This window comes from Talpa occidentalis, unplaced genomic scaffold, assembly GCF_014898055.3.
Source record: "Talpa occidentalis isolate TD23 unplaced genomic scaffold, MPIMG_talOcc4v2.1 talOcc4.11, whole genome shotgun sequence".
In the NCBI taxonomy this organism is placed as follows: domain Eukaryota; kingdom Metazoa; phylum Chordata; class Mammalia; order Eulipotyphla; family Talpidae; genus Talpa; species Talpa occidentalis.
In genome coordinates, this window is record NW_023601104.1 from 53,733,250 (window position 1) to 53,855,145 (window position 121,896).

At 37.4% G+C, this 121,896-nt stretch overlaps 2 protein-coding genes across 8 annotated transcripts; one reads left to right on the forward strand and one right to left on the reverse strand.

Moving 5' to 3' along the window:
* Positions 1–44,059: 44,059 nt before the first annotated feature.
* Positions 44,060–105,104, reverse strand: SEC23A (SEC23 homolog A, COPII coat complex component). Of its 4 annotated transcripts, XM_037503227.2 has the most exons (21): positions 98,539–98,624; positions 97,504–97,624; positions 92,018–92,259; positions 89,512–89,569; positions 88,929–89,015; positions 86,916–87,152; positions 83,811–83,890; positions 80,971–81,115; positions 77,390–77,548; positions 75,672–75,787; positions 73,317–73,440; positions 71,670–71,750; positions 70,225–70,314; positions 68,683–68,789; positions 63,302–63,455; positions 60,521–60,598; positions 58,154–58,315; positions 55,143–55,229; positions 53,568–53,723; positions 51,333–51,398; positions 44,060–45,438 (listed from the first exon to the last, which is right to left on the reverse strand). In XM_037503227.2, exons 3-21 carry the CDS (start codon positions 92,236–92,238, stop codon positions 45,349–45,351), a joined length of 2,298 nt encoding a protein of 765 aa, XP_037359124.1. In that variant the 5' UTR covers positions 92,239–92,259; positions 97,504–97,624; positions 98,539–98,624; the 3' UTR covers positions 44,060–45,348. The 4 variants fall into 4 exon arrangements, with proteins under 4 accessions (XP_037359124.1, XP_037359125.1, XP_037359123.1 ...); XM_037503228.2 differs by lacking the exons at positions 97,504–97,624; positions 98,539–98,624 and adding an exon at positions 104,990–105,104; XM_037503226.2 differs by lacking the exons at positions 97,504–97,624; positions 98,539–98,624 and adding an exon at positions 98,804–98,927.
* On the forward strand, positions 105,042–121,338 carry GEMIN2 (gem nuclear organelle associated protein 2). Of its 4 annotated transcripts, none has more exons than XM_037503231.2 (10): positions 105,042–105,165; positions 105,759–105,843; positions 107,149–107,238; positions 107,510–107,569; positions 110,064–110,177; positions 112,052–112,096; positions 113,072–113,140; positions 115,241–115,351; positions 117,069–117,127; positions 119,733–121,338. In XM_037503231.2, the coding sequence occupies exons 1-10, from the start codon at positions 105,116–105,118 to the stop codon at positions 119,770–119,772; spliced, it is 723 nt and encodes a 240-aa protein (XP_037359128.1). In that variant the 5' UTR covers positions 105,042–105,115; the 3' UTR covers positions 119,773–121,338. The 4 variants fall into 4 exon arrangements, with proteins under 4 accessions (XP_037359128.1, XP_037359127.1, XP_054545980.1 ...); XM_037503230.1 differs by lacking the exons at positions 105,042–105,165; positions 119,733–121,338 and adding exons at positions 105,180–105,376; positions 116,645–116,721 and having other exon boundaries at positions 117,069–117,110; XM_054690005.1 differs by lacking the exon at positions 105,042–105,165 and adding an exon at positions 105,182–105,367.
* The last annotated feature ends 558 nt before the right edge of the window (positions 121,339–121,896 follow it).

The window sequence follows — 121,896 nt, forward strand, 5'->3', positions numbered from 1 at the left end:
GTTTTACATGTGGTCTCTTTTATTCCTCTCAAAAATTAGGTGCTGTTATCTCTACAGATGACATAAAAAGACACTGAGTAATTTTTTAGGACAGTCTGTTAAGTCTAGATTTGAATCCATGTTTTCCCAGCTCAGCAACTACTCCTATGAGGAAGGAGTAACATGATCATCGATTCTATAATGGATCAAAGGAAAGAAAAAATATTCACTCCAAACTCCAAAATCTCCCTTCTTCTAAATTCTGATTTCATATAGCAAGCAGCCTAAAATTCTCAATTTCCCTCTACCACCACATCTTTCTTCCATCATCTGAAAATGCTAAGGGTGGGAAAATGGCAAAGAATTAACTTTTACTGGAGTATATGGTATTTGTGTCAGGTTTATGCTCAATATTTTCTACATATGGCCGCATTCAGCAAGTGCTTGTAGAATATTCAGTCTTCCATTCAGGACCGAGTCAGGCAGAGTTTCAGGCTGGGAGAGCAGAGTGTCCCCTTACTAATAGCCATTGCTACACAAAACTGGAGGCAACCCCCAATCATGTTATAGGTCAGAGCAAGAAAGATGGTTTTAGAAGCTAAGTGTTTTTGCAACTATCCCAGACCAGGTAGGTTCACTGTTGGTTCACGCAGCTTAAAAGAGAACCTGGAGCCCTTGGCATTATCCCCACAGGTTTAATTGTACGCAGGGGAAACAAGCCAGCAGGGAGACAGCAACCTGGACCCCTTGCGAATGTCTATATGCTTTTTCCTCTGGGCTTTCTCTGGGCGTTCTCGCTTGTGGTCTTTTCCTTTCACAACCCTCGCTTGTCCTCTGTAGGGGCAGGACTAGCCACGGTGCAGGTTTTCTGATCCCATGCAGACCAGGTAAAGGAGGAGTCAGAGTCCTCAGTGGTTTTTGCAGGTCTTTTATTGGGATTACTATGTACACAGCAGGCAGAGGTGCTGGGGGGCCGGGAGGCTGGCAGGCCTCCCAGGCCCCAGCAAGTCTTCACTCTATCTGGGCTCTCCAGCCTTCTCTGCTTCTCTCTCAGCTTCTGCTGCTTCTTTCTCAGTTTCTCTTTCGGCTTCTACTGGCGTCCCCGTGACGCCGCCCTTAAAAGCACAGTCTTAGCCCAGGTGAATCCCATCTACCTATGCCCACACCCTATTCCAGGTGCCCACCATCAGGCATGCATTCAGGACTGCAAGGATCCATCATCTATCCTGATGGCAGGAGGGCAGAAAAGCCTGACATTTTTCCTTACCCTACATCCTCCCATAGCTTTTCTCTGCCACTACTGTCTTGTGTGTGATGCTACCCTTATAGCCTCCGCCTCCAGACCCAGGTGTGCACACTCACGCATGCCCACACCATACTCCAGGTGTCCCCCATCAGGCATGCATGCCCCACACCCATGCTTCCAAGCACCTCCTGCATTCAAGGCCACAGGTGATAGCCACAGAGGCCAGTGGAGTAAAAGCCTGACCAATTCACTACCCTAAACTAAGTTACTCAGAAGGGAAGATAGCAACAGAAAATGAGCTCTGCAACAGATGTGTTCGGCTGTGTGTTCACACCAGACATGGGTCTGAGCAGGTTGAAGTATTTGAAGGACCTTGGATGAAAGCGACAATTCTTTGAACTTCTCAAACCTGGACCAAGCTTAACTTTCCACATTTCCTGTGTGATGAGAGAGTATATAATGCACTCAAAACTATCTTTTCAAGCAGTGAAAAATATATAGGGACAATTACTCTTTGTAATTGTAATCAGATACTGAGAAAATTATAACACAAATAGATTATATCAAAAAGAAAATAAGGAATGAATATTTTCATGAGGGTGAGAGCAGAGGATAGTTAAATGACTGTTTCCATTCCATCTGTCTACTCTAACCTTTCTCATGAGGGCGTCTCACACATTAAGAAAGGACAAGAAGCAACCAATTAAGCAGCTGTCACCACTTTCCCTTTAGTGTTTAATTTGAAACAACTTTCCATTTCCTCCTAAATGAAAGTTGATTATTCCAGGCAGGGCTGGCTGCATTGTACATGACTTTGGCTTGGCCTACACTGACATTAGTCAGCCAATGCATCAATGCCGAAACCTGCAGGTTCAACAAGATGGAAAAGGAACATTTTCACAATAGTTCAGCGAAGTTGACTGTGTGAGCATTCCATTTACTGACAGAAGCAAAATTAATGAATACAGCCACCTGGGTGGTTCTTTGAATGTTATCCTAACACTGATTTTCAAATACTGCTAACCAAGGAGTCAAAAAAATCACACAATGAAACATATCATATGTAATGTCTATGTAATGAGAGCCCTTATCTATTAGGGAATGTGAAAAATACTTTATGTTTACTTGTATCTTAGTTTTTCAGGTCTTCATTATAAAGAAATGGTTACACCACTGTAAGGGGCCGGACTGGGCACAGTGCAGGTTTTCTGATCCTATGCAGACCGGGTAAAGGAGGAGTCAGAGTCCTCAGTAGTTTTGCAGGTCTTTTATTGGGGTTCACCAGGCATATGGCAGGCAGGGGTGCTGGATGGGGGGCTGGGAGGCTGGCAGGTATTCACTCTATCTGGGCTCTCTAGCGTTCGTTCTGCTGCTTCTCGGCTTCTGCTTTGGCTTCTACTGCTGCTGCTGCTGCTATTGCTGCTACTGCTGCTGCTGCTGGCGTCCCCGTGACACCGCCCTTAAAAGCACAGTCTTAACTCAGCTGAATCCCATCTACCTATGCCCACACCCTATTCCAGGTGCCTGCCATCAGGCATGCATTCAGGACAAGGATCCATCATCTATCCTGATGGCAGAAGGGCAGAAAAACCTGATATTTTCTTTACCCTACAACCACCTGCCTTTATGAATGCAAATCTATCATTAGGTCTGACCCTCCTTAAGGAATATAGAATTTTCCTTTTTCTGCTCCTTTTGCTCACAGTTCTCCAGATGAGTATTTATAACGCAGGAGGTATTAAACTAAGTGTCCATTTCTTTCATCATTATCCAGTTACTCAAAGAATGGGTTTAACTCTCTCATCTCTCACTGCATCTTCCAGCCTCACGCAACTGTTCATCTTTCCTTAAACACACTGTGTGATTCTGTGCCTTTGTTCATTGTAGTAGTCTACTCTGGCTGCCTTAACAAAATACCCCAGATTAGGTGGCTTAAAGAACAGAAATTTCTTTTTCTTAGTTCTGAAGACAAGAAGTTCAAGATCAAAGTGCAGAAAAATTCCATGACTGGTAAGAACTCTCTTCCCAGTTTGCAGATGGTCACCTTCTGGCTGTGTCCTCAAATGAACTTTTTTCTGTGTGCACACAGAGGGTGAGAGTTCTGATATCTCTTCCTCTTCTTATAAATACACCAGTCCTATAGGATTCGAACTCCACCCTTATGACCTCAATTAATTTTAATGTCTTCCTTAAAGATCTTACCTCCAAATACAATCACATTAAGGCTTAGGGCTTTAACATTTGAACCTGGGAGGACACAATTCAGTACATAATACTCAGGAACTATCAGTAGTCCAGAAAGCTCTTCCCTCCTTTCCAGTGAGAAACCATCCACTCAAATGTCCAGATTCTATGAAAATGTTTTTTCAGCTCCAAGTTTTCTCCAATTATATTCGGGGATAGTTTATTAGCATTATGCCACTTATTTCATTCTCCCCCATTATTTCTTGTTAGTAGCATATATATATATATATATATTTCTCTCTGCTAATATACTCTGAGTTCCTTTTAAACAAGGACCCTACCACACTTACCTTGAATTGTCCATAATACCTAACACAGTCTGACATATCATAAGGTAGGGTAAATGAGATGATCAGTCTTTTACACCACCGGTCTCTGTGGCTGTCACCTGAGACTGTGATCATGTTAATGCAGAAGGTGCTTGGGAGCGTGGGCCCAGGACATCGTGCCTCTTTGTGGATCCTTGGAGTATGGTGTGGGCATGAGTGAGTGTGCACACCTGGAGTGTGGGCCTGGAGGCTGAGACTGTAAGGGTGGCGTCACACAGAGGATGGGTGCGGTGGAGGAGAACCTATACAAGAGGAATAGCAATGGCTGCAAGAGGAAGAGACAAGATGATGCCAGAGAAAACCCAGAACAAAAAGCGTATAGAGATTTGCAGGGAGGCCCAAGTTGCCGTCTCCCTGCTGACATGTTTCCCCTGCGAACTATTAAACAACCTGTGGGGATGATGCCAAGGGCTCCAAGGTTCTCTTTTTTTTTTTTTTTTTTTTTAATAGAGGCATGCTTTATTTATTTGTTTGCTGGTTTGTTTGTTTGTTTTTGTTTATACATGCACTGGGTACAGTCAGAAGTGCGGGAGGGAGGGTGAGAGAATTCACCAGAGCCAGAGCGGAGAGCAGAGCAGGCAGAAGGACCGAAGTACACTGCTGAGGGGAGCAGCGGGCGGCAGGAGAGGTCTGCGCGCCATGTGGGACCCTCCTCCGGCGGCCAGGGAGCAGCCGGGGATCGAACCGGCGCCTCAGAGGCCGCACGCAGTTTCGCAACCCAGCGCTCAACCGCTGCGCCACCGGGGAGGCCCTCCAAGGTTCTCTTTTAAGCTGCCTGAACCAACAGCGAACCTACATGGCCTGGGATGGTTGCAAAACAATAGTCATTCGCACTTTCCATATCTATAGTGTCTAGCACTCAATAAATAAGAATAAATAAATTTGCTTTCAACTGACATTTTCTCTGATTTTTTTTAAACCTCTTTGTCCTTTTTCTGAACTCTCTTCCTTATCCTTTTTTCTGTCTTACAATATCAATTAATGTCTTTTCAAGTCCCCCTAAAAGTATTCTTTGCCCTTTCCTCCCTTACTCCCTCTCCTACATTCTTTGCTAACAAACACCAAAGACTTCAAGTATGAAGTTACACCTGTATTTCAACAACTCCCAAAATCTGTCTGCAGCCCAGAATTCCCTGCTGAGTTTCAGTCCTGTCTGCCCAGATTCCCTGCTTGACATCTCTATTGGAAGTCCCACAAGCAATCCAAGCACAACAGCTTATCCAAGGCTAAATCACCCCACATCAAATCAGGATTTGAAGAAATCCTGCAGATTATATTGCCAGATTCCCCTTTCCAATACTTCCTGAATTGAGCCCAGTATACCACTTTCCAGGATGATGATAGCAATGATTTTGGGATTAAGAGTAAGCTTGTGGTTGTGGTGATAATGTGATGATGATGATGATGAGGAAGAGGAGGAGGAGGAGGAGGAGGAGGAGGAGGATGAAGAAGAAGAAGACAAATGTGGTCTTAGGCCCATACTTTTTGATCCTACCAAACCAAATTCAATTCTTCAATCACATGTGACATTTCCTGCTTTGTTTCTTTCTATACACTACTTCTTTTTTTTATTTAAATATTTTATTTTATATAATTCTTACATCTTTTTTCATCTTTGCACAATGTATGCATTTTCGTTTTGGTTATATTCCCCATACAATTGCACCTTCCCCCTTATTTTGACTCTAGTCCTTCCTTTCCCTACTCCTCCCTCTCCCCTCCTCCGTAGTGTGTCTCTGGTTTATAGTTGCTTGTTGATTTTTACTTTGTGTTGATTAGTCTTTTTCCTGGTCTCTTATTTAGGTTTTCTAAATTCCTGCTATGAGTGAGACCATCCAGTATTTTTCTTTTTCTTTCTGACTTATTTCGCTGAGCATGATCCCTTCTAGCTCCATCCATGTTGCTGCAAACTGCATGTGTTTATCTTTTTTGAATGCTGAGTAATATTCCATGGTGTATATGTACCACATCTTCTTGATCCAGTCATCTATTTTTGGGCATTTGGGTTGCTTCCATACCTTAGCTATTGTAAATAGTGCTGCTATAAATATAGGGGTGCAGGTGCTCTTTGGAATTGATGTTTCTGTGTCCTTTGGGTAAATACCTAGGAGTGGAATTGCTGGATCATATGGAAGCTCTATGTTTAGTAGGTCCAGAAATCTCCACACAGCTCTCCATAGTGGTTGGACCAGTTTGCACTCCCACCAGCAGTGCAGGAGAGTTCCTTTTTCTCCACAACCTTGCCAACATTTGTTGTTGCTAGTTTTTTTTAATATGTGCCATTCTCACTGGTGTGAATGGTATCTCATTGTAGTTTTGATTTGCATTTCCCTGATTACAAGTGATGCTGAACATTTTTTCATATGCCTGTTGGCCATTTGCATTTCTTCTTCAGAGAAGTTTCTTTTTAGCTCTTCTGCCCATTTTTTGACTGGATTATTTTCTTTGTTTTTGTTGAGTCTCATCAGCTCTTTGTAGATTTTTGTGATCAGTCCTTTATTGTTAGTCTATACACTACTTCTTAACCAGCAGTTATAGCCTTTACCTTCTGTATCCAGTTAATTCTTGTATATCCTTATAAGTTTAAGTTAAGCCACCACTTCCTGTAGGAAGACATCCAGGATATCGTTTGTGCTCTAGTGGCACTGCAAGCATACCACACTTGTGTTGAGACAAAATTTGGGAAGATATCACAAAAATAGAACAAAAAATAATTAAGTTTATTTGGAACTACAAAATACCTCAAATAGCAAAAAATGCCTGATAAGAAAGAATATGTTAATTTGAAGAGATATAAGCAACTGCCCCCTGCCCCCTGTGTTTTACTGAAGTATTATTATAATAGTCAAGAACTGGAAGCAGCCCAAGTGCCCATTAACTGATGAATAGAAAAAAAGTCATAGGCATATACACACACTTCCAAGATGTTGCCATTTGCAAAAACTCGGATGGCCCTAGAAGCTTAATTAAATAAGTCAGGGAGAGAAGAGCAAAGTCCATGTGAACAATCGTATATGGTGTATACAGATAACAAACAATTAGATGAACTAAAGAAACTAAATAAATGAACTATTAAGCTACAAGTGATTACCAGAAAGGAAACGGAACAGGGGGTTGTAAATTGGGACAAAGAGGATGATTGTGTGGTGAAGGACAGAATTGCTTCTGGTGGCGAACTTAATGTAGTATGTACATGTGTTGCTTTTCAGTGATACACACCTAAACCTTATATGATATGATAATGCAATGTTACATCAATTAAAAAAAACTGGGGGAAAGATATACTAAGGTTTTTCCTTGCTGACTATATTAACTTTTCTCTTCTGAGTTAATGGGTTTTATGGCCCCAGGAAAAGGAACACGCACACACACACACACACACACACACACAAAGAACTAAGGAGTCATTTGAGTTTATAAATAGAAATTAGATTTCATGTTGATTTCCCCAATGACTAATTTGAATTATTTAGAATACATAAGAACTTGGTGTCCATTTTAAAATATAAAAATACATATTCCATCATAATAGATATTATTTCTTATTTTTATGGATTCAGCAGAGACCCTTCTTTATAACTCTTTCTGAGTAAAATGAAATGAATGAATCTCAATGAAGAGAAATTCTAATGGCACTCAGATGTTCTGGAGATGGCACAGCTATAGTCATTCTCAAAATAAGTTTTAAAGCAATAAAATATCTTAGAGTTGCAAGGTAGTCAGGTTTGGGTCACATCCTTCAAACCAAACCAATTAAACACAAACTTTGGTAAGATTGTAAGACCTGCAGCTGCCACTGATGAAGCACACGGCTCCTGGGTACTTTCATCAATGTCACTAAACACTAAATGATGGGACAGATCACCAATATCCGGGCCTGAAATGTAATCAATACTACAACACAGAAACTAAGCTTATTACATTTCAATGTGACTGAGTAAATGGATAACATCAGAATACAAAACAATTCTTTATATACTTTTATGAGGGGACACAAAGAAACCCTTAACAGATGGGATAAAATGTAGCTTCCCAAGGAAAAGCAATTCTTTTTTTTTAAAGCTCTTATTTATTTATACAAGAACTGGGGTACAGGTCAGAGGTGTGGGAGGGTGAGAGAATTCACCAGAGAGAGCAGGGAGCAAAATGGGCAGACGGACCGAAGACACTGCTGAGGGGAGCAGCGGGCAAGACAAGAGAGGTCTGCTGCGCCATGTGGGTTTCTCCCTGGCCAGCCAGGAATCGAACCCACGCTGCAGAGGCTGCGGACAGCTTCACAGTGCTGTGCTTAACCCACTGCACCACCAAGGAGGCCAAGGAAGAGCAATTCTGTTTGAGTATCTTCTCTCAACTCAAGGACTGCACTAGACCTAAGAACTAAGATTCACTGAAAACCTCAGCCCAGACAGGCCAATCCACAAGGGGAGGTGTGGGCTATATGTGACTAAGATTTTAAGCTGACCACTCATCATTGCACACAAAAAATAGACCTAAAAAAAAAGCTACTCGAATGTCCGAGGTTTTAGTGCAGACTTATCTACCTAGCAGTTAATTTCCTAAATAACTAATAATTGGTTTTTTTTTTTACTTTGTTTCTGCAAATTACTTTCAAAATAGTGCTTGTTTACATTAACCTATCTTTCACAGCTTTTTTTTTTTTTAAGGCAGAAGAAGATTAAGAGGCTGTGTTACAAAGAGCGACAGACTTCAGTTATGACAATCCAAGCAAGCCAAAACATCAACTTCGGGGAGCACCTTTATCATACATGTAAAAGTGTTCATAAGCCGTGCATCGCAAAGGGGAAGGAGCCTCTTTATCTTTGCACTATTTCTGTAACTAGGATTCTCTTCCCTCTCATCCAATGCAAATATGCATCAGAGCTTATCGATCAATTGAACATGGTTAGAAAGAAGGAGGGTGACCCCAGAATATTTAACTGGAACAACAGGAAGAAAGGAACTGCTCTAAACTGAAGCAGCAGACTGTGGGAGGAGCAATATGAAGAGGAAGATGAGGAAAGCTACCCAAAAAAAGGGAAGTCAAAGTTATGTACCCTTCACAAGCAGCATATGCAAAGGAAGACAGTTTATATTTGCATAAAACAAAAGTTAAGGCAAATCTAAGAAAAAACAAGAGTTTGGTTTCAGGCAAGCCAAGGGATTTATTAGCTATCAAAGTAACTTTGCCAAGTAAACACTGAATAAGCAAATCTGGAGTTTCCTGGACAGGTCCAGAGAGGAAATATAACTTGGGTGTTGCAAGCATAATTATACTGCATTAAACCATCAGCCTGGATCAATGGAGAAGGAAGAAATAAAGGAGCTCCAAGGACTTAGGTCTGGAGTATCCAATGTTAAGAGATCAGAGTAATGAGGAAGAACCAAGCAAAGGAAACAAAGAAATAATAACCAGTGAAGTAGGAGGAATTTTAGGAGGTATCCTGGAAAATTGAACGAGAGATGTCAAATACTGCTGAGAGATCAAGGGAGATAAGGACTGAGAAGGGATCTCGAGAGTGAGCAATATGGCAGTCACTGGTGTTCTGGTTTAGCTAGCACAGAAAGGGAGAAAGCTTGATTGGACTGTGTTTAAAGTAGAAAGGAGGTGAAGAATTGAAAGCAGCAAAAAGATACAACTCTTTAAATATTTTGCTGTACAGGAAAGCATAATAATGGAGTCATTGCTAGCAGTTGCATTAGCGAATGGTGTTTAAGTTGGGAGGCACAGTTACATGGCGATATGCTAATGAAAATTCTACTATAGAGAAGAGAAATGATGATGCAGAAGGAAAAGGACAGAATTACTGGAGCAATGTTCTTGAGTACATAATAAATGATGGGATCTTGGGCACAAGTAGGATGATTGATCCCAACTAAGAGCACAGATTATTTCTCCTCAATAATAGAAGGAAAGGCAGATTGCAGGGACAATGATGCAAGTAGGTAGATACAAGTACTGATGGAAGTTGTGGCATGTCTATTTCAATTGTTCTATTTTCTCAAAGAAATGAGAAGGAAAGTCATCATCTGAGAATGAGGACTGAGGTATACTATAAGCATTGTTGGTTTAAAAAAAATAAATTCTGACACAAAAAAGGAAATGTCAAGGATGTGAAACAACAAAAATGTTAATATATTACTGGTGTGCATGAAAATTGGTGGAACTATTTGGAAAATAATGTGCTATCATTCAGTAAATGCAAAGAAATTCATGTTCTATGACCCAGCAATGCCATTCCTAGTATTTATCCTATAAAAATATATGCACTGGTGATGACAGCCCCTGCACCAGCATTATGCATGATTGCTCTTTAGTAGTTCGTAAACTTTAAAAAGGCAGGAAGGAAAGAAGGAAGAGAGGAAGGGAGGGAGGGAAGAAGGAAGAAACTATAGTTAATTAGCAAGCTGGTGGTTACCACTAAAGAGGAAGGAGCAAGACTAATCATGAACGAACATACTGGAAGATTCTGAAAAATTAGCAATGTCCTATTTCTTAACTTTGCTGATTAGTTACCTTATATGTGTATGCATATATGTGTGTGTGTATGTATGTATACGAATATATATGTTTTATCTATTTTTATATACAGTTCAGTTTCAATATTGAAAAAAAGTTTGTAAGCCCTTAGTTTTTCTTCTCAGTCACTTTTGATTTAGAATTGCCTCATTGGGTAAATATTATATCAATTTAAGATTCTCCTATCTACATTCCTCCTCCTCTGAGGATGAGAATTTCCCAAGATGGTTACAGGAAATCTTGACAGCTGGTGAAAGGTACCTGGTCCACACTGGTGTGCAGTCATTCACATATATCAAGGTATAGCTCCCCACCTGGTCGCATGACATGATGCACTCTTGTCTGATACACATGTGCTCAGTTCCTGCTTCAACTTCTTGCCAATCTTGAAGACAGTGCATTCCAAATTCTCCTTCTACAGACCTGGACCCTCTTTCAGTCTACCAGTTCTATCTTTCTGCACCATTCTATGGGAAGCAAGGCACAGATTTTCATGCCCTGGGCATCTCCCGAAACTGGCACATTTCTCAGGTTTCATTTCCTTGAAATCCATTCCCCTACAAATATCCACAACCTGCACCCTCTCTATGTTCAGGTTCATTTTATAAACTTTGTCCTTTTAGTCCATCAGGCCCTTACTTTTAATGTTTAAGAAAAGGTCTGAGGGGCCTCCCTGAAGGAGCAAGGGGTTAAGCACCGCACTATGAAGCAATCCACAGCCTCTGCAGCACAGCACGAGTTCAATCCCTGGCCAGACAGGGAGCACCCCACATGGCGAAGCAGACCTCTCCTGTCTTGCCCACTGCTCCCCTCAGCAGCGTATTTCAGTCAGTCTGCCTGTTCTGTTCCCCACTCTGTCTCTGGTGAATCCTCTCACCCTCCACATCTCTGGCCTGTACCCCAGATCTTGTATGCATAAATAAATAAATCTTTAAAAAAAAAAAAAAGAAAGAAAAACTCTGAGGATCTAGATATTCTCAGTTGCTTATTGTCTGCCATAACATTTAATTCTGTCCAATTTTGCTCCATCTACTTTTATATCTCTTAACATAGTTATAATACTACTTTAAAATTCATGTTTGCTAAATCCAACATTGGTTATCTTTGAGTCAATCTTTCCTCTTCAGTGATATTTTCTTGTATCCTCATGTGCAGTAACTTTGGAATAATACATAATGGAGATCCCTAAATTTTATAATTAATGCTATGTGGCATCTGAAGTCTAAAAGATGCTTATAAGGTCATCTAAATCCCAAAGCCTTAAGTTGGTGACAAGGAAACTGAGTCTCCCCACATTTTGCCTCATAATTTAGTCAATACTCAGCACAGTATTGATGTTTTATATACATATATATATATTAATATATAATATACATAAATATATTATATTAATGTATATAATATATTAGCTACAGATCTATGTATATATAAATAACCTGAAGCTGTTCACATTTTGTTTTGACTGCTCAGTGCTCTGTATGATATCATTAGGTCTGAGCTATTCAATTCATTCTCCAACGTGACAGGCAATTCTCATAGAGAGCTTTTTGTTCTTTCTTTGTACATCTTGGAGTTTTAATCACAGCAAAGTGAATAGAGGGCTTTCTGTGATTGCATGGAATACACTAGGATCCAACTCTCTTTTCTAATTATGATAAAGCCATGTGGCTTCTCCGGGACTGCGTGGTGTAGTGTCCAGGTGTAGCTGGTTCACAGGATCTTTTCAAAGATTAATTCAGATTATTTTATAAGTTTATTAAGGGAGGAATCTATTAGCTGTCCCTGTCTGTCTGTGTGAATGTTATTGACAGTAATAAAATGATATGAGTTTCAACCTCCCATGTCTCAGGCTGCATTGTTCCCTAAGACATCTTTTTGTCATCTCAACTAAGATTTTCAAGCTGAGGAGAGTGAATTTAAGAACTTTTATTTTAAATACTACTTCTACTTCCACGGGTTTATCATCTCCTCTCAATAGCTGGGAAGTAACAAAAGTTAACTTCTTCTGGGCAAATCAATATACAACAAAATGAGTATAATTATCTTTTACTCAAAAGACACTGTATGTTTCTAATAATGAAGCTGGCCAAGTGAAGAAAGTATAAACCATTGTTGACAACCCAAGGTGATGAGTTGCTATGGTTTCTTTTTAAATGATGCACCATATCCCTCTGCCCTGCTGCCAACTAATAAGAGCCAAATAAAATTTTAACAACTAGCCCTGAAAGTATCCAATGTAATCAAAGAGTAGCCTAGTTTTAAGATAGAATAAACATAGTGATGGGGCTTGTTTTTATTGTTAATATTCTATTAAAATCTACAAATATTTGTCATAATAATTTTGAAGCTGTAACTGTATAACCCAAATATAATTTAAAATTTGGCACTTGGAAATTACAAAAAAGGCAGTCATATGTTAAGCATACAATTTAGCTCTATGTAGAACCAAAGAGCATAAACCATGTTATAGCTAAGCCACTGGGGACTTTCAGGCCTCTCCTAATATCCTAGGGATCATTTATCTCATTTTTAAGATTCTGGGACTTAGTATTAAAATCCTCACAAAGAGTATTTTCTCTAGTCTCAAATCATGCTATTAATGTCAGTAACAAGCCCAGTGACCTCCACATTGTATAGGCAGAATTCATATACAAATAAGACAATACATCCTAACTGTTGTAAACAAAAGACTATATATTATTATATGTATAACAAAAATGTGTATTGTTTCTCAACAACTACCTATGCAAATATACTACAGAATAAATGATAGCTGATGAATGGAGTTGAAAAAATTAGTAAAAACAAACTCCCTGTAGACTGTAAGATCTGAGCAAGGGCCCTTCCAATGTCATTCTTCAGCACCAATGAGCAGGAGCAGGTAGGAGACGGCAAGGAGACAGCCTTTCCATACTTTCACAACGACTCTTGGGCTCTTTGCTAGTTTTTTCCCCACCATGTCCCAAGCAGTTTCTGGGCCTGGAAGGGGGAAAAATGATGTCACAGCCTTTAGCCTCCAGATGAAGTTAACCTATCTGTATATAACTGATGTAATATTAATGGATTCACTTACACCAGCTTATTTTTTTGTTGTTACTATGTCCTAAGGCTAACTTGCAAACTTTCTCTTTCACTAATTATTGAATACATTCATTTCATGAAAAAAATATTTGGGTGTTGGCTACTTGTCAGGCAACCTAGAAAAGCATCACCTTCTAGACAACAGAAGCTCTTCTAGGTAGAGGAAGATGTGTACACAGCCTGTCGTCTATGGCTCATTCTTTCTAACCATGGGCCATTACTGATCAATCTGAAGTCTTGGGCCAGGTTACCTTCTGGTCATCCCTAAGCATTAATTAGTGAATTTGCATCAAGAAAAATTGATTCCATGGTATAAAAACTTATTGTTTTAGTGGCAGTTTCTCCTTGAAAATTAATCCATTAAGCTAAGTTTTTAAAAAAAATAATCTGGGCCTCCCCAGTGGCACAGCGGTTGAGCACTGGGTTGTGAAGCTGCCCACAGGCTCTGCAGCGCCAGTTCAATCCCCGGCTGATGGGTGAGGGTTCCACATGGCACGCAGACCTCTCCTGCCGCCCGCTGCTCCCCTCAGCAGTGTACTTCGTCTGCCTGCTCTGCTCTCTGCTCTGACTCTGGTGAATTCTCTGGCCCTCCCGTGCTTCTGACTGTACCCAGTGCTTGTCTAAATAAATAATCTTTTTAAAAAAATAATAATAATCTGGCAACTACATATTATGGTAGTAACTAGGTAAGTGACTATGATACCAGATTGTCTTATGAAAAAAATGCATTTTTTCCATACATGCCTCAGTAGAGTTAAAAATGTAAAAGACAGGCAAGTAAGTACAAGGTAAGAATAGTGGGATCAATGAGATTTTTAGGAGGAATTATATTTTATATCATTTTTGAGGTTTCTCTTTAGGAACTCTAATATACCCTGATTATAATGTTTGAATAAATTGTCATCACTAAATATGTGAAATTTCTGAATTATAATGCATTAGCAAGAAAGCAAAAATCTGGTTTTTATGTATCATAATTCCTTGAGTTCTTTATTGAACTAATATATCTTGAAACAAAATGAAAAATTTAAGTTATGAACCATACTTGGTTAGATTGGAAAAGAACACATTACTTGTAGTTTAGCACTATAATTATATTTTTAATAAACAATATGTCCCTGCGGGTTTCAGTTCAGGAATAATCTCCTGGGAGTCTACCTCAAGACATTAATACATGCATGTATACATAATGTATTATTAATACAAAACTGTAATGTCTTAAGCTCTAAACAAAATAAATTAATTTAGTCCCTCTTTTAAAAATGTGTTTATATTATTCCACAGATGACATTATGAGTACAACATTTAATATCAAGACTAAAATATAAAAATTAAATGCAAACTACCTCACACACATTCCCTTAAAGGTAAATAAAAAGGAAAACATAATAACTAGATGAAGTGATATCAAGTAACATTACAAGTATCCTGGTGATAAACTGAAGAATGCTACCTTATTTCAGATAGAAAAAAAATATTATACATGGAATTTGGCTCTTCCTACTAGAATTTTTTAAATACAAAGAAAAGAAGGGAATTTCCAGAGGAAAATGTTTCACCCTGTGAAGGTGCTGTGCTGACTCTGGGAGTTCAGCAGGGAAGAAAACAGTTCCCCACCCTTATGGAATTGACATGATTGATATAGATGAGAACTGAGAAAATACAGCATTACAAATAGTGATGAAATAACTAGCCCACTGCCATACGAATAGCAAACACTACTCACCACCAATTCCCAAAGATAAATATGAAAAATATTTTTGTTGTTTGTTCCAATGTTTTCAATGTTAAATACTATGGAGGGGACAAAAATAAGTGACATTATAAATGTTTAAGAAATCTCACCTAGGTCTTATAATCATTGTGAGCTATCATTTTCCTGATCCCTTTTTTCTCATGTTTTAACAGAGCCAGGGTTTATTTCATATTTAAAAAAAAATATATATATATAAAGAATAAGAATCCATTTCAAGGCTTCTCTATATTCTTAAACCCAGTGATGGTACCACACATAACGTACAGTACTAGTCAACACAGAAAATAAATTTGGTATATTCAGTCTGGTCTTTTAACTGCCAGTTCCAGGTTCCATAAAATCAATTCAGTGGAGACAGGTATTGATCATGAAAATAGCTAAAGCAAAGAGATCAACTCTGTCCATTTCTCCTCATTTTCCCAATAGCTCTTCAAGGTCAGGGAACATGTCTAGTCCACTCTGTAAATCTTCATTAGGTCTAGGACCAGGCCATCCACAAAGGGAGGCTCCAGGTACTCTAGAGGGAAGAGAAGATATTAAAGGATTCAATGAGTTGTTTTCACTGAAAGTAAATGTGGCATCTTCGAAAAGTGAATAGACCAGTCAGACTGAAAAAAAAACCAAGCCTGTGAGAAAGTAGGAGAGATGAGCTTGGAACTGCTCCTTGAGGGTAAGCTGAGAAAGACCTGGGAAGTCAGGGCAGAGAAAGTAGAAAGGGATAAGGGCCAGGAATGTGGCAGTAATGGAGCCACAATAATTAATAGTACAAAGGAATATGAAGAAGTTGAGGGAACCAAAGACGACTCAGACATTCTCACCCATTTGGATAAAAGAATAGTAATGCCACTAACAAAAGGGAATCTCAAAAAAATCAGGAAGGGAGTCCATTTGGAGTGAGGAGATGAGTTTGGTTTTAAACATGTTGATTTTGAAGTGAATCTGAAGCTATAATTGAAAACACTCAATCAACAAATTAGGATTTTTTTGGAATTTATAATCTGCTTCCTTTTTTAAAGATTTAATTAGCTTCACTAAATTAAAAACAATATGTAGTACTTTTTTTTTTTTAGTGAAGTACAGAAGTCAACTAAAATAATTGGGGAAATAGCCATTACCAGATATTGATGACTTAATAGGAAACAATTAGAAATTCAGAGCTGGAGCTAAAAAATGAAATAGGTCTAGGGCCTCCCTGGGGGCGTAAGGGGTTAAGACACAACCCAGGTCTAGAAATATATATATATGAGGGTCAACTGCATATAAATATCGCTTAGTTTCAGCTGCGGGGCAGGCACTGTACGTAGTGCAGAATGATAAAAGTAACAATAGAGAATCCAGAACATTATTAAGAAGGTGGTAAGGGAAGTTATATGAGCCATGAGATATGCCCTAAAGCTACATTTGCACAAGAAAAGCACTGTTTTTATTTTTTTAACATTTATATTTTTATTTATCTATATATACATGAACTGGGGTGTAGACCAGAAGTGCTGGGGGCTGGGGGAAGAGGATTCATCAGAGATAGTGGGGAGCAGAACAGGCAGATTGACAAAAATACACTGCTGAGGGGAGCAGCAGGCGAGACAGGAGAGTTCTGCTGTGCCATGTGGCTTAGCTATCTGGTCGGGAATCATGCCACAGTGGCTGGCGATAGCTTGATAGTGCTGAGACTTTTAACCAATGCACCACCAAGAAGGCCCGCACTGTTTTTATTTTGACTGATAGGTTTTTTTGAAATGTCTAGAGGAAGAGCTAAGAGAGGTAACAAGAGGAATAAAATGCCCTCTCAAAACCCTCCTTAACCTTGAAAATGGTTCTGAACAAAGGAGACATGATCTCTACCTTCATGAAGTTTATAGTTTAGTCTGGAAAGGAGATCAGGTTTTAAGTGAAGACAATGAAGAAAAAGAAATCATGCAAAAGAATACTTCAAATGAACAGGGACATTGATAATTTGATTATAAAAATCAAGAAATGCCTTCAAACTTTGTGCTACAGTTTGAAGGATGAGGGCCTCCCTGGTGGCATAAGGGGTTAAGATGCAACCTATGAAGCTGTCCGCAGCCACTGCAGCACGAGTTGGATCCCTGGCCAGTAAGGGAGCTACCCATATGGCACAGCAGACCTCTCCTGTCTTGCCTGTTGCTCCCCTCAACAGTGTATTTCAGTAGATCTGCCTATTCTGCTACACTCTGTCTCTAGTGAATCCTCTCACCCCTCAACTCCTTTACCCCCATCATACCTCTGGCCTACATCCCAGTTCTTCTATGCAAATAAGTAAATAATAAAGATCCCTTATTTAAAAAAAAAAATGTGGTTTTAACATGAAAGCTATGGTTAGGAAGAGTATAAGGGCAGGAAATGGACACAGTGCAGGTTTTCTGATCCAGCAGATGGGGTAAGGGAGGAGAGAGTCCTGGAGCCCTCAGTGGCTTTTGCAGGCTTTTATTGGGATTTACCAGGCGCATGGCAGGCAGGGGTGCCGGGGACCAGGAGGCTGGCAGGCTGTAGGGTAAGGAAAAATGTCAGGCTTTTCTGCCCTCCCGCCATCAGGATAGATGATGGATCCTTGCGGTCCTGAATGCATGCCTGATGGCGGGCACCTGGAGTAGGGTGTGGGCCTAGGTAGATGGGATTCACCTGGGCTGAGACTGGGCTTTTAGGGGCGGCGTCACGGGGACGCCAGCAGAAGCCAGAAGAGAACCCGAAAAAGAAGCAGCAGAAGCCGAGAGAGAAGCAGAGAAGGCCGGAAAGCCCAGACAGAGTGAAGACTTGCTGGGGGCCGGGAGGCTGGCAGGCCTCCCGCACCACCCCCCACCCCCAGTGCCCCTGCCTGCTGTGTACCTGGTAAACCCCAATAAAAGCCTGCAAAAAACCACTGAGGACTCTGACTCCTCCTTTACCCGGTCTGCTGGATCATAGAAAACCTGCACCATGTCCATTCCAGACCTTACACGGGTCTCCCAGCCCCCAGCAAGTCTTCACTCTCTCTGGGCTCTCCAGCCTTCTCTCATGTTCTCTCTGCTTCTTCTCTCTCTCGGATCTGCTTCTCCGCTCTCTGCTTCTCATCTGTTTGTTCCCGTGACACCGCCCTTAAAAGCCCAATCTCAGCTCAGGTGAATCCCATCTACCTATGCCCACACCCTACTCCAGGTGCCCGCCATCAGGCATGCATTCAGGCCCACAAGGATCCATCATCTATCCTGATGGCAGGAGCGCAGAAAAGCCTGACATTTTTTACCTTACCCAACAAAGAGGATACACCCCAGTCTAAAATAAACAAAAATCCTATTGAATCTTATTAAACTATATCTTCAAAATAAAAGAACAAAAACCTCTTGTTACTATAGTCATGCTTAAAATACACGACTTTAGAGTCTGCCCGGATGTGGTATGGGACAGGACAGCCTCTCCTGCAGGGGGATGGGCACATCAGCCTTTCTTCCCCAGAAGGAAGTGTTCTGAGTTGTGCTATGGGGCAGGCTGACTAGTGTGTATAGTTGTGGGGCTTCACTTTTGATCTTTTGTAGTTTCTATTAAACTTGAATTTAAAAAAAAGAAAAATCCTTCACATTTTTTGGCTTAGTGATGCCCAAGAGCTGAAACCTCTGCCTTCATTGTTACGTTGGGTGGGGTGGGGTGTGTGTGTGTGTGTGTGTCTCCCTGTGTCAAAATTTCCTTTATAAGGACACTAGTCATACTGGAGTAAGACCCTCCCTAACAACCTCATCTAAACTTGCTCCTTTGTAGCAAAGACCTTCCAAATTTCCAAAGATCACATTCTCAGGTTCTGGGATTAAGACTTCAACTTTTTATGAGACATGAATCAATCCGGGTTATTTACAAAGAGCTGGAAAGAAAAGCACATGGGTAGTACCCCTAGACCGTCAGCACAGACTTACATCACCATTCACTGTGGCCTGCAAGCAGAGAATTGAAGAGATCAACACCCCAACTTCCCTCCCTCCAACCTCCTGGTAGCACTGAAGCCAGAAGGCAAAGGAGCCCACTAAAGTTTTTATAAGGTCATCCTCCTGGGACATGAAGAAGGATAAAGAATACTGGAGAACAGATGAAGAGAGGAAATATATATAAGAAATCTAGCCAGATTCCCTAAAAACTTTAAAATCAGACCCCAGAAAATTCTTGTGCTCAGAGGCAATTTAGGAAATGCTGTGCCAGGTGAAAATGGTTAGAAAGACAACAATTTGAGTATCAATGACTCCTACTCATATAACCTAGTATTTCTTTTTCATTTTTTAAAGAATTATGGAGGAATTTGAGCTACCTAACGAAAAAGACATTAACTGCATCTGAAGTAAGAAAGATTATTTTACTTTAACAACCTGAAGCTTGAAAATAATGTCCCAGCTCTCCAGCCTCAAAGCTGGGTGGTTTGGGAGATAAAATAGAAGTCAGTTATCACAACTGGACTAAACCCACCCTGTTCTCTCACAGCCAGTGATAACATCTCATGATTCTGTGATGCTGTGTTTGCAAAAACTGTGAATTGAGGGAGACTGAAGAATTGAACCTGGAAGCTCAGGTGAGAGTGCACCCACATACACACACCACACCAAAAGGAAGGAAGGCGTTAAGGGAGGAAAACTACAAGAGTGTGTATCGCCTCACAGAAGGGAGGTCCTCATCTCCCAAATTTCATTTGCTGCCGCCTACACCAGAACACACAAGGCGTGCACTGAATAAACCAAAGATTGTGCTGGAGTTCAGCACCACCATTCTGTGGGTTAGTTTGAATTTCACACATGAGTTGTTTTTCTAAAATACAGGATTACTACAATATAAAATGCTAATTGTTTTTTCAAAGATTGATTTATTTCTGCATACAAGAACTAGGGTACAGACCAGAGGTATGGGGGTTAAGAGGATTTACCAAAGACAGAGTGGGGAACAGAACAGGCAGATTGACTGAAACACACTGCTGAGGGAAGCAGCGGGCAAGTCAGGAGAGCTGGGGATCGAACTCGTGCTGCAGAGGCTGCAGCTAGCTTCACAGCAATGTGCTTAACCGCTTGAGCCACCAGGGAAGCCCCTGAAATGCTAATTGTTTTTGCTACCTTGCCTAACCTGCCTGGAAGATGAGATGCAAATTAAGGCATAATATAATTATGGAAGCATTCACTCCCTTCAAATGTATTTTTCTTCCTCAACAGGCTCAGATAAGTGGCCCTTAAACTGTTTAATTTCCAGCATCCTACTCTATCTCCCATCTCTTGCAACCTAAGGACTCTACTGTGATGAAATGATTAATGTTATCATGAGATAGTGAGCTTTCTTGTTTTAAATAAACATATCAGAACTTCTGCATCCAACTAAGTTTATCTTTCTAAATAATCACCTTGAGAAGACTATTTAGTCCATGTGGTTATATTTTTATACCAGTGAATTCACATGAAAATACCATGGCAAGACAAACTCTGAAAGTGAAAAGGGGCAATGTCAGAGAAGGATGGCTCTCATCAGCTTGGGAGGTACGTGCAAAGGCAGGGCTGTATGCTGCCTTAATGACCTTGGAGAGTTAGAGACAGAGATTTCTCTTTTTCTTTACCACCAGCTGTGAAAGCCTCCTCTTAGCCTTCTTGCCAGCTGCCTATCCTAATTCAGGCTCATTATCTTACCAGGACAGAATGAAACAGCTTATGATAGAAAATTTTTCCCAAAAAGGAAAACAAGATGGGATGGGGTAAGGCTGGATCTCTCCAGGAAGAGAAAGGAGGGGAGAAGGAAATAACAGGGAAGGGGAGGGGAGGGTGAAGGGAGGGGAGGGGAGGGAGACAGTATCAATGGGGAGTAAATGTGTTTTGAAAATCTGTGAATAAGACATTAAGCACTTCAGAATGTTGCGGTATGGGTTGCTTGTGGTACTTGAAGCTGCTGAAGTGTTCAACCACAGGGTATTGATTAAATAATTTGTGGACTATCCATGCAATGGAATGATTTGCTGTGATTTACAGTTATGGTATAGACCTATTTTCCCTGGCGTGGAAAGTTGTTGCATGAGGAAAGAGGGTTATAGAATTACAGAGCTAAATGCATAATGTGATCTCATTATTAAAGGCATGTGTGTTTGTATATATCTGTGAATATGTTTGTGTACACACAAAAAAAGAGGGAGAAGGAGAGAAATAAGGAAAGATTTTTATTAAACACCAAGATGTACATGGATATTTTTGAGACATCAAAATTAAGGATAATTTCTTTGTGCTTATTTCTAATTTTTCTACAAGAATATGACTTGTTTGCATAAAATTAAAGAAAGCAGTAGCTGTGACCGAAGATTGTCATTTAAGGAGTTGTTCAACATTTACTTTTCTTTATACTATGATGCTGTTTTAAAGTGGGTGATATCATGCCACAGAAATAGTGATAAGATTTTTATACAAATCTCCAGAGTCTGCATCTAGCGCTCTTTAAAAATCATCAGTCTTTGCATCTCCAACATGTATTATTAAGTGAAATGGTAAAATGAAGATGCGGAAAATGTGTAGCGCATGCAACCAATTGTTCACTAAAGAAAGGAAAATAAAGAAGCTATGTCTTCTGATTGGCTTATAAGTGCATAAAACTTATCTCAAAGGGTAGATAGGAAACATATAATAATGGTTACCTGTGGTAAATTAGCAGGTGAGTTGATGAGGGACAAAGATAATCTATATTTTTTGATGTTTAAAACCAGGGAATATATTAACTAAACTAAAACAAAAAATTTAATTAGTCTTTTGTACTTCTCAATGACTTGAAATTTTTTCCATGCATCTCTGGGATTGTACCTGGGTGATCTAGTTTAGTACCTGGTCTTGATTTAATGATAATTATAACCAAATATCCATCTGTGTGATTTTTTATAATTGCATAATAATTTTTGTAATTCTACTTTTCAAATGTTAAAAGTAAGATGACCTGGCTAGACAGAGACAGTCTCTACACCCTAGCAGCTCAATGGGATTGAATATTTGCATCCCATCCTTTGTAATGGTGAGTTCACCAAGGAGGTCAAATAAAAAATAAACCACAGTTGAAGGTTTGCTATTAACACATGTAGGAGGCATGTGTTCTTGTCCTGTTTTGAATCCAATGTTAACTTCTCTTGGATGACAATGCTGCCTCAACTGTTTCCCCATTAACATGGTCACCCAACCAGAACATGTGCCCCACACTAATGAGCTATTCACAAGAGAACCATGAACAGGGTACTAGGAGCCAAGGTAAATCAATTAGAGGAAAGGGAGAGGGTTGGCTCCTGCCCTAAATTGAATGGCTTTTAAGAGGCAGAAACAGATTTTTAATTATGTAATCCTTTGTTTCTCATTTCCCTTAAAACTTAAAGGTCAAATTCCCCTTTCAAATGCTAAGGGCCAGACCTGATATTATTGTGTCTGTGACAACCAACCATCCTGAAAACAGAAGTGATGCCCTATTCATCCCAGATGGATGCAAAGCATTGTTTTTTCCCTTTGTTTAACATCCAAGCTACTATTTGGGATAATGAGTTAATGACTACTGTCTTTCTCCCTTTGCATTTAATTTTTCTTTCCAAACTCCAGTCTTAGGAAAGTATTTACTAAGAAAAAACACTGTTTCATGCATGAATATCTGGGATAAGAGGTAATCTAGGGCCTCCCTGGTGGTGCAAGGGGTTAAGATGCAACTATGAAGCAATCCTTAGCCTCTGCAGCAATAGTTCGATCCCCGCCTGGCCAGGGAGCAACCCACATGGCACAGCAGACCTCTCCTGACTCTCCCGCTGCTCCCCTCAGCAGTGTACTTTGGTCAGTCTGTCTGTTCTGTTCCCCACTCTCTCTCTGGTGAATTCTCTCACCCTCCACACCTCTGGCCTGTATCCCAGCTCTTGTATGCACAAATAAATAAATCTTTAAAAAAAGAAAAAAAAGAGGTAATCTAGTTAAGACTTGACTTTGCTGGCAGGTTACAAAATCAGTACACAAAATCAGTTGTCTTTCTATATGTCAGCAAGAAGCTAGAAAATGAATAAATCAAGAAAACAATTTCATTTATAGTCATATCAATTATAAATACCTAGGTGTAAACTTAACAGAGAAAGTAAAGGGTCTATACAAAGAAACCATAATATTGTTAAAAGAAATAGAAGAAGACACAAAGAAATAGAAATAGATCCCTTGATTATGGACTGGGAAAATTAACATTATCAAAATGGTCATTCTACCTAAAGCAAATATAGATTCAATGCAATCCTTGTCAAAGTTTTGATGGCATTCTCAAAGACACAGAACAGACAATACTTAAGTTCATATGGAACCACAAAAGACCCTAAATAAAGAAAGCAATCCTGACAGAAAAGAGAAAAGAAGAATGACTGCATCACACTTCCAGACTTCAAACTATCAATATACTTCAAAGCTATAATATCAAAACAGTATGGTACTAGAACAAAAACAGAGACATGGACCAAAGGAATAGAATTGAGAGCCCAGAAATAAGCCCACACCTATTGACAGTTAATCTACAACAAAGGAACCACTATAAGAATAAGAAAATCCTCTTTAATGTGGTGGTGGGAAAACAGGACAGCAGGATGCAAAAGAATAAAATTAGACCATTATTTCATGCCATACACAAAAATCAACTTAAAATGGATAAAAACACTTGTTTTTAAGATCTGCAACATAGGCAAAACTCTACATGACAGAGGTTTCAGAGATGTCTTTGTAGATTCATCTCCAACAGCAAGAAAACAAAAGAGAATATAAATAACTGGGACTACATAAAACTAAAAAGGTTCTGCACAGCAAAAGAAATCATTGCTGAAAAAAAAAAAAAAAACACTCTACTAAATGGAAGAAAATATCCACACACCATATATCCAGCTAGGGGCTGATATCCAAGAACTACAAAGGACTCATACAACTCAACAAAAAGAAAACAAACAATCCAATTAAAAAAAAAAAAGCAGAAGAGCTAAATAGTCTCCATATTTAACCATATCTATTCTCCAAAGAATGTGTATAGATGGCTAACAGGCAGATGAAAAAATGTTCATTGTCACTTATTGTCAGGGAAATCCATTCAAAACCACAGTGAGTTACCATATCTTATCTGTGAGAATGGCCCATATCAAAAAGACCAAAACCAAGTGCTGATGAAAATATGGAGAAAAAGGAATCCTCCTACAAAGTTAGAGGTAATGCAGGCTGGTCCAGCCCCGTGGAAAACAGTATGGATGTTCCTCAAAAGATTAAAAATGGACCTGCTATACGACCCAGCAATTTCACCTTATCCCTAAGAATACAAAAGCATGAATTGGAAGGGAAACATGCACTTTCATGTTCATTGCAGCACTATTTACAATAGCAAAGCAATAGAAACAACCTAATTGCCCATACACAGATGAGTGCGTTAGAAAAATGTATACTTGCACAATAGAATACTACTCAGTTATCAAAAAAGATAAACTTATCATTTGAGGCAACATGAGTAGAGCTGAAAGGGATTAAGCTAATTGAAATAAGTCAGGAGAAAGATAAATAGTGGATGGTGTCACTTGTATGCGGAATATAGAGAAACCAAAGTAAAAAAAGAAAGAAAATAGAGTAATACACACACACAGGTGCACGCACGCACGCGCGCGCACACACACACATGCAAGACTTTGCTGTGGAATGGCTTTAAACTAGTCTTCTCTCTCACATTTTGTTGTTTGCATGTAGATAATGGAAGAGGTTTTTCTTCTCACAATTTCTCTCTGCCCGTCTTCCCCCGCCCCACCCCCATACCTCCATCCTTGGAGGTTCTGCTAAATCCATCTTTTCAACAGCAACTTCCAGGTCCATTTGCTCCTTCTGATCTTGCCTTTTGCTCTTTGATTTCTGCATCTGCTATGCCACTTACCCTGACACTCAAGCCTACATTGCCGTATCTTCATTTGTAGGAAATCTAATAAATGGGCTGCACTGCTTCCTATGACAAGAAGTAAAAGAATTGGAGGCCCCGCTGTGTCCAGAGAGTTGATCAGTGTCATTAGAACCTCTCCCTCCTTCGTCATCTCTTGGCTTTGCTTTCCTTCTGTGCAATTTCTTTCTCAGGCAAGCTCTTTGTACAGGCAGCTTATATAATCTTAGCAGTTGCAGATTCCAGAACAAGAGGACCCTCTTTCCCGGAGTTCTAGCAGAAGTCCGAGGGCTTTCAGTAAAAGGCCTGGCTCTGAGTTACATGGAACCAAATTCAAGATCAGCTCCACCCAAAATCCAAGCTCTAAGAAAGGGAAAGGAAGACCCCAAGAAGAAATGTGGGCTTCTGACACCAAAAAGAACAATGCTACACTACCAAAAAAAAAAGTCATCTCCTAACTGAGCACCTTTACTGCCCTAGATTTATGTGTGTACTGTTTTTCTTTATTATTTTTTATTGAAATAACACAGTATTATAACATTATATAAGTTTCAGATGCTCTCTGTTGACAATCAATATGTGTATGTACTACATTAAGTTTACCTGTAAAAACCTAATTCTATCCTTCTCCATACAACTGACTAACATGACCCACTTTAGCCACACCCCTACCCTCTTCCCCTCTATGAGCACTAATTGGTCTTATAATGTAAAAATTTATTTTTGTTATATTTGGTTCATCTGCTTATTGTTTTCTCTATACAGATACATTTCTCTAGGATGGCTCAGACCGCACATGCTACACCTTTATTTCATCTGCCTAAACCTCATTTCCTGCAGATAAGAGACTGTTAGTGAATCTTCTACAGATATTCACTGAATAAGAAAATTCTGTTACCAGAAAAAAAAGAAACCCAGACAGAAACCCAGTATAATCTCAAAGTCTCTACAGGGACAGATATCTCCACAAACTCTGGAGGTAATTCCTATCATGGGAGCTAAAGGACAATTTTCAAGGCTGACATGCATCAGCGGATCTTGATTCCCTCTCTGGAAGTTCTACTTCCTTTGTAAAGAGCCTAAAGGAAATCAGTGAATGAACGTTCTCTGGAATGGACCAGATAATATATATCTTAGGCATTGCAGGCCTCATGTTCTCTATTATAGCTAACAACTCTGTTGCTGAGACAGGAAAACACACGATACATAAATGAATGTTCATGGCTGAATCCCAGTAAAACTTTATGAGCACTGAAATTTGAATTTCACATAATTTTCATGTGTCATAAAATATTCCTTTCTTTTAATTTTCTTTCAACAATTTAAAACTGAGTAATAACATTCTTTGCCTAAAGGTTGCCAAAATTTGCTTGAACCATAATTTGCCAATCCATGATCAAGAGTACTTCAGGTTCTTGTTGTTGTTTACAAATATCATCTTAGGACTGCAGTAAGATAAAAGCAAAAATCAAATTTGATAAACTTAACACTTACACTTTAATGTTAACTTTTTGACAGGTGACAATCAATTGAGGTTTCAATGTGATGGCACTTAAGTGTACCTGAAGTCTTTCAAATTTGTTCTCAGTCCGAAGACCTATGCAAAACCATTTAAACATTATTTTCTAGAATTGAAGACATAGAGGCTTGACAGTAGGAAAAAACCTGCAGATTTAGAAGTTGTATCTGTAGTATACTGAATATCAGTTTATCAATAAACATATTACATCAACTACATTTTCTTGTATTTGTCCCACATTAACTGAATACCCAATTAAACCAGATGGGCTTTTCTAAATTCATGTATTGATTCTCAAGTCAATGTTCAAGTGCGCATTATGTTCCAGACATTGGATAACAATAGCAATAAATATTTTATTTATTCCACAAAGGAATTGGAGTAGCTAGATAAAATTTATATGATGTTCTAAAATTTTCATGTTGTTTTGCAAATAATTGCAACACTTGTTATTATGTCAATTAATTCTCCTCCCAACTTAGTGAGTTGGGTAAGTTTATATTATTATGGAAACCCACTTTACTAAAAGGAAACACAAAGCTAGAGAAGTTACGGGACTTGAAGAATAAAAATTTGAACCTAGATGCTTGGGCTCTAAATGCTTTTTTCTTTCCATGAAACTTGCTCAAAGACAGAGATTTTATGTATAAAGTCAAACCCTTTATGAGCATCAAACATCTATGTTATGTCTGAAAATTTAAATTCACACAGAAAGATAAATGTAGAATAATGAGACTACTCATTTCCTTAAAAGAACAGAATTTTCAATTGAAAGTATTATCTTGTGCAGCAAATAACTTCAAGAACAGAAGATATCCTTATTTACTATAACTTTAGAAAGATCCAACAGTAGAAATGCAGGCATTTGTTCCTGCAGAAGATACAAATACACGTCTTCCTAAACATAAACCAGCCCGAAAATAACAGATGGTCTTATCTCTTCCCTGCTTTGCCAAATTTTATCCTCTGTGTTCCTCTCACACATGTGCCCACTTTCTTTCCCTCCTGGTTAACCTATGTCCAACAAATCAGAAGGCATCTGAGGAATGGTGGTCACCCAGAAAGATTCTAAAGCAAAGAGCTGTTAGAAAAGGCGCCAAGTCAGTCCTCCCGGGTGGTGCAGCAGTTGAGCGCTGGGTTGCGAATCTGCCCGCAGCCTCTGCAGCGCAGGTTCGATCCCCGGACACCGGGTGAGGGTCCCACATGGGCGCAGACCTCTCTTGCTGCCTGCTGCTCCCCTCAGTAGTGTGCTTCGTCAGTCTGCCTGCTCTGCTCTCCCCTCTGGCTCTGGTGAATTCGCTCGCCCTCCCGTGCTTCTGACTGTACCCAGTACTTGTATAAATAAATAGATAAATAGATAAATAAATCTTTAAAAAAGGCATTCTCCTATAAAAAAAAAATTAATTAAAAAAAAAAAAGGCGCCAAGTCTCCCAAGTGTGAGTGTGAACTACTATAGCATCTATGATCACTAAGGCACACATAGGTCACTGTCTCCCTCTTAGGGAAATTCCTACCCTTCTCTCAAAAAGCTACCTCCTTCACATGCATCCATGACATTGCCACTATGTTCCATCCCCATACAGAACTCCTCTCTTAGCATAGATTTGACACTACTATAAAACCTGTTAGCTTAATCAGTTATTTTTCAGTATCTGCGTATTCATCATTTCTCCATTATAATGGAATCTTTGAACATCACTTTCACTTCCAGTACCTTTGTCAATATCTCCCCCAGCAATAGTCATTGTGATAGTCTATTACACCAGTGGTGTGGCCCCACAACTACCAGAATTCACATACTGTGTGCTTCCCTCCCCATTTAACTAGGGTACACCATTTCACTAGCTTAATCATAAAATGCAATGAAGTGAGACTGTGCCAGTTCCCAGCCTAAGCCTTGAAAAGACCCAGAACTTCTGCTTTTGAGCCTGTGGGAGTTGTGAGCTGCTATATAAGAATCTGGGCTATGATAGAGACATCCCAGTGTCCCAGTTTAGCACAGCTCACAGCTACCCCACAAGCTGAATAAGCCACTGGAGGGACTATCAGCAAGAACAGCTAAACTCTCCAGCTACGAGAACTTTAGAAAACAAAGTTTTACTTTTGTAAGCCACTGAATGATGGCGTTTACTATGCAAATAAGGATAACTAAACCAAGTATTTTGAAATATTTGTTGACTCAAATAATGAGTGAATTAATGAAATCCTTGATTTTTATCCCTTTGCTATAAAACTACCACCACACCAAATGATACATTAAGAAGTCATCAAAGTGATTTGAGAAAAAGAATATATGGGGGGAAAAGAGAAAATTACATTTATAGAGAAACTTCTAGGTCCCAGGCACTAAACAAAGGCATTTTCACATTCACGTTTCATTTTCCTAACAACACTCCAACATGCTAGATAGTAGATACTATTTGCCTGCAGCTTTATTGCTGAGAAAACTGAAATTCTGACCAGAGTTAATTTGATCAAAATGAAACATATATAGTGTAAAAACTTGGATTCAAATGCAACTCCTTATGCTTGACATGACCTGGTGTTTCCACTCCTTCATACTTCCCTTCTAGATACTTCTAGCCAGTGGTATAACTATTGACTCAACTTCACCACTGGTTTTCCATTGGATTTTGAGCTGCTTCCATAACTCCATATACTCTTAAGATGCACATGATATTACCTGTCTGACACTGTCCCCTCTTCCTAAATCCATCCTAACTCCTGGAATAGTTACAAAATACTAGCTACTCCTTCTTGAAAGATAATTGCTTATTCCTTCAAGAAAGTGGGGTGCAAAAGACTCTTGGGGCCAGGAGACTAGACCTGGGACCAGACCCAATTACCCCTCTGTCCAGATTTACCTGTAAAGGAAGTATCCCAGGAACACAGAAAAGCAAGAGGAAAAGCAACATACCCATCCAATGCATTAAGATGCTCACCCATATCCTGGTATGCCCATGGATACATAGGCTCATTGTGTCTGGATGTGATGGTAAATACATATGCATTTTTTAAAAGCTTCCCAATTGATTTTGATGCACAGTCAGAATTGAAAACCTCTGTTATGGTTCATTTAATATGCTAACTAATTCAGGAAAAACTTAGTTTTTACTCTTCAGAGTACATCTCATATATTAGTATGAGAAAGATAATACTTTTTTATTATGTGGATCATCTATTTTAACATCTTCAGTTCATTCGATGTCGTTAGTCATCCCTTTAATACTAACTTATATAAAACAAATTTAATATGTCAAGAGGGGTGGTAACAGCTCAATAGCCACCCTGAAACTCGTAGGATTACCCATAAAATTACAAGGTGGATATAGATTTGGTTCTTTGGACAGATACTAATGCATCTTCACCATAATGTCCTACCTAACAGCATTCAGTAGATTTAAGAATATATACTTTGCTTTCATGTTTCTCCACTTTGCTAACTAAATGTAGTATGTTGTGACGTCCAGGTCCAAATGAAATCTGGTTGACATCTTTCCTTAAATCTGCTCTGATGTTTGTACCAAAATATCCATGAAAATATAAGACAAAACCCACCACACATATAAGTAAATGATTAATGAACTCACGTCAGAGTCTTAGTGGCACCAAACAAAGCCCAAGGCATTTGAAAATGCACAGAAGAAACCTGTGTATTGTTCATCATACCACATACTGTGGTGTATATCATGAAAAAGAAGTCACTTTCGGAAAAAACAATACACAGTTTAAAAAATATTTTTAATCTTTTCTTTAAAAAACTTTGTATTGAAGTAAAATCTAGATATAGCACCACTTACGTATCCTAAATGTATAGCTCACTGAATTTTCACAAACCAAACTCATGTGGGTAACCACACCCAGCTCAACAGACAGAAAATTACCTGACACCCAGAGGGTTCCCTCAGGCTCCCTCCCAACAACTAGACCCACATCCAAGAGTTTACAGTTTTATTTAAAATTCAAAAAAGATATTTTTATTCTGCCACCTTCAGTCCCAAAAGGATGTAGCAAGCAGGGGCCAAGGCAGCCACACTCTGTGCTCCTTTGGTGCTTCCCTGGGAGAGACTCAACACCATAAAAGACTCCGTTCCCTATCTCACGCCTCCAAATTTCTGAATTCAGGCGAGACTGAAAATGTCAGAAAGTCGTGAGGCAATAAGATGTGGGGGGAGAACCAGGGAGAGACTGAAGGCAGTTGGTGGCCTCTTCCATGGGAACAATGGTAGGGATTGTAAATTTTGTTCAATGGGGTTATTCATATCTCCCAAAATAAAGCATTAGAGAGATTTGGTATATCATTTGAACAACTGCTGACTCAGAAATGGGAAACTGAGTTAAAAGCTCAGTATATCAACCTGCCCTTCACATCTGTTCTGAAAAAGAGACCACTTCAAAACCTCCTTGGACAAAACCAATACATGAGCACATGTTTATGGAAGATACAAGTGAGAGGAGAATAAGAAAAAGTCTACTCACCCTGTCTGATGACAAATACAGAGTCGAGATTCATCTCACCTTATTCAGGAAAAAGAAGAAAAAACGTGAGTCTATGGAAGAAAAGATAAAGAAACTGAGATAGGAAATATAGCTAAACTCTGAAAATAAACTCTTTTTATATACTGGTAAAAAATTTCTAAACTCGAATTAGCCTTCTAAGAACAGTATAAAAAAAAACACAGGCTCTAACAGTGAAAAGCAGATCAAAGAAGGATCAGGCTGAAATGAGATGGTAAAATGATGAGTGTTTTAAGGAAATAAAAAAACTATAGTGCATAGCACTGTTTTTGATGAATGATGAAAATATGCACTAAACTTCATTGATTACATGTTCTATTACCCAATAATGTTTACCTGTTTACCCTAAAAAATGTCACAGGGGCATGAATATGCAAATTTCAAGTTAATAATCCTATATTGAAGAGTGTAAATTTGCAAAGAGAGTACATTTCAGATGTTCTAATCACAAAATGACACCTACATGTGAAGTAATATTAATTAGCTTGACTATAGTAATCATTTCAGTATGTATGTCAAGTCATCATGTTGCACACCATAAATATATATAATTTTAACTTTAAAAAACATTTTTAAAGAATGTTTATAACAGCATCTTTGCTAGTTGCCAAAAAGTTTAGATAATCCAACTATTCAACTATAGGCAGGATAATATGGTGGCATGACCAAAACAGATAGATTTAAATATTGCAGGAATTTTTAATTTAAAAAAAGTTCAATTTAAAAAACACTGTCAAAAATTCTTGTTAGTTTTAATTTTTACAATAATCAATATTCTAAAATATAACTTATATTACCAAAACTGAGTGGTTGAGATGAGAAACAAGAGAATGGGAGATAATTAAAAACCACTCCCATTTGGTAGTCAAAGTAAGGTTTTACACTAGAAAAAAATGTAAGCTGAAGAATGCTTTTTGAAAAGTAAGTACCACTAGCAGAATTTAAATATGTGTGTGAATGCTTCTAAAAGAAGATAAAAGCAAATAAAATGAGAACCCTATTTCAAAACAATTGAAATACAAAGAAATAGGAAAACAAAACATGAAACAAGATGATAAGACCAAATGTACAAAGTCTAAGGGTTGCAGACTGAGTTCCAAACTGTATGTTTAAGAGCCCCATCGAATGTAAAGTGACATAAACAGGATCAAAGTAAAAGGAAAGAAAAATGTGTGACAGAAAAAGGCAAACAAAAAAGCAGCAGTGATGAAAATATTAATATCAAATTAAAAGGAATTTAAAGCTAAAAGAATTACATAGGGCAAATAGGACCATTTCATAATAATAAATGGGTACTGAGATAAGCAGTCAAATCTTTATATGCTGACTAGGAATGCACTGAAATACATTCACAAAATGTGTTCTTAGAAATACAAGTTGACATTTTCAGGAACTCATTGTAGTAAGGGACTTTTGACAGTCTCCATCTTTTTTTTTTTTTAAGATTTATTTATTTATTTATTTATTTATTTATTTATTTATACAAGCACTGGGTACAGTCAGAAGTGCGGGAGGGCAAGAGAATCCACCAGAGCCAGAGCGGGGAGCAGAGCAGGCAGAAGGACCGAAGTACACTGCTGAGGGGAGCAGCGGGCGGCAGGAGAGGTCTGCGCGCCATGTGGGACCCTCCTCCGATGGCTGGGGAGCAGCCGGGGATTGAACCGGCGCTGCAGAGGCTGCGGGCAGCCTCGCAACCCAGCGCTCAACCACTGTGCCGCCGGGGAGGGCCCAACAGTCTCCATCTTGACAAAACAAGTAGGCAAAAAATGAACTAGTACAATGTCTCAAGAAATATATATCAATTTAATTGATCAATTAGATCGATTCAATTAATTAGATCAAATTATGTATCCCATAAATCAAACACCACCTCCTCCAAGTCTCCAAAGTAAAAGAAAAGTCAAAGTTATCACCAGGATTCACTTAAAATAACGAAAATGAGAAAACTACATCTAATAGGATGTGGTACCACCAATGAGGCACTTAGTGGAAAATATTCATAAGCATTTTAAATATTAAAGCAAGAAAGCATCAAAATAAATAAACTGAGCAATTATAAGAAAACAATAAAACAAGTCAAGAGTAAGCACAAAGAAGGAATTAATAAAAGAAGAAAGCAATGAATAAGAAAACAGGAAAATATTAGAATTGTTAATAACCCCAAAGATGGTTCCTTGAAAGAACAATAAAATAGACAAATTTTTGTTGAATCTAATCAGGAAGTAATGATAAAAAGTACTCACAGAGAATCAGGAATCCAGACATGGGAACTTTTTCAGATTAAAATTTTGAAAGCCTAATCAAGCAACGAAATACAGATTCATACAAGACAGTCTAGCAAAAACTCATGAAAATCTAACCATAACAAGTGTTGCATGTGTGTGATGGGTGTATGAGGGAAGACTACCAAGAACCATTTTGGTTTTGAGGGTAGGCAAGTCTAGAAATTTCAGCATTTACTTTGATCTACTCCAATACAGCAAATAGTGCTAAGGGTATCTACTAAGGGACAGCAGGATGGATGTGGCTCCCCATTACTTCCCTTGCACATCATAGAAGCAGAACCAGAATTTAGTCCACCAGATCAGAGAAACTGGGAATGGAAAGTTCCCTGATATCTTACATTCCCAGACATAGTAAAACCCAGAACAACTGTTGCTACTCAAGAAGCCAAATTGCTCATGCCTAAAGTTTGGATTCCATGTCTTGATATTCGTGTTGTACCAACTCTGGGGGGCAGAGTGGTGGGCTAGCCCACAGCCAGCAGCCAATGTGGCAGGACTCAATTAGAGACAATCAGTAGGGCCAGTGTGACTCAGTGGGGGAGCCTGGTCAGCAGGAGGCTGATGGCTGGGCTCTCCTGAAGCAAGAGAAACAGGAATCACAAGAGGAACAGTGAGGGAAAGGTTGATAGCCAAGTGGAAATAGCTACCAGACAGAAGGCATTAATGACTCAAAGACCCTCTCTAATCTAGGACAAGATATAAAAACCACAGGAATTTTAATCACCTTAAGAAAAACAGCGAAGAAAAAGAGCACGGATTCTGAAACAGACTTATTTGGGCTTACATCTCAAGTCTACCACATAGTAGTTAAGTGATCGTAAAGTTTTTAACCACTGTACCCTTAGATTCCTCATTGGAAAAATGGGAATAATAATAGTGCCTGTCTCAGAAGTTATCCTTAAAATAAAGAAAAGTACCTGACATAGGTTGTACTCAATTCATGTTAACATTACTATTAAATACATTACTCATTTGCACTTTGTGATACATTTGAGTATGCTCTGTACAGTGTAATCCATGGGCTTCACTACTCACCAGTTGTGCAAGTTTTCAGAACATATTAAGCCCGAGTTTCCTGGGCTGTAAAGGGCAACTAGTAATGGGTGGTGTTTAATAGACAATGAAGAATCAGAGGGAGCAGGCCTCCCACGACGATGACAGCCGACACTCACAGGACACTGAGTAAGTTCTAGGCTGCCTTCTAAGCTTATTACAGGCACAAAGCCATTCCAACTTCACACAGCAGTGTGAGGTAGTGCTATGACTGCCCTCATCCTGCAGCTAAGGAAGCAGCCTGAAGAGGGTAGGAAACAAGCTCAAAGTGACTCAGCTGGGGAGCAACAAAGAGGGACTTGAATCCAGGCAGGTCCTCAAGTCTGTGCTCCTAAATGCCACTCCTCCACCTTCTGCTTTTGTGCTCAAAGTCAGAATCAGTGGATTTCTTTCCTTAAGAGATATGAACTAGATCTGTCTCCCCCTCCTTGCTATATGAAAATATGTTTGATTACACTAAAAAAAAAGAAAAAGAAAAGAGGGCCTCCATGGTGGCACAGGCGGTTGAGTACAGAGCTGTGAAGCTGTCCACAGCCTCTGGAGTGACAGTTCGATCCCCGCCAGCCAAGGAGCAACCCATATGGCGCAGTAGACCTCTCCTGTCTCACCCGCTGCTCCCCTCAGCAGTGTACTTCGGTCCGTCTGCCTGTTGTGTTCCCCACTCTGTCTCTGGTGAATCCTCTCACCCTCCCTCACAAAAAGAAAGGCAAGAAGGAAAAATATATCTGAAATCTAAACTCTGTTTGACTATCCCTACTGGAAATAACAAATACTCAAATCCTGATAGTTAGAAATAGCTGAAGCAACCGCTATTTGTAACATTTACCAAAGCTGTTTATTCCCACAGAAGATATTTCCTCATATGACAAGTAATCCACCCAAGCATGGAAACTGAAGAAAAGAGAGAGAATTTTTAACATTTTTAGAATCTTGCACTACATATAACTTTCTGACAAATTCCCCTTGTTATGGTTATTGTGCCTTGCTAAACAAAGAGTAGTGCCATTATTTTAAATGTATATTTAGGGTATGGTCAAAAATGGAAATCTGGTTAAAATATTCAATAGTCTACAAAAGATTTTGGTGATAAATGTGGTCACAATCTGGAGATACCAGGATGATGTGACCTCAAAAGTCCCACCCCAGCCGCTCTTACTGTGCTTTAGATTTCACAACTGCTACTTTTAAAAGAATTGACTCACAGAGCAACTAACAGATTTCGTGTATTTTTAATTTTCTTCCGAGGATGCAGATCTTGAAAGCTTTCCATGTGTGGTATGGAGCTAAAGTCATACTTTCCAATTTTATACCTTTACAACAAACTATTTTTTACCTTAAGGACCCGATTATGTCAGGCAGGAGTAGATACTGGATTTCAAAAATGAAACCCTAAAGCATGGCTATTGATAGAAAAAAAAAAAAATAACAAGAATTAGGAAAGTTCAGAATGTAAAAGCAAAGGATGGCAATATAAAAACATGACTGATTTTCCAAATACGTAGTAGCTACTGCCCTCCTGAGGTAAAAAGGTGTTTTGACTTCAATCTATAGTCACCTCTTGATTGATTGACTTATTTTAATTTAGAATAGAAAGCATGTTCCTATGCTGACATGTTTCTGAAATGCATTCCCTGTTATTTTTATTATATCATTATTTATTTTCTGCCTTTGTTCTCTGATGGTGTAATAATATAAAAAAACAGAGTGAATTAAAATGCTCACTTAATTCAAGAACTAGTTCGGCATTTCTACATGTAAGTAGAAAGTGAAAATAACAAAGACATGCAAAGACATCTCTCTCAACAGAATTTAAAGTGCACAGAATAACTTGCTACTTGACAAAGTATTTTTAATCCTAAAATTTAACAGTAAGATTTAAGTTAGTTAGAAACAAAACTGCAACATTAATTTTGTTAAATCACAGGATTCAAATATAAGGGACAGAGATACTTTAATGTATGAATATTCTAGGATATAGAAAATCTTTCATTGATTATTTGCAATGAAATTATCATTTTCTTTCCAGGGAGGATACATTATTAAATATGTTATGCCTCCTTCCCAGCAGATATCTGATTGGTAGGTTAGTTCTATTTCTAACTTTCTAGAATCATCTGCAACTGATATTTTTAGCACAAGGCACAGCATAAAAATCATTTCTACCATTTTAGACCAGCGCTTATGTAACCCACATATGATTGCATGTAAAGTGAATGAATGGTAATACCTTTCAGTGATTCTTTTTTTGCTGCGACTGTCAAGATAACTTACAGATTTACACAAATTGTCATAGAGTTGTGCAAACGATTGACCTTTCCTAGACCAGGCTCCAAACGGGAAGGGATTTTCACTACCAAAACACCCTCCTATGGCTACCGCTCTCAAAGAACCCACCCCACGGAGAGGACCTGGCAGGCAAAGTACATAGCCTCACTGCATTCTGCAGAAAGCTGCTGCATTGTGTCACCATATTCATTAACAAAAAAAGCAGACCGATGGTCTTGCACACCGTTTTGAAGGCAAGGATAGCTTTTCAGGATAGTTGAGGTAAATTATAAGATTTATGAGCAAATGCTGTGACTGGAAATAAAGGCCCTCAAGTGAAAACTGTATATCCTGGAACAAACACTATGGAGGCAGACTTGCATGGGTCTGACCCAGAAGATCTCCAGGTTCCAGGCAAAGAATTCATCAGGGCACAGGATTATTCCCAAGACATGCTCATTAAAATAGACAGGTTTCCAAGAGTAGAGCATGCCCATGAAACCTTTTGTCAGGCCAAATGGCATAAAGTGATGATGTGGTTACCTTTAATTTACATGGAAACATTTTTCAGCCTTCCCAAACCTGAAAAACTTCCTACTAAATCATACCAAATAGCACAAAAGCTAAAAAACACTAACCTACAGTAAAAGCATGTATTATATGATACTTCCACAGCCTGTAAGAAGCAGTTCCTGGGAAGGAGCCTGGCGGGCGCTTTCACTGCTGGGTGCATGATGCCTGAGCACAGCCACAAAGCCAACCCCGAAGCCAGTTTCACTTTGCGTCTTTTGTCGTAAAAGGGACTGTACTCTTTGGATATCTTTCAGTTAACAAAAACAGGTACCAATATAGGTCCTTTCCAAAAGCAAAGTGGTATACAGGGAGCTTCCCAAAAGCATTGACTACCTGAATTCCAGGGACAGAGGCTGACTATGGAATTCTCATTTATATACTCTCTGTGGGAAAATATGTAACAAGTGGCTCGACTAAGGGGTCAAGATAATGAAACCCATTTCAACGAGGGCTATGAAACAGACCAGCATGCAGAAAGTCAGTGAGATGATGTGTGTTTCCTACTTAGCACAGGAACCTGGCCATTGTTAAATGGATTGTGTCTAGAGTGACCTTTAAAGCCTGTTAGTAAAGTGATCCAAAAATAATTAACCTACTGGAACTTTCATCAAGTGGTTGAAGGGTGGGAGACTACATTCATTGATAAAAATGAAGGAACAGTCAGACAAAACTACAGTAGCCTTTATAACTATAACTCAAGAACCCTGCTCTTTCAATGCATTAGTAACAAAGAAGTGGATTGAATCATTTGTAACTGTTGTTAATTATTGATATTAAGGTCTTTTGTTGTTGTTCAGAAAGATATTAGAAATCCTGCTAGTGTTAGAAAAACCCCTAGACCAGATGACCTTTTTCTGTTCTGGACAAAAAGTAAAAACAGGGCCTCTTTTGGGAATCTGTCCAAATTTGTCACACATCTCCCTTCCTCTGATTAGTTTTCTGTATACTGTATCCCCATTCATTGAAGCAGTCGGGTAGAACGGTAAGTCACGGGTGAAAGGATCCCAGAAATAGCCAGGCTTCAGAACTTAAGGTGACCAGGACCCATGTTTCAGCAGGAGCTTGGGAACCTGCGCCCTCATGTCCCACCGCCAACATGCCTCTTCCATTCCTTATTTTTCCCTCTGCTTATTTTTTCCCTGTCATTACAGAATGGCTGCCGCTCTCTGGATTTTCCTATTCAACTTTTAGAAGAATGACAGTTAATTACCATTATGCTTACTAGGGAAACTTATTCATACCAAGTCATTTCATAGGTCAGCAGCCAATCTATGGATTAGGTGCCTTTAGGAAACTTGATCCCAACCCTTTGCTGAGAAAGGAGCCAGGGCTGGTTGCTCAGCTCAGTAAAAGGCTACATGCAAGCAGGAGACATATTGGATGTAGCAGGAACCATGATTGACATGTCTAGTATGCTGTGTCAAGGATTTGGCTTCCTTACTCTGTAGAAGTAACTTCAGATTTTATTTATAAATGGGCTTTATCCATGTCAGAAAAAGAACCATATATAACATACAGCACAGCTACATCATTATTAAATACATTCTTCTTAATGAATAAAAGTAAGTTCTGGACATGTTTAAATACATCTCTATTTGACAATCACAGTTTCATTATCTATTTAATCATAAAAAATCTCCACATCACTCCACAGAACTATTACTTTGTAGAAGATCTTGCAAAAGGTAGAGATTTTTTCAATCCTCTTTCTTTCCTTCATTAGATACAGACAGATTCTTAAGTATTACAGACAGGTAAGGATATTGACTTAGACCCAAAAAGTACAGATGGAGAAGCAGATGTAGCTGTCACCCATAAGGGCTGAGTAAGCACAATGGGCAACAGGCACTGTGAATGTTCTTGCCAAAGAACCTGCAATAATAAAACATTAGCTTCCCAGAAGCCATGCTGGACTTTAGACTCCAAGTAGAAACTAATCATCAGAGTCATTTACAAGCCATGTCAAAAGTGCATATGGCACTCGATAAGTAAATATAATTGAAAAGGCCAACTATAAATCTATAAGATGAGATGAGCACCAAAAAAGACACACACACACACACACACACACACGGAGTTTATTGGTCTAAAGTCTGCTCAGATTGTCAAATTTATTTTTCTAACTCCAGGAAAATTCTTGTCTACTTAACCCATAAATAGTTACCTCACCAACTTATTTTTTTTTTTTTAAGATTTATTTATTTATTTATTTATTTATTTATTTATACAAGCACTGGGTACAGTCAGAAGCGCGGGAGGGTGAGAGAATTCACCAGAGCCAGGGCGGGGAGCAGAACAGGCAGAAGGACCGAAGTACACTGCTGAGGGGAGCAGCGGGCGGCAGGAGAGGTCTGCGCACCATGTGGGACCCTCCTCCAGTGGCCGGGGAGCAGCCGGGGATCGAACCTGTGCTGCAGAGGCTGCGGGCAGCTTCACAACCCAGCGCTCAACCGCTGCGCCATTGGGGAGGCCCACCTCACCAACTTATAATAAATATACCTAGTTAAGAATATTTCGTAACCTGCCTTGGCAATCTGTTTCATCATCTTAACAAATGGGAGACATCTTAAAGTCATTAAAAACAACTGTTAGTTAAGCCACTGCACAATTCATTACTAAAGATCATACTTTTGCAATAACCCTATTAAAATACAGAACCTAATTCTGGGTATTATCAAAACCCAGTATTCAATAAAAACACTCTCTTCAGTTATATGCTATTTATTGTACTACCACTAATATTTCAGTAACTCAGTGGCCTTTTTAATAGAAATATTTCCTTGCTGAAAATATTTACTTGATAAATCAGTGGCTTAATGTTCTCATTAAAAATAGAATTTTGGAATTAAACATTATAAGAGACCATAACATGATGGAATAATCCATGCTCACCAGAGAACTGTATCTGCCTCCGTGCTCCCTACCTACCTGGTTAGCACTTAGTCAATAATTAAGAGCAACCTCCTCTATAGCTTCAGCTATCAATTCTAGACTTATGGTTCCTAAACCTGAGTCTCCTGATTCTAGAATGCACATTTCCAACTGATTGCTGGAGTTCTTCCTATGGAGGTCTCAAAACATGATAAAAATGTTGCTTTTTGCAGACTTTGCTATTTAAATTGTGGTCCACAGGATAGCACTGTATCACCTGGGAGCTTGTTAAAAATGCAACATCTCAGACTCATTTTCAAACCGATGCATATTCAAATTTGAGAATTAGTGCTGTATGATTCAATCATTTCTGGTGAATTTTACTTCTTCAAAAATATTTTTCAAACATACAAAATACTTGACCTATGAAGTATCTCACAATGATTTTATGAGATCAATGTTTAAACCTCTGAAGATTAAGTTATTTTTAAATTGCCTTGAAGACAGGAACTATCTGCTCTAAGCCTCTTATATAAAGTGAAATGGGATTCTTTCTTATTGGAAGTTATTTAATTAATATACTTAAACATTTCAAAATGACATCTTTACTGCTACTCTTAGGTAATTTCCAGATTTATTATTCTTAGAAAGATTTCTAACCCTTACAAAAATTGTCAATTTTATGGATTTCCCTGTTTTGCCAAATAAATCATGTGGTGCCCAGAATCCTACCTCCCCCACCCTCAAGTCAGATTATATAGGATTATTCTATGGTGGCTTTGCCTTGTTAAGGTTCCTGAGCAAGTTCTTCACACAGATCAGAAAACAGCATTTCCCCCCAGCACAGCAGACCACATATCCCATAGGAAACAAATCCACCCAGTCAGGCTCCAGTGCACTTTTCTCTACTTAATTACTCCAGGGATTGCAGTTGGGAAATGCACAGCTCTCTGTTGGTTAGTTGGGTGCACAGTGTCCTGCTTGGTAGCATTTTTTCCTAAATTGGCAAACACCTACTGCATCACGCAGATCATGCTGCTTTATTTTCTAGATTCATGTTATTTATTTATACAGACAAGAACTGGGGTCCAGGCCAGAGGTGAAGGGGGTGAGAGGATTCACCAGAGACAGAGTGGGGAGCAGAACAGGCAGATTTACTGAAACACACTGCTGAGGGGAGCAGCAGGCGAGAAAGGAGATGTCTGCTGTGTCATGTGGGTTGGCTTCCTGGCCGGGGATCGAACTCATGCCACTCATGTCACAACAGCAGGTGACAGCTTGATAGTGCTGAGACTTTAACCTCTTTACCTCCAGGGAGGCCCTAAGCTGCTTTCTTTTAAAGACAAATTCAGAGAGTACCAGGTGCTTTGTTGGTCAGTGGTTATGATCCCTCAAAATGTGTTGTTTTAAAACAGATTTAAATGTTCTCCAAAGTTTATTTGGGTCTGTTACATATTAATTCTTCCCTATTCCATAGCATTCTTTTCCCTAAAAGTGCAAAACACTTGTAGCAGCCAGCAATTTATAGTCGTCTTGCTTTTCTTGTCATTACAGACCCTTTTAACTCCAAAATGCCACAATTTCTCAACTTGGTATCTACTTCTATATTCATGAGGGGTAAATGTATGATTAGAACATCAAATCTTCCCTAAAATTCATTAGAGAAAGTATTTTGGATGGTTTGGTCATTTAACAACTTAGTAATTATGGCTCTTAACTAGTTCAGGCAAAAAATTTTGATTATTTAAAACTTCTATTTAAAAAAAAAAATTGTACTATTCAGATGATGAGTTGCTACTCAATTTCCTTCTTAGTTTTAGAAATGGGTTTATTTTGTTAAGTCTTTCCAGCTATTGCCATTTGGAACCTCTCCATTGAATTTTTGTTTTCTGTCTCATTAAAATTTTGATTTTAGTATTATTTCCTTCCTCGACTTTTCTTTAGATTTCTTGTTCATGGTTTGAAAGTTATATAATCAGTTTCAGTCTTTCTTATCCTTAACTTTTAAAAATAACTGTTTTTACGTTGATTAAACAAAGCCTAAAGTTAGTATTTCTATTCATCCTCCACACACTTTAGAAGTAGCCACTTATTTAGTTTGTTTCCTCAAGGGGATAAAATCACCTAATTTCCTAATAGCCCATCCTCAACCCAAATAATTGGGCTTTATGTCATAATAATCATGGATAGGGAAGAAAAATAATCTAGATTTACTTAGAAATGTAACTTCACTATTCCATACCCTGTATTATGCATCTATTATTATACGCACCAGATAACAGAGACCCGCTTTTCATTTCAATTGATTAAAAATAGGCATGAAGAAAGGAAAAAGTTTTAATTTTGTAAATTATTTTTAAAAAGCAAACAAAAAACATTTGTAGAATTACTTGATAAAATGCTCAAAATGAATACAAATCAAGAACATTAGGGAACAAAAAGTATGTATTTGGGAGACATGGAAAATAAAAATGTAGGGGCCTCCCTGGTGGCGCAAGGGGTTAAGCACCACACTATGAAGCTGTCTGCAGCCTCTGCAGCACCGAGTTCGATCCCCAGCCAGCCAGGGAACAACCCACATGGCGCAGACCTCTCCTGACTCACCCCGCTGCTCCCCTCAGCAGTGTACTTCTGTCAGTCTGCCTGTTCTGTTCCCCGCTCTGGCTCTGGTGAATCCTCTCATCACCACCCCCACACCTCTGACCTGTACCCCGGCTCTTGTATGCATAAATGTCTTTAAAAATAAATAAATTAAATTAAAATGTAAAGATGAGTACTAGAAAGCAATTGTAATTTTTCATTGTTTGAAATGTAACAAACATGTTCATTTCAAATAAAACCTAGTGCAATAATCCACAGCATTTAATTTGTATGGCCAATAAAGAATGCACTTGCTTTTGTCACTATATAGATCTCAAATATCACACCTAAGAGTAACGTTTAGGTAGAATTACAGCACCCCATCCACCATTACATTTTCAACTGTGACCTCTGTACACATTTTCTAAGGGAGAAAGGGATCCTCTAGAAATGATGTATAGTATCATTGTTACCAGGCCAAAGTGTTTGGATTTATTCTGAGGACAAAGGAAATGACATGATCAGATACATATTGCAATTAAAGGAATGGAAAAAAGAAGACTGGGAAAGTGGCATGGTTAGGAGGCGGTTTCACCAAATCAGGTGAGACATGATGAATGCAAAATAAGATCAAGAACTCTAAGCAAATTGGGGGGATATTGGAGAAATAGAACTGGAAGAATTGAACTACTACAGATGTTGAAAGTAAAAGCTGAAAATGATTCCTTGGTTTCTGGTCTGGACTGGGTAACAAGCACATTCATTAGACACACTCAGTCCCTTAGTGAGGGATTGTAAGAGGGAAGTTCATCAGGAAGGGAGCTAGGGACTCCCTGGTGGCACAAGGGGTTAAGATACAACCTATGAAGCTACCCGCAGCCACTGCAGCATGAGTTCCATCCCCAGCCAGGGAGCTACCCACATGGCAGGCAGATTTTCCTGACTCACCCGCTGCTCCCCTCAGCAGTGTATTTTGGTCAATCTGCCTGTTCTGTTTCCCTGTCTCTGGTGAATCCTCTCACCCCTCTGCACCTCTGGCCTTTACCCCAGTTCTAGTATGCATAAATAAATAAATCTTTAAAAAAAAGGGGGGGGGAGCTAGATAGAGAAAATGGAAGCTCAATTTTGGAATCAATTTTAAAAGAGTATATGCTGTTACACCAAAGCATTTTTAGAGATAAGGCCACTAGGGGTAGTATGTTTAAGAATGGTTACAAAACTCCATGAATATCCTAAAAAGCACTGAGCTGTACATTTTAAATGAGTGAACTGTATGGTGTGTGAATTTTATTTTAAATGTTCTCATATTAGATTAGAATTCTCAGGCTTTACTAGATTTCAAAGTAAGCAAGAAAACAGAGAAAGTATACTTTATTGGTATTTAGGCTTAGCACATTTCAATTCAAATAAAATAAAACAGCTGTTTATTTAATCTAATGGAATATAACATATAAACAATTTTTAAGTATCTGTTTTACCATCATCTGATTGTATTCATGCAAGTATAATTATCAAAACGGTCCTTCTAAGTATATACCATAGCACCACCTTTTTATCTGCAGTACTTGATATAAATTCCATTGTCAAATATATCTGGCTTTAGCAATGTAAACATTTGCTAGAAGTAAACTTTAAAAGGTAAAAGTGAATGATACTAATGAATAAGTCAAAACTGAGCATTACAACATGATATAATTCAACAAAATATTATAATACTGCTTCAGTAAGAACCACAAATTAATAAATTTCACAAAATAGAAGCAGAAACAAAATGTGTAAACTCCCAAAATAGAGTGAAAATACGAAGGATGTAATGTAAAATTTACCTCAAAAAAATAAGGGGAAACAACAAAATCATGCAGTGAAAACCAAATTTGGTTTAATAATTACAACAGTCATTTTACTGCAAAGGCATTCTAAAATGCACCCTGGCAAAATGGTTTATTTTCCATCTCCCCTTTTAAAAAAATTACCTCATTTAATCACATAAGTTGGATACTCTGCGGGAATTTCACACTCACTGTTAGTTGTAGGACTATTACCAAAAAAGACCAAACTTTTCATCTCTATTTTTCCAAATGACCAAACATTAAATTATCTTCATGAAAATTACCATATATAAAGTCAAATAATTCCTAGACAAATCATCATAAAAATAAACCTGCCTCAACAGAGTAAGTACAGAAAAAGTGTATATATAAGTGCTGAATATCACAGGAAAATATTCAATGAATAGGTAAAAATGTTCACATTTATCACTACTTTTGATGTTTTGTACTTTCTGGCTAAAATTACCAAACAAGTTTTCAAAAAGTCAGCAAGGACATTCAGTGCCACTTTGGGTTTGTCTGCAATTTATAAATGACTCTGTAGTGCATGGCAGACTATTTTCATTATTTATATAACAAAGTTATAAAGACCTCAAATTTCTAAAACCTGTTATAATACTGTGGCAAGCAAAACAAATTTGTTCTTATTGCTCTTATATTCCAGCTTAATCTACAAAAGTGAACATTTCTCCACATCTCAAACCATACTAACACAAAGAGTGTCTAGAGAGTTGGTTTCCACAGATGAACTGAAAAAAGAAAAAATGAAACTGAAATATTTCATCTTCTTAAGTGTCCTTAATATGCTAGCAATTCAAGCAGCACTTGACACAGCAAGTTTCTTCAAGTGATCCATAAACACTTGCAAACTAACATCATCTGTAAGAATAGGTGCTCCAGACTCCTAGAGGAAAAGAAAGACACCTTAAAATACATAAGCAATGTACAAGTAAATGTTTAAAATAGACAAAATATTTCAAGTAGAACAATGCCTATGCTCCTGGTGTATAAGATATTCTGACTGGTCTTTGCCCCTGGCTACTGAGAGCAGGAGGCACTCTCTCTATAGGATTTCCCACTAGTAATGTCTTTGGTGTTTATGACCCTTCCCCTCCTCTGCCCCATCACATGTGAAGTTATGCTGAGATGAGATCACTCAGATTGGGGACCGATCACCAAAAAGATCAACCATGTGATTAGAAGGTTGGGCTTTAAGACAGCCTGAAGGCAGAATACTGAACTCAATCACAGCACAGTGATTTGATCAAAAGTTCCCCACTCTCACACATCCCCCAACCCCACAAAACTCTGGATACCAAAGCTCAGTGGCACTTTCTATTTGACAAACACATTAACAGAGCTGGTAGGGTGATACAGCCTGATTCCAAAGGGAAAGGACAGAGACATTCTCTATCTGGGGACCCTGCTCTGTCCTTCATTAGCTGGTCCTAATTTGTAGCCTTTACAATAAAACTTTAGTCATAAAAATAGTGCTTTCCTGAGTTCTGTGAGTTGTTCTAGCAAATTATGAACACACACGCGCGCACACACACACGTACACATAGGTTTGTAACTAGTTGATCAAAAGTGCAGGTAGTCTGAAATCCCACTTGCAGCTGGCATGTAAGGTAGGACAGACTTGCAGACAACATCCTTTAACTTGTGATAACTGCACTAACTCCAAGGAGTCAGCATCAGATTTGCACTGCAGTTAATCAATGCGTGTTAGAACAGCCCCACACCCGACTTAATTTTTAAAGCAATAAAGTGTCAATTTGTCTTTTATCATTACTAAGGAATAAATCTGCCTAGGTGAGATTATTGCTATCTATTAGCTAAAGTAAAATTACAATTATACATATTTTAATAAAAATGGCAATTGGAAGGAAGCAAATTTATAATAGTTTTTAATAAACTATGCTTATAAGTTTTCAAGTCATTTTCATCAATGTCTGTGAGTTTTAAGAAATTAACAAGAGTCAAGGAAAATTGCTAACGTCTATTTTAAATAAAAACTGTGTTGACAGAATGCCCTTGGTAATAATGAAATTTTCTAATTTCATTATCACAAGAAAAAGTTTTTCTAGAAGATTTTATAGCTGAATTTTACAATTTTCACCTGATACTCAAGCTCTTACTTAACAGTAAACATATAAAGTCTAAAGGAGGGAAATAAAGCAATTTTCAAAGGGGAATCAACAAGTAAGAGGTGGGCCTCCCCAGTGGCGCAGCGGTTGAGCGCTGGGTTGCGAAGCTGCCGGCTACCTCTGCGGCGCCGGTTCGATCCCCGGCTGCTCCCCGGCCACCAGAGGAGGGTCCCACATGGCGCGCAGACCTCTCCTGCCGCCCGCTGCTCCCCTCAGCAGTGTACTTCAGTCTGCCTGCTCTGCTCCCCGCTCTGGCTCTGGTGAATTCTCTCACCCTCCCGCGCTTCTGACTGTACCCAGTGCATGTATAAACAAAACAAACAAACAAATAAATAAATAAATAAAACATGCCTCTATTAAAAAAAAAAAAAAAAAAAACAAGTAAGAGGCACATGTGAGATGAGAATTTATACATCCTGGGATTCTACTCTGCCATAGCTACGGATATAATGTCTCCTGAATAAAACAAAACCAATGTTGTTATGTGCTTTCATAAGTTAACCTGAAAAACTTGGTAACGAAAGGAGGCAAGAGCACTGGGGTAAGAGTCAGGAGTCAGAGTGCTCTGTGCTGGCTCTGCTATTCCTGTCTGTGTGGCAGAGGAAAGCACTTAACCTCTCTGTGTCTTAGTTTCCTCACTTTAAAATTAGGTTACTAATAGGATCTATTTCACAAGATTTTTATAATGGTTAAATTGTGTAAAGCAAATAGAACAGTACTGATCCATGTCGTAGGATACAACATGTTTTGGCTATTTTTACCTTTTTTGAAAAATTTATTATTTTAAAACATTGAAATACTTTTCCTTATTCTACATTCATAATGCAGAGAAACAAATTCTCCAAACAGTGACAAACTAATAACTTGGTAGCTCCTGCTTTTTTCTTCATGTAATGGTATCTGATTTTTTTTTTCATTTTATACATTTTCCACCTCAATTCACCCAGTTCCAGATCTCCTACCCAAGAAAAAAAATATATGGATTTTCTAATTTACATACTGCAAAAACTTTATTTAAAATTATTAATACTAGTGTTTAACTCAGTCTTATCAAAAATTTGCCACTGGTTGATCTCAATGTTTCAAATACACTCATTTTCTTTTTAAAATATATCTAGATTAGGCAGAAAGATCCAAGCTTGTATCATTCAGTACATGAAGCAGCCTGTCACAGAAGCAGTGTTGCAGTGGTGCCCTCTTCAGGCCATCCATGGATGGTACTACTTTCAGACCAAAAAAACCCCCGAAAAACTAAGATATTTGATTCCATGACTTTTAGCAAAATAGCTGGCTACCAAATTAACTCCCTAAATTGCAATCATGAATTTAGACTAAAGATTAAAAATTTATATTCTAGAGTCAGACAGGTCTGGGTTCAAATCTGGACCCTGCCACAGTTTAGCTTTGTGATATTAGGTAAATTACTTAGCCTATGTTAGCATCAGTTTCTTCTGAAAACTAGAGCTAACAGTACTCACCTCATAGGGATATTTTAATAATTAAGTAGGAATGCATAAAGAGCTTAGTATAGTGACTAAAACAATAAAAATTCAAGTTTATTAGTTATTAATATGGTTATTGTCTATAAGAACATTAACATGATTTCCTTATAAAAATCATAGATCTTTGTATGGAGGGCTCCTTACTGGCTGCATTACCACTAATTCCAGGCAGTAATAATTAAACTTCAAAGTTTAAAATAGGTTTTCAAATAAAGACATCTGAAATATATTTGGAGACTTTTTTCTACTGATAACCAAAAAAACCTAATAGCTAATATTTCCTGCGTATTAATTTGCCTATCAAGCATATATTAAACTCTGTAACAGACAAGAAAGGCAAAGAGGTTAACTAACTTGCAGAGTCTGTATTTTCAACTACCATCTCAGAATGATGCCTCTTCATGTTTAACAACTCAACAAGTTCTTTCTAAGTCTGCCAACTACAACTCCACATTGTAAATTAAACCATACAAAAGAAAAAAAAAGTAAATGTGGAGAAATCAGAGCACAATTCTAAAGCATCTATAGTCTAAGAGAAGGGGCCCTAATTCCAATTATTGCTTCATTTATCTCTTACCCAGTGTGGACCCCATAGTCAGTTATTTAACATTACTCATTAAATAAGTTTAATGTGTCTCTCTTTAGCTCCAGTCCTCAATTATCCCAATGTCTGTCATTTTTGCAATGCCTGAATTACAAAGCATGTTTAAAGAAATTATGGAAGCACGTTCTAAAAATTGTTAGTAAATAAAGTAAGATGTCACCACGGCTGTAAAAGTCTTTTACTCAACCTCTAGTGATTTATTTTTTCCTTCTGGCTGTTTTCAATCTTTTCTATTTGCTACTCAACTCCAATCTTCTAGTACTAAAAAACAACAAGCAATTATTCAACATGCTTTATCTCCACCTTAAAGTCTCTGTCTTCCTTCTTCTCACCTCTTTCTTTACCTGGAAGAAATGTCCTGCCTCCATACCAATGCTTAAGAACGAGATAGTGCATGTGTTCACACTGTCTCCTTTTGAGGATTTTAAACATAAATACATTGTTATTGCATCTCCCCCTCTACTTGGCTTACAAATGTTAAGTTCTGTACCCTTACTCTAATAACAATCATCCTTCTGACTTTCTATTCTCTCTGAGCCTGTTTTTGCAAAAGAATCATTTACACTTGGGACCTCCACTTCTCTACCACTTGTTAATTCCTTATTCTCTACCATCTACTCAACCAAAAGGCTTACCAAAAGCCACAAATGACTTCCTAGTCACCAAATCCATCCCCCTTTTTCTGTCTTCCTCCTCTTTGAAGTGTCTGCAGCACCTCAGTGTTTGCTATCTCCTACTTCCTTCCATAAAGTCCTTTCTCACCTATTATAACATGGTCTTCCTTTTAGTTTCCCTCCACTTTTCTGATTATTTATAAAATATTCCTACCACTTGTATACTTCCAAGATTTTACCTCTCTTTTTTGCCTCTCTACTCTCTCCTTAGACAAGCATACACTGTGATCATATTAAATATCAGCCTTCTGCAATCAACTTTCACATCCTTGCCCTGATCACCAAATGTGAATTTCCAATAGCTTCCCCTAAATGGCAAACTACATAATATTTCAAACTCACTGCATCTAACACCAAACATTTTTTCTCCACCCTCCCACTTACTAACACATGTTCTCCTAATAAACCAGGCTCAAAACCCCAAATTACCTTATTCTCCCTCAACTATCTATTTTTTAAAAATGCAAACCTACAGAAAAGTTGAGAGACAATTACAATGAATACCCATATATTCTATACTCAAAATCAATGATTTACATCTTGCAACATTTGCTTTGTTTCTAGGTATTTTTTTTTCTCTTGCTGAATCATTTCTGCAAGTTGAAGACATCGACTTCCCCCAAATTCTCTAGGATATATCACCTAAGATCAAGAACAATCTATGTAGCCACACCATCATTATCACACTCAACAAAGTTAGTAATGCTGTACTCCTATCTGACATGTAGCCCATATTCATATTTTGCAAATCATCCAAATTATGTTCTTCATAGTTGTGCTCTCCCTCTAATCCAGGATCCAATCAGAATTCAGATTTTGCATATAGTTGTTTGCCTCAGAAAAACTTACTTTGCTGAAACAGCTAATCAAGTCTCACAGAATATACTTGTAAAGTATCTCCCAAATCTAGTCCATTTCATCATCTTGCTTTCTTTCCTTCACACTTGGATTACTTCAATTCAACATACAAACTGCTCACAATTAGTTTTAAAATATAAACTGTGTTAAGAATTAAATTTTCCCTCTGTCTAAACTTCAATGATATTCCATTACTTACCAAAGAAAGACTCAGTTTTTCAGTCCTCAACCTGGCACTCATGATCCTCCACAGTTTTATGTTCTACTATAGATCCTTACATCCTTACATGTACATCCTTAGCCCATACAATTTCCTTCCCTCATGCAATTCCTACTGACTGGAATAACAGCCATTCTAAAAGTAAATGTTTTTTTTCCTGAGTTTTTTTTCTGATCACACACCCTCTCCTGTTGCCACTATGATTTCTTCCCCTCTTCCTTTTTAACCCCTTCCTTTCTAAAAGCATACATTCCATCTGCTTTGTATTTTCATTACGTGGGTATGGATCTCAAATCTAACACTAGATTAAAGCTCTTCAAAAGCAGAGATGATGGCTGTGTACCTTAAAGTACCAATACAGAGTCCTGCATATTGGACACCTGATAAATGTTATACCAAAAGGCAGAATTCTACGAAATTAAAATATACTGATAATGATTTTCATGCCTTAAAGCCTCTCCTACTCAAATATCCCTTACCTCTCCCAGCTTATTGTGGCTTTTTGAGGTTTATGACCTAGCATGAAGCTTAAATCAGCATTTCCTATCTGATATTATACACGTTACTTCATTTTGTCTCATCTGGAATGTAAAACGGTGCTATCTATTCAATATGATCACTGCTTTATTTTCTATGGTGCCACCAAATACTGATAATATTTTCTACTTTTATTTTTTCATTTATTTTCCAACAGAAATTATTATCAAATACATAAAAAAAAGTGGCCCTCACTAAAACAACAAATTATAAATACACAAAAAAATCATTTCCAAGATGTGCTATTTACTCTTACCTGCCCCCAGGCATACATATTGTTATGAGTCTGTGAAGGGTTGACTTTTGAAAGCAGGAAACGTGCCTTAAGAATAAATAAAATATATTGTTAATCAAAAACAAATTTAATCAATACAGGCTGAACAAATACATTATGCCATCTAAAATCAATTTTACTTAATATGTTTTGGTGAAACTAATTTTATTAAAATATAACTTTTTAAAAAATAAATTAAAATTTTAAATGTGTATGCCATTAAATGGTACGAGTAATAGTCCCTCTTCTCTTCAAATTATACATTCATGACAACATTTACAACAAATAATAAATTGTTGAGCCAAAACTCAGAATGTAAAAATTATGCCACAATTATGACAAGGTTAGTGTGAAATTTAACAAACAGTTGGTCTGAAGTATCAGCAGAGCTTCAAAGTCCCCCAAAATTATAAAAACAAAAACCATGAAAAGCTATATGTTCTTTTACTTTAAACAATGACTCTCAAACTTTTTAAACTGTAGGCTACTCTACATGAGACAACCTACCCATCTATCCACTATAATTTATCATCATAAAAATAATCAGAATAAAAGAAACAACAGTAGACATGATAAGATACAAATGAGAAAAACAATCATAAATTAATTCATACTGGGAGAACACAGTTAATCATATCTTTCACAAGTTAGTACCTTACAAACTCACTTTCTACTCTGTAAGCAAGCAGTTTAACATAACACTACTAACTCTAGAGTCAGCATATCTGGATTCAGGGCCTCCCTGGTGGCACAGGGATTGTAGTCTCAGTGCTTCAAGCTATTGCCAGCCACTGTGGCATGAGTTTGATCGCCAGTCAGGGAGCTAACCCACAGGGCATAGCAGACCTCTCCTGTCTCACCCACTGCTCCTATCAGCAGTATATTTCAGTAGATCTGCCTGTTCTGCTCCCCACTCTGTCTCTGGTGAATCCTCTCAGCACCGCACCTCTGGCCTACACCCCAGTTATTGTATGCATAAATAAATAAAAATAACTCTTAAAAAGAAAAAATCTGGATTCAAATCCCACTTCCCCTATTTACTGTTTCCTTGGCTACAAGGAATTTTTAGCTATAAAATAGAGATAACAGTAAGACCACTAGAGTGTCAAATAAGGAAAGGTAAATGTAAAAGTGCTATATCAGCTTTGCAAATTCTCAATAAATGGCAGCGCCTATTATAAATACAGAAAAAAAAAAAGCCTAGTAATAATTGCTATCATTTCTGAATAATAGTTACCGTTATTATTTTATATTAATATGCAAGAAACTAGGGGATACAGCACTAAACAAAGCATGGTCCCTGCCTTTAAGGAGCAAGCGAAATAAACTTAATCTATAATTAATTGATTAAAACTCTAATAAAGAGTAAAAGGGAGAAGTGAAAAATGTTTTAAGAGTATATGTTAAGAGGGCCTCCCCAGTGGCGCAGCGGTTGAGCGCTGGGCTGTGAAGCTGCCCGCAGCCTCTGCAGCACCGGTTAAGAGTCCCACATGGTGCGCAGACCTCTCCTGCCACCCGCGGCTCCCTTCAGCAGTGTACTTCGTCAGTCTGCCTGCTCTGCTCCTCGCTCTGGCTCTGGTGAATTCTCTCGCCCTCCCGCGCTTCTGACTGTACCCAGTGCTTGTATAAATAAATAAATAAATCTTAAAAAAAAAATCCCTACACACATTTGAAAAAAAAAAGAGTAGTGTTAAGAGATGCTAGCCTAAACTTCTATAAGGCCCACAAGGGCCGTGTATATACATAGATATATCTTCTTTAATCCTTGTAATTCTAAAAATCACAAAGTCTTTTATATTACTCTAATACTTTCCTATTACCTCACATTTTCTAGGAAACAGGAATGACAGAATAAGAAAAAACATAAAATTCACTAGAAATTCACATTCCAGACATTATCAGTAAGTGCTTTACAAACTGTATACTAAGTTATTCCTAAACTGTTCATATCTTCTTGATCAACTAAAGTTGGCATACTACCACCACTCCTCCTAGCTCTATGCTATTAAAGTGGGCTGCAGGTTGAGGACAGGAGAAACTGCTCACTTTAGGCAACTAGTTAATAACCTTATTACTCTGCGAAGGCAAAAGGCAAGAATATCTTCCCATGGATAACTTCTCTTGTCCATCTCTTGATCATCTGCCAGGTAAAATATATCAAATTGAAGTCAAACAACAAGTTGGAACAACTCAGAAAATTTAGGAACAAACAAATACCTGGCTGCCTCCATGTTCAGTGTCAATGTATCTTGGCATTGGGAATCTGGAATGAAGAATCTCCTGTGCATCATCCACTGGGGCTTGCAGAAGGTGGCGGAAATTTTCATATTCTGGCATGTCCTGGTATCCTGACTTGCGCCACTGTGCTATGGTCTGGTTTTAAAGCAATTAAAGGAGTTATTACTTTTAATTTATTGCCTATCAAAAAATTTTAAGAATATTTTTTAAAAGCATTAATCTTCAGAAAGAAAATTATACAATATTATTGCATTTAGCCCAATTATTTAAGTTTATTAATTTCAGTATTCTTAAAAAAATAAGTGCAATAATAGGGTACTTCTATAGAATAAGAAATAATTAAGTTAAACTTTAAATCACTATGCTTACAAATGTTATTAGCTAAAAGTTATTTACCTAAGTTTATGATAAATGAGTAACAATTTGCTACACAAAGTTCTGCAGAGACTTCAAAATTAATGACTACTATGATGAAGTCTTTACCACTGGAGTTATACCCCAGCAAGTTAAATAAACATGAAAACTTTAATACGAATAGCAATGATAGGGAGAGAGAGGGATCAAAATAGGAGAGGGAAGAGCACAAGGGGCTATGGGAATAGTGCACAGGTGAACTGGTGGTGGGAATTTTAAGGGGACTACACCTGAGAGGAGAAAGCAAATATTGTACAAAAAAGGAAGAATGATGTAAAATATATATAAAATAAAATAAAAAGAAGCTATGCAAATTGAAAAAAAAAAGAATAGCAATGATATTATAAAGATAATATACCTGTAAAAAGAACACCTGAAACTACTTTAAGATAAATGACTCCAAAAACATAAACCATCCAGTCAACACATACTTTGTATCACTTTACTTCTTTGTATTTAAAAGAGGAATAGTCATCTGCATTTTTGATTTCTCCTTAAAGCATATTAGCAAGCTATTTGACACAAATCTTACTAAGAAACAAAATAATAATCAATAAATCTTTTAAAAGTCTGGGTAATATTACTTAAAAGGATTTTTTTGGGTAATGCCTTTACTATTACAGTGCAATCTAAAATCACTTACACTAAAACAGTGGGGCAAAAATTCTGCTGAAGTTACCAAAATACTAGCCTATAGTGTGGGTCTGTGAAAAAACAATCTTTATATCTTTCAGAGCATCCGATGTACAGTGTTTTTTTAATACAGAGGAAGCACTTTAATATTGGCTGAATATTGGCTGAATGAATACATGCAGTAATGAATAGAATTCTGCTAAAACCTGGATTAATGATTACATGAAATAGTGAAAAAGAAAGGCTACTCACTGACAAAGACTGACATTTGCCCTCTCAATGATTTGTTCCATTACAATAAACAAATGGATAAAATAACATCGGGTGAATAAATTGCAAGTCTAAAACCTGCAGTAGGAAGAATCATATCTTATTCATATTTATTAAATTAGAAATAAAAGTTTCTCACAGAAGAAACACTAGCCATATATCAAATGGGGAAAGCTTCCATGAATAAAAAGACTTCACGGCACTTAGATGCATAGCTTTAAATGCTATGAATCTTACCTCTCCGTGATAAATCAAAATCTGGAAAAATGTGTCCATAAGAAGGATCCGATCTGCAAGAATGCTGCTGCTATCAAGAAGAACTGGCTAATGTGAAAAAGGAAGTAAAAAAAGAGAAAGAAGGAAAAATAAGTTACTTAAAAATACAAAATAGATCTATCATTCAACATATTTTTAGATTTGATAGTGTATCTTATTACTTAAACCCTCTTCACATTACAAATTCTTACAGTATATTTTAATTTTCTAAGGAATCTCTAAACTGAGATAACAATTGAAAAGTAAGAGTCAAGAGGAAATCAAGGATGATTCCTAACGCTAATGATGAAGGAAATGGAAATACAATTCTGAACATCAATTAAAAGGGAGTGGTGTGGGGCCTTCCTGTGGTGCAGGATTTAAAGTCTTAGCACTATGAAATTATCACCAGCCGCTGTGACATGCGTTCGATCCCTCGCCGGGGAGCTAACCCACAGGGCGAAGCAGACCTCTCCTGTCTTGTTCGCTGCTCCCCTCAGCAGTGTATTTCAGTTCGTCTGCCTGTTCTGCTCCCCACACTGTCTCTGGTGAATCCTCTCATCACCGCACCTCTGGCCTACACCCCAGTTCTTGTATGCATAAATAAACAAAAATAAAATATTTTTTTTTAAAAAAGGGAGTGGTTTGAACTAATGATATAAATTTAGGTGTCACATGCATAGGGATGGTAATGCTATGGGATTAGACTGCATCACCTAGAGAGGAGGAAGATAGAGGCCAGAGACTGAACCCTGAAACATGCCAACATTTAGTGTCTGAAAGGGAGAAGCCAGCAAAAGAAGATTGAGAGGAAGGCAGTGAGCAGGAGAAAAGTAATGTAGATGTCAGAGAAGCCTAAAGCAAAAGATTTTCAAGGATAGTCCATACTAGTATATTTTGCTGAAAATTCAGGCAAGATGTAGACCACTACTGTCCCTGAATAGTGCTCTTTCTGTATATTAGGGACAATTCTGACTAAAAGAAGTTGAGAAGAGAATGTGAGTGAGACAGTCCAGCAATAAGTAACTTCTCTGAACTTAGCTGTGACTAAGATCAGATAAATGGAGTGGCAATTATAGAAAATGTGAAGTCATGGGGAGCTTTTTTGTTGATCTGTTTTAACATAAGTGTTGTTAAGGTTTCTATGTTAATGAAAATGACCAGATAGAGAGTGATGATTTAGGAAAAAAAGAGACTAACTCTACAAGCAAATCCTTAAGAAAATGAAACTAACAGAATTCATGGAGTAATGGGAAGGCTGAAATTTGACAGAAATAGGCATGACTAGCAGGGATGTCAGGATTCCAATTTTCTTTCAAACATCATTCTACATCTTCCAGAGGTCTACAATTTACATATATTATTTGAAGTATGGAGAAGACATTTCTAAAACTTTCTTGTTTCAAAGAAAACTACACATGACCAAATATGTTAAAAAAAAATTTCCCAGAGAAATACTGTATCTCACACATAAGTGGAATCTTTAAACACACACAACACACACACACAGAAATATTGGTAAGACTTGCAGTTACAGAGGTGAAAGGATGGGAGAAGGGAGTAAAGGAGGAATGTGGTCCAAAGTACAAACTTCCAGTTATAAGATAAAAAAGTACTAGGGATATAATGTACAAAATGATCATTACAGCCAACACTGCTGTATGATATATGGAGAAGCTGTTAGACCAGCAAATACTAAGAATTCTCATTGCAGGAAAAAAATAATTTTTTTAAAATTCTGTTCTATTTATTGTATCTACATGGGAAGATACACATTAGTAGTTAAACCTATTTTGGTAATCATTTCACAATACATGTAAATCAAACAATGCTGTATGCCTTAAACAGAAAGAAGAATGTATGTTAATTATTGCTCAATAAAATTGCAAAAAACAAATACATATGCATTTCAAACAATATATATACTTTTCCTAGGGAAATATAGTTAAGAAAATTACTTAAAAATGTAACAACAGGCCTCCCCGGTGGCGCAGCGGTTGAGCACTGGGTTGCGAAGCTGCCCGCAGCCTCTGGAGCGCTGGTTCGATCCCAGGCTGCCCCCCGGCCATCGGAGGAGGGTCCCACATGGCATGCAGACCTCTCCTGCCGCCCGCTGCTCCCCTCAGCAGGGTACTTCGGTCCTTCTGCCTGCTCTGCTCCCTACTCTGGCTCTGGTGAATTCTCTCACCCTCCCGCGCATCTGACTGTACCCAGTGCTTGTATAAATAAATAAATCTTTAAAAAAGAAAAAGAATTTGATGAACCAAATGACTGGACAAAATGATTTTATTTATTATTATTATTTTTTTTAAATAGAGGCTTTTTTTTTTTTATTTATTTGTTTGTTTGTTTTTTGTTTATACACGCACTGGGTACAGTCAGAAGCGTGGGAGGGTGAGAGAATTCACCAGAGCCAGAGCGGGGAACAGAACAGGCAGAAGGACCAAAGTACACTGCTGAGGGGAGCAGCGGGAGGCAGGAGAGGTCTGCGCGCCGTGTGGGACCCTCCTCCTGTGGCCGGGGAGCAGCCGGGGATTGAACCGGTGCCGCAAAGGCTGCGGGCAGCTTCGCAACCCAGCGCTCTACCGCTGCGCCACCGGGGAGGCCCTGGACAAAATGATTTTAAAAGTGTCTCCAAACTCAGCAGCTCTCCTGCCTGCATGTGACTATACATGTGCCTCTTTTTTTTTTCTCCTTTTCCTAATGAACCTGTCCTTTTAAAATGAAAAAAAAAAAAAAAAAGTCTCCCAACTCAATGTGTTTTTTCTTAATAGTTCCTAATACGCTTAGAGTGGTATCTAGTAAATAATAAGCTTAATTATTTTTTAAGTGGTTATATGAATGACTTAAGGTAACTATAAGGTAACTATTCTTGAATTAAAGTCTTATATTTAATAACTTTTTCAAAGAAAATTTAAGCTATTTTTACCATTTCAATGGCATACATCACAGTAACAAAACCCAGTTTGCCTTTTCCCCTCCACCTCTCTTACCTCTGGTGGTCCACTAAAAGAATATGCATACAAAATAGGCTGAATCATGATCAGAGACTGGGTCAGATCTTGACGCATAAAATGGTGTCTATAATAAGAACTCTCATCTGGACTATTATTAAACACTTGCAAGAAAGGCGATCTTCTTAAATGAAACATAAACTGCAAGATAAAACAAGGTAACTTTTACTGACTTTAATATTGTAATAGGAGTTTACTATTACAAAAGCATTTGATTACAACTATTAATGCAACAACACAAGTTACAAGAACATTCTAAATTTGCATTCCTCCAACAAAATTTTAGTCATATTTGTCAGTTACTTAAAATATATAATATAATTAACAATTTTAAAATTAAAGTGGTTATACTATGAAGAAAAACAACATTAGGGACAAAAAAAAATCCTTGCTCAAATCTAAGTTATCCAGAGGCTGATGCCAGGTGGTGCATTATCAACATTCTTTGCTTTTATGCCTCATCTCCCTCGACACATCGCTGGGACTATTTATTCCTATTCACTATCCCCAGCAAAAGACTCTACGAGAACACAAAAATAGCAGAGTTTCTACTTTTTGTATGAGTCCTACTGTTTTAGAAAAAGGACTCACATACACAAGGATTTTCTTAATATGTAAGATCTTCCTATCCCTAAGAAACATTCTTTAGACTTTGTTTCATTACCTCTTTCTCCTTTAACTTATCCTCCCTCATCTCCCTTCTACCCACTCCTCACATGAAGAAGATCAAAAAGGGGAAGAGTTAGCCCTGAATAAAGGACAGCGATGGTGTCTTTTTGAGACAAAGAGTCTTTGACACAATCAATATGTTCAGCTCTGAAGTATCCCAATGTCTCAGTTACATCTCTCATCTCTCAACTTCCTTCAGCCCTCAGGTCTCAGGTGCCATCTTGCTGCTCCCACCTGGACTCACTTTGCAGTTCTCTCCAACACATACCATCAGTGAAATTCTCACTCTTGTTTCAGTGGTCTATAATTCACTGAGCAGCTGTCTCATCCCTTACCACTTTAGCCATTCCTGTTTGCTCAGGAATATCTAAATGGCAAATTTGGGGATATATATTTCAGAAATGAAGACCTCCCTTGAATGTACCCTGTGTCACCTTTTAGGAGATTAGCAGGCTTTGAAAAACCAAAGGGATATAATTTCTGAAAGAAAAAAAAAGTATTTCTGGGTCTTCTGCCCTCTGTTTCCAGTAGAGGGGGGAAGATGGGATGCCCAGATCTCTCAGAAGATAAAAAAGCTAAAGGGAAGTCTTAGAACAGGGAGAAAAAAAGAAAGTATGGAGAATTTAGTCTAATATTTAGGTTACTGTTTTCAATGTCTTTCCTATTAGTTTATGCTACAAAGATGAGGTCTGAGAATTACCAAAACAAAAAGATGTTTGCCTCCCTTAACACAAGTAGCTTTGCCCTTTCCTAGTTATCCAAAATCTTCAACCAGTGGTTTACGGAAGTCTCCCTTTATAGACATAGAGTTGCTAGATTACAGAATAAAGACTTTCAAAAAAATTTAGAATAGCTCTAAAATGAAAGTTGAAACTTTAAACACAATTTTTGTGGAAAAAAAATTGAATTTCCGTATCTTACTATTAATCATCCTTCCAGACTGAGCTAAAATGTTAAGTCTTCTATAAAGATGTATCCATTTGGAAGTCATCCATTTGGAAAGATTTAAGTTTTCCTTTACATCTTGTGTATTTCTCATAGCATTTCTCACCTTCTAGTCTATGCGGCTTGTGTATATTTCACATATCACCCTTCAGACTAAAAGTCATGTAAGTCATCTTTATTCTCCTAAGGTTCCTTGCACATAGTTCTGAGTTGAATAAATGTTATCTCTATTATTCATTATATAAACCACTGAGCTTTTTAAACTATCTACCAAAACAACAGAGAGAGGGGTAGATTTCACTGCCCAGTGGAAAAGGTTCTATGAAACAAATCGAATTAGCTTTTCTTTTTATCTGGTGTGTCCCCATAAAACTGTTCTCAAGTGATGAAACCATGCTTAAGACTAGGTGATTGGTAAGGTCCTCTATTTTCACTATAATTAGATCAGTTAGATGGATCACCTAACTTGACTTCATATAGAGTTCCTATATAAATTTCTATTTGCAACAAAAAAAGAAAATGGCTAATTTGCAAGGCCAGCATAAAAATACAACATACTTTTCACCAACTATTCACAGCACAATATTAATTTCTTGGTGATCCCAAAACTTACCTAACTGAAAGAATAACCTAATAGGTCCTATAAGATGAGAAATAAAAGACAATAGGGAAAGTGAAACCCAGTGCTATTGTCAATATTAATAAAAAAACATGAACATTTTATTCACTTACCTGTGGATAAAGGGAGAAAGTTTCTGAAAATCTGAAGGAACTTGGATCATCTTTGTGATACTCTCCAAATTTCTGACACTAAATAAAATAAACACATAAGTAGTAATGTATTTCCAGGCATACAGCTAAACTGTTGCTATACATACTTTATTTACAAAAAGTCATTACACTTTAGCAAGCAGGCACTTGATACAGAACAAAATTAGAATACTACTTATAGACTTACCAAGAGATTGACTATAACCAAAGATATATATTTGAATTTCAAATGCAAATAATACATTGTTGCAGTGCAACAACTCATCTCAAAAGAATGGATTTTTTTAAACAAAGGTTCCCTGGCAACAAATAAGAACCTCTTAGGTAATGACCAAAAGAACCCAACATGTATCTACCTGAGACTCTACATAAAAAAGACAAAAACAAACTTGCAGAAAAACATACCATCAAAATGCCACAGTGGCTACAAAAGCCAGTTATTGGTATACATCTTAGCACAATTGGGGGTGGGGGGAGATCTGATACCTACATATAAAATCAGATTTGTCATTTTTTCTTATTTTTGTGGCTCACTTACATTTCTTCTTTTGTTAATTCTTTGTTTATAATCTTTCCTCATATTAGTCTAAATCTTACTGATTTGTTAGAACTTTTATATGAGAAAATTTCACATGCTGTCATATATACAACAAATGCCAGTATTAAATTCTGCTAAGGGTATTTTTTTTACCACCCAGATTTGTTTTATTGTAATGTCATAAAACTTCTGAAATATTTAATGATTTCTACTTTTGTTTTCAAGTTAAAAATCCTAGAGATTAAATACATATTAACCTACTTTTTTTTTTTAAAGGATTTATTTATTTATTTATTTATAAAAGCACTGGGTACAGTCAGAAGCTCAGGAGGGTGAGAGAATTCACCAGAGCCAGAGCAGGGAGCAGAACAGGCAGAAGAACCGAAGTACACTGCTGAGGGGAGCAGCGGGTGGCAGGAGAGGTCTGCGTGCCATGTGGGACCCTCGCCCAGCGGCCAGGGATCGAACCAGCGCTGCAGAGGCTGCGCGCAGCTTCGCAACCCAGTGATCAACTGCTGTGCCGCCATGGAGGCCCTTAACCTACTTTTTGATAAAAACAATCTATACCAAAGGTAACAATATAAAATTTGCATAATATATACATACATAAATTTCTAACCTATGAGTTACTTCTTTAGAAAAATTTGAACATTTATCAAATGCTCTAGCATTTGGTATTGTGAGAAGTGTCCCTACTTGTAACCCAATCAAAACATTAATACAAATGAGAAAAAAAATTGAAGCATAAAGAAGATATATCAAAAAGACGCTGTCTGATTTAATCATAATAATATGGTGTGAAAAAAACAATAAAACAATTCTCTTGAGGGAAAAAAACATACAAGACTTTTTATTAGGAAAAAACTTAAAAATTTTTGGTACCCACAAGGTATTAATCCTTTCTCCATTTGTGTTGCAATTATTTTAGAACTGAAAATTTAGCTATACGGAACTTTATACAAAATTTTATACAAAAAATGAAGTCATACTGTATTAGCTACTTAAAATAGCTTCTATAACTACATTTCATTTGTTATCACCTGAAAGTTTCACTTCAATTATACATTAATTTGGTTCCATTTATAAAAAAAGAAAATGTAAAGATCCTATTCGCACTACTATACTTTATACTACGAGAGGTTCTATAAGAGATTGTAGTCTTTTAAATTTTGCTTTTTGAAATTTGCATACTATATGATTTCCAAGCTATCCTATTAGCAATTTCCTTAGAGATCTTTCAGTATGCAAAATGGCATTGTTCTTTTGGCATTGTTCATTCTCAGTTTTTTACACAAGATGAGGGAGACCACTGGTAACTGACTGGTGAAAGCTGTTTTGCCCAGAAAGTAAGGCAGAAGTATAATAATGTTCCCCTCTCCCTCTCAAATAACCTCACGACCCTTCTCTTACACAGCTACCAACAGACTTATGGGAACAGACAAGCTATACCAGTGTGATGGAGATCAGAGTAAAATTTTCATTCTTCCAGACAAGAAGAAAAAGCATTAAATATATCTTTGCTTAATGCAGCAGAAAAGTTTTCTTAAAGTGAAAGCTTAGCTGAGAGTGTTCTTAACAGGGTGTTTTGAGCTAAAGGGTAAATTGAATAAGTACTTTCAAGGCAATAACAAGGCAGAGTTGTTAAGTAAAATGGGGTTTTCAGAACAGAACTTAATTAAACACTGTAAGTCAAAATGTAGTAATGAGCTCTTAACATGTTAAAAATCCAAGGTCTCATCATTACCAATAATTTTACCAATACAGACATTGGTAACCCAGATCTAGATAATCAGGATTTCCCTAACTTTTGTAAGTTGATATGTATAGCATATATATACAAATTAATTTCTCATAAAAATGTCTGCTAAAATGAAGACAGAAAACTATAACCCTAACAATGAAGAAAGATATGCATGAAAACAGTAACAGTAACTTAGCATTGAATCTGAAACTAATTTGTTGTCCGGCAAAAAAAGAAAAAAGGAAAGGTTTTTCTTTTTGTGACTCATTTTTAAGGAAAAGGAGTACACTAATTTACAGGAAGAGACAAATAAAATCTATTATGCATTACTACACCTTTCTCAGGAACTTGAATAAAACCTCTTCAAACAATAAACCAATTACACTGTAAGTAGAGATTACCAGCAACAAATATTCATTACAAATAAAAGCATTCAGATTTAGAAAACCAGTTTACTTCTCACCAGTCGAATGAGCTGTCTGTCTAGCCATCTGAGCACATCAGGCCCTTCCTCAGTTTCTGCTCTGTATATGGCCAAGCGGGCCATGAGAATGGCAGCTGCCTCCTGATCAAAAGATGCAGCAATGTTTTGGATTTGTGTCTGAGCATCTGCCCAGCTAAAGATACAAAGAAAAGAACAGAAATGCTGATGAGTTATTATATTCATGATAGTACTGATGGTATCATTCAGATTTAAACTTAAAAGATACAAAAAATTACCTCAACATTTCAAAATTGCACTATTACCTAGAAAAAATAAGCATTAGGGGCCTCCCTGGTGGTACAAGGGTTAACATGCAGCCTATGGGGCTATCCGCAGCCACTGCAGCACAAGTTCAATCCCCGGCCTGTTAGGGAGCTGCCCACATGGGGCAGCAGACCTCTCCAGTCTCACCCACTGCTCCCCTCAGCAGTGAATTTCAGTCAGTCTGCCTGCTCTGCCCCCCATTCTGTCTCTGTTGAATCCTCTCACCCCCCACACCTCTGGCCTATACCCCAGCTCTTGAATGTATAAATAAATAAATCTTTTTAAAAAAGCATTAAAAAAAACACTAACTGCAGTTTCAGTGCAGCATTTGTTCTTTCTCAGGAAAATATATCCAAGCCTAAAAAAATCCTTTGAAATAACTGTAACACTAGATCTCCAAACACATTCTTAAAACATGAAGATTTTTACAAGACCACTGGTTATGTATGTGCACATGCAGATAGTTACACAAGTTGCTATGTTAGACTTCAAAATATTATTTCTTCAATTTGGTAAAAGCAGAAATATGAAACTCAAAAATAAAGGTTCCCCCCAACCTAATTTTCATTCACTAAACTAGAACAGGAATAAAATATCAGAATCAATTTCTCATTGGTCTTTAATTCAATCATCAGTGATAAAAATTACGTAATTAAAATGACTATGTATTCTTTTCTATTCCAGTTAATACAATGACTAAAATTAATCAAGTTAATAAGTAAAAATTTCAGTCTAAGGGATCCTACTTCACATGAAGCAAGTCTGGCCAGTATTTATAAACTTAAAAAGTGGGAACACTTTTACAAGACTCAAAGATGGAAGAAACGATGCCAACAGAATCCAGAGAGTAACATCATCAAAATTCTCCCTTCCTCTTCTTTTTTTCAATAGACAAATAATTCTTAAATATTTTGCAGATGACCAACAACTACAAATTATGTGAGCCTAGTGACACAGCAAGGGAAAGTAAAGAATAAAAATGGAAAAGAAAATAAGAATTGGTAATTTTCAAAGTTATACTTACTGCATTTTAAACACGATTATTATACTAATAGTGTTGTTTCATTATTTTTAAATTTTTCATTAAAAAAACTGAACTCAAAAAATTCGAATCAGCATTTTCCTAATTTGGGTGATGATGATAAACTTAATAATGAGGTAGTCTGGAAATATAATGGTTCAGTAGTGCAGATACATAATTAAGCAGATGCAAATTTACTAATTAAAGTTTCTTTAGCCACAAAGTTAAAGTAAGCTCTTAATGACAAGTTTAAGGAGGTGGCTCACTTATAAGATCTGTCTTCTATATTTCCAGTACCTATTCACCAATATTCTAATAACTATCTTCAAACCAAACTTTTTATATCAGAGTTACTGTCTTTTTTTTTTTTAAGATTTGTTTATTTATTTATTATTTATTCATGCATACAAGAACCAGAATACAAGCCAGATGCATGGTTGGGCGGGGCAGGGGGTTGGGGAGGAATGAGAGGATTCACCAGAGACAGAGCAGGGAACAAAACAGGCAGACTGACTGAAACACTGCTGAGGGGAGCAGCAGGCGAGACAGGAGTGGTCCGCCACACCATGTGGGATTCTCACTGGCCAGCCAGGATCAAACCCGTGCTGCAGAGGCTGTAGACAGTCCCACAGTGCTGCGCTCAACCACCTGCGCCATCAGGGGAGGCCCTATCAGAGTTATTTTCTATATGAAAAACAGGGCGACTGTTTTCTTAGGAACCCGAGTCCTTTATTTTCACATTATTCACTTAAAAACACTTGCCTAAGACTTTAAAACCATATTCCCAGTTAATACAGAAAAAAATAAGCCCTGATTATTGAAAATGGTTATGATAAATTATTTTAAAAAGATGAGTGCTGAGTGCTTTGGAGGGCCATAGTGATATCAATTACACCATAATACACACATTTCTATAAATAGCTCTCATAAATTCTGTGCGAACAAATTGAAACTACATAAGCCCATGAAATTTCTCACAAGAAAGCTTTCTCTTGAAAGATTAATCTAACTTTTTAAAATTTCATTTTAAGAATATTTCAAACAGGGCCTTCCTGGTGGCGCAAGGGATTGAGATGCAACTTATGAAGCTGTCCGCAGCCACTGCAGCACAAGTTTGATCTCCGGCTGGCCAGGGAGCAGCCCACATGGCACTGCAGACCTCTCCTGACTCACCTGCTGCTCCCCTCAGCAGTGTACCTCAGTCGGTTTGCCTGTTCTGCTCCCTACCCTGTCTCTGGTGAATCCTCTCACCCCCACACACACCTCTGGCCTGTACCCCAGCTCTTTTATGCATAAATAAATAAGGCTTAAAAAAAAAGAATATTTCAAACATAAGAGCTCTGAGAGTATAATAAACTCTTATAAACCCATCACCTAGACTTATCAATTGTTAGTATTTTAGCATTGTTACTTTATCATTTTCTCTTTCTTTATACATATACTTTCCTTTTGCTGAACTTTTCAACAGTAAGTTGGAGATATCATGACCCTCTCCCCAAAGTATGTCAGTGTATCTTCTATGAACAAGAAAATTCTCTTTCTCTTACATGCTCCCGATTAATTATCAAATTCATGAAATTAAACACTGATGTAATACTATTGTCCTACATATAAAACCACTTTTGATTTCCCCAATTTTCTCAACAATGTCCTCTATAGCAAAATTTTTCCTGACACAGGATTTCTGGGATCACATACTGGATTTTGTGTAATCTCTCTTTAGTCTCCTTTTAATCTGAACTAGTTACTAAAAATTTCTTTGACTTCCAAGACATTTTTGAAGAGTTTAAGTCAGTGGCTTTGTAAAATATCCCTCACTTTGATATGTAAATGTTTTGAGTGTCCAATTTAAATTGCACATGCATGTGGTGTGTATGTTGAAGGAACAAAAACAAATTGACGTTTGTTGAGAATCAATATTTCCAAGTTCTGATCTGAAATCTGAACAAACCCAGGGAATGAGTCATTGGCATTTTTCTTCAAAAGAATAATATATTTCCCTTGATATTGGACAAGAATTTTAAGTCAAAGCAAGGTACAACAACGAATTTCTCCATGTACCAACCTTAGCTTAAGTAACAGAACATCCAACACAGCTAACAATCACCTTATATGTTAACTTCATGTCCATCACTCACCAAAAGTCTCATGGTTTTTAGGAATGAAGCGAGAGTTTAAATACAACTCAATAAAATAAGAGCTACAGATACCATTACTGTTACTTTCTAGGCCATGCCTAAATGAGGTAGATTTATACTGATTAACATTTTCTCAACCCAGACAAGGCCAACACAAACAGATATAAACCAAAAGTCTGTCAGCCTCGAGAATGACCTCATGTAAGAATTCTTTCCTGAATAACTTCATTCCAAAATTATCTTCCCTTTGTTTTATATATCACAAATACTTATATATAGAATGGTATCAAAGTACCTGAGAAATAATTTGTTCTTGACAAAATAGAGGTGCAAAATTAACTTTAAATTGTCCCCTCCACAAATGTTACGTGAAGACCACATGACCAACACAAGCTTTATTCAAAGCATTCATCGGATAGATCAGAAAAAGAAAAATCATCTATTGTGCTTAATTATTCCTTTTTGGAAATGTAAGTGTATCAACAACGCAATGCATGACTATGTTATACAAAGTGATCTCTACCAGTGCTAATCAAAGTGTGATATGGGAAGCACTCTCTCGCCAGTGCTAAGAACAAAAGTTGAGGACAAATGTTTAAAAGCTTTTGAACAATTTAACAAAATAATTTTGTCTGATGTATCTTAAAAGCAAGGACATGTATTTTGAATGACTTCTTAAAATTTCATTTTCCTAGTAATTCATTTCATTGTATTATACATATAGTCTCCAAAGGATTGGTGAGAGGAGAAACAACGGACCTTTTGCCATAGAAAGTTTGAGGAGACATATTCCACATTATCATATAGCAGCCCAGGTATGTTCAAGTCTTTTGCATGTGACCCCTCTTCCAACCATATCTAGTCCACTGAGCATACGCTAAATAAAGCTCTGATAAATGAACTGACTTAGAACGCTTGAAGAATATATAGTAATAAAGGAGAGCTGTGTGGAGATTTCTGGACCTACTAAACATAGAGCTTCCATATGATCCAGCAATTCCACTCCTAGGTATTTACCCAAAGGACACAGAAACATCAATTCAAAGAGCACCAGCACCCCTATGTTTATAGCAGCACTGTTTACAATAGCTAAGCTTTGGAAACAACCCAAATGCCCAAAAATAGATGACTGGATCAAGAAGATGTGGTACATATATACCATGGAATATTACTCAGCATTCAAAAAAGATAAACACATGCAATTTGCAGCAACATGGATGGTGCTGGAAGGGATCATGCTCAGCGAAATAAGCCAAAATGAAAAAGAAAAATACCGGATGGTCTCACTCATAGCAAGAATCTAGAAAACTTAAATAAGGGACCAAGAAAATGAATATAAGAAAGTGAAAATCAAAATCAACAAAAAACTATGAACCAGAGACACTTTTGGGGGGTGGGGGGCGGGAGGGGAAGGATTGGGGTCAGAATGGGGCGTTTGCAATTGTATGGGGGAATATAAAAATAAAATTTATTATTTAAAAAAATAAAATAAAAAAAAAATAAAAATTACTGTACACTGGTAGTAAAATAAAAAAAAATAAAAAAAAAAGAATATATAGTAATAAAAGTAGTTAGGCACTTTATCATTAATTGAAAAGTAATGCAGTAAGTTAGTATTCTACATGTACATATAGTGGATATATATATAACTATTATTGGATAACGCTTATTTTTTTTTTCTCCTCCTCTCAAGAGAACAAGTTAAATAAAAGAATATTTTGAAAAATAAAATTTCAGTAGTTTTTTTCATTGCTTCACAGTACCCAACAATCAATAATTTAGCAAATAAACTGGGTTATAGAAAGAAATAAAATCAGTCATAAGTGTTCATTTTCTACTCATGAATATCAACATCACCCAAAATAGGAACTCAGTTTGGCAGAACTATGTAGAATAGTTTCGATATGCAAATTAACTTTCTAGTAAACACAACTTACTTCCTAGCAATGGTAGTCACTCGGATGCGTCTCTGCCCACTTGAATGCTGATACTGAGTCACAAACTGGATTGCACCACGCCCTCCTTGGGGAATTGGAGCATTATGCTGTGTAAAAATAAAAAAATAAAACCTAACTAAAATCTATTACATTATTGTCATATGGTTGTAGACTACACATCCTGCAAGAATAAAGTGCATTCCAAAAATTACTTAGAGCGGTACTGTTTTCAAGGAATAAAAACAGTCATAATTTGTTATATAAAATAGTAAATTTGGGGGGGGATGATAAAGGATGAGAAGATTCCAGCTGGACATGAAAGAGCAAAATGAAGGAAGAAGTATACAGAAATTAACAGATAAGGAAAAGTATGAGTGACAGTAATAGTAACTAGAAAAAGAGAAATTAAGTTAAGACTTCCCCCTCCACATATATTAGATGAAAACAGAACTTTTAGGAAGATAGTTTCACAATAAACAAATGACCAATGGAAGACTATGAGAAGACACCAATAGTAATATATTAATGATAATTCTCAGTAACAGTATTAGAAAAACTTTCTTCATGCCCCTTGACAATAAGACATTCTTGCTTTTTGTTTGCTTTTTTTGGCTAATAAGAGTTACAATATCTTTTTTAAAAAATTTAATTGCTTAAAAAAAAAAACAAAAACAAGAAATCCTGTACCTATTTTAGGAAGGCTGCCTATTAACACTTTATGGTTCATTTTTATGCCTAATAACTATGGTATGTCAGTAACATATATCATTCCTTATTATGATAGCATGCTTCTTATAGCAGAAAAAAATCTTTACAAATATTAGAATCTTTACCTTTCATTCTTTTTATGAATTTTGTTATATTAAACTTTCTTACAGGAAGACTCATATATAACTACCTACCCTGTAATATCTAAGAGGAAGTAGATACCTTAGTATAAAAATGAATAACTAGAAAAGGAGTTAAGATTTTATTTTTGCTTCAATTTTATATTTAAGAAAAATGAGACAGGGCCTCCCTGGTGGTGCAAGGGGCTAGGCACCACACTATGAAGCAATCTGAAGCCTCTGCAGCATGAGTTCGATCTGGGCCGGCCAGGGAGCAACCCACATGGCGAAGCAGATGTCTTCTTCTGTCTTGCCCGCTACTCCCCTCAGCAGTGTATTTCACTCAGTCTGCCTGTTCTGTTCCCCACTCTGTCTCTGGTGGATCCTCTCACCTCCCGCATCTCTGGCCTGTGCCCCAGCTCTTGTATGCATACATAAATAAATCTTTAAAAAACAAAAAAGAAAGAAAAATGAGACAAAAGTGGATATCCCAAGGCTGGGCATGTGCACACGCCCCAACATTTCTTTCTATTATAGTATGTCCTGTCACCAAGGGGTTAGCCTGGAGAAACAGAGAGTGGCAAATAAAAAAACTCCAAAAGAGAATAAGCCTCGGGTGATAGTTACTACTGGAAAAAAGATACGATATATTCATCACTTCAATTAAGTGATTTTTCAAACATCTATTTCAATATTCAAAAATAAAAAGTCATACCTGATTGACAACTTCAAAATATATGGCTAAGGTTGTAGTGGGGCTGAGTCCACATATCTTCCATTGACAAGTACCACCTGTTCCTATCTCCTGTAAAAATAAAACTGTATTTGAAAACTAGAAAACTCAACCTATTGTTATGATATATGTTTTAAAATTCCAGTTTAAAAAAATCTATTTTGATTTCTAACTAATACAATGAAGTTAAAAATTTAAGAATTTATAAGGTCATATAAATATTCAATGGAATAAAGTCATTTTTACATAATAACAGAATAATTCCAATCCTTGCTAAGTAAATTTAAAAAGCATTGATACAAGTTCTTCATGGTGTAGTCTTTAAACAACATTCAATAAATAATTACAACTAATGCTATGCCACTATTCTAGCCAATTAGTTGATCTTTATAAAAAGGTAGTGATTTAACACACAATAGATGCATGCATGAAGACAAGTTTTCTGGAACATAACTGCGTAACTTGAAGTCTGATTTCCAAGAAAAGTGCTGTTTTTTTTCCTGATAGTGGGCAAAAAAAAGTGTATTCAACTAGCCATCAGAAGTATAAATTAAAACACGAAACAAGATAGTACTTCGTTAAATTCACAAAAATTGAAGAGAATAATCCAAGAAAACTTCTTAGATATAAATCTTTACCATGAGAACAACTTAAAATTAATTTTTAAGGTGTCATTTTAAAAATGATTACCCACTATTTGCCCCGTCATCCCCTCTAAAGCTACATAATTTACCATTTTAAAGTGTATTATATGTCTACTCAGTGGGATAATGGAAAAGAAAGGAACTGAAACTGATATCTGTCAATTTTGGTTACTTTTTGGAAATTCTACTAACCAAAATTTGGAATTCACTTTCACTTTCAGAAGTCTCCAAATTTCCAATAATTGTTTTTTTTTTTAATCTAACAGGGCAAGGAAAAACTTTAGCATAAGAAATAGAATTCTGGGGCCTCCTTGGTGGTGCAGGCAGTTGGGCTGTGAAGCTGTCCACAGCCTCTGCGGTGCTGATTCATCCCCGCCAGCCGCGGAGATACCCACATGGCACGACAGACCTCTCCTGTCTTGCCCACTGCTCCCCTCAGCAGTTTATTTCAGTCAGTCTGCCTGTTCTGTTCCCCGCTCTGTCTCTAGTGAATCCTCTCACCCTCTGGCACATCTTGTATAAATAAATAAATCTTAAAAAAAAAAAAAAAGTGATAGAATTCTGGTGGCAGTACAAGTTTTCATCTAGTGGTAGATGGAAAAAGGATATGAGGAAAGAGCAATCACAGAGGTATACTAATGGAAGCTGAACTGCAAACTAAGGAAAAATTTAACCCATACCACCATAATTTTGAAAGGAATGCTATAGTTTACCAGCCCAGATCTCTGTTGATTTTGATCTGAGAATTAACTGTATTATCTTTTTACAATAAAGGTGACTTACATTTTCAGACACACAAGGTCCTTTAGAATTGAGAGATACACAGGGTCCAATAGCTCCTGAAATCTTTATTTCCCTTGAGGTCTACAAAATAAGAACATAGTACACTTAGGTTTTCTGAAAGATAAATGCAAAAATTTAACTATAAATATGTAAGAGTAAAGACAGATATTCTTCATATTTAAAACTCAAAGGTCAATGAAAATACACTAAAGTTAAAAATAAACAACAGGCAAGCACTTCTAAATAACCCTCAAATTTCAAATCTAGCTCTGACCTAACTTTAACCCTCTATTAGCAGCCACCCATAGAATGTCTCCATTTGGAAACTCAATCCTAATTCAAAATCATACCATACCCAAAATTTTAAATCCTAACTCACAAACTTAAATGCCACCTTCTATTTTTCCTGCCAAATATTTTCTGTCACCAAAATTAGTTTCTTTCCAATTTCCACTGAAACCAAAATTAAAACTATCACTACTTTCTAAAAAAATTAGAAAACCCACATAAGTTTTTTCTTAAATTTCCCGATAATTCCTGAATACCACTGTAAGAAAAATTAAGACACTACTCATTAACCTACACTGACTTTATCTGCCCACACATGCATCTCCAAATCAGAATGAAACCATATAGCTTTACAGATTTCCCTTACATACCAAATCAAACCATCCATTCACTTGGCAGTTTTCCCAAACATAATATGCTGAGTCTCACTTCTATTCCTCTTCTCAAGCTGGTAATATATTTTCCTCAACCAACTTAAAAGCTGCCATCTTTCAAAAACAAATTGTTACCTACATACAATCATTTTTCCTCTCTAAATCTTTAAACTACTTTTATAATCTTATTTCATTCTATCATATCTATCAATCTTATCTTTTCATCAAGACTAAAGTTTCTTTACAAGACTTGTGCCTAAAGCATCCCAAGATCTCTACATTGTACGAGTTTAATGCTAAACCTACAGCAAGCATTCAATAAAATAACAAGATTGATAATGCTTAATGAAAATTTAAAAAAATCAATGTGCTTCTAAATCACTGTAACTAAAAATAGGTTAGATTCTTAAAATTCAAATGTGAAATAATAGAATGATAGAACTGAATAACAACAACCTATCAACCATAAAATAGTTACTGATTATTCAAAGAGTAAAAAACAAGTTTCTCCTAAGTTAGACACCAAATACAGCAATTAAAAAATATAGTATTAACAATCCAGATGTCCTTTAACAGGAGAATGGCTAGAGAAACTATAGTTATGTAGTTCTTACTATGCAAGAATTCAAATTAAAAATTTATTTTATACTAAAAAAAAAAATCTAGCACTAACAAATTTGACACTAAAAAAGATAAAACATACTTAGGAAGTCAAACCCTAAATAAAGAAAAACTAGTTAAAGGAAGTTTTATCTACATAATAACTTCTTTTCTAGCAATTATTCAGAAATGCTCAAGTAAAATTTCATTGTACATTAAATGATGGCATCTTTCCGGTAAACAAAATCTAACTGCGTCTCAATATTAAATAACCACTATTTTTGTAGCATATATTGAGTTTGATTAGTGACATTGTAATATTATGGTCAAGCCTACAAATATGAGTTTTAAAAGCATGCCACACCTGTCAAGTTTTGATTCTTACCTTTATTTCTAATGTACCACCAAAGCCCATTTTAAACTGTCCATGCATATCTTTGGTAAAGACCCTTTGAAAAGTCTGTTTGAATAAGGATGTGTTGAAAGAGTCACCCATCACCATGTATCCTCTATATGAAAAGAAAAGAAAACGATTATGTAATACAAACACTGGTTCCTTGTGTAAAAACCAGAAAAGTAAATAATTTTTCAATATACAAGCTTTTTTTAAAAATATTTCCCAAGGGCCTCCCTGGTGGCGCAAGGGGTTAAGACACAACCTATGAAGCCATACGCAGCCACTGCAGCACGAGTTCGATCCCCTGGCCAGCCAGGGAGCAACCCACATTGCGCAGCAGACTTCTCCTGACTTGCCCATTGCTCCCCTCAGCAGTGTACTTCCATCAATCTGCCTGTTCTGTTACCCACTGTCTCTGGTGAATCCTTTCACACACATTCCCACACCTCTGGCCTGTACCCCAACTCTTGTATGCATAAATAAATAAATCTTAAAAAAAAAAGTTTAGGGCCTCCCCTGGTGGCGCAGGCAGTCGAGCGCCACGCCATGAAGCTGTCTGCAGCCTCTGAAGCACCCTTTCAATCCCGGCCAGCCAGCAAGGGTCCCACATGGCGCGGCAGACCTCTCCTGTCATGCCCACTGCTCCCCTCAGCAGTGTATTTCATCAGTCTGCCTGTTCTGTTCCCCTCTCTGTCTCTGGTGAATCCTCTCACCATCCCGCACATCTGGCCTATACCCTGGTTCTTGTATAATATAAATAAATAAATGTTTAAAAAAAAAAAAGTTAAAAAAATTATTTCCCAAGAGTTGTATTACCACTAGGTTTAAAACTCAATGGTAGGAGAATATCTCCAACATAAAAATAATATCAATCCTGAGGATCCCTAACTACCCCTTACACTTGCATTTGTTCTCAGTACTTTTTAAAAATTCTTTTTAGAGCCTCCCCTGGTGGCGCAGCGGTTGAGCGCTGGGCTGCGAAGCTGCCCGCAGCCTCTGCAGTGCCGGTTCGATCCCCGGCTGCGGGCAAGGGTCCCACATGGCGCGCAAACCCCGCTGCTCCCCTCAGCATTGTGTTTCGTCTGCCTGTTCTGTTCCCCACTCTGGCTCTGGTGGATTCTCTCACCCTCCCACACTTCCGAATACCCAGTGCTTGTATAAATAAATCTTTAAAATTCTTTTTAAATAGGTAACATGGATATATCCACACTTTATAAAATTCAAAAGATACAAAAGGGTACATAGTAACAAATGTTTTCTCTCTCCCTAGTCACCCAGTTCTCCATACTGATAAAAATACCTGACACGCATTCTCATTACTGCATGCATTCTCATTCTTAAAAACAACACCTATGGGGCTTCTGTGGTGGCGCAAGGGGTTAAGACACAACCAATGAAACTGTTAGCAGCCACTGCGGTGCTAGTTCAATCCCAGGCCAGGGAGCTACCCACATGGTGCAGCAGACCTCTCCTGCCCCACCCACTGCTTCCCTCAGCAATGTATTTCAGTCATTCTGCCTGTTCTGTTCCTCACTCTGTCTCTGATGAATCCTCTCACCCCCCACACCTCTGGCCTGTACCCCAGTTCTTGCATGCATAAATAAATCTTTATTTAAAAAATACCTATGAAAATGCACAGACGTATATATTGTTTATGTGTGTATCATGTCAAACCAAAGACATCAAAACTATATATTAAGGGCCTCCCAGGTGGCGCAGCAGGTTGAGCAATGTGCTGTGAAGCTGTCCACAGCCTCTGCAGCGCGGGTTTGATTCCCAGCTGGCCAGGGAGAAACCCACACGGTGTGGCAGACCTCTCCTGCCTCGCCCGCTGCTCCCCTCAGCAGTGTCTTTGGTCCGTCTGCCTGTTCTGCTCTCTGCTCTCTCTGGTGAATTCTCTCACCCTCCAATACCTCAGCCCTGTACTCCAGTTCTTGTATAAATAATTAAAAAAAAACAAAAAACTGTAGATTAAGATCCCTTATGAGGTTAGATGCAAAACTCCATGAGATGAGTTTTTCAAATATAATATGCTTTTAAAGCTGTGTTTTTAAGCACACCATGTGGGTTTGCTCCCTGGCTGGGAGCAAACTCAGGCCTCAGTAGCTTATGATAGCTTCATAGTGATGAGACTTAACCCATTGTGCCTTAACCAGGGAGGCCCTTTACAAGATTTTAAATTGAGCTTTACTAAAAGGAGTACCAAGAACTATTAATAGCTATTGCCCTGAAGTGGTAGGATGATGACTGATTTTTTTCCCTAAACCGTCATTTATTGGTTTATATTTGTGAACTACCATTAGTAGTTTATAATGCAAAAACTGTAAGAATTCAAATACATACCCAGTAAGGTTGGGACAACACTTCATTTCCAGAAGACCTGTCTGATCTAATGCACATGCATAGATATCAATAACATGGCCAGTTGTAGCAGCTCGATTAGCCAAGGCTTCAAAATGCTACAAAAAGATATTTTCAAGTCAAAGAAGTCATATAAATGTACAAACTTAAACATAGTATAAATCTTTTCTCCAATTAATAGATCAAAATGATCTGAGAAATAATGAAATAATAATCCTTCATGCTATAAATATGAACTTCTTCAATGTAATAAAGGCATCTACAAAAACCCATTAGCTAACATCAAACTTAAATGGTAAAAGAGAAAATGATTTGTTCTAATTAAATTATCTATAATATTAGTCTCCTAAAATAATACAATTACTTCTCTGACACTTTCAGATTCTTTCTTTAAAAAGTCATTGTTTCTAAGCAAATTCCTAAATAAACGCTCAACTTAAAGGTATAATGAACATCTTGTTCTTTGTACACAGACAAGGTAGATTAAACACAGAACTCTTATTCCTGGTTAAACTGGTATTATCCAAATAATAACAAAACAGTAAATTAACAAACCTAAACATCTCTGAAGCTTCAAGGAAAATTCCAAGTTCAAAAGGGAAATCAAGTAGCAGAATATAAGTATCCATTAATAGTGACAAAAATTACTTGTCATTAATTGCCTTAAAAAATATAACAATGGGGTCTCCCCTGTTGGTGCAGGTGGTTAAGCACCGGACTATAAAGCAATATGCAGCCTCTGCAACACAAGTTCAATCCCCAGCCAGCAAGGGAGAAACCCACATGGTGCAGCAGACCTCTCCTGTCTCACCTGCTGCTCCCCTCAGCAGTGTATTTCAGTCAGTCTGCCTGTTCTGTTCCCCACTCTGTCTGTGGTGAATCCTCTCACCCCCTGCATCTCTGGCCTGTACCCCAGTTCTTGTATGCATAGATGAAAAAATCATTAAAAAAAAAAAAAAAGACGCAACCTATGAAGCTGTCAGCAGCCGCTGCAGCATGAGTTTGATTCCCGGCCAGGGAGCTACCCACATGGCACAGCAGACCTCTCCTGTCTCACCTGCTGCACCCCTCAGCATAGCATTTCAGTTAATCTACCTGTCCTGTTCCCCACTCTGTCTCTGGTGGGTCCTCTCACCCCCGACACCTCTGGCCTGTAATCCAGCTCTTGTATGCATAAATAAATCTTTTTTTTTTAAAAAAAAGGGCACAAAGGTAATCATTGAGGAGGTATCTTTTGTTGCCTACTATTAACCTTTCAAATATTTAAAATCAGAGAAATTATAACTTAAGAGGGAAAAAAGCTATTTCTCCAATTCCGAATAGTAGAGTAGCAGATTTCTTTCTTTCTTTCTTTCTTTCTTTCTTTCTTTTTAAAGATTTATTTTATTTATTTATGCATACAAGAACTGGGATCTAGGCCAGAGGTGCAAGGGGTGAAAGGATTCATCAGAGACAGAGTGAGGAGTAGAATAGGTGGATCTACTGAAATACTCTGCTGAGGGGAGCAACAGTTGAGACTGGAGAGGTCTGCTGCACCATGTGGGATTGAACTCAGGCTGCATTTGTCATAGTGCTGAGACTTAACCCCTTGCACAAGGGAGGCCCATAGATTATCAGATTTCTTAACCTAAAATATTTGTATTCTTCCTCTTCCAACAAATTTTTCTTATAATGGGTGAAAGATTTAAAAATCAATATACCTTAGTCCCCTTTTTAACATATTTGGCGTTGTCCTTTTCAATGTCATGCCATGATCGTATAGGTGTCTTCAGTTCATCCCCGACCACCATTCCAGGCCCCTGAGTGGCTGGCCCGCCAATGAACATCATGATACGAGCACCCGTGTTAGGAAAAGTACACTGATGGACAAAAGTCACTTGTCAAAAGAACTTAATGGAAAACATATACATTTCTCATCATGAATTTTGATATAGTTTTTCTAACAAATACGAAAGCATACATTTTCCAAAAAAAAAAAGCAAATGTTTAAAACTAAATTTACAAGGTGTTTGTTTGAAAGCCTTTTTTTAAAATAGTGCCTTCCTAATTTTAAAATAGTCTATAAACCTGATTCCTTTTTGCAAGAATGTTCCTCCTACTTACCTCATCCTAGACTGGGAGGAGTTGAGAAAGGAAGAAAAGAGGGCATCTATTTTTTAATTGTTCTATGTTAAAAACATAACATACTAGTTCAAGCTGATGATCTGAGTCCTCTAATTTCCCTCCCCTCTCTCCCAAGATGTCAATGAAATAAGAAAAAGGGAATAATTTTTAAAATGAATAAGAAAATAAGTAAGAGTGCTATCAGTAGACAATAAATTTTGAGGAATCCAAATAACAGACTGGAGTGATTTTTAAAAATCTTAATTTAAAAAACACATTCCTGATACTGCAGATAAAGCCAAATCTTCTCCTGATGGGAATAACTTAAAAGCTCTACAAGTAGAGTTAAAAAAAAAAAAAAGTAGCAATCTACCAAAGAAGTACAGTCAGCCTCCAGAAACAGCAGCTAATGACAAGAGTTGGCCATCAGCAATTGCTGAGGATTGCTCTCTGAGGAAAGTCCAATCTGATCAGAGAAGGGTCTTAGTATGGTGGTTGGGGGCTAAAAGATGCAGAATACAGGACAGGTTGCAATGGACATAACACAAACATGACAGCTCTCAAGAGATTCTATAATTAAAATCATTGCAAAAATACAAATACCTCAATAGATGAGCTAAAATTCAGCATATGGAAGTATCATTAAAAGTTGAGGAAATTGCCCAAAAAAAAAATAAAGATACAAAGAAACAGAGATGCCTGACATCTAATTAATGAATACAGAAAAAAAATAAACATTAATTAAATTGAACAATAACAGGAGTCTTTAGAATGAAAGGGCATATCAAGAATGAAACATAATTTATGAAAAAGAATTAAACCAAAATATAGCCTAATGGAATTGCACAACTCTAAAATTACAGAGAACATTCTAAATATGTTCACAGTGGAAATAAGAAGTCTCTTAAAAAGGAGTAAGAATGAAACTATATCAAATTATCATCAATACATTCAATGTTTTAATGCACAGAGAAAAGGTTCAAAGATCCTCCTAAGAGCCACCCAAAGTGCAAATGGAGAGGGCAAAATAGACATTCAAGAACTCAAAATACTTATAAGAAACGAAGAACAAACTTAAGTATAACCCAAAGGAAATAAGGAAATACAGAAAAAATTGTAAAAGCATCCTAAGACTTTGACAAATGCAAGATTTTCTCCATCAAGCAGCAAATTACATTTCCTTCTCTATGTGTATAACCATTGTACTTTGCCCCACAATTAATGTTTATATAATCATATTAGAAATGCTCATTGGTAATGTTATAGGCAATTACTGAACAAAAACACAGAATATATTTTTAAGTTACATTACAGCTTCAGAAAATAATGTAAATGATCTAAAGTTTTATAACTTAAAGAATCATATGACTAACAAGCCTGAAAGAATAAGAAAAACTGCTTTTACTTTTCATTTTTATACATTCTGGCATACTGTTTGAATGTTTTTATGAGATACACTTATTACTTCTCTAACTTTCTCAAATAACTATATGTATCAAAGCAAGCATGATCCTAGCTTACCAAACAAAAGTACTCTTTTTATTCTGGGTATCTGAGGTAATAACAGTCATGTAAAGCCAAAATACCAAAGAAGTACAAAAACAAAGTATACAAAACATACACCTTCATAAAACTAGAACACCAAGAACATGCCAAGTTCAAATTATTTATAAATAACTCTAACTTCCAAGTAAGCTGTCTCCCATGAAAACCTTCACATGGAATAAGGGTAGTTTAGAGGAACAGACGCGGAAAAAAGAGGGAGGCCAAAAGCCAATGTAGAATAGTCAGATTCAAGTTAAAAACTTAGTAATAGGCACTGAAGAAAGGTAAGAAAAGAATCAAGAGAATGAAAATAAAATTAAGAAATAAAAGGATCAGAGATAAAGTAAAATAGAAACAAGCAATTTGCATATAATGGGAGTTCTTAAAGAAAATAAAACAATGAAACGAAACTAATATGTAAAACTATAATCTAAGAAAAATGTATGGAAATAAAAAACCTGAATATGCATTTAGGAAGGTATCAGGTTTTGCAAGTCTCTGAATGTATGTATATGAAACATCAACATGATACTGAATAAGCATTATACGAAAGATAAACTCAGAGCAGTGCCAACCCTAATTGGTTCCAATCCTTGATAATCTTTTCAAAAACTGAAAGCATTTTTTAAATGCTTTTAAATAAATTACTAAATAGTTCTGTTTCATCTTACTAAATACTGCCAAAGTATGCAAGTTGACAATTTCATGGGAAGCAAAAAAATTTCAAAGGACATATAATTAGGACTCAGAACCCAGCTTAAAGGGTCTCCCACTGATCAAATCTGGGGCAATTTCAGATATTATGGAAAATTAACCAATATGACATGCTATTTTAAATGTGTATGTATATGTGTGTGATATATAAGTATAAAGGTACACAGATACAAATACTGAGAAAGAGGTATATAGCAAATATAAGAAAATATTAACATCTGAAGAATGTGTGATAACTACAAAGGAATTCTTTGAACTGTTTTTGCAGCTTGTCCACAAATACAGAATTATGTCAAAGTAAAGAAATGACAGAAATAGATTTATAATTCACCATAAAACACAGGAAACCATGAGTCCATAGTGACACCAATAAATAAATTAAAAGTTTAACGAGGAATGGAATATTTGCATTGTTTCAAAGATCTTCACATCGAATGTTCATTCATTACAAAGGAGGAAAATAAGAGTAATTTTACAACGGAGATGCCTACCAGACACAACCTTACTTAGTGATCCAGTGATTATCATCAGTAATGAGGCAAATGAAAATCACGGGGGGGAGGGAAGGTCTTTGTAAATTTTTTGCAACTGAAGTCATTTCATGTTTTTAAAAAATTTTTTAAAATTCGATTTTTAAAAAATTCGATTTTCCAATTATAAAACTAGGAATATGAGTCATGTAAATTTTTCAAATTCTAAAAAGTAAAATTATTTTAACCTACCACTGAACATTTGGGTGACATCCTTCTAGGAGCCTCTACTCAAAGGATATAGTGCAGATAAAACTTTAAATAAATAAAATCATGCTCACTGTCCTATCCCATGATCTAATAGTTGTCTCACCCACTATCATCTTGTAAAAATAATCTCATACATACGCATACACAGTTACATTCCAAAACAAAGTTATCATCACTACCTCAAGTAGTCCTACAGCAATGGAAAGTGCCACCCCAGAGGAACGCAAAGGTCTCTTCCCCTGTGGTACAGGCCAAGGGTCTCGCTGCAGTTCTCCCAGGAGATCTGTGAGATTCATGTCTATTTTCTGTACTGGCTGCAAGAATCTGCAAAACAAAATTTTTAAATAAAAAGTTATTCATAAATGTTTATGGGTGAGGGTTTAAAAAATAAACTACTTTTTCAAAAATAGGGAAAAAAAAATTTAATGCATGATAGACCAAAGGTTCTCAAACTTTCATGTATATAAGAACAGGTGGGAGCACTTGTTTTAACAGAGACTGCTTGTTCCAGACTTTCGCATTTCATACAAGTTCCCAGGTAATGCTTTTGGTACTGGTTCAAGAAGCACATTTTGAGTACAATTGCTGTAAATGTACTGAAGTACTACTTCAGTTCTGCCTCTTTCATTTACCAATCCACTAAGGCTTAAAGTTATTGAAATAATTATGAGAAGGTGCATCAACTCATTTTTTAGTAATATTACCTCAGCTTAAAAGTACAGGGGGAAAAAACTCCACAGAAAAACTAATTCAACTCATCAATCAGTTCAGTAAAGTGGCAGGATACAAAATCAACACGCAAAAGTCAGTAGCCTTCCTATACACAAACAATAAATCTGAAGAAGAAGAAATCAAAAAAACTATCCCTTTTATTATTGAAACAAAAAAATCAAATACTTGGGAATAAATCTAACAAAAGAGGTAAAGGACCTATACAAAGAAAACTATAAAACACTGTTAAAATAAAAGAAGACACAAAGAAATGGAAACACATCCCCTGCTCATGGATTGGAAGAATAAATATTATTAAAATGGCCATCCTACCAAAAGCAATATACAGATTCAGTGCTATTCCAATAAAAATTTCAAAGTCATTCTTCAAAGAAATAGAACAATTATTGATGAAATTCATATGGAATCACCAAAAACCCCAAATAGCCAAAGCTCTCCTGAAAAAAAAGAAGGGAATGGAGGCATCATACTCCCAGACTTCAGACTATACTACAAAGCCATAATCATCATCAAGCCAAACTGCATGGTATTGGAACAAGAACAGACACACAGACCAATGGAATGGAATAGAAAATCCAGAAGTAAACCGACAGATTTATGATCAACTAATCTTTGACAAAGGAGCAAAGACTATGCATTGGAGCAAAGAAAGTTTGTTCAATAAATGGTGCTGGGAAAACTGGGACGCTACATGCAAAAGAATGAAGCTTGACTACTATCTAACACCATGCACAAAAACCAGCTCAAAATGGATTAAAGAACTAGACATAAGACCTGAAACCATAAAATACATAGAAGGAAATATAGGCAAAACACTCCATGATATGCACATCAAAGACATCTTTACAGACACATCACCCAAAGCAGTGATAGTGAAGGCAAAGATAAACAGCTGGGACTACATCAAACTAAAGAGCTTCTGCACAGCAAAAGAGACAATAACAAAAACAAAGAGAAACCCCACCAACTGGGAGAACATTTTTGCACCCAACACTAATGATAAAGGACTGATCACAAAAATCTGCAAAGAGCTGATGAGACTCAACAACAACAAAGAAAATAATCCAGTCAAAAAATGGGCAGAAGAGATAAAAAGAAACTTCTCTGGAGAGGAAATGCAAATGGCCAACAGGCATATGAAAAAATGTTCAACATCACTTGTAATCAGGGAAATGCAAATCAAAACTACCATGAGATACCATTCACACCAGTGAGAATGGCATATATTAAAAAAACTAGCAACAACAAATGTTGGCGAGGGTGTGGAGAAAAAGGAACTCCCCTGCACTGTTGGTGGGAGTGCAAACTGGCCCAATCACTATGGAGAGCTGTGTGCAGATTTCTTGACCTCCTAAACATAGAGCTTCCATATGATCCAGCAATTCCACTCCTAGGTATTTACCCAAAGGACACAGAAACATCAATTCCAAAGAGCACCTGCACCCCTATGTATATAGCAGCACTATTTACAATAGCTAAGCTTTGGAAGCAACACAAATGCCCAAAAATAGATGACTGGATCAAGAAGATGTGGTACATATACACCATGGAATATTACTCAGCATTCAAAAAAGATAAACACATGCAATTTGCAGCAACATGGATGGCGCTGGAAGGGATCATGCTCAGCGAAATAAGCCAGAAAGAAAAAGAAAAATACCGGATGGTCTCACTCATAGCAGGAATCTAGAAAACTTAAATAAGGGACCAGGAAAAAGAATATAAGAAAGAAAATATCAAAATCAACAAACAACTATGAACCAGAGACACTCTATGGGGGGTGGGGGGGCGGGGAAAGTAGGGATTGGGGTCAAAATAAGGGGGTTGTAATTGTATGGGGAATATAAAAATAAAATTTAAATTAAAAAAAACATTTTTTAATCTAAGAAACTATAATGAGGTCTAAAGAATGGATAACTTACTTACACGTTCCCTTCAAAAATTATTAAATTTATAAAAGCAAAAAAGAAAAAAAAAAGTACAGGGGGAAAGTACCTCTAAAGGCAAGAACGCAAAATTTAAAATTTTTGTTTAGCTGCCCTCAGTCAAAAATTAACTTTTACTAAACTCACAAATAGAAAATCAGGAATATATCAAAACTGAAGTAACTTCTCACTTTAATAATTATCTGATTCAGCCTATATTCTTAAAAGTATACCAATGCAATCTATTATTTTCTTAAATATAATATAGTTATCATCAAATATCTATGTTCAAGTTAAGGGTCTGGGATACTTAAATAGTTTGTACAAATGATCAAATTCTCTTTGACACATTTAATTATTACCTGTTGGAAGGAGGTGGCTGTTGTACCTGGGGACCACGTGTTGCTTGAGTAACAGGAACTTTAGAAAGCCCCAGCATTTCCTGTAAAGAGATTATTTCTGTGATATTTGCTTAATTACTCCTTCAAAGGTGTATCACCTATTTACCATGTGCAAGGTGGTCTACTAGGCATTAAGAACACACAAAAGGGGGAAAAAAAAAAAAGAACACACAAAGAATAAAAGGTGCTACCTCAGCAAAAGGAGATACTAGCTCATAAAAATATTATTTCTCAGCGAAATAAGCCAGAAAGAAAATGAAAAATACCGGATGGTCTCACTCATAGCAGGAATCTTAAAAAACTTAGAAATCTTAGAAAACTTAAATAAGGGAACAGGAAAAAGAATAACTATAAGAAAGAAAATATCAAAATCAACACAAGAGACACTCTATGGGGGGTGGGGAGTGGGGAGGGGAGGGGCTGGGGTCAAAATAAGGGGATTGCAATTGTATGGGGAATATAAAAATAAAATTTATTTTAAAAAAAATATTATTTCTAATTAGCAGTCAAAACAAGTTATGTAACTGTCTTCATTCACTCCTTTCAAGGACTAGATCTCAAGTACCTGCTATGTGTACTATCTAAAGGAAAAAAATACATAGTCCCTGACCTTACAGAAATAGGAATTAACCAAATCATAACGTCAATTAGTGTAAAATTTCAACTGTAATAACTGCTATGAAGGAGATGCATGTCATCATATAAAGGAGGTCTCAAAGGTATATATATATACCTTGGATGTCTATACTTCTTAATTTTCTGACTTAATAACTAACCAAACTGCTAGTTTTGTTTTAAATTTTTGATGTATATACAATTCCTACTTTAGACCCATGGAGATAATATCATTACTAAAGCTTTTTTGATTCTAGAAATGTTCAGTCATGAAGCAATATAATAAAAGTATGTAATAGAAAAACAAAGACTTGCAAAGCAATTATTGGACTAGTCCTGTAGTATTTCTTGTACTGCTAGCAGGAACAGCAGCTTTTACTAAGGACTTACTGTGTATCAGTTTCTGTGCTAAACTCTTTATGTAACACTTCCTCACAAAGCAATAATGAACTAGATTTCTTAATCCCTGCTCTACAAATGAAAGGTGACACTCAGAAAAGTTAAGTAGCTTGCCTAAGGTTATACAACTAGTAAGTGACAACATATATATTAAACTAGGTTTTCTAAAAAGCCTCGATTATTTCATTAGTAGTACATTACTTCATTTAGTACTAATAATAACCATGCAAAATAGGTATTATTTATCTTTCCCATAAAGGATGAGAAAAAAAAGAAATCAGCCCAAGATTGCACAACTACTAGAGTCTAAGATTTGATGCCAGGATTATCTGGGGAGCAAAAATCAGGTTCAACTAGTTGGACATAGAAAAAAGATAAAAACATTTTAATGGAGAAAACAGTCTACAGGCATTCATTATCACTGCAAAAAGGCTTAAGTTTTACTTATTATATAACTTAGGTAAAATGTACTCTGCAATCAAAATTAACACTAAACCACTTAAAATAAATCTACCATTTAAAAATAACATTAAGGGCCTCCCTGGTAGCGCACACGGGTTGAACGCAGCGCTGTGAAGCTGTCCGAAGCCTCTGCAGTGCCGGTTTGATCCCGCTGGCTGCGGAGCAATCCACATGGGGCAGCAGAACTCTCCTGTCTCGCCCACTGCCCCCCTCAGTAGTGTATTTCGGTCATTCTGCCTGTTCTGTTCCCTGTTCTATTTCTGGTGAATCCTCTCACCCTCCCGCGCATCTCTGGCCTGTGTACCCCATTCTTGTATAAATAAATCTTAAAAAAAAACTAACATGAGGGAAAAAAAATAACATTAAGAGCGAACATTTAAAGTCTATTTAATTCCTGTGACCACTCCACAGAAGACTATAATTATCTCCAATCTACAGATTAAAAAATTTAAGGTACAAAGAATTTAAAACTTGCCCACTTTCTCTCCTGTCTCATGGAAATAAATAATCCTCCTCTCCAAGGTACTCTGCTTCTCTACCATGCCTTGTGAAACTTCACTTTCTTCATCTTACTCTTGCTTTCACACTCATTAACTTTGGTCTCTTTCTTTTCTATGTATAAACACATTCAAGTGTTCCTTCTTCTAATATAAACATCTTTAACTCAATTCTCTCTCTCTCAAAATCCCAACTAGGTCTTCCTTACCTTCAGCAAGAAACCTCTTAAAAGTCTCTCAATTTTCTCCACTTCCTCAAGCCTTATTCACGATATCATTTTATCCTCCCTATCCAAACTTCAATCTCTTGTCAACTGTAGCACCACTAGCCCAGTTTGCAAGCTTCCAATTAGAATCAGCCTCAAAAATCTTTTCTTTTTCATTATGGGCAACCTGGAGGTCTTCGAAGTCTGATTTAATATCTGCTTAGTTTATACCAGTCTTATCTAACTAGCCCAGGATACCCGTTCTCACCTGGGGGTAGTAACAGAATCAGTTAGAGAGTCTTCAAAGTACTTCCATGAACAACCCTCACTTCCCAACCACATATTCACTCATAGGCTATCAAAAAGTCTATCAAAAATCCCCAGATGATTCCAGTAGGCTACATATAACTCTTCTTCCTTGAAAATAAAGCTTCAATTTGCCCCAAAGATAAAAGTGTTGTCCTAGAATCTGAAAAATATGTACACTCATAGCTCACACAATAACTCTTAAGCCTTAAAATATCTCTGTGAAATAAGTTTTCGATTCCTAAGTAAGATGTCAAGAGATAAAAGCTAGCATTCTGTAGTCGCTTTCTCTAAGTCTTCAGCAAGTCTCTTTCATAAACTCTTCAAATCTTTAGTAAAATACCTTTAGTTTCACTCTAAATTCTAAGGATACATTTACAAGTTCAGGGTTTCAATCTATATAACAATCACGATAAATGAAAGAAAACTACTATCAATACATTTAAAGACTTAGTTATAATACAATTCTATCAGTCATACATAACAGAAATGTTTTTTAGAAACTTTTACCGAGAGGCATTTATAGACATAATGTAGAGTGATGTTCACAGAGAGCTGAAACTATCATTCTTGTCATTTACCTGTAGTTGTTTGGCAGACAGATCTTTTGTTCCTCTGAAGACGTAGCTTTTTGAAATGCCTTCACATCCAAGTTCATGAACCTGCACCATTCTCCCAAAAGTAATAAGTCCAACCAAAGCTGTAGGTGGTAAAAGACTTAATGACATCTGCATAGATTCTTTCAGGGCTTGTAAATCTTCGTCTTCCATGCAAGTATCAACCACATAGAGGAAGATCAAAGGCATCTGAGGACCACGCTTTTGAAAGATTTTGCAGTAAGAAAAAAGATGTTATTTTATTTTATTTATTTATTTTTAATAGAGGCATGTTTTATTTATTTGTTTGTTTGTTTGTTTATACATGCACTGGGTACAGTCAGAAGCGCGGGAGGGTGAGAGAATTCACCAGAGCCAGAGCAGGGAGCAGAGCAGGCAGAAGGACCGAAGTACACTGCTGAGGGGAGCAGCGGGCGGCAGGGGAGGTCTGCGCACCATGTGGGACCCTCCTCTGGTGGCCGGGGAGCAGCCGGGGATCGAACCAGCGCCGCAGAGGCCGCGGGCAGCTTCGCAACCCAGCACTCAACCGCTGCGCCACAGGGGAGGCCCAAAAAGATGTTATTTTAAAAGCATTAATTTGCACCTGAAACTACTGTTTTATGTCAAATATACCTGAATTAAAAAATATAAAAGCACTAACACTGAAGTGAAACATAAGGATAATCAATAACATTAATACATAGTACACTCATACAATGGAATTCTAATAAGCCATTTCAGAAATGAAACAATTTATGTGTGTGTGTATATATGTATTATACATATATACCAGGTCCCCTTGTACATACACATACACACACAAACAGAAAGACATTCAAGACATATCACCAAGTGAAAAATCAAGTTTTAAAAACATTATGTATAGTTTTATAAGGGATATTTTCACTTTTCATTTTATTTATCTGCCTGTTTCATTTCTTATAATAAGTATATACTTCTTTTAAAAAATAATAACTATAAAGTTTAAAATCAAAATGAGGTGGTTTTTACAGAATTATCTACGTAAATGAGATTTTAAGAGACTAGAAACTGGCCAGGCTAATTACTGACTCAAGTGAAACATATTCTGCTTTCTTTACAACACTGATAATGAATATTAATTCCACACTTAAATCTGTAATGACTATGTTAGGAGATTTAGAAAGGGGAAAATTATTTTCCTAACAAGGAGCAATGTAAGTCATAATCAGACTTGGGGATATTGCGTCAGTCTCCAGCAACATATTGACTAAGTATTTGTGAATGGACTTTCTAATCACAAAGCCAGATTGATACCTTATTATTTACTGATCTACTCAGTACAGTGGTCCTCTTTTATGTAAGGGGAAACATAGCAAGATACGCAGTGGAGATGCCTGAAACTATGCATAGTCCAAATAATATACAGCAAGCCCTCACCTAACATCATTGATAGATTCTTGAAAACTGTGACTTTAAGAGATACAAAGTATAATGTTAATAGTAAGTCCTAGGATAATGTCATTTTGTCTAATATGGGATGATAATTTTTTTTCTCATTTATGTTACACCATAAAGATGTTACTTGGGGACATACCTACAGTGAAAGTTAATTTATAAATGAGGCACAGTAACACACTAGCAACACTAACAAGTAATAAAATAGAACAATTCTAATAATATGCTGCAATAAAAGTTAGGCTGAATATAGTCTCTCTTTCTCAAAGTATTTTTGTATAGTGGTTGACCACACATAATAGAAACTGTGGATAAAAGAGACTCTGCTTAGCAAATGACACTACTCCACCCAATATCCTGGCCACACATCAAATAACTACAACAGAGAAATTACTTTGCTCAAACTGACCTTGACAATCTTACCTTTGAAACACTCCATCAATTCAACGTGAGAATCAAGGATGAAACCTTTTAAGTGATCTCAATTTAACAATTATTTTGGTAGAAAGTAAGCTGCTCAATATTTAAAACTTTCTTAAAGATTAACATTTAAGTCCTTACCAGAACTACATATTCAATGCTAGAAAACTGAGGTAAAAGTTCAGCAGGCTGATTCAGTTCAGATATGCCAGCATAAGTAGGTGGAAACTACAGAGAAAAAAAAACAAAAAAAATTGTAACAAATTACGTGCCAGAAAGAATAATTATACTTCAAAACTGAAAATAATTACTTACTCATCTATCTATTTAAAATAGGTATTTTGAAAGATAAACACCAGATGGTATCACTTATATGTAGAATATAGAGAAATAAAACAAAGAGTCAGACAAAAACAAATCACTAACAAATCCTAGAAATTAGACTGTAGAATTGAGGCTATCAAAGAATTAGGGAAGGATGGGGAACTAAGTGGGGAGGGGGGGAAAATGGATGACAATGGAGGACTTGGTGGTGGGTATAGTGTGGTAACACATCTGAAGAGGTGTGAGCCTGCATCTCTGAATCATTTACAGTGTTGCAAACCAATGTTACCTCAATAAAAAGATATTTTTAACATGAAAAATTTTCTTTCTTTATAAATATATATCTCTCTGCATAGTTAGACTATTATTAACATTACATTTGTAAAGGGGATTTACTTACCTGATTCCTTTGATAACAAAAGTTGCAAGCCCAAAGTTTTGCCCGGTAATCCACTTGACTGTTTTAAGAAAATAAATAATAGCTCATGTTTCAGTTCATTTTTACCAGGATCCTAATTTCAATAAAATTAATTACTCTCTAAAATATGAGCACAATCAAGCTGATAGTCAAAGTGATCTTTTTTTTTTTTTAAAGATTTATTTATTTATTTAGGGCCTCCCCTGGTGGCGCAGCAGTTGAGCGCTGGGTTGTGAGGCTGCCTGCAGCCTCTGCAGCGCCAGTTTGATCCCCAGCCACTGGCGAGGGTCCCAAAAAAAAAAAAAAAAAAAAAAAAAAAAATTTATTTATTTATACAAGCACTGGTTTCAGTCAGAAGCGCAGGAGGGTGAGAGGATTCACCAGAGCCAGTGCAGGGAACAGAACAGGCAGAAGGACCACCGAAGCACACTGCTGAGGGAAGCAGGAAGCAGTGGGCACAGCAGGAGAGGTCTGCGCACCATGTGGGACCCTCGCAGGCATCCAGGGAACGAACCGGCGCTGCAGAGCCTGTGGGCAGCTTCGCAGCCCAGCACTCAACCTCTGCGCCACCAGGGGAGGCCCCAAAGTGATCTTTAAAAGCATGTACATTTAGATGTTGCCAATATCTAATTCATACTTTCAACATACAAATTTGCCTAAATGAATATAATTTTTAATATGTAGCAAACACCAAGAGTATAATTAAAGTAATCCTATTTTCTCCTTCAAAATTACTTAGTAACTTCTACATTCAGATTGAAAAACATTTATTCAATCAAAAGTATAGATATTTAATGTTTACTATATACCAGCCATTATTCTAGGTATGGTCATACAGCAATGAAAGGAAAAGATCCCTGCTCTCATGGAGATGATAGATAAGACAGATAATAGACAAATAGATGCATAAACAAAAAGACACTCTGAGACAGTGATAATGAAGATTGAAGAAAACAAAGCAAAATGTGAGAATGTGTTTGGAAGGACTACTTTAAAGGAAGTTCTTCTTGAACAACTAAAATAAAGACTAAATAAATGAAAAGGAATCAGAGCAATATAGGCAGAATATATATCTGTTGCACAGTTTCCAAGATAGAAATAGATTGGTATATTCAAGGGCCAGAATGAGGGGAAGTATAACATAGATAAGAATAAGGAAACTGGATGATACAAGATGAAGGCAACAATACAGAGGATAGAGAAGGTAGGACTTTACAGGTCTTGTGAAAAAGTTTGGATTTTTTCATTTTAAGTATCATGAGAAGCTACTGGGGGATTTTTAAAATCTGATATCCATTTAAAAAACTCTAGCTTCCAGGGACTCCCTGGTGGCACAGGGATTAACATCTCTGCACTATCAAGCTACCTCCAGCTACTGCAGCATAAGTTCAATCCCCAGCCGGGGAGCTAACCCACATAGAGGAGAAGACCTCTCCTGTCTCATCCACTGCTCCTCTCAGCAGTTTATTTCCATAGATCCGCCTGTTCTACTCCCCATTCTGTCTCTGGTGAATCTTCTCTGGTGCACCCCCTGCACCTCTGGCCTAGAGACCAGTTCTTGTATGCATAAATAAATAAAAAGAAATCTTTAAAAAAAAAAAACCCTCTAGCTTCTGGAGAATAAACTACTGAAAGACAAAAGTGGAAACAGATTAGCTGGGAAGATAATGAAACTGTGCAGAAAAAAAGATGGTATATCTTAAAATAGAGTGTACAAGCAACAACTGAGTGAGACTAAATCAGTAAATGTTCTGGAGGTAAGACTTACTAGATTTGCTGGTGGACTGATGAGGAGAAAGAGAATGGAAAGAGAGATAAAAGTTGATTCCTGAGATACTGGTTTATGCAACAAGAAATCATAAGATTTTCCAAATGCCATATCATTCATCTATGACTTTTCTTTTTTCTTCTTTTTTTTTAAGATTTATTTATTTATGCATATAAGAGCTAGGGTACAGGCCAGAGGTGTGGAGGTGAGAGGGTTCACCAGAGACAGAGTGGGGAACAGAACAGGCAGACTGATTGAAGTACACTGCTGAGGGGAGCAGCGGGTGAGTCAAGAGAGGTCTGGGTTGCTCCCTGGACGGCCAGGGGTCGAACTTGTGCCACAGAGGCTGCAGACAGCTTCATAGGTTGTGTCTCAACCCCTTGCGCCACCAGGGAGGCCCCATTTATGACTTTTCTTATGATACAAAATGGGTTGATACTCAGCCAGCACCAGTACCTAGAGAATAGTATCTAATAGTTTACATAGCAACAACTTTACATTTGGTCTCTTGTCAATTACTACAACTAGAATGATCCTAAAATATTTAAAGCTCATTAGATTTTACTATGCTAATTTGAAATAACTATAAGCAAAAACAAAGGCATTTTAATATAAATGAGCAAGAAAGAACTAAGTTTTTTTCCCTACACCTCCCCCGCTCAAGAAACTAAATTTTTAAATCAAATTGCCACATTCACTTTTTCCATATATTTTAATTACCATAAAGGATTCAAAACTGCACGGCAAGTGGTCCTACTACACAGAACAGGTTCATATTGAATAGGTGGTAAATCAGGTCTCTCCTTCAGTGGTGTAAATAGAGATGCTACTGGAACAACCATTCTTGTTGCTTCTAGTCGACTTGATGGCCAAACATTCCAACTAAATCGGACTCCATCTCGTTCTTCATTTTGTTGGATGAATTCCAAATAGGTTGTCATTGTAGAGCTTTATTCTTATTTCTGTAATAAAATGAAAGGCTATTTAAAAATCCAGGAGTCTCCTAAGGAAATTCAAAATATTGAGCAAGGGAACAGGATCTGAAACATAAAGGATGACAAGGATTAGCAACAAACCTACCTTATAGAAGAACCCCTGGGTCTCATTAGGCTCAGCCTGGATGAGCAAATTTATGTGAAAATGAGACAAGGCAGATTGCATGCTTATGATCAGCACTGAAGTATATTAGGAGATGTGGAAGACTTTGTGACTACTATAGAAAATGATGAGGAACCCTAAGAAAAGATGAGACCCCAACAAAAATCAGAGGAATGTTATCTTTTAATTCACTCTTGAGAAATATTCTGACGCTTTTTGTTTGGTGCAATGGTGTTGCACTAATTGCCCCTCCAGTGACAGTTGGCAGAAACAAAGAATTTATCCTGTATGGAAAATAGGAGACTGTACAATTGCCTCATTAAATGTAGAAGACATTTAAAAGAGAAGTCTGTGTAAATTTTCACATTAAGAAATGACCCAGATTTTTCCGCTCCTGAAATGAGTTGATTTGCAGATAACTGACAAATTCTTAAACTAAACTGCATTTTTATTTTTTCTCTAACCCTTCCAATTAATGTGGTCACGAAAACATGGAACTCTTTTACAGGCGTTAATTTATTCCAATTGTTCCTTTGGAAAATTTCTGACTATTTCCTTAAAAGTTGTTTCTCCAGGTTTTTTTTTTTTTTTTTACAAAAACTCACAATAAGTATGCCTTCGGTAATATTAAATAGTAAGAAATCATGAACTTAATGAAAATAATTCTCTTAAGAGAAAGAGTAGCAAGCAACAATAACTGTCCACTTATAACAAAATAATAAATGATTCTACAGAAGCCAATACCCACCAGACCCAATCAGAGGTATTTTATCCTTTAATTCGCTCTTGAAAAAACTATAGTAAAAACTTAATAAATAATAAAATCAGTGTTCTATTTATTTATATAGGAAAGGTATAAAGGGGGGGCAAGGGAATCTAGACCCAAGACTTTCCACATCAGCCTTTAAGTTACATTAGTCTAAGTAAACGGATTGTCAAAATTATAAAATCTATCTGAATATACTAGAAAATGCTAAGTTTCCACCAAGCTTTCTTTAAAAGACTATTTAATACCACATAATAACAGATTTTCCCAAAACTGGGTATTTCTGCTTTAGACAGGTCATTTTTTCTACTGTGCAAATACAGGACATTCATGGCACATAAATACTTGCTAAGTAGTGTTCCTATGATTTATATATTATTTTGCCTCTTTTATAGAAACCTAATTCAGAATATAACATTCCAACTTAAGAGAACACTGTTTTAAATTCTAATCTGAAATCTATAACTTCAATATAATCACTTACATTTACTACTAGGAGAAGCGTGATGCTGCTCTGGCAAGGGCCCAGTGTCTAGAGACAGCTCCATCTTGTTACTCTCTAATTGCCTATCTACAACAATGCCAGCTTTCCTATCTAAGCAACAGTTCTATCTCTCAAACTGCAACAGAGGCTAGTGATGGAAGGAAACTGTAGAATTTAAAGATCTGGTAAAGTAAGGTTTCAAGTGCTATGTGGCTAACCGAAGGATTTGTGGCAGAGATGAAGTTAAAAGAACTGAAGAATTATAGTGTCAGACGAGTCAATATGTTGAAGTTGCTAAGAATGAAAGGACAACAAACTGATTCTAAAATGTAAGAGGGAAGGAAAGGTATTATTTGGAAAATAAAAAACAATTTTAATTATAAAAAAATTTTTAAATAGGGCCTCCCGTTGTGGCGCAGGCAGTTGAACGCAGCGCTGTGAAGCTGCCCACAGCCTCTGCAGCGCCAGTTTGATCCCTGCCAGCTGGCGAGGGTCCCACACAGTCCAACAGACCTCTCCTGTCTCGCCCGCTGCTCCCCTCAGCAGTGTATTTCGTCAGTCTGCCTGTTCTGTTCCCCTCTCTGTCTCTGGTGAATCCTCTCACCCTCCCGCACATCTGGCCTGTACCCCGGTTCTTGTATAAATCAATCAATCAATCTTTTTAAAAATAATTTTTAAATAGATAATACAAATTAGAGAAAATGAAGCTTAACAAATTCAGTATCTTAAGCAACTAAAAACTTTCCCTTCTTTAAAAAGAAACAGAGGCCTCCCTGGTCACACAGGGGTTAAAGTCTCAGCACTATCAAGCTATTGCCAGGCCCTGCATGAGTTCAATCCCCGGCCTGGGACAGCAGACCTTTCCTGTCTCCCCGCTGCTCCCCTGAGCAGTGCATTTCAGTAGATCCTCCTGTTCTGTTCCCCAGTCTGACTCTGATGAATCCTCTCACCCTCCCTCCCTCCCCCGCACCTCAGGCCAGTACTCCAGTTCTTGTATGCATAAATAAATAAATAAATCTAAAAAAAAAAGAGAGATCATGGATTTTTCAAAGCTTGACAAAGAGTAAAGAGGAATTATAAAATAATTCAATTTGTTTAGGAAAGATTTTCCTGAGGGCAAATACAAGAGACAGCTTTGAGAAGGAGGATATGAGCTTTCAAGATAAAACAGCTGTTGGAAGATAATGATAAAGGCCTGGGATAGTCACAGGGTAGATAAAGATGCCAAACTCAGTTCAAACACAGGTGACAGTAAAAAGAGAAACAATCTCTGGGAAAGAAATTAAATTTCTGTGCCTCCCCGGTGGTGCAGCGGTTGAGCGCTGGGTTGCGAAGCTGCCCGCAGCCTCTGCAGCGCCAGTTCGATCCCCGGCTGCTCCCCGGCCACTGGAGGAGGTTCCCGGCCACTGGAGGAGGTTCCCACGTGGTGTGCAGACCTCTCCTGCCGCCCGATACTCCCCTCAGCAGCGTACTTCGGTCCTTCTGCCTGCTCTGCTCCCCACTCTGGCTCTGGTGAATTCTCTCACCCTCCCGTGCTTCTGACTGTACCCAGTTTTTGTATAAACAAATAAATAAATCTTTAAAAAAATTAAAAAAGAAAACCTGTCTCAGGATTTAAAAAAAAAAAAAGAAATTAAATTTCTACCAACACCTTCCATGCTACAAATGTGAATATAAATTCTAAAGCTATAAAATCTCTACCCTTATTTTTATAGAACATAAAGCAAGTGAGGTTTTCCACATAATACTTAACTGCATCTATATCCAAGATACATCAAAAATGCATCACCAATAAGTATTAAAATATACTTGACCAATCAGTGTTTTCATCTGAACCACAAAACACACAAAAAAAATTGCTCTGAGTGACTATTTTCTCAATCCACCAAAAATGGTACCTAAGTGTTAGCAAGGTATTTGGCATTTTTCCGAAAATGGATGAAGTGAGCCTTTCACTGGAAAACATTCGTCAGATTTTGTTGCCAATGATAAAATTTGAGCTCTCAAGCATTTACCACGATTTTTAAAAATGTGTATATATAGTACTATGAGCTTCCTATCTCCCTAATATGTAAAGGTTGTTCTGATGAGATCCTTGGTGCATTAATGTAAGATATTTATGTTGTATAGTGAAGATATACATTATTCAGTGAGCACTATCTCTTAAATGATCAATCCACAACATTTCAAAATCTTACACAGGTAAATGATCAAAGTGCAGAATAAACGAATGGTTTTTAAAATAAGAGAGTAGAAAAAGTCACTTCTAAAGTTTCAGATTCCACACTACAATTAACCTTTGATTTCTTTTTATTTAAAAAAAAATTCATTTATTTATGCAAGAATTGGGGTAGAGGCCACATGTGTGGGAGGGTGAGAGGATTCACCAGAGACAGAGTGGGGAACAGAACAGGCAGACTGAGGAAATACACTGCTGAGGGGAGCAGCGGGCGAGCCAGGAGAGGTCTGCCACGCCATGTGGGTTTCTCTTCTGGCCAGCAGGCTTGAACTCATGCTGCAGAGGCTGCAGATTGCTTCATAGTGCAGTGCTTAACCCCTTGCACCACAAGGGAGGCCCACTTGTCTTCTATTAAGCCAGATATTTTTAAATCCTCAATAATTTATAAAAGGATCCTGAAAACTACTGCCTTAGGACATGAGGGCTTAATTCAATCAGGGAACCTAGTAGAGAAAGGCTCTTTATAGGGTACTTAACATAAAGACATTTACAGGCAATGGCCAGGTTTAAGTTTCTATAATAGGTAACAAGACTGGATTATAACGTCAAATCCTTACTTTTAATGAAGACCTGCCAAATATCATCTAAGTGATATTGAGCACAATCCCCTCCTCTTCCTCACTCTTTTTCCTCTCAATCTCCTCTACTGGCAGATCACATTTGCTCACTAAATCACATCCATTATATTTCTTACATCCTCATAGTCCAGCAGCCTTTTTCATAAAGTCCCACCTGTTTCTTATCAAGTGGGTCAGTTAAATGGCCATGCACAATACCTCTCAACTTTCTCTCACCTTTCATAGATACAAATTGCTCAATTTTCAAATCACTAATTCTAGCCTGAAACTTGGTAGGCCCCGCCTCATTCAACAATGGCATTATTTGAAATAAAGTCCTTGTTTACAAACCACCTTTTCACAAACTAGCATTTTTTTTAAAGATTTGTTTGTTTATTTTTAGAGATTTATTTATTTATTTATTTATGCAAGCACTGGGTACAGTCAGAAGCGCGGGAGGGTGAGAGAATTCACCAGAGCAAGAGCGGGGAGCAGAACAGGCAGAAGGACCCAAGTACACTGCTGAGGGGAGCAGGGGGCGGCCGGAGAAGTCTGTGCGCCATGTGGGACCCTCGCCTGCGGCCGGAGATTGAACTGGCGCTGCAGAGGCTGCGGGCAGCTTCGTAACCCAGTGCTCAACCGCTGCACCACCAGGGGAGACCCCACAAACTAGCATTATTTAGCACTCTGTTGCCTGAGTAAAACCATAAAACCAAATAAAAATGATTCAGACACTATATTAGGATGCAGATTTAACATACAAGTCGTTTTATGCATATTTTTAAAGTGGTACAAATACAAAAGACTATTTTAAAGAACTGTCTCATTTTTCACAAGTTATGATCCGTGGGAGTTACTTTAGTTAAGTAACTGTTCATGGCATAAATAAAAACAAAAAAGCAAAACATCACGCCACTTTAACCAGCATATCAAATACATGTCCATAGTATTTTAAGATTTTCCTTACAATCTTTTTTCACTATTCCAATTTTAGCCCTTTTACAGATATCTAAGTGAAAGCCATCCTATATAGCAAGTAAAATATGAGCTCTTTTCAAATACCTGTCTTAGCCGACAACTAAATGCACCTCTCCTTCAGATGCCAGATCCTCAATGAACAGTCTTCAATTACATACATAGGATGAGTAGCTTTATGATCAAAGACCGAGCTTGATCTACAAAACTACAAGAAACTTAAGAGTTAGATATAATTTCTTTTTCTTTTTTTTTTTTTTTTAGAGGCATGTTTTATTTATTTATTTTGTTTGTTTGTTTGTTTTTTTTTTTTTTTGTTTATACATGCACTGGGTACAGTCAGAAGCGCGGGAGGGTGAGAGAATTCACCAGAGCCAGAGCGGGGAGCAGAGCAGGCAGAAGGACCGAAGTACACTGCTGAGGGGAGCAGCGGGCGGCAGGAGAGGTCTGCGCGCCATGTGGGATCCTCCGCCGGTGGCCGGGGAGCAGCCGGGGATCGAACCGGCGCCGCAGAGGCCGCGGGCAGCTTCGCAACCCAGCGCTCAACCGCTGCGCCACCGGGGAGGCCCGAGTTAGATATAATTTCTAACTCTACAATTCTATGAGTCAATTAAACATGGGAAGGGAGACTTACATGCACTTATATTTAAATCTAAAACGTATTTTAACCAAGTTAATTCGGCTAGTTATCCACGGTTTTGAGGGAAGTTCATATGAAAACGTGAATTCAAGATAGTTACTGCAGTGACTACATGCAGTTAACACGATTTCTCCGTTCCCAACAAAACGGGAAAATGCTTGGGCCAATTTGGAAGCACAACGTATGATGGTTTAATCTGAAACTGAACTCTTTGTAATCAAGGCCCTGGGCATTGTGTTTATCAGGCACTTTTCTCCTTATCCCCTTTAACCACCAAGGCCGAACTACGGGTGACGAAGTCACCTCGGTTCAAAGTCTAGGGCACTTCAGAGCAGGCAAGGAATGAACCAAGAAGTCCGAGGGCCAGAAGCGGGGAAAGGCTGGGGTAGGGAAGGCGAGTCCCTCCGGAGACCCGGGTGGGGTGCTGGGCGAGACGCCCCAACTGACGTTTTGTCACCCCACTCCCTCCTTCCCCGACCCACCCAGGGAGCCGGGTGAGGGACCAAGCCCCCAGGCCCGGGCAGAACGAATCAGAGGGTGATGAGTAAGAGGGCAGACAGCTTCAGGGCTCCAGGCCACCCCCGCCGAGCCCGGGTCGCAGCTCCCAGGCGCGCCCCCCGCCTCGGGGCACCAGGAGGGCAGAGCGGGCAGCAGCCCCGAGACCCCGGCCGCCCCTCCCCCGCCGCGCGCCCGCGGACAGCCCCTCCCCGGGAGCTGGCCGGCGGAGCCCCTGAAATCGGCCCTTACCACAGTGCACCCCTACAAGTCCCGCGCCGGACGCCGCCCGCGCCTCGCAAAATCAGTCCTCCTCGCGGAGCTGCCGCTGCCGTGGCACAGCAATCAGGGCCGGCGCCGCCCCGCCCCCGGCCTCCACGAAGCCCTGGGCCAGGCCAACATGGCTGGCGCCGCCTCTGCCACGTCAAGGGGCGGGCGCGAGGAGGAAGGGGCGGGGGCAGCGCCGCGGGCGGGGCGCCGGGCCCGGGAGCCGAGCGCAGCCAAGCGGTAAGTCTAGGAGGGGGCCGGCGGAACGCTGGGCGGGGTGCCGGGCGGGGTGCCGAGCTGTGTGCAGGGCGGGGGAACTGGAGCGAGGGGGCAGGACTGAGCCCGGAGGGGAGGATAGGACCAGGCTGTGGAACGCGGGAGGGGCCGGGATCTGGGCCGAGTTGAAAGAGTAGTGTAGGTGTGCGCCCCGGAGCACCTTTGCCCTGTCTCGGGTGAGCCCGTTTCCAGCTCAGTGTGAGCCGCTGGAAAGGTAGGAACTGACGCTGTTGCCTCTCAGAGTCCTCAGCTCGTCCAGAGACAAGGAGGCCTCCTCTGGGATGTCCCCTCCTTCAAAGACCCGGGTGGATTCCTAGAGCCACAAAACAACCACATCTTCCCTGGGAAAGAAAAAAAAAAGTGAGAAATTCGTGCAGCAAATATTTCCTGAACATCTACTATGTGCAGTTGCGGTTGTGTTATGACCTAAGCAAAACAGATCAAAATCCCTGGCCTGGAAAAGAATTTACATGCTGTTTATGTAGTCCCAGTCAGTCTACCTCTACACTACCTCTGCCCCTCCCCTACACACACACACACATACTCTCCTACAATCTTTGGTTGACTAATCTTGATGCTTTTTCTGCTTCCCTTTCACGAAAGAACTGAGCAAAATGAGACACTGACATTTGAATTTGGCTATCTCAGGCAATTCCGTCCTTGAGGAAGGTGGTCTCCAAACTTACTCCACATATGACAGTACTGAGAATCCTGCAAAATTTAGCTAGCTCTGTAAGCATTTTAGGAAATGGGGGTGGGAAGGAGAGATCAAATCCTTATACTCCAAGGTTATAATCATGACAGATAACATGCATATCAAACATGTTTTCCTTTCTGCAATATGACTATGTGAAAGCTGTTTTGTAAGGTATGAGGGTAAGTTTGCTTTTCAAATTTTAATACAATTCTGAAGATGAAATAAGAATGAAAAGCTGAAAATCAGATTGAAATTGTAAACCTGCAAATAAAGTTGGTTTAGGGCACTACCTTAATGAGGATTCTTTCTGAAAGCATAGCAAATAGATGGCAGTGGACAAAGGCATAAAGACATTCACAAAAAAACAAGATCTAAGTATGAATTAAGTAGCATAAATGAGAGGATCCCCTGGGATCCTGAAATTCAATGAGGAATAAACCTAAGTATAGCATCTTTGGAACTTTCAGTCATTTCATGATCCTCAGAAAAATGTCTCAGTCTTTTCAGCTCAATGAAGTTTAAGAAATCATAATTCTTTTGTTTTGAGCTGAACAAAGGTGTTTGCTCCCTATTGAAATGAAATAGATGTTAGAATGAGTAGCAAGTTTATTCATATCCATCATTATCTACTTTAAAACGAATGAGTTGAATCCTCAGATTTATCATCAGGAGCTACTGGACCTGCTTTCATTTTCTGGGATTTTCTTTTTTGTGATTCTATTCGTGAGGACTGATATTTCATTACTTTTATTCTTTCTTAGCGGTATTCCAAAGGACAAAGAAAAAATTTATTTAAAGCTTAAAAATTAAACGTATTCCATTAAACCAGGAAAATATAGAATAAAAAAATTGGGGTTTGTTATGTTTAGATTGTTGTTAAAATTTCCAATGAAATTGTTTTCCATTATCCCTTTATTTTTTTATAACTTAATTGAATATCCCTTTATTCTAACTTGTATAAATTATTCAGCAATTACTTAAACTTACAAAAATTAAACCCAGATGACAACCCATTGAACCCAGATGACAAATAGTGAAGACTATTTTTTCTGGTATATTGAAAGCTAAGAGGTATTGATATAAAGAAGAGAAGAGAGAGAATGGAAAATTTCCTGAATTTCTGAAAAATGAAAGCCAGAGAACTGGAGAAAGGGGAAAAAGCTCCAAAACAACCTTCTCTGGCTTTCTAATTTAATCTATTGGTATCCTAGACCAAGGCATTTGAGCTAAATCTGTGAATCTAAAGTATTCAAATGTTTGTAAAATATTTACAACATGCAATTGATTATAATTATTACATCTAAGCTATATCACCTTGTGCTGGTCCTGACACAAATGATTGTTCATTAAATATTCATGAATGAAAACTTAAAGAATTAAAAGTATTATTATTATCATCATCACATAATCATTTTTATGTTTTGAAATTGACTATAAAAAGGGGGCCTCCCTGGTGGCGCAGCGGTTGAGCGCTGGGTTGCGAAGCTGCCCGCAGCCTCTGCAGGGCCGGTTCGATCCCCGGCTGCTCCCCGGCCACAGGAGGAGGGTCCCACATGGCGCGCAGACCTCTCCTGCCGCCCGCTGCTCCCCTCAGCAGTGTACTTCGGTCCTTCTGCCTGCTCTGCTCCCGGCTCTGGCTCTGGTGAATTCTCTCACCCTCCCGCGCTTCTGACTGTACCCAGTGCATGTATAAACAAAAAAAAACAAACAAACAAATAAATAAATAAATAAAAACATGCCTCTAAAAAAAAAAAAAGAAATTGACTATAAAAATATAAAATCTGACATAACTTCCCCCAAAAAAATCTATTTGAAAAGCAAATACGCCTAAGATCATTACTTCGTCAAACTGGCAATTTTCAAAATATCAAAGAGTATTAAAAAGAGAGGGAGAGGTTCTTTGGTTAAATAAAGTTCAGAAACTACAGTTAACCTATAAAAAAAGGACTCGACTCATCAGGAATTTTACCATGCTAATAATAAAAATAATTGTGAGCCTTAAGAGTAGAATTTAAGTACATTGTCTAAAACTATTGGACCTTGGAACTTTCACTCCAAGGACTATGGGGGGAAGAAAAGGGTAAGTATTCTAAATACCCTGTGACTTTGTTTAGTCATTGCTTACTTTAAACACTAGTTAATACATAACTGCCATATTTTTATTCTTACTTCTGAACCACATATTTGGAAACTTTCTGAAACTGCAATGCATTGGTTGAGTGTACCAAGGGGGGTGTGGGAGGGCAGTTTTCTGCATGAAGCCTGCCAGATAAAGCCTTTGAAATTGCTTGGTTTTTAACCAGGAGCGGGACACCTGAGAATTATCCCCACTTCCTGACAACAAAGCTCCACTATCCCCAAATCATCTAACAAAGACTAAGTTGCCATAAACAAATTAATTCTAACGTGTTGGTACTGAGACAGCCCCCATCTCAGTAATCATGTAGCTATAAAAGTGTTCCAGTGGTCTTCCGTTGGAGTGTGCTGATGGTAAGAGGGTGCTCCACAGATATATTTTTTAAGATTTTTATTTTATTTATTTATGCATACAAGAACTGGGGTATATAGGCCAGAGGTTCAGGGGTGCAGGAGGTATGTGTGAGAGGAGTCACCAGAGACAGAGTAGGGAGCAGAATAGAAGGATATACTGAAATACACTGTTAAGGGGAGTAGTGGGCAAGACAGGAGAGTTCTGCTGCACCACATGGGTTAGCTCCCTGGCAGGGGTCAAACTCCTGACACAGTGGCTGGCAATAGCTTGATAGTGCTGAGACATAAAACCCCTTGTGCCACCAGGGAGGCCCCTCCATAAATATTAACTATATATACATCTACTACATTTCTCACAAGGCTGTCCAGCATCATTTATTCCCCATTTTCTCTGTATCAATCACACTGTCCTCCTTCCAATCTTTCCAACTCCATCGCTACCCTCTGAAGGCTTTGAACAAAGTTTTCCCTTATCTACTGAGACTGATATACAAAAGGACAGTGGCCAGATGATACATATAAAAATAAAACGCTGATCTAAAATATGCAGCAACTATCCCAGAAAACCAACCCCATTATTCTATAGTAACCAGCCCAGGAAGCCAGCTTCCTGTAAGCCAAACTTGTAGGAAGTCAGGGAATTCAGGAAGCCAAACAATAATCCCTGTAAAAACTGTCCCATTATAGGAATAATAACTGGCAGATCTCTGATTTTTATCCTCTGCTTCTAATTTAAGACCAACCAGATAAAGTCAAACAAGCAGCCCTAACCAATTACAAGGATGCCCTACTTCTAGACAGATTAGGAGTTCAGAGAATTCCATTTGGTATAGTAATTATTTTTTAGTTAAAGTCACTTGAAAAAAGCACAAAACCTTCCTTTCTTCCTGAAAACAGGAGATAAAATTCCCATGTGAAAATGTCTCTCCTGTATGTATCACCAGAGATGGGGAGTTAAGGTCAAGATAAATCTGTACAAACTAATCTTAACCCTTAACTTTTTAGTTACTTTTCCACAAATAGCTATCCTAGGTCAACACCTTTGTCTTGCCACATTTTCAAAATTTACTAATTTTTTTTTAAGATTTATTTTATTTATTTATGCATACAAGAGCTGGAGTGTAGGTCAGAGGGTAGCAGAGGGTAGCAGAACAGGCAGACTGACTGAAATACATGCTGAGGGGAGCAGGTGGCAAGGCAGGAGAGGTCTGCTTTGCCATGTGGGTTAGCTTCCTGGCTGGGGGTCAAACTTGTGCTGCAATGGCTGCAGATAGTTTCATAATGCTGCGACTTAACCCCTTGTGCCACCAGGGAGGCCCATAATTTACTAATCTTTGCCCAACCTAGTATATAAGCTTCAGGCCCTGAATTTTTTGGATCTTGATTTTTCTTGAGAAGGCTACCACATACATGTAAGAGTTATTAAAATGTGTATGCTTTTCTCCTGTTCATTAGTCTTATGTCAGTTTAATTCTTGGGCCCAGTCAGAGATCCTAAGATGGTAGAGAAGAAATTTTATTACCACCAACGGCTTACCCATGTCACTCCAACCAGGGTATACTTGAAACTTTCACTTTTTTCCATTATGAAGCTTTCCTATTACTCTCCTGCGTCTTGAGTCTTTGCCAAAATGCAAGCAGTGGTTGTTGATTCCTTTCTTTTAGAAAACTCTAAATAAATAGACTTTGCTTACTCTCATTCAACAGGTCTTCATTTATTTCCACACTGCAAGGCCCTTTTCCCACTCTTGAACCTTTCTTTAATGGTACTTATCACAGGTAGTATTTAAAATTCATTTACAGGAGCATCCCTGGTGGCACAAGGGATTACAACTCAGTACTATGACACTATCCTCAGCCACTGCAGTGCAATCCCCCGCCAGGGAGGTGACCTGCATGGCACAGCAGACCTTTCCTGTGTCACCCGCTGCTCCCCTCAGCAGTGTTTTTCAGTCAATCCACCTGTTCTGCTCCGCACTCTGTCTCTGGTGAATCCTCTCACCCCCCTGCACCTCTCGCCTGTACCCCAGTTCTTGTATGCATAAATAAATAATTTTTTTTAAAAAGTCAATTCTTTTCACTCAGAATTTTTGTACAATCAGATATATGTTTTTCACTGCTTTTTGTTGTTGTTTTGCAAATTGTGACCCAGCAGAAGGTATTTAATCCATTTCTGCTTTGCTTCTTTACCTGTAAAATGGAGAAAATAGCACAGTTCAGAGATTTACTCCAAAATTAATAATGGTAATTTCTGGGTGTCAACATTGGCTTTATCATTTTCATTATTTATATTTATGCAAAGAGGTTTTTCTGACAAAAGTGATGGTTATCCAACGAGTAGTATTCATTTCAGATAAATATAAAGTGAACTTTGAAGTGGTCAACCATACGAAATTCCTCTGGAAAATTAGTTTTTCATTCTTCTGGCGTCAGATAAATCTGATTGGGATCGGCTCTTCCTTTTGGGGAGAAAGTCACATTTTTAGTACTTAACCTTTCTTTCGGTCAGTTTTCTTCCCGACTAAACTAAGAAAACGCCATATACCTCAAAAGGCTGTAAAAAGTAAAGGAAGAAAATTAAATAAGTTAACTAACAGGGGTTTAAGAATTTAGATATTTAAGAAATAAATTATCATTTAGCAACATTAAGTAAAAAAAAATTAGAATCCTTAACTGGGGTGCATAAAGGTTGATAACACTCAGTCTTACCCTACAGAGCGGAAAACAGGGTGACGCGCAGAAGCGCTGCAGAAGCACTTCCACCAGGAACTAAACTTTACAGTCTTCGTTACACCACCGGAACCATAACATGAACGGCAATCGGCAGATTTGCACATGCGCAATGAGGCTCCCCTAGCTGCTGCTTGCTCAACTACGCGCCCAAGGTGCCTACTTGTGCGCCGGCGCTGTGACCTAGCCTTAGCGCATGCGCTGAGTAGGACTAGCTTGGTTGAGCACTATGGCGTGGGTACCAGCGGAGTCTGCAGTGGAAGAATTGATGCCCCGGCTATTGCCAGTGGAGCCCTGCGACTTGACAGAAGGTTTCGATCCCTCGGTGCCCCCGAGGACGCCTCAGGAATATCTGAGGCGGGTCCAGTGAGTGATTTAGCGCCGTTCGGGTGGGCTGATCATTCGCCCTAACCCTGGGCTCACGGTCCTCCTGCTCGACCCCACTGTGTGTTAGACCTCCGCCTCCATCCCCGTCCTCAAACTCAGTTAACTCCAGTGGAATCAAGATCCTTTGATTACATCTTTACTTGGGAGAAAGTCTATGAATTAAAAACTATTAAAGTCGATTACCCACGTCAAGCTGTGTGTTCTAAGATTATCTTGCTTTCAATTCAAATATTTTCTGAAATAATTTTAATACCGCACTTGCAAATCTGAGGGGTTTGTTTCCGATTTACAATCGACTGTAGGAATAGATCGCATACGAACAAACACTAGTAATTATTTTTCTTGCCTTTATTGTTTATAGGATCGAGGCAGCTCAATGTCCAGATGTTGTGGTAGCTCAAATTGACCCAAAGAAGTTGAAAAGGAAGCAAAGTGTGAATGTTTCTGTGAGTCTTATTACCCTTCAGGGGATTTTTTTTTTACACGTACAAATTAAAAGACCAAGGCTCTTCCTATAGTATTTTACCGTTTCGATTATGATGTAGGTTAATTTCTGACTACTACCTATGAAGTTAGACATTTGCTTATACTTTTCCTCCCTAAAAGGGGAGTTGGAGTTTATTGCCTCCCGAATAACTTTAAGTAACCCTGCCCCTTGTGGATTTGTTCATCATATTTTAGGATGTGATTCAATCCTAAGAATCTTTAAATAGTGTACTTATTTTATCCTTTATTTTTAAGAAACATTTTTTCCAATTGTCTTCATAATTATTATTGTACTGGTATTTTATCTTACTTGGTACAGTTTGGTGTGTTCTAAATTTGACTGCATTTTGTTTTGGGAATATAAACCCAAATATCCTAACACTTTTCTAGCAACTGGACACTAAACATTTTCATTCATTTGTTTATTCACATTTTTAGTAAGCACCTAGGTTGTGTCAAGCACTGGGAACACATCATAAGATAGAACAGGTCTTTACCTTTGGAACATATATAGTTACAAACAAGTAATAACACTTATGGCTATGGCTATGAAGAAAATTGATGTATATAATGATGAATACATAGTAATAGGAGAACTACTTTAGTCACAGAAGATCTCTCCGATGAGGTGATATTCAAGCTATGGTAAAAGGAGAAGGGCAGTTTTTATTGGGATAAGCCTTTTTCCTTTTATATGCTAAATAATTCCTTTATCTGATGTTTATAAACGTGAAGTTTTAATTCAGAAACTTATGTAATTCCTTTTCAGTAGTTGATGGAAGGCAATGTATATATCTAGCTTTTTTAAAGTAACCACACTAAGTTTTAGTTCAAGAAATACATCACCAGTTGCAAAATATGTGCTGTTTTAGGAAACAGCTGCAGTCATTCTAAAATTCAGATGTCTTATTTATTCTAGTACATTTTGCCTATACCAAAATGCTGCTTTTCAGTTATAAAAAGATATGGCTAGATTATATATTCGGGACTTAGGTCATTTAGGATTTCTTAAAAACTCCATAGTAAACAATTCCAGATTAAAGCAAGTATATAAAGGATCTTTTCCTAATGTTTTAAACTTGTACATATATAGTACAGTGAAATGCCTACTGTTTTTGCATTTGCAAAATATTTTTTTTTCTTGTATAGCCTTAATCATTTACTATATTATTCATTTTTCATGTCATTCTGATTTTACTTGCAGGTGCATGAGATTCTACTTATAACATTAATATTGATTCTAATATTTATAAACTGGTCTTTAGCTTTCAGGATGTCAACCTGCTCCTGAAGGATATTCCCCCACACTTCAGTGGCAACAGCAACAAGTGGCACAGTTTTCAACTGTTAGACAGGTAAACGTACTTTAATCATTTAACCAAATTAAATCCCTCTCTCCCTCCCTTAGATTTTTTTCTGTTTTTGGATTATAGTTGGAAAAATAATAATTGTGATTTTGAAGTGTAATATTTAGGAGTCGATTACTAAAGTATTATTTTAGTTATTAGAAATAGTACAGTTTGAAACATTTTCCAAGTTTTAGGATTGTTAAAATATTGTGCAGCAGTTGATTTCTTTCCAGTTACCCAATAACTGAAGATCACTATCTAGTTTTTCTTCCTTTAGAGTGTGAACAGACATAGAAATCACTGGAAATCACAACAGTTGGATAGCAATGTGATGATGGTATGTAAGTTTCTGTTTAAATTGTACAGTGTCTATCTATTTGAAATAGTCCATATTATCTTCCAGTCTTTAAAGATTCACTTACTTAGTCCTGTTATCTTCCTTCTCTCCCATCTGCCATTTGTGTTAGCAATTCTATTATAGTAGTAGCCTGAAAAGCATAGAATCAATAATGCAAAATGTTATTTACATGACAATTTCAACCCACGGCATCTTGAGAGATTTTAGATAGGTAATCATCAGACCTCTAAAAGTTTTTTTTTTTTTTTATAGATTTTTTTTCTTAATTTATTCATTTATGCATGCACGCGCCGAGCTGGGGCACAGGCCAGAGGCGCGGGGGATGAGAGGATTCACCAGAGACAGAGTGGGGAACGGAACAGGCAGACTGACTGAAATACACTGCTGAGGGGAGCAGCAGGCAAGTCAGGAGATGTCTGCTGCGCCATGTGGGTTGCTCCCTGGCCGGCCAGGGGATCCACCTTGCACTGCAGAGGCTGCGGACTGCTTCATAGGTTGCATCTTAACCCCTTGCGCCACCAGGGAGGCCCACCTCTACATGTTTTTAAGGATTCTTTTAGACATTTACTTTTTGAGAGCTAAGTACTTTTTTAGTATTTATGATTTAAGATTGAATAGAGGCTTATTGGATTTTCTTGATGTGGTCATGGCACTGATAACAGTGATTTTTTTTTAAAGATTTATTTATTTATGCATACAAGAACTGGGGTATAGGCCAGAGGGGCAGTGGGGGGGATGAGAAGATTCACCAGAGACAGAGTGGGGAGCATAACAGGAGTATTGACTGAAATATATTGCTGAGGAGAGCAGCAGGTGAGACAGGAGAGGTCTGCTGCGACATGTGGGTAGCCCCCTGGCCAGGGATCGACCTCATGCTGCAGAGGCTGCTGATAGCTTCCTAGTGCTGTGCTTAATCCCTTGCACCACCAGGGAGGCCTCCGAACAGTGATTTTTTAATGAAACTTGTCATGCGTATGAGAAAGTAGTATCTCCTAATTTTTATCAGCTTAGATAAAATTTTAAGTTCTTCAGTTAGATGTATTATATCTGGACTACTGCATAGAAAGGCAGGTGGTGAAGAAATGGATACTTTGTTCCAGGGCATACTTTCTACCTTTTAGGGAGTGTTATATTTTTGAGAATGAGATGAAAGCTTTTTATCTTCAAAGATAAAAAATGTGCCTAAAACAGTTTCCAAAATTTCGGGTTGTTCATAGATTTCACATTTTAGAATCTTTCTCTAGGTAGTGATTTCTTAACATCTTTTACACAGTGACACATTCAGATAAATTGAGGAGGCTACTTGTATAGTATTCCTGAGACTACCAACTGAAAACTGAAAGATCCAACGTATGGCTTCTCTATCTGCTGCTCCATGCCAGCTGAAAGCTCTGCTCTATAAAAGTATAAAAGGCAATAAAATTTTCCCAAAATAATTTAACTCATAAAGCCTTTCATTATGCTATGAGGCCTCCTAATAAGAAGGGGGTAGGACACAGGCAGATATATTTTTTTCTTGCTTAGTGTGAGGACTCTTAAATACATGCTTACTAGGACAGGAAAGTGTTGCATTGATAGCATGATGATATAATTTTTGTCAAAAATGGAAATAACCTAACATAATTGATTCCGTCTAGAGTGGAACATTAGGTCGCAGTAATATACATTTACATGACAAATTTAAGCATTATGTAAAAATTGAAAAATTTTTAAAGCATGTTTTGATGACAGCTATGTAAATATAAGTATTTATTTATTGATTCATCCAGTCATTTATTAAGCACCTACTGTATTTAATAATCAGGGTATTCTGTGCTCCCTGAAGCAGAAACACTATCTGACCCAGTGGAATAATGGGAAATGGTATATGCACTGTTGCAGGATAATAGGTTTTAACTTTAAAGGTGTCATCTTCACAATGAACTCCAATGATAGCTATTTATCCTCAGGGGGAAAAACTGTACCTGTGTAAGGTAATGTGCAAGGTGATGTATGCAAATCATTGTTTTGTTAAGTATGCACTAAATGTTTTTTCCCACTCGCTCTGCTTTTTCCATCTTGCAATCTAGATTAAATCTGATCCTTCCACTGGAAAGCCCTTCAAATATGTGTGAAATATATAATCATTTCTCCTTCCATGGGATAAACATCCTTCATTTTTGTAATAATTCCTTGTACATTTTTTTCCCATGCCAATTTCCATCTTTATCATCCTGCTTTGAACACATCCTTGCTTGTCAGTGTCCATAAAGTATGATCCAAACTAACATGAAAACCAAACATCCCACATTTTGACATACTGGAAGTTGGGGCTTCTATATATGAACTTAGCGGAGGATACAGTTCAGCTCATAACAGGCTCCATTTCTTTGTGCTGAGGTGGTGGGACTATGGAGAAATTCTCACTTCTTTTTTTATACTTTGGTATAAAAAATTACATAGAAATAAATAAAACCATTGTTTTTTCTTTCAGCCAAAATCTGAAGATGAAGAAGGCTGGAAAAAATTTTGTTTAGGTGAAAGATTATGTGCCGAAGGGGCTATTGGACCAGTCACAAATGAAAATCCTGGAATAGATTATGTACAAGTAGGTGATAAGTGAATAAACAAAAAAAAAAGTGTTCTAATTTTGGTTCATCATTTAGTATAAGGGGTCAGCAAACTATAAGCTTAGGCTCATGAACTAAGAGTGGTTTTTATGTTTTTTAAGACTATAAAATCAAACAAATTATATGTGACTGACACCTGCAAAGATGTGGCTGCAAAGCCTAAAATATTTGCTCTCTGACTCTTCAAGAAAATGCTTACTAAATCCAGACTTAGTTTATTGGCTCTTTTTTCTATTTTTTTTTTTTTAAAGATTTATTTATTTATTTATGCGTACAAGAGCTGGGGTACAGGACAGAGGTGTGGGGGTGAGAGGATTCACCAGAGACAGAGTGGGAAACAGAACAGTCAGATTGACCGAAGTACACTGCTGAGGGAAGCAGCGGGTGAGTCAGGAGAGGTCTCCTGCACCATGTGGCTATCTTCCTGGCCGGCCAGGAGATCGAACTTGTGCTGCAGAGGCTGCAGACAGCTTCATAGGTTGTGTCTTAACCCCTTGCACCACCAGGGAGGGCCCCTTTTTTTTTTTAAAGATTTATTTATTTATGCATACAACAGCTGGGGTGCAAGCCAGAGGTGCAGGGGATGAGAGGATTCAACAGAGACAAAGTGGGGGGCAGAACAGGCAGGCTGACTGAAATACACTGCTGAGGGGAGCAGTGGGCTGTGCCATGTGGGTCACCTGCCTGGCTAGGGATTGAATTGGTACTGCAGTGGCTGCCGACAGCTTCATAGTGCTGAGACTTAACTGTTTGTGCCACCAGGGAGGCCCTATAATGTGACGTTTTTAGGTTAACTTTATTTTATTTATTTTTTTTTTTAAAGATTTATTTATTTATTTATTTATACATGCAAGCACTGGGTACAGTCAGAAGCGCGGGAGGGTGAGAAAATTCACCAGAGCCAGAGCGGGGAGCAGAGTAGGCAGAAGGACCTAAGTACACTGCTGAGGGGAGCAGTGGGCGGCAGGAGAGGTCTGCGCGCCATGTGGCACCCTCCTCCGGTGGCCGGGGAGCAGCTGGGGATCGAACCGGCTCTGCAGAGGCTGCGGGCAGCTTCACAACCCAGTGTTCAACCGCTGCGCCACCGGGGAGGCCCCCCCTAGGTTAACTTTATAGCTGTTGTTTAGCTGTATAATAATTTCATGAGTTAGGTAATATTTGTTTTTTTAAATGATTAAACATGGGTCAAACAATGAATGATGACTAGTCAAGGAAAGGAAAGAAAAGGTGACAGAGAGGTGATTAAAAGTGTTTATAAATTGCATATTCTGGCGATGAAATGTTGAGGGTGTATTTAAATTTCACATGATTTTATTTTAATTATAAATTATAACTCCTTTTGTCCTTCAGGATTCACCTGCCCTCAGGTTTGTAGGTATTCCTTATGGAATCCATTGCATACATCTGCATTACCTACTAACTTCCTACATTATGTTATATGATATGTTCTGTTGAATCACATTACTGGTTTGAAGAAAATAATTCTAATTCAAGTGCCCTTAATTCCTAAAAATATTAGCTTTAGCTAAAGATTTTTTAAAATTGTATATAATTTAATGTCATGTATCAAGTAGTATCAATGTCTTTTTTTAGCATTTTTAAATTTCATACTTTTCTACATTTTATTAAAATCATTCTTTATCTTTAAATTTAAATGTTCCAATTTTAAGATATTATTTTCTTGGTTATTACCAGTGTAATATTTAATGGAATGTTCTATTTTAATGAGCAACAAACGATTTTTCTTTCATTCTTTTATAAATAACAGTGTGGTGAGAAGTTCATCAGTTTGAAAAAAAAGCCACCCCCTTATAAGACTATTTAGTAAATTTCAGTCTCATTTTTCTTTCAGATCGGTTTTCCTCCCTTGCTTAGTATTGTTAGCAGAATGAATCAGGTAAATTTATCTAATAATAAGGATATATGCATTATTTTCATTGTAATGTGTGTGAAAGCTTCTGAATATATTGACTGAGTATTTACATTATGCATGACTGTGTCCTAATATCTTTAAGTTTATTTAAGATTTATTTGTATTTATTTATGCATACAAGAACTGGGGTCTAGGCAAGGGGAGCGGTGGGGAGAGGATTCACCAGAGACAGAGTGGGGAGCAGAACAGGTAGATCTTCTGAAACACACTGCTGAGGGCTTCAGTGGGTGAAAAAGGAGAGGTCTGCTGTGCCATGTGGGTTAGCTCTCTGGCCAGGGATCGAACTCATGCTGAAGTGGCTGGGGATAGCTTGACAGTGCTGAGACTTTAACCCCTGTGCCACCAGGGAGGCACCTGGAAGATAAATTTTTTTGAGGGTCATACATTGTTGTAAATCATATACTTACAGTTTCATTTACTTTATCATTTGCATAAAGATACTGTATTACTCATACTAAATTCAGTGAGAGTGATTTTTGTTGAGTGCCCAGCTGTATTTGAATAAGCTAGAGAGAATATTTTCAGGTATAATAAATTCTGTTATAGCTTTATAACAGATCTGTTTCTAGCTTTTTCTTTATATTTACATTTTGATTTAATGAAAATAATCTAAACATATTTATATAAAGATGTCCATAAAAACATTGGAATTTTTCAAATAGTTATAAACTTAATCAATAGTTATAAACTAAATTCTAGGATTTAAGCCAGGATATTGACATTTAAAAATATATAAGAATATTGGTCTATAAAAACATCTCACTGAGTGAGCCATCTAATTAAATTATTCAATAATGTCCTAGTTTTCTCTGGTAGTTTAAAGAATAGGACAACTTTTAACATTAGAGTTGTTTTCTAACTAGTATTAATTAAACTCACGTAGAACTTACCAGGTTTTTATTACTAATAACATTTTTCTACCTACTCTCTTCTTTTTAGGCGACAGTCACTAGTGTCTTAGAATATCTGAGTAATTGGTTTGGAGAAAGAGACTTTACTCCAGAATTGGTAGTATTTCATCTTTTTATATTCATAATGCATTCAAATTATATATACTTATATATGAAATATGACTACAGTATTTATGTATGTATGTATTATAGGTATAACTGTGCTTAAGGAAAACTCTGCTTGTTTATACTTATACTAGAAGGTAAATCAACATATGGCTTTAGTGATAAAGTCTTGCTTTGGGGTGGAAAAAAGCCAGCTAAAGAGTTGACTTATATCCTGATATAAACTGTTTGTCCTTGCATAGCAGCAACAAATAGGTCACACACTGGAAACCAGCCTGCACATATTGGGCAACACTGGCTTACAGAAGTTTGATGTGTATTTTCTAAAATTTGAAATCCAGTCCACAAAAGAATAATAGAAATAATAATAACAATAGCAATACTTTGGGCCAGGCATTGTTCTAAGGATTTTTTGCATAATTTCTCAATTCCCTCCTTCCTAACCTATGAACTATTAGTTGCATTTACTGATAAGAAGACTGGTATATATAGGAATTCAGTTCTTGCTTAAGGTCATACATATGGTAACGGGCAGAACTGAAACTCCTGGCCATGTGATCTGGCTATACTCTTAACAGATATGCTACTGACTCTCTATTTTATAGCTTTATAATCACAGCTCATTTTTCACCTCCAAAATTGGGTAAATTTTGTGAACATTATATAAATGAATGACTTGCTTAATCATATAATAAGAAATATTACCATCTTTTGAAGTTGAATTTGATATTCAGAAGCATATTTTTCACAGTATCTGTGTCTCTAAAACTCCCAAAGCTTTAGGTAAAATCTTTCTCCCTCCAGAAACTTACAGACACTGTAGTGTAATATAGAAGTTTCCAGCCTGATGATCAGCCAAGTGACTTAGATTAAGTCTCTTCTTGAAGTACAATGGCCATATTCTTTTATCACTAGACTTTCAGTTGGCTTTTTATATTTTCATTCTTTTTATTTTTTTAAAAGATTTATTTTCATTCTTTTTAAATCTCCACTTTTTAATGAGAAAATCTATGTTTACAATCACTGTTTCAGATTCAGTGGTTATCTATATAGTATACATAGTTGTAATTACCGTATATATTTTGGGTTTTTTGGCATTTCATGTATGTACTTCCGTATATTAATGTAATTCACATAATATCCATTGAATGTCTCATAGTTTGATTCATTTTTGACTATTTGGGTTCTTCCTTGTATTTTGCAAGATGAGTAAATCATACTCATTTAGACAAATTTCTTCTTATTATTAATTTCTGTGGAGTTATTGGATCAAGGTCTTATAGCCCTTTGTTACATTCTGTTAGATTGCTTTCCAGTAGAAATAAAGTCTCTTGTTATTACCATTTAACAACAGAGGAAATATTTATTATGCATTCTAAGTAATAAAGATCACTTCAAAATGTTATTACCTTATTTATGTTATTACAGTGATGAAACTTTTTTAAAAGTTATACATAGGAAAAAATGTACATTTTAAAATTTAAAAAAAAAGTCTTAAAAAAATTTAGCAGAAGTTGTATCTGAATGGTGGGATTGCAGGTTTGTTTTTTTCCATTTTGCTTTTTATATCCTTCAATTTCTCTTGATTGGCCATGTATTACTTTTGTAATTGAAAGGGGAATTGAGACAATTTAGTTTGACATGGTGTGAATATCAAAGCATTATGTAATCTAGACTATAGTTCCTTTGCATAGACTCAGGGACCAAGTTATAAAATTATTTGTGTATATCTTTATAGATGGCAAAGGAAAATGCATCTTAATTTTGTAAGGACTCACACATCTTAATGTAGTTTTTTTTTCTTAATGTAGGTTTTTTTGCCAATGAATTAAGGACTTAGTTGTGGGAATCTCTGAAACAAACTCTTTTGAGGCAAGAATATTTTGCAGTATCGAATGTTTTATGTCTATAGTTAGACAATACAAAAGATGTCTAGATGATCCTTTGTTGCTTATATCCAAACATGACACAGATATTCTATATGGATTGATTCATAGCAAATAATCATGTACAACATTGGACATTTTAAAAAGTAAATTAAATTTATGATATAGTACTTGCCTACTTATTACTTTTAAAAATTCTGTTTTAGGGAAGATGGCTTTATGCTCTATTGGCTTGTCTTGAAAAACCTTTATTACCTGAGGCTCATTCACTGATTCGGCAGCTTGCAAGAAGGTGCTCTGAAGTAAGGCTCTTAGTGGTAAGTTGCAACTTAGTATTTCAAATTGAAAGGACTCACCAATTTATATAATAAACGATTAGATTTGGCCACATAATTAAAAGCCCAACATAATAGTAATTTAATATGAAATTTTAATATGAAATTAAAATAATATGAAATTTCTCTCAGACGTAGAAAAGTCAGAAAGTATGCAGATGAGATCTACAAGGGCAGTAACCCAAATATTTGAGGTCTGCTACATACAGATTTCATGCTCTAGTTAACCTTATGATCCAAGATGACTGCTGGAGCTACAACCATACTATTTCATTATAAGTAACTAGAAAGGTAAATTATAGGTAACTGGGAAGGAGAAGGCAGCCATCTCCTTTGAAGGACACTCCTAGAGGTTCTAATAACACATGTAGTTGAAGTGGCCAGAATTTAGTTATGTGGCCATAAGGAATTATGAAATGTTTGCTTTTAGCTGGGTGTCATTATGTCCAGCTAAATATACATTTCAGTTGCTAAATAGTAAGGAAAAACAAGCTAAAGTGGTCAACTTGCTGTCTTTGACACAATTTCTCCCTTCAGGAGAAGGAATTTCTCCCTTCAGGCCCTACTCTAACTCCTGCCTATAGCATCACAATATGAATTAATTTGTTTCCAGGTTACACCCACTTCTGGGTTTTTTTCTTTCATCTCCTCCTCCTTAACAAAATGTATACTGTCCTCCATTGATGACTATAAAATGCTTTCATTGAACATCCAAGATATGAACCAAATTATAAGGCCTGTAGTTCAAACATCAAGTACTTGCTACTTACTAAATATTCCCTATACTTTCTTCCTAGACTTTTTTCCCTCTGCATAAGTTTTTTCACTCTTCCAATCTGTATCTGAAGGCCATTTATTTTTCACAGTCTGATTCATTTTCCACCAATTTCTATGATACTTTGTCTGTTCTTAATAACTGAAAAGAATTTCTCTATCCTGTCTTCTCAATATACTTTGTGTCTTTAATGCACTTAACACATTTTTTTTCCCACTAAAACTAATATGTGCATATTTCATATTCTGTGCTGTTGCCACTAATGTATTTTATTCAACTTTGTTCTACATATTCTTTGGCACATAGAAGAATTGAATACACATAAATGGAAGTGTGTGCCAAGATTGAAAGAATATATGACATGCCTGTCATAACATTATTTAGTAGGTTATTGTTATTATTCTTTGAAATGTATAAAAATAAATTGCATATTCCATAAGACTGCTTTTCTTGTGTCTTGGTCTATCATTTTAACAAATACTTAGTGAATTCTCTAAAAGTTCACTTTTCAGGAACTACCTGCAACATAATTGAGAACCCTAATAAATTGAGAATATTTTCGGATATGTCTTACGTTGTAAGTCAAGATTTCACTTTTTCTCAATTGTAATTTCTTTAAAAAATTTTTTTTCATTATTGTCCAGTGAAGATATGGACTTTTTTTGCTCCTTTACTTGGAACCAGGGAGAAAAATCTCTCCCAGGTTATTCTCCTTAGAGCCTCAACTCTTACTTCTTTTTATTATTCAGGTTCTTTAATAGATGAGCTTAAATGGTCCTCAACTTTCTCTAGGGATCAGAAACTCCTTTTTCTATGAGGGTTCCTATTTTCATGTAAGCCTTACTATCATCTAGTAAAAGGAAATTTTTTCAAAGATTTTAGAGGAGAACAGACAACATTTTTTGACTTCCGTTTTATTTTTAGGACAGCAAAGATGATGAAAGGGTTCCTGCTTTGAATTTGTTGATCTGCTTGGTTAGCAGGTAAGAAAAAAACTTTAGTTTCTTGCTTCATAATGGTACTATTAATGGTGATAGAAGGTGTTGCTGTAAAATTACTGTAGTGGAAAAAAAAATTAGAGTAGTGGAAATCAAGGTGTAGGAAAATAGATGTATGAAAATTCCTTTTGTTTCCAGTTTTTCTCTGAATAATGCTGCAGTGAAGATTGTTATATATATATCAGTTTCATTATTTTCTGAAGATGAATTCCTTGAGTAAGTCAAATGGCATATACTAGTAAAACTGTGATTTTTTTTTTTTTTTTTTTTTTTGTGGGACCCTCGCCGGCGGCCGGGGAACAAACCCCTGCTGCGGAGGCTGCGGGGCAGCCTTGCAGCCCAGCGCTCAACCGCTGCACCACCAGGGGAGGCCCTAAAACTGTGATTTTTATTGCCAGTTTGCCCTCTGAAAACTCACACTTCCATGTTCCCACTAGAGTGTGAATGAGAGTATCTTTCTCCTTGTTAATAGTGGTCATTTTCAATGGATATAAATATTTCCTTTCTAATATTTAAAAAATACAATCAAATTATTTTTATTTGCTTTCGATTTACTACCAGTGAGTGGTGAACATGTTTCATCTTATTGCAGTTATATTTTTTACTTGACTATGTCCTTTGTTTATTTTCAGCTGGGCATATTTTTATGTATTTGTTTCATGTATATATGTTTGATATGATTTCTTTAAGATTTATTTTATTTATGCATCCAAGAACTGGGTATAGGCCAGAGGTTGGGAGGGGTAAGAGAGGATTCACCAGAGACAGAGTGGGGAGCAGAACAGGCAGATCTACTGAAATACACTGCTGAGGGGAGCAGCGGGCGAGACAGGAGAGGTTTGCTGTGCCATGTGGGTTAGCTCCCTGAAATATAATTTATATAAAAAAAAAAGGATATTTGCTATACTTTTCCCTTTATTTACTAATTTTTAGAATGAGTTGACGTTATCCAAAGATGATCAATAGGGTAGTTTCTGTTGGGTTTTTTTTTTTAATAAGGTAGTTTCTGTTGGTTTTTTATATATTTTTATAAAATAGAGATTTTAACATTTAAAATATTAGGCTCTATTACAGTTAGTATTTTTTGTGATGCTCCAATTATTCCATATTTGACCAAGGGAATCCCTTCAAGTCAATTTCTTGCTTTTTTTAATTGAAGTTATATTGCATTATAGCATAAGTTTCAGGTATGCATCATTAAAAATCAACATCTGTATAAACTACATTAAATTCACCTCTGAAAGTTCAATTCTGGACCTCCCCAGTGGCGCAGTAGGTTGAGTGCAGCACTGTGACGCTGTCGCAGCCTCTGCAGCACAGGTTCGATTCCCGGCCAGCCAGGGAGATTCCCACATGGCATGGCAGACCTCTCCTTTTGTGCCCGCTGCTCCCCTCAGCAGTGTATTTCAGTCATCTACCTGTTCTGCTCCTCACTCTGTCTCTGGTGAATCTGTCACCCTCCTGCACCTCTGGCCTCTCCCCCAGCTCATATATAAAAATAAATAAATCTTAAAAAAAAAAGTTTAATTCTATCCTTCACATTATTACTAGTAGTCTTGTGTAGCTTTCTTTCGGGTGTGCTAAGGTGAGTCAGATGCATTTTGGACATGTCTGGCTCTAAATCTGGAATCAGTCTTTAGGTAGTGCTGGTTCATCTTTTAATTAGAAAATGACATTGAGAGTTTACAGTTTTGACATTTGGGATGCTTGTTGTTATAGGTTGGTCATTATATTTAGGTCTTTTCAGTGACCAGAACTAGGAAAAAGAAAAAATAAAATTCTACATTCAAATTGTTATTTCAGTTCTAATTTAAGATTATTTTTCCATAATATATTTGTTTTTTCCTATGCTGAAAATTCTGGTTTCTAACAATACTAACATAATTATTGACTTTACCCTACCATATGTACATAATAGTTTTACAGTAAGAATACTAATAAATGACTCCTCAGTAAAACTGTTGAAATCAGTTTAAAATTGTTTGCAGTTCTTTTTGTCTCTGGTATATCTAACAAGGAACATATATCAGAACACTTTGTATAAGGTCATTTGAAAGTATTTTCCTCTCTGTGGTTAGAACACCAACTTTATATGTAGAGAGGTTCATTTGGTGGAATTTGACTTGTTATTTTTTATTTGATCTTGTTTTATAATTACATAATGTATTTACATTGTTCCAAATTTAAAGTTATACCTCCGAGTACATTTGGAGTATTTTGGAATCTACCATTTGCCTCTTCTATCCTCTTTTCTTCTCTAGTTATCCATTTTATTAATTTTTCATTTATTCTTTTATTCATTGTTTCTTTTGTAAAATTTAGTATATAAATATATCAGCAATCCTATACATGCTCACAAAAGCTAACATTCTGAACCTACTGGACTTTTTGTTTAACACTTAGTAATCTTGGAAATCACTATAGCAATGTAGATATTTTCCTCACTCCTTTTTTATAAAAGCTTCATTGTCTTCAACAAGTCCCCTTATTGATGAACATTTGGGTTGTTTGCAGTCTTTCGCTATTAAAAAATCGTTAGTTAGTGCTGCAATGAGTATCTTTAGCATATATTAAATTATTTTTTTACCAGGTATTTTGACCAACGTGATTTAGCTGATGAGCCATCTTGATGCAGCTGATCTGAGTAGAAGAAACTTGTGATAGGCAGCCTAAGCCCGTGGAAGTATAGTACCAACTCAAGCATGGATTACATCGTATCTTCAATGCTTTGTGAAGGGTTCTCGTAATCTGTGCCATTCAAGTTGATATCCAAAAGACAGGTTGTATTGATTTGAATGTCTGAAGTATCTTTTGGAAAAATATCATCCAGTTTTTGATAGTTAAATTTTTTTGTAATTACATGCTTTTAAAACAAATTAAGTGCCATTTTTTGGTGAAACATCCTACACAGAAACTGTATAATGAAATTTTATAGAGGTCCTTGGTGCTGTTTCATTGTTTATTTACAAATATACACATAAAATTTTCTTGAAAATGTTATTTTGGTTACTAAAATTTTATTTGACTCAAATGAAAGAAAAGACAATGGATAAATGTCTTTAATATTAAGATGAAGATAATCTATCAATAGATTAAATGGAAAGTATGTATGTTCACAACAAAAAATTAAACATTTTCCCATTAGCTTCCATACATTTATTTCTAATTCATTATACAAAACTTTTTGTTAACAAATCATTTTCAACAATACATTAATAGATCAATTTCTATTTTCTCAGTCAAATCCTTTGTTCATATCACTTAAAATTTTTCTATTTTTTTATCAGGAATGCTTTCTACTTTAAGTAATAGAAGATTCAAGTAGCAAATGTTTTTCTTTTCTTTTTTTTAAAGATTTATTTATTTGTGCATACAAGAACTGGGGTACCGGCCAGAGGTGTGGGGGTGACAGGATTCACCAGAGACAGAGTGGGGAACAGAGCAGGCAGATTGACTGAAATACACTGCTGAGGGGAGCAGCGGGCGAGTTAGGAGAGGTCTGATGTGCCATGTGGATAGCTCCCTGGCCGGGGATTGAACTCAGCTGCAGTGGCTGCTGATAGCTTCATAGGTTGCATCTTAACCCCTTGGGCCACCAGGGAGGCCCAAGTAGCAAATGTTTTTCAAATAGCAATTTATTAATAGGAAATCTAGAGAAGCTGGTTACTGATTCTGGCTCAGTGACTCCATGATACCAAGGTCTCTGAGAGTCTTTTGGTCTTTCCCTCACAATAACAAGATAGCCATTCCATTTCAAGATAGTGAGTCTGCACCCAAGACAGGAAAGCGGGGAAAGTATGATAGAGAGTCTTCCACAGCTGATCCTTCTCTCATAAAAGCAAAACCTCAGAAATCCCACAACAGATCCCAACATACTTTATTGGCCACGAGTATGTAACATAATTGCCTCCAGCTCCAAAAAGTGGAGTGGGGAAATGAAATTGTAAACTTTTCAAGTCTTTCTAATGGGAGGTTGATATATAAAAAAGAATTAGGAAAAAATGAATTTGACAACTGGTTTTTTTTTGTTGTTTTTTTTTTAAAGATTTATGTTTTTATTTATACAAGCACTGGGTATAGTCAGAGCGCGGGAGGGTGAGAGAATTCACCAGAGCCAGAGCGGGAAGCAGAACAGGCCGAAGGACGGAAGTACACTGCTGAGGGGAGCAGCGAGCGGCAGGAGAGGTCTGCGCGCCATGTGGGACCCTTGCCCGGGGGCCGGGGTTCGAACCGGCGCTGCAGAGGCTGCAGGCAGCTTCGCAACCCAGCGCTCAATCGCTGCGCCACCGGGGAGGCCCTGACAACTGGTTTTGCCCTTATAAGAGACCCTACCCTAGAAAGTTAGCAAGTCAATACACATCTCTCTTTGAACCAGAAAATAAACTTCACCAGACACTGAATCTACTGCCTTGCTTTGACCTTGTACCTCCCATTTTCCAGAACTGTGAAAAATAAGTTTATGTCACCCAGTCTATAAAATTCTGTTATCGCTGTCCAAATGACTAAGAAATTTGGAGAAGACATCTCCAGACCTGAACCCCCTTAATAAGGTTTGACTACTAGGTATAGAGGGATTGCTGTGTCATGGTTTACAAAAGCCACTGACTATCAAGTTTATGTGTGCTCTCCTCATGGTTTATCATTCATCAAGTATAGTTTTCTATTTTTGAAACATACCTGCTCTTTAAAACAAGTTACTATATTGGGCCCTTGAAGTCATGCAAAAAGTTAATGAAATCTAAGTTACTTTCTAA

Excerpts from the sequence above, each read along its gene's own strand:
- GEMIN2 (XM_037503229.2), top strand. The coding sequence starts at position 105,240 with ATGGCGTGGGTACCAGCGGAGTCTGCAGTGGAAGAATTGATGCCCCGG. Across the intron at positions 105,844-107,148 it reads AGCAAAGTGTGAATGTTTCT|CTTTCAGGATGTCAACCTGC; the intron begins GTGAGTCTTATT and ends ACTGGTCTTTAG. Across the intron at positions 115,352-117,068 it reads CTGAAGTAAGGCTCTTAGTG|GACAGCAAAGATGATGAAAG; the intron begins GTAAGTTGCAAC and ends TTTTATTTTTAG.
- SEC23A (XM_037503228.2), bottom strand. The coding sequence starts at position 92,238 with ATGACAACCTATTTGGAATTCATCCAACAAAATGAAGAACGAGATGGA. Across the intron at positions 68,790-70,224 it reads ATTTTGAAGTTGTCAATCAG|CATAATGCTCCAATTCCCCA; the intron begins GTATGACTTTTT and ends ATTTTTACACAG. Across the intron at positions 51,399-53,567 it reads CTGAACATGGAGGCAGCCAG|GCACGTTTCCTGCTTTCAAA; the intron begins GTATTTGTTTGT and ends TTTATTCTTAAG.